At 45.5% G+C, this 131,867-nt stretch overlaps 2 protein-coding genes, 1 long non-coding RNA gene and 1 pseudogene across 6 annotated transcripts; 2 read left to right on the forward strand and 2 right to left on the reverse strand.

The window, feature by feature from the left end:
* The first annotated feature begins 14,096 nt into the window (after nt 1-14,096).
* VDAC2 (voltage dependent anion channel 2) lies at nt 14,097-29,804 on the forward strand. The gene is made up of 10 exons (XM_029200968.1): nt 14,097-14,499; nt 14,704-14,758; nt 15,849-15,917; nt 16,789-16,838; nt 19,975-20,127; nt 20,224-20,276; nt 21,239-21,466; nt 22,780-22,930; nt 25,620-25,677; nt 29,241-29,804. Exons 2-10 carry the CDS (start codon nt 14,728-14,730, stop codon nt 29,330-29,332), a joined length of 885 nt encoding a protein of 294 aa, XP_029056801.1. The 5' UTR covers nt 14,097-14,499; nt 14,704-14,727; the 3' UTR covers nt 29,333-29,804.
* A 2,444-nt stretch (nt 29,805-32,248) lies between these two features.
* On the reverse strand, nt 32,249-34,764 carry COMTD1 (catechol-O-methyltransferase domain containing 1). Its single transcript, XM_029245023.1, has 7 exons — nt 34,147-34,764; nt 33,861-33,988; nt 33,521-33,626; nt 33,313-33,431; nt 33,150-33,204; nt 32,755-32,888; nt 32,249-32,504 (listed from the first exon to the last, which is right to left on the reverse strand). Exons 1-7 carry the CDS (start codon nt 34,238-34,240, stop codon nt 32,352-32,354), a joined length of 789 nt encoding a protein of 262 aa, XP_029100856.1. The 5' UTR covers nt 34,241-34,764; the 3' UTR covers nt 32,249-32,351.
* A 1,036-nt stretch (nt 34,765-35,800) lies between these two features.
* LOC114908658 lies at nt 35,801-118,528 on the forward strand. Of its 3 annotated transcripts, none has more exons than XR_003796989.1 (11): nt 35,801-36,223; nt 37,889-37,947; nt 38,609-38,654; nt 40,121-40,167; nt 42,845-43,227; nt 43,981-44,155; nt 104,269-104,409; nt 109,367-110,455; nt 116,726-116,869; nt 118,153-118,220; nt 118,466-118,528. It is a non-coding gene; the product is annotated as an uncharacterized LOC114908658 (long non-coding RNA). The 3 variants fall into 3 exon arrangements; XR_003796991.1 differs by having other exon boundaries at nt 43,127-43,227; XR_003796990.1 differs by lacking the exon at nt 118,466-118,528 and adding an exon at nt 118,345-118,441.
* Nucleotides 56,837-58,083, reverse strand: LOC114908655 (annotated as a pseudogene). Its single transcript, XR_003796988.1, has one exon. The product of XR_003796988.1 is annotated as an actin, clone 302-like (transcript).
* Nucleotides 118,529-131,867: the final 13,339 nt, after the last annotated feature.

Below are 131,867 nucleotides of genomic sequence, written 5' to 3' on the forward strand. Positions count from 1 at the left end.
TTTTGAATGTCACCTTCCCAAAATCCTGAAAAGCTGCTCTTGCCTGACAGTTCCTCTGCCCACAGAATGGCATGGAGGACCTAGGTCCCCTTTATTTACACAGAGCCTTAGGTGCTGATGCTATCACACCCCCAGGGAGTGACTGAACCACCTCTGTAGAAGGGAGTTGAAGAGGGAGGTCTCAGTAGGTGGCAGGGACAAGGATAATGCCCTGGCATGGGACAGAGACCTGACAGGGAGTTGTGAGATTCCTGGCTCTTGTGCCAAACTTCTGGAGGACTGGAGGGTAGTCCCTCCAGGCCTTAGTTTCCTTATCTCTAAAAGAGGAACAAGAGTCCCTGTTCTCACTTCACAAGGCACTGGAAAGGAGGCAGTGAGTTAATAAGTCCCAGATATTAAAAAAAAAAAAAAGGTATTATTGGAGTAAAAGGTTGTACTATTACTTGGCAAATTACCATTCCTGAACCAAACCTCCCTAAAAGTGAGTTCTGTTGGAGAGTTAGGGTGTGTGGGTGAGCAGTAAGCCCTGCTCTCTTGCTGGCCTCTGTCAAGGCTTTTTGCTAGATTGTACTCTAAATTGCACTCTGTGGAAGGCTTTGGTTGAACCTGCAAAAGTTTGGCCACTCTGCCACTCAGTTTTTCCAGTGTTCTGTCTCTGCATGGTCAGGAGCCTGGGGAAGGCTTGCTTTGCTTTTCAGCCCTTTCACACTCACACCACATCATACAGGTGTTTTTGCCCTGGCACCACATCCTCTGCGGTAGACGCTATACTCTTTTGCACTGTGACTTCACTGTTCCATCCATCAAGACACAAAGTCTGTTTCCCCAGCCCTCGTAGGTGCTGTCTTTGTGGCTTGCTTTAATTAATAAAATGTGGTGGAATTGCTGTTATGTGACTGAGGAGATTATCACTTTCACCGTCTTGGGATGCTGGCTGAAGCTGCTGTGCCATGAAGGAGACTGGGATGAAAGATCTTGAAAGGAGAGAGAGGCTCAGCTGACCAAGCTATCCCAGCTGAGCCCAGTTCCCAGCTCACCCACCAGCTGATGCAGCTGCATGAGTAAGCCCGAGGGAGACCAGGAGAACTGTCCAGTCAATGCACAGGGTCATAGACATAAACTGTTTTAAGCCACTAAGTTTTGGTATGGTTTGGTTTGTTCTGTGGCAATAGATAACCCACATACCTAACATTTTATCTCTAAAGCCCCTTCACACTGGTCTTCTGTCTTGAAAGACCTGGCTCTACATCTTTAAGAGTGCAGAGTGTGTTTGTCCAGACTTCTTGGTCAATACCCAGTTCCATGCTGTCCTGAAGTGTGTTTTCACAAGGCTGGTCTTGGCTCTGAGGCAGTTGTATTTTAAATGCAGTCTTACTGGTGAGCCACTGGTGCATTGTCGCTTGGCTTTGCCTGGAATTAAAAGCACCAACAAATATGCTTTCAAATTTTTTCAATTAAGAAATCACAAATTTAGGACTTCCCTGGTGGTGCAGTGGTTAAGAATCCACCTGCCAATGCAGGGGACACGGGTTTGAGCCCTGGTCCAGGAAGATCCCACATGCTGCGGAGCAACTAAGCCCATGCACCACAACTACTGAGCCTGTGCTCTAGAGCCCATGAGCCACAACTACTGAGCCCCTGTGCCACATCTACTAAAGCTCACATGCCTAGAGCCCGTGCTCTGCAACAAGAGAAGCCACGACAATGAGAAGCCCACGCACCGCAATGAAGAGTAGCCCCTGCTTGCCGCAACTAGAGAAAGATTTCTGCCCGTGGCCAAGGTGAAGCAGTAGGGTCCAGATTTACCCTTCCACTTCATTGATGCCCTCTAGTTTGTCACCATCATCATCCTAAATATGGTATTCCAGTTGTGATATGCGCCTAATACTGAGGACGGCCAGCCCATGCTTCCCTTGATCTGGACTCTATATGTCTATCATTTCACATTTGTAATTTGATGAAGGAGGTAGAACCTGAGCAGGCACTGTCTGGTAGCTTGTGACCTGGCCTCAGCTGACCTCTCCAGACTGGCCTTGCTAGAAAACCCCTCTTCCTGCTACCTCCTCCCCTAATATCCCATCTGTTGTAGTTCCCATTCTTGTCATATTATTTGCAGTTTGCTGAACATGCCATGCTGCATCGTGCCTGAGCATTCTTTCCTTATGTGCTGCCCTTCCCCTCCTTGTCTGCCACACAAACACTTCCTCCACTTTTAAGAATCCGTTGAACTCTGAGGCCTTCCTGATGCTCTCAGGGTGATCTGATCCCTTCATAACCCCACTGTCCTCTGTTCATATAGCAATTCTTGCACAGACAGCACTTTACAATACTTGTTCATGTTTGTCTCCCTTTCTGTACTGTGAGATTGGGTTTTTTAAATTAATTTATTTATTTTTGGCTGCGTTGGGTCTTTGTTGCTACATGCGGGCTTTCTCTAGTTGTGGCGAGTGGGGGCTACTGTTCATTGCGGTGCGCGGGCTTCTCATTGCGGTGGCTTCTCGTTGCGGAGGACGGGCTCTAGAGCGCAGGCTCAGTAGTTGTGGTGAACGGACTTAGTTGCTCCATGGCATGTGAGATCTTCCTGGACCAGGGATCGAACCAGTGTCCCCTGCATTGGCAGGCGGATTCTTAACCACTGTGCCACCAGGGAAGCCTGAGATTGTTGATTTTTAATTAGCCTCCGGCACAGTGTCTCACACACACTAGTTGCTTAATAAATGTTTGTAGAAGAAAAGGAGAGAAGAAGAAATGTGTGTTACAAAATCTGAAAGAATAGGGATTCCCCCTGCCACCTGCCCCAGCTGGAAGAATAGCCCATGCAAAAGCTGAGTGGTTCCGTCTGAGTGATGAATACAGTAACTTTTATTTTTGTTATTTATTTAATTTATTTATGGCTGCGTTGAGTCTTCGTTGCTGCGCGGGCTTTCTCTAGTTGTGGTGAGCGGGGGCTACTCTTCGCTGTGGTGCGTGGGCTTCTCATTATGGTGGCTTCTCTTGTTGTGGAGCACGGGCTCTAGGTGTGCGGGCTTCAGTAGTTGTGGCACGTGGGCTTCAGTAGTTGTGGCTCGCGGGCTCTAGAGCGCAGGCTCAGTAGTTGTGGCGCACGGGCTTAGTTGCTCCACGGCATGTGGGATCTTCCCGGACCAGGGCTCGAACCCTTGTCCCCTGCATTGGCAGGTGGATTCTTAACCACTGCGCCACCAGGGAAATCCCTGAATATAGTAACTTGATTTCATTGCTCTGTTAATTGGGACTTCACTAATTTTGAAGGAATAACAAGTTGGATAGTTTATTTTATACCATTTATAAACACAGAGTTTGTTCAACTGAAATCCTGCCATATAAACAAGAGCAAGCATTTCAAGTAGCCTTAAACACCTGACAAGTAATTCTTTCTGTATACACAATTGATGGACTGAATTAGAAAATATTCTCATCTGTTCATTAAAACAGATTTCCCTTAAGACCTATACTGAGAAGCAATTTATTAGCATAGTTCCACTAGATTCCTGAAGGTATAAAACTGAATTTCTTTTAATATGCTTTATGATTCAAACCAACTCTTGTCAGCTGGACCTAGTTAATCTGAATTAACTATACATGAAGTCCTTGGCACTGCAGAGAGCCGAGTGATTCATTCAAATGGTGTGTCCTTGTAGCTTGTCTCATAAAATTGCTGGAAGCTCAGAGAAAATGGATGCTGTTTTGAGGGCAGTGAAGGAGTTGTCCCTGGTACACTTTGGCTTCTAGATTTGAACCTCATGAGCTTGGTAGCTTTCTACTAAATGGGAGTTGTAGCAGCAGCCCTGACTCTTAAAAGGCACCCATCCCAGTGACTTCCTACCTCCAACCCCCAAAATGCCCACTTCTATATACATATCATACCCATAGAACTTTCATGGGGCATCAGGACCTTAAATGAAGAAAAACACAGACTCGTCATGTCGGGTCATCCTGTTAGAAGACAAGGGAAGAAACCTTGCTACGCACAAACACACTTGCCTACTGGGGGAACAAAGAGATCACTAGTGCTGGGCTGTACCCCCAGCAGGGCCTTAGGCATTTCTTCTACCTACAACTTTTCTGCTCTTGGCTCAAATATCCTAGAGCTGGGATATCAAGGGACTAATGAGGTTTTCGGAAGAGCTGAGGTGAGTGTGAAGGCTTCCCCTCCCATCAGAGAGCAACATTGGGCTCGTGGGACAGGTTACACCCTTTCCTGAGCCTCCCCAGATCCAGAGCCACAGCTGGGCATACAGGCAGAAGATCTAGGGATTCTAGTAGCTTCCTCCTGCACAGACCAATGACAGGTTACTTTGGAGGCCACCCCTGATGTGCTGTGGTTTCCCCCACCAAGCCAGAGTTCATGGGAAAATCCTAAAACCAACATGGCCTGGGGAATTCCCTGATGGTCCAGTGGTTAAGACTCCGAGCTTCCACAGCAGGGGGCACAGGTTCAATCCCTGGTTGGGGGACTAAAGTCCCACATGCCATGCAGTGTGGCCAAACAAAACAAACAAATAAATCTTGTTATTTAGCACAGGGAGATCAGCTTGATGCTTTGTGATGACCTAGAGGGATGGAATAGGGAGGGTGGGAGAGAGGCTCAGAGGGAGGGGATATGGGGATATATGTATATATATAGCTGATTCACTTTGTTGTACAGTGGAAACTAACACAGCATTGTAAAGCAATTATACTCCAATAAAGATGAAAACAAACAAAAAACAGAAAAAAACCTCAAAAGAACATGGCCTGACACCATGTACTGAAGGAGAAGGCTATACTCTGAACTAGGCAGGAAAGCCCTGGCTCTGTATGTTCTAATTGTGTCCCTACATTGACCCATTGTTCATTATCAATCTTTGCAATTTCCTTCCTTCATTTTTCTTCCATTTTTTCCTAGTTACACTAAGCTTGGGTATGAGGCTTTTACTGCTAAAATAGCTCTTCCTGGTTGTGTTTACAAGACTTAGAGTGCCAACCTCTGCAAAGGGGCCTAGGAGCACACCTTTGGAATTCCTGGCCCTTTTCTTGGCAGTTATTTCTGAAATCATGGTTCTTTTGTATATTTCAATATTATATATAATAAATATATTTTATATATATTATATAAACATTTCCTATTTTATACATGTATTTTGAATATTTACATTTCCTGTACCATTGGTTGACTCTCCTAATTGGCTCTTCTGCCCCTTTTCTCTGAGATGCCCCTTTCCTTCTGCAAGGAACCATTTTTTTCCACTCAATTTAACAGCTATTTGTTGGGCCGCAATGATTAAGGCCCTTAAGGGGAGTTAAAGATGAAGATTACACTGTCTATCCTCAAGACTTTATAAATCTGATAAGGAAAGTAGAAAAAAACGCAAATGACTATAAACCATAAGTGTCATTCTGTCTGTTGAGTACCTGCTATATGCGCATTGCTTTAAGTGTAATTTTTCATTTAATCCTTGTAAGCCTTGCAAGATAGTGGTGTAATCCCCCATTTTACAGCTTGCTGAGGAAATTCCTAAAGGTTGTACTGCTAGCAAGTGACAGACAGAGTTGGGATTCGAACCTGGTATACTGTCTTCCAGAGTCCATGAGCTTCCCTACTGTATCAGGAGGCCGCTCAATGCAGACCATAGAAACAGATTCCATAAAAGTGATGTGAGGTTCCAAGGAGGAACTGAATCTGGAAGGGCTTTAGAAACACATTTGAGACAGGTATGCTAGTTTACATCCTCTCAGCAGCAGATGCCAAGATGGAATTAAATGTGCAAGAGATTTACTGAGGGGTATGCCGGAGACAGATAAAGGAGAAAAAGCAGTAGCAGCTTCAGATTTGGATACAGGAAGAAGATTGGGTAGAAGAGTTTCAAATAGCAGTGTAGCTCTAAGAAAGTTTCAGCCAGGTCAAAGGGGCATCCTGTTAGACGAGTCCCATGTTTTGCAGGGATGGACCTGCATGAATACCCCCATCATGCTTGGTCATCAGCAGCAGCTTGTGTGGCTTCACTGGATCCAGAGGGGCAGCAGCCAGAGCAGTGAATCTGCCATGCTCCTCATAGCAGCAGATGTGAACAGTGCCTCTTCATGGCTGCCATGATAGCCTTAGAAAAACTGGTTAAATTTCAGGGGTAGCTATGTTGAGAATGACATTTGAGATAGCACACGTTCTGTGGAACACTAGGCTCTCAAGATCCTTGTTGAAAAAATTGGAAGTTTGTTGCATTCTCCTTTCAGAGACTCATCATGCACAATAATTCAAGGCTCTGTGAAGTTCCACTTAAAGAAATGGGTTAACCTTGGTTTAATATAACAGTTCCCACACCTATTTGATTACAGAGCTCTTTCTATGTATGTAAATTCTGTTAATGCCCTGTGTGATTATTGTTCAGCAGAACTCTGTGCTTGCTTAGAAAGTTAGGTATCAGCCATATGGTGAAGGGTTTTAACCTGTATTTAACCTGGGTTGCTTTATAGAGGGGTTCTGAAGAGGGGATTCATACAATCAGAGTTGTATTATCTGGCAGTGGTGTGTAGTGGTGATTGGAGCAAGAGGGTGACCCTTAAAGTTAATCCCTGATTACTTAACAGCCGGAACCAGTCCTGGGATTGCCCCCAGTTTCCAGAAATAGCATGTGAGTCATTTGAAATCCAATTGCTTTACTTCCAATCAAAGGACTAGGAGAACTCAAATTGTTGGGAGGGGTGGGTCACCCAGTATCAAACTGACCAACCTCCTACAGCCAGAAATAATGGCCCATTGTCCTGCTGGCTTCCTCATCAATTTCCCTCTGTACTGAGTGTCTAGGCAGCTGCCAGTCAAGCTGCACTTGTGACTTGCCCAGGCCTCAGAACTCTCCCTCACACTCCTTCCACTGCCTCCTGCACCAGCCCTACAGACACAGGGAAGCCACACAGTAGATGCAGGCAGCCGTGGGATGTGAGTCATGAGACATTCTCATAGGTGACCCAGTGACAAGTCTATGGACAAGCTAGCTTCCCTCTCCCCCATTTACCTTCATTGTGGAAGCTCATGCCCTCATCACAAACCTACCAGGGAAAATTTTTCAAGCCAGCTGTCTCTCTTAATGGGCCATGACAAGGCTGGTACAAAGCAGTGGACTCTGAACATTCCATAAATATGGTTAGTTACCTGCATGGGGTAAGGCTTTGACGATGGGGGGCAATGTGAATGGTTAAGAGCATGTGCCCTAACTCACAGTTGGGTTTAAATTTTGTCTCCACCACTTAAAGCTATCTATGCATACTGGGCTAGTTACCTGACCTCTGTGTTTCTAATCTATAACAGGTATAACAGGCATCCTTATAGTACCTGTGTTCATAGGGTTGTTATAAGAATTAAATAAAGCATATGAAGTGTTGAGAATAGTACCTGCACAAAGGAAGTGCTTGATATTGTGTTAGCTGTGATTATTTTGATTGTGTTTATCCTTACTAGTGTCATCATTATTAGTTACTGGATGGGTGGGTGGGGAGGTGGGTGGGATAAAGTTAAGTAAGAAATGGTCCCCACCATTAAAGAGTTTGATAGGGAAGGCAGAAGGCAGAGTGTTTTTTAAAAACATGATATGTAGGTAAATTTTAATTAAAAAACCCATAAATATTGAATTCTGGTTAATTATATGTATGCTGAAGTATTTAGGAGTGAAGTATACTGATGTCTGCATTTGACTTTGAAATGGACTGATGAATGGATAGATGGAAAGATATGGGATAAAGCAAATATAGCAAAATGGTAAATGTAGACTCTAGATAATGGATATATGGGGGTTCACTTTACAATTCTTCCAACTTCCCTGCATATTTGAACATTTTCATAATAAAATATTGGAAATATATGTTAATACCTTATGCCGTAAGGTAAAACATACCATAGAATTTCAGAGGGAGTGAAATGATGTGTAACTGGTAGGTCAGAAAAAACTGTGGTGGGAGTATATTTGAGTTGGGCTTTAAAAGGGTTCAGAGGGTTTAACTCAAAAATGGTGGGGACAGGAAAGCATTCCAGGTGGGATGAACAGCAAAGGCCATGATACTAAAAACAATGTGATTTGGGAATGTATGACCTGAATTAGTACAGGTGGTAGGAGGGAAACATGACTGTGATGGAAGGCAGAGTGGGATAATGGTCCATCTTCCTTATATCAAGGACCTTATCCTACAGATAAATGGGAGCCACTGAAGTTTCTTGAGCAGGAAACTCTCTACATTTTTCCTGTCACTTTGGGCTAGGCTTTCCCATATAGGAGGAAGGTGTGAACTTTTTCAAGGAAGTAAACAATGTTTCATCAGTGTTTTAATTAGAACTCTGGTCAAGACCACAGGTTGGACTGGATGATAAATAGCAAAGTCCTTTTATTACATATCAGTCTCTATACAAACCCAGAACCACTGGTATATCATTTGAGAGGAACTGCATGAAACTTGCACTTAATTTGTGTCCTGACTGTTAAGCTGTAACTCCAGTATCTGCTTTAATAGTCACATCTTACATTAAATACTAAATCAGAAATGGAGTCTACACTGCATGTGTCTGGAGAGCTTTAGAATGCTCCTCTTTTCCCCTAGGGACTGCTGGGACTTGATAGACAGTCTAGATCAGTGGTTTTTATGCTTCAGTGTGCCTAAGAATGACAGCCCAATGTTGTATGCACAAAACCAGGCACACTATCCCTTATGTGCAATTTCAGGGATTTTTTTCACAGCTAAGGGCTTGAGTTTTGAGCCCAGTTAATCCTAAAATGGCCCTCACCCCCAACTGTGGGTCTTAACTCCCCCAAATATTTTAAGTCCCTCTATTTATCTGTGCTCTCCTTAGTTTTCATGTCAATCCTGTCTGTGCTTCCTTCTTCCTGGTTTGTCCTCCCACTGCTGCTCTTCCTGCCCCCCTATCCCATGGAGCCCTCTAGAACCTCGTTCCATTGTAAACAAACTACCCTAAGTCCTTAGTTTCACCACTTGGTGCTCTTTCACTCTGCTCACCTTGGCAAAAAACTACCTTTTTCCATTGATATATTGGATCCCAGGGAAGACTGCTCATTCTCCCACACCCTCCCACATCCTAGGGCTGGACCTGGGGACAGGAAGGATGGCCACTTTCTTAATTCCTCCACCCTGCTATAAAATCACCTCCTTTGAGGTTCATGCCATCAGTTCTACCATCCTCTACTGAGGTCATCCTTTATGGCCAACTTCCTGTGTTCCCTGAGGACTTCGGCACCTGACTCAGTTTTCCTACCTCTTATCCTAGCAACATTCTGGTAACTTCAGTATCCCTGCCAACAAACTGTGCCTATTCCACCATTGTGTATTGGATGTGCGGGGGGCAGGTAGCTGTAACAACCAAGCTTCACCTCTTGTCCTGGACTACCTTCAACTCCAGTGAACTTCACTTCCACCCTTCCATGGCCACTCCCCACCCAGAATGCTCCACTGCTAAACCTTACACCCCAACATCCCACATTCTAACTGTAACGACAGCTTAGGGTTCTCTCTTTCTCTTGTCTCACCTCAATAAATGTTCCAATTGTATAAAGATTCCCAGTGCCAAGCCCCAAAGACCCGGGCAAGAGGAGCCCCCACCCCAAGTCTCATACTTTAGAGGGCCCCAGTCTAACCCTTCTCAGATGGTGCCTATTCCTCTAGGGTAAGGAGTCTGCAGGGCCAAGGGAACATGCCCACCAAAGCCCATGCTCACCCTCTCCATACCTGGACCAAACTCTGGATACAGAAGATCTCAGTTTTCCCTGTTGAAAGAGTCCTGAGCCTGCTTCTGGGGCCTGCATGGACTTTGTCCTCAGAGTCCTTTCTCTGGAGCATAGATTGAACTGCCAGTGACACACCGCTAAGCCCATGGGGTGGTCAAGGAGTGAGCTATGTGAGGGAGGATGGACCTTGCCTGTGCAGGCTACGGTGTACCCTTCACACTGTGGGGCGGAGTCTGGGGCAGGAAGAGAAGGAGTGTGTATCTAGGGCTGGCTCTTCCCATGTGACCTCATCTGGCACAGTCAGGATTAGGACTGAGTCCTAATAAAGGAATCTTGAAAACCGACCTGGCTGGATTTCAGAACTGCTGTGGACTCCACGTACGTCCTGTTTCCCCTTTTTGACCAGGGGTGTCTTCAGCAGTTATCTTGTGCCTAACCTTCTCCGTGTGTGTTGGATATGTGTACGTGTAGGGGTAGGCAGATTCTCTTTAGTTCATAGATCTTCAGATTAAGAGGAACTGTACTGGAGCTGCCGTACTTAAAGGAACTACACCTGACAAGCCTCTTGCTGATGCTATAAATGTGAAGGTTTGGGGGAGGCTTTAGGAGGGAGTTAGTGTATTTTCCATGTAGGAGAAATGTAAATAATGTGACCAGAGTGTTGACTATGGTAGTTTAAAATATATCCACAATTCTTTGATACTCCTTTCAAAAGGAGGAGCCTAATTTCTCTTCCCTTGAGGGTGGACTGGTCTTAGTAATTCGCTTCTAACAAATAGAATAAGGCAGGAATGACAGTGTGATTTCTGAGGCTGGATCATATAAGACATTGTGGCTTCCATCTCTCTCTCAGATCACCTGCTGTGGGAGAAGCCAGGGGCCATGTCATAAGGACGCTCAAGCAGCTGCCCTATGGAAAAAGCCACGTGGTGAGGAACGGAGGCCTCTTGCTGAGAGCCATGTGAGGGAGCCACCTTGGAAGCAGATCCTTTAGCACAGTCAACCCCCTTCAGATGACTGTAGCCCAACTAATATATTGACTACAATCTCATGGGAGGCCCTAAGTGAGAACTACCCAGCTAAGCTTAATTTTTGACCCACGGGAAGTTTCGGATAATAAAATGCTTGTTGTTTTAAGCTATTAAGTTTTGGGGTGATTGGTGACACAATAATGGCAACTAATATTATACTTATTCGGTCTTGACCTCACTTGACCACTCCTCAGGATGTGACACTGTTCAGCACTCCCTCTTCCACCCGCTGCTTTCCCACACTGGCTTCCAGGAAAGTACTTCCACTTGAGTTTTCTTTTAGCCTCCTAGCCAGTCTTGTCAGTTTTCTTCATTAGCTCCTCTGCTACTTGCCCCTGAAACAACCAATTCTCCTAAGACTTCTATCTTTATTCCTATCACATTGCTTATTGACTTTAATCACACCCATGATTAGTCATAATTAAAACTAAAATTTTCATGTCAATGTCTCCTCTCCAGACCTGTCTCCTAGGCTTCTGCTTATAGGACAACCGCTTATAGGACAACTCTATTTAGAGTTGGTGGGCCCTGGCTCCTCATACTTATTTGAAATTGAATCATCCTCTTTATCTTCACACCTGTCCCTCTTCCCATAGCCCTTCCAACAATGAGGGAGACCGTTGTCCTCCCAGCTGCTCAAGCCAAAAATGTTGCTCCCAGCCACCCTAGACTCCTCCTTACTTGCTGCTTTCAGGACCTTAGTCATTCGACTCCAGCCAATATCTTTAGACTCATATTGCAAATTTTTTTTTTTCGGTATGCGGACCTCTCACTGCTGTGGCCTCTCCCGTTGCGGAGCACAGGCTCCGGACGCGCAGGCTCAGCGGCCATGACTCACGGGCCTAGCCGCTCCGCGGCATGTGGGATCTTCCTGGACCGGGTCACGAACCCGTGTCCCCTGCATCGGCAGGCGGACTCTCAACCACTGTGCCACCAGGGAAGCCCCATCTTGCAAATTTTTCTACAGGTTTTTCCAGCTTTACTTAATTACTTGTGGTTTCCAAGCGATTCTTGCCACTTCAAGCCCCTGTATGGCTTTGCATATGCCTCTTTCTAGAATTTTGCTTTTCCATCCTTGATCTGTTGGCTTTCCAATTTTGATAAGTCCTACTTTCAAACTTTAGTGCAAGCGTCTCCTCAGTCTAACTGTGCCCACAGTTCTCTGTGCTTATGTTTAGCATCGTCCTTGCAACTCCTGAATTCTCCATCCTACTTTGTAGGGCAATTCTCCATGGTATTTCTACATGTCTTGTGACAGCTTTTATCTCAGACTATCTTCTTAAGAATGTTCGCATAGCAAACAGCCTTGGGAGACAGGGGTAGTAACTCCCTCTGGGACAGGAGGCAGAGGGCAGATTTTATTTCCAGAGAAGTATAATAATGTATGTCTCTGGGGCAAAGACTGGGCAGGTTAGCAGCTCCTGATAAGGCAGGAGGTTTTCTGAGCTTAGGATTCCTCAGCTGTGACGCTAATGCATGGTGTGCAGTTTCTACCTAGGGTGCTCTGCATCACCCCTGTGGAACACAGAGGGCAAGGGGAACTGATGTGAACATGAAGCTTATAGCTGCCTGCTGAGCCATACATAATAAAGTCCTTTGTCTGACCTTCAAGTTTCATGTCTTCTGCCAGCATCTATGAACCTATGAAACTGTGGCAGGCTAACTTGCTAGCTTGCACATAGGGAAAATCTTGGACTCCTCCCAATTCTTGACACCTCTCCACATGCTTGACTGTAAGTGCCTTGAGAGCAAGAGCTGTGTCTGAATGGACTTTGCTTCCCTTGTGGGTGACACAAGGTAGTTGCTTTATAAGCGGTGGCTGCTACTAATGATGTTTCGGTCTAAAGGGCTTTGGAGGTAAGCACTCAGATATATTTACTGAATCCAACTTTGAAATAAATTGCCATGATTCTGCTGCTGGTTATTAGATATTGTGTACATTCCTTGGAGTTGTAGAGGGTGAAGGCTCAGATCTGTGTTCTGTGGCACAGTGAAATTCTCTGGGGGTTAAAAATGCTAGATAGTTCACAGGGTGTTAAGCCCTACTGCAGGTAATGAAGGTGGCTGAGCAGAGTCTAGGTTTTTCTGGGAGGTGGTATATTATGCTGCAGTTGTGATGGGATGGCATTCTCTGCCATTAGCCTCACAGTAGCATCAGACATGGCCAGAGCAGACCAGTCCCCTGTGGAACCAGAGTGATTTCAGACCAATCTGTCTGAGCTTGAATGAAGGAATTTATCAGTGCTTCTGGTGCTTGAACTTTTAAGAGCAAAGGCTCTTCCCTTCTTCTAACCCTTTGCAATGACTAATCCCAACCATGACTAGGCAAGATTGCTGGCTGGGTTTGCTCGTGGGAGGGAAATCCACCGGGCTGCAGCTTTAATCCGGCTTTGCATTGTGGAAGCCTGTCTAGCTATCCTTTTTTCCTGGTTTAGGAGATGGAACCTTGTCAGCATTTGAGCTGAGGTGGCTTTCAGAGCCAGAGTCAGGGGTCAAAAGGCTTTGCGCATAGTCTATGGCCAAATGGTTATTAAAGACCACTTCATCCCATTTAAACCTATAAATAAAGAAACTGGGGTACAAAGGGCATAAATTGCTGATAATTGGCGATCGATTCCGGAGCCTAAATTGACTCTATTTCCATCTCAGTAGACGCCTCACTTTTTCTTATTCCCTTGGCTCCCTCACTCTTCCTGCATACCCAGGGAACTTGAGTGCAGCATTCTAATGCTTGGTCAGCATGATTCCTAAATTTTCTAGCAGGCTTGACTCACTAAGCTCCAGTTCCCTGAGTGTGTAAAGCAGTCCCACCTCTAAGCGAGACGGAGGCGTCAGAAAAGGAACCCTAGGGCGTGAGCCGGGGAAGGGGGGCGTGCGGGGCAAGGCGGGGCACCCTGAGACGTGCTCGTCTGTTCAGGGAGCGGCAACCCAAGAGAGACTCTCAGGTCAAGTCCCGCCCTGCATGGCGATTACACGGTGGTGGGAGGCGGACGAAGGAGGGAGTGCGCAAGGGGCGGGAGGTGCGTCTCTGTGCCCCACTCGTTTCTCCCTGGGCCAGGAGACAGAGACAGTCTTTCAGAAGCGCACGCTGCACTTGCTCAGTGTAGAAGGGGTAACGCTCAGCTGACTCCCTCCTAGACTTGGGGATTGGCTCTGCAGGGTGTGCGAACCACAGGGTGTGCGAAACTCTCCGAAGGGAGCTGGAGAGAAGTACTTGACCCGGGGTGCGCGGCGGCGCGCTCAGCCGCGCCCAGTCGCGCCGAGCCCCGCGCAGGCACGCGCCTGAAGCCCCGCCCCGCCCGTGACGAGCGCGCGCGGGGCCTCTGCCCCATCCCTCGCCCGCGCGTTCCCCTCCACGCTGCCTCCGCCGTTCCCCGCCCCCTCGCCTCAGGGGCTGCCCTCGTAGCTGCCTGACTTGAGGTCCGGCAGCTTCTGCTTTTCCTGCCCCTGCCGAGGGACCGAGGGAGCTCACCCCGTGGGCAGCGGTGCTCTCGGAACACGTGGCCGTTTCGGAGCAGGTTGGAGTGAGCAGCGGGCGGCGCTGCAGGGACAGGCGCGGTGGGCAGCCCCAGGGGCAGCGGCAGGGTCCTGGCGGGGGGAGGACAGGGTTGCGGCGGGCGGAACGGTGTCTCCTTCACTTCGCCCTCCAGCCGCGGCAGCTGCAGCGGGACGCAGAGCTAGCCGAGCGGCCTCAGCTGCTAGCGGAGCGGCAGCGGTACCTCCCCCTCCCCCCCGGAGACCACCAGGTACCGCCGCGCACGCCTCACTCGGACCTTGGGGCCTAGGCCCCGGCGGCCAAGCAGGACGCCTGAGCCGGACTCGGGGTCGGCCCCGACTCCCTAAGATGGCCGCGCTGCCCTGCGGCCCCTCTCCCCTCTGTCTGAGACCCCCTTCTGGTCCCTTGATTCGCCTCTGAGCCCCGCTGACCGCACTTTTTGTCCCTCCCTCAGATCACCTCTCCTCGCGGCCTCGCCATGGCGACCTCCGGACAGACCTGCCCGCGGCGTAAGTAGAGCGATCTCTGCGGGATGGGGCGGCGGTGTCTGGGCAGCCGAAGCCTCCCGACCAGAAAACCGCAGCTTCTTTTCCCCTCTGTCTTCAAGGGCTTGGAAGTTCGCCCCTTTCGGTAGCCACTCCACCGTCTGACTTCCCTGGCTTTGCGGAGGAGGGGCTGGGTGGTTGGATCTCGGATAGGGGGACTGACTAGGCCTGGGGAGCTGGTCTGTGGACGCATTCACGTTCAGCTTTGACGAACTGAGAAGCAGAAAGTTATTAATTATCGGGTTCAGCTTTTGCAGGATTGGATCGGTCACGTTTTTAGAGGAAGTAGTAACCCCCCGTGTGAGGGCGCAAGGTCATTCATTACATGTGCTCCTAAGGGCGTGGACGTGCTATGTAGGATGAATGAGCTGGTGTAACGACCTCAGATTGCTTGCCCTTAAGCCTCACAGCGTGGGCCGAGGACTTGAGTGTCATACTAATATGTTTAAAGTGCATTTGATATTTAGTTGATGTAGGCGCTTGAGTGAAACATAAATGGCTGTATTTTTTTTTTATGTTTCAATATTTAAGTTTCAGAAATATGACCTGTCTTTCTCTTTCTACTTAGGAATATTGGTTTTGATCTCCGTGAGGATACTAAAGGTTGAATAGGGGGGAGAGGGACTTGTCTTAGTTTTTAATCTTATCTCATTTGGTTAAATCAGCACATTCCAGTGAATTTTGGCAGGTATATCTGTATGTACAGATATATACGTGTGTATGTGTTTGATTCTTTGTACTAGTCTCATCCTAGGAAGTGAGGCTACAGGCACTGTGTAAATTTAGGAATAGAAAATATTTTTATATATTTTGGAGGGAATTTCCCAAGTTTGTATAAACACTTAACTGTGATTGTCTATTTTAGAAATAAGCCTGTGGTGCTGATACCTCCTTCATGGATCATACTAGACTACAGTGTTATTATAGATTCTAGTGGTATCAAAACTAAGTTGGACTGCTTGGATTTAAAGGTAGCAGTGGGCCATAAGCTAGCTCTTGGACAGACTGTGTGGGAGAACAGGGACGTTAACACTGGAATGTTTCTTCCCACCAGCAATGTGTATTCCTCCATCATATGCTGACCTTGGCAAAGCTGCCAGAGATATATTCAACAAAGGATTTGGTAAGAACTGTTTTAAAAATTTTAGATCTGAAGCGAAAATGTGTGTTCGGACTGCTTAGTGAATTAGTAATTTCTTCAGATTGTAAATATCTTGCTGCAGTAATTCTTCTGTTAGCTACATTTAAGATAACATTTCTTTTAAAAGAGTACTGTAACAATCCACATTTCCCTCCATCCCACATTTCCTCCCTCCATCCCAATTTCCTCCTTTTTTTCATACTTTAGTTCAGGGAATTTACCTTTAAGAAAAAAAACAATTGTGCTTTCATTTCCTTTGGATATAGTTTAGGCCTTGGTTGACTAGAATTACCATGTTTTACTGTTTTTGCTTTTATGGTGGTGACTCATAAACGGTTATGGGTTTCTGCAAATAAATTTGGGTTTTGTTAAAGATTTTGTTCCACACCCCACCCTCCCTATCCTTTAGATTATTTCCCCAGTTGTTCAGATTATTAATTCCAAAGCGAGGTATGCCTTTGAGATAAATGTTCTAAATCCCTGTATCATAATAAACTATTGACTATTCTGATCTTTAATTTGAATTGATTTTCTGATCTGATGTTTAGGTTTGAAAAGCATGTTTTAATAAATGTTTTGATAAGATGATTTGGAAGCTGTTTTTGAGGGTGGGTGCCAAATACACACCAACATACTAGGAAGGCTTCATAGAGATGTTCTGTCCTTTACATGTTAGTTTACATAGAATAATTTAATTTGTTTTCATTTAAATATTGTATATCAACACACATTTTTATCCCCCTCTGAATATGTGAAATGTTTCTGGTTTTTGTTTTTTTAAATGTAGTCAGCTGTTGGTATGCATCTTTTATACAAAAAGATCATTTTGTTCTTTTTTGCTCTCTACTTGAAGGTTTTGGGTTGGTGAAACTGGATGTGAAAACAAAGTCATGCAGTGGCGTGGTGAGTGTTAGTTATTTGATAAGTTCTGACGAGCCTTTATACAATTTTTCAACCCATAAAATAGTCATAACTGAAAGTTGTCTACCCATGTTATCTTAAAGAAGGGGCAAAAGATAATTTCGTTTTAAGGGAATTTTATCTTGATTATTTTGGCTTTGGATATGATTTCTGATTTTCATGTGGTCTTTTGCCATATTACTTTGTATGCACGAGGAACTCGGGAAAGACACTGGTCATGTGGGATTCTGTTTACTCAGTAAGGTTGCAAGCTTAAAGGCAGGGAACCTGTTATACTTTTTTGTAACACCTTCTTTTAATGCCTGTGGAAAACATTAAGAGTTCTGGGCATAAAAATACTCAGTAACTTAATTTGAGTGTACTAATCGTTTATGTAATGGTCATATTCTAGCAGCCCGCCTTGGGGAAGATTTCCACTTGTATTTTGTGAATTTAGAGAGTCCTAAATTTGAGTATTTTTAAAGAGGTTACTATTTTGATATTTGGATGTCTTGATCTTGCCTAACAAACTCCCTCAAAGAGAGTAAAGTAAAATTTAATTTTGTGTAATTTTTTTCTTCTAAAAGTTTTTGTTTGGGGATTGTTTTGGGGATGGGTATAGTGTGTGCATATTGAATATTATTGGTTATTTTGATAAATTCTTCCTACAGTTGTTAACTCCCTTAGTGCATATAACTGGTGTTTATTTAAATTAATCATTTTGTAGTTTCTCAGTGCCTAGACTTGGATTTCTGGGGTTTTATATTGGTCGCATCTGTTTTTTGGTTTCTTTGGTCTGAAAGGAAGCCTGAGTATTTAGTGTGGTTGAGTGACTTACTTGCTCAAGGTAACAGGTTACAGAGCAGTGACTTAGTGTTTGTTTTGTGTTCCCTCTCTTAACCTATTGCCCCTTATAAACCACTTGCTGTGTATTTGCTGAAACACAAAAGGCCTTCTAAAAGTAGAAGACTCAATTCTTGTGTTTAAAAAGCTTGCTTGCTGGCTGGAGAGACAAAATAAACTTTAAAGTAGGGAACAGTCAGAGCAGTATATGTAGTACTAGATTGTTTGATAAATCAAAATCTTTGTTGGAAAGGAAAGGCTTATTGTGGATAGGAATTTTATAAAATTAAGCTTAAGAACATGAAGGATATATAAGAGCTTGATTAGATATAGTATGTTTTAATTTACATTTAATGTATGTAATTCAAGAACATGGTACTGATCTTGTAATATGTCCCTGGCCCCAAATAGTCGCAGTCGCATTTCTCACCTGAACTGCAATGATGTCTGGGCCACTGCAGAAGGTAGAAGCCTAAATGTCTTGGTGAGGAGTGAAAGGGAGGGTATAAGCTCCACCAGTGGTATCATCTGACCCAATTCTGGTCCCAGATCACAGTGTGATCTTCTTGGTTTTGTGTCTTGAGGACTCCTTGGCATGTACTTGGCGTGTATATAAGCTGGCTCAGCCTGTGGGCTGATGGGTGGCAGTGGGTGGGGCCTTAAGAATCATTAATCATTGTCACTCAGGACTAAAAATAGCTACTCATACACATTTGCATTTCAATTATCTGTTAGAACAGGCTCCATATATATTATATTGTTTTAGTAATGCATTCCTGTTGTGTAGAGCATGTGAAAATGTGCAAAGCTTTCAAAGTCTTAGTCCAATTTAATCCTCCAGAAGTAAGTTTTGTTATTACAGTTGAGGTAACTGAGACCCAGAGAAGTGTCTTCCTCAGTGTTATCATTTAGTAAATGCCAGCCAGAACTGGATGTCAGGACTCCTAATTTCATATCCAGTGTTTTTCCCTAACACAATTTGGTGCTTTTTAGTATGGGCATGAGTGCCAAGCTTTGACTTGAAATTTCTGTTACTGAAAGCATCTAATTTCAGGAGATTGTATATAAGACCTAAAGAATTGAGTCTGTTTCACGGCAGAGCGATAGTTACACAAATGCTCTGTTTTCTAAGTGAAGGATGATTGGTCTTTTCTCCTTTTGATAGAGTTTTTGGTATTTCCTCATTCTGCAGGTATCACAATTTCAGGTCGAAGGCTTTTCTTTATTGGTTCAGATCAGCTATCTTTAAACTTGGCTTTCCAATGGCCTTAAGAGTATAACCATCATTAGCAGTCAGATCAGAACCCTCAAAGGGCATTTTTAACATTTTATCTTGGAAGATTTCAGTTGCTTGCCTGTATACTAAGCTCTGAAAGGTTAGATTTCTGGATTATCTGTAGCAGATTTTGAATTTCAGATAAGCCCTCTCCATATTATGCCTTCCTTTTCAGTTGGTGTGCAATTAGGGATTGGCAAGTTATTTATATTTGCTACAAACATAAGATTATATAGTACACTTCAAATTGATCACTGCATAGGTTGTTTTTTCTACTAATATCATCTGTTGTACAGAGTATAGTTTATATTATGCATGATATAAACCAGTTATAGAGTAAATCTCCTATAATTTCCCTTCCCCCCCCTTTTTTTTTTTTAATGAGAATGTAAAGATGGTTGGGAAGGCATTAAACCTGATGAAGACTCTTTATGTCAGAAACAGAATATTGAGGTTACCAAAGAATTAAAAAAAAAAATCTTTTGTTTGTGGCGTAGATTCTTACAGTGGGGTGCTTTCCTTTTAAGGATTTTCAGGAACCATTTCATAGTAAATTGTGTATAAACTCAGATTTTAATGAAGGGGGTCTGTGATTAGCCATACTGACCTATTTCGTGTCTCATTCAATATCAGGCAGATTGGAAGCAGTACTAAAACATCCACCCTCTCCCACTGATTTTTTTTTGAATCCCAAATAAAATCACCTTAGCAGAAGTTTCCTTAAAAGTTGTATAGTTTGTTGTTCACTTGAGAATCAGATACAAGTAAATTTTGATCCATTGGTTGGAGATGTCAGCAGTAGTAAGATGTAGTCAGTAACTTACAGGCTAATTTGTCACTCTTGTATATACTCAGTAGCAGAGGGTAGGAGTGTTTGGGAAGCTAGAAAAAAGAGGATTAGTGAAATTATTGTGTTTCAGTGGCGTTTGTGTGTGTGTGTGTGTGTGTGTGTGTGTAAATTAGGAAGTGGATTCTTCTAGGCTTACGAGAAAGTTCCTGAAGTTTGTCTTGTCTTCTTAGGAATTCTCAACATCTGGTTCATCTAATACAGACACTGGTAAAGTTACCGGGACCTTGGAGACCAAATATAAATGGTGTGAGTATGGTCTGACTTTCACAGAAAAGTGGAACACTGATAATACTCTGGGAACAGAAATCGCTATTGAAGACCAGGTAACATTTGAAAATGTGCTGTAGTATTAAGTATTTTATTTTTGTATTTCAAAAAAGAAATAAAGCTGAAAACAAATTCTTTTTCTCTCAAAATAGATTTGTCAAGGTTTGAAACTGACATTTGATACCACCTTTTCACCAAACACGGGGTAAGCATGGCATTTTTGTCTGCTTTAAATTGAAAAGCATTCTTCTTTGGTATATTTAAGAAAGGTGCACATTCAGGTGCCTTGTGGTGGTGAATTTCTGTTTCTGCCTTTGGAGCATGAGCAGTATGGTTGTTGACTTGCCTTCAAATATTTGCCTCTTATTGTGACACTAACTTGGGTACCTAACATGTTTTTTATAGGCTTTTGTGACTGATAACCAATTCTGCAAAGCAGTCTTCCTATGGTGGTGGTGGTCCAGTCGCCCCTTGTGCCTTTTAGTTCATTGAGCCATATATTTTTTTTTACCTCTTATGATTATCTTGCTACCTCTTATACAGGCATACCTTGGAGATATTGCAGGTTTGGTTCCAAACCACTGCAATAAAGTGAATATTGTAAAAAAGCGACTCATACGGATTTTTTCGTTTCCCAGTGCATATAAAAGTTATGTTTACACTATACTGTTGTCTGTTAAGTGTGCAGTAGCATTATGTTGGGGAAAAAAACAACGTACATACCTTAAATAAAAAATACTTTATTTCTAAAATATACCAACGATCATCTGAGCCTTCACCAAGTCGTAGTAGTAACATCAGAAGATCAGTGACCACAGATCACTGTAACAAATATAATAATAATAATAAAGTTTGAAATATTATGAGAACTACTAAAATGTGACAACAGCAACACAAAGTGAACAAATGCTGTTGGAAAAAAACACCCAAACAGATTTGCTTGGTGCAGGATTGCTACAAACCCTCAATTGCTACAAATCCTGCTACAAACAGGTGCGGGGGGAGGGAAACACAGTAAAGTGAACTGCAGTAAAACAATGAAGTGTGCCTGTACTCACCAGTTACAGTGAGGTTCATTTAAATCTGTTTTGTGCCCTCTATGCAGAAGTTATGTCTGTAAATCTTTCCCACTGACATCAGTTTTAAGACAGTTTGTTCTTTTTCCAGAAAGAAAAGTGGTAAAATCAAGTCTTCTTACAAGAGGGAATGTATAAACCTTGGTTGTGATGTTGACTTTGATTTTGCTGGACCTGCAATCCACGGTTCAGCAGTCTTTGGTTATGAGGGCTGGCTTGCTGGGTACCAGATGACCTTTGACAGTGCAAAATCAAAGCTGACAAGAAATAACTTTGCAGTGGGCTACAGGACTGGGGACTTCCAGCTACACACTAATGTGTGAGTATTTCTTTTGTGGGATATTATGATGTAGGACCTCAAAGTGGTATTGATGTCTCCTGTCATTTCCTGTGAGTCTAAGTACAACCTAAAGGAATTCTCTTAACATAAAAAGATCATCCTTGGGCATTTCTAGAATGCCCTTCAGAAGTGTACAGTAAAAACCATTAGTCTGAGTTTTGGTGCTGAGAGAGTAAATGTTCATTTCACATGAGGCTTGATGTGCTTTGGATTTTTAGAAGAGGCTAAGATGGGAGTTCCTTGGTGGTCTAGTGGTTAGGATTTGGAACTTTCACTGCCGTGGCCCGGGTTCTGTCCCCGGTCAGGGAACTGAGATTCCACAAGCTGCATGGTATGGCCAAAAAAAAAAAGGCTAAGACATTGTCAAACTCTATGTGCATTCATTTGACTTCATTGTTTGTGATGTGTGAGGTGCTCATTTGATAGGATTACCTAAAATGTATAGAGTTTTTACCTAACCCAAATTAAATGTATATGTAGCAAGGACTTAAAAAGAGTTTTTTCCTTATGAAAATGATGCATTGGTATATAACAGAAGTACAAAGAAGAAAACAAAAATGTTTCATAATCCCACCGTCTAGACATATAATTTTTGTTAATTGTTAATGCTTCGGTGTTTCATCTTTTTATATGTGTGTATATAAAATACATACCAAAAAGGCTGTTTTTAACCTTCTCCCCCCACCTTAATACATTTTGATCATTTTCCTATAGCATTATGTATTCTTAGTGATGGTTAGTGTCTGCATGATAATTTTTATAGATATACCATGATTGATTTGACCAATCCCTGTTTTTGGACATAAGTTGGGAAAAGTCCTTTGATGACATTAAAAAAATTTTTTTTATTTATTTAGTTTTGGCTGTGTTGGGTCTTCGTTGCTGTGCGTGGGCTTTCTCTAATTGCGGTGAGCGGGGGCTGCTCTTCGTTTCAGTGTGCGAGCTTCTCATCACGGTGGCTTCTCCTTTTGCGGCGCACAGGCTCTAGGTGTGTGGGCTCTAGAGTGCAGGCTCAGTAGTTGTGGCGTATGGGCTTGGTTGCTCCGCAGCATGTGGGATCTTCCTGGACCAGGGCTCGAACCCACGTCCCTTGCATTGGCAGATGGATTCTTAACCACTGCGCCACCAGGGAAGCCCCGAAAAGACCTTTTAAAACTAAAGTTTTCAGTGGAACACTAGAGACCCATGTAAGCAATGGCTTTTATTTAAATGTAATGCTACAGTATCAGCCTTGTGCCTTAGACATTATTACATTGTCTAGTCTAGGTTGACTAATTTAAAATATCTTATAGCAATGATGGGACAGAATTTGGAGGATCAATTTATCAGAAAGTATGTGAAGATCTTGACACTTCAGTAAACCTTGCTTGGACATCAGGAACCAACTGTACTCGCTTTGGCATTGCAGCTAAATATCAGTTGGATCCCACTGCTTCCATTTCTGTGAGTACTGCTGTGGGCTTAGAATGGGATTTTGGTTGTGGGACTTAATCTTTGGGTATATTGGATTGTGTTGAATATTTGAATTGTGGTTCACACAATTCCCAGTTTACACACAGATTGGGACTAGAACTCGGGAATGCTGCTTTTTTTTGTTGAGACAGAGATGTTTGCTATCCAGGCCACAGGAGTTTGTTTAAATTAACTTCAAAAGTTGTACAAGTAGTATAGATAATAACTATGAGGGCCAAGCCTGTCCAAGCCCAGGGAAGCCAGTATTTTGGGCCCTGGGCAGTTCTCATTCTGGTTGGAAGGTAATAGTACTTTGTTACTTTGTGTTTGTCTTTAATGGTTTACAAAATATCTTTAGATTTGATCTGAGCAGCCAGTGGTACACATGCTGTTTTGCAAGTGAAGAAACCAAAGCTTGGAGAGAGGAATGACGTAGACCACAGTAGGGCCAGGACTGGACTTGCATGTCTTTTGATTTCCCTTCTGTCTAGGGTGACTAGGTAGCTCATCCTGCTTTGCCTGGGACTATCCCAACTTTAGCACTGAAAGTCCTGCATCCCAGGAACTCCCTCCCCTCTATCGTGGGTTGGTTGGGTTGCATGGCCACCCTAGTCCTGTCCTTATACTCTTTCTGCTATTTCTTCCTTCAGTCATAGTGGATTGTGGTAGGAGGGAGTACAGTGTCTGAGGGTATAGAGCGCTGGCTCCAGTTTCAGGCAGATCAGCAGCTCTTCCTGTGTGTTAGTTGCTTACAGGTCAGGTACCGTATGTACTAGAATGAAAGAGTTAAACCTTCCGTGAGAGTTATTTCTGTTACATAAAGTCATCTTCATTCCTGAGGACGATATGTTTTGATAATTTAGGCAGTTAAGTTTTAGCCCCATTCTTGTTTTAGCTTAGCAGAGTTGTAATCAGAGAGAATGAGAAGCACCCGGAATGCTTTTCCTGTTGGCAAGGCAGTGATTCATGTATTTTTCCCTTCTCTATTTCTGACTACACTGTAGCAGTAAAATCCTCAGGATTCACACAGCACAGTGTGCTGTGGTAGCTACATTGCTATTCTCTTCAAATATATGTCTATGGCACCATCACAGGTTTAATGCCAGCAGAAGATGCAGCTCTCTCACAGTCTAAAATGGGAAGGCAGCTTGGGACCTGTGTGCCAGTGAGTGACTTCTGGGGATTAGTTTGGAAAACTATAGAATATTTAGCATGGTCCACCTAAGCAGTGCTGCTGTTACCCTAATCAAGCATTACCCCGGAAGCATTGCATAATGCTCCATTAGTTTCATGGTTGACTCCTAAAATAGTAGGAGCTATTTTATTGTTTGGGGCTCTTAATTTGTTTGGCAAAAGATGGTTACTAGTGGGGCATTTCTTCCTTAGACAAATAACTCACATGGTCATTGGTGGCTCATGAAGACTTGGCTGTAGTGCCAAGTGAATACAAGTTTTGTTTCTGTGACTTTTGCCTGTATAGTTGGATCATTTCTCTCTCAATTGGGCTGTTTTGATATATATTACAAAAGAGTGTAGACATCGAATCATTTCCAAGTCTGTTTTTTTTTTTTTTTTTGCAGTACGCGGGCCTCTCACTGTTGTGGCCTCTCCCGTTACGGAGCACAGGCTCCAGACGCGCAGGCTCACGGGCCCAGCCGCTCCGCGGCATGTGGGATCTTCCTGGACCGGGGCACGAACCCGTTTCCCCCATATCGGCAGGCAGACTCTCAACCACTGCGCCACCAGGGAAGCCCCCAAGTCTGTTTTGATCCCAGAGGCTGTTTGTTACCTTTTTATTACCATAGCACTCAAAATGCTGAAGAGCAAAGTTACCTGACTAGGCAACCTAGGCCATGGAGAGCAGGGTGAGATGCCCCCATTTACAGCCTTAGGCCTCTGGTATGGCTTAAGTGATGTCAGTAGTGGGAGAGAATGGAGCTCGAAGCTTCTCCTGACCATGTCTTCCTCTCCAGGATTCCTTCCAGCCCTTGAAAGTCTGTGACTAAAATCCTAAAATAGTAGAATTGTACAAGGAGGGAAGGGGTCTGGACTGGTAAATGATGCCCCTTTGGAACGCCTTCTTAAGCACCGTCTAGTTATATACAGCCAGGACTCAAGGGCGTTAATGAGAGGTGTGAGAAAGTGAGGTGAAGGAGTTGTAGTCAGTCTCTTTCTTCAGAGGAAGTGCTTGTCATTTGGAGATTTAGAACATGTATAGTTTAGATTCTTTAGGAATACCCCTGAAAGTAGTGTCGTAGTCACAAATTTAAACTATACATACACATGCCATACTTTGAGGGTGGTGTGTGTGTCAATGTCATGTAGTTAGTGAGCCTGGTGAACTTCCATTACCCACATTCTGGTATGGTCTTATGTGCTAGATTAGACTCAACAAGGACAGTTTTTATGAGAGCGCTTAGGCTTTTGTGCTATATGGACAGTTAGGGGTCTGTGGACACATCCCAAAAGATTGCAAGAGTTTTGTGTCCTGCTGACAATTTGAATTTAGTGGATGAGGATTAAGTGGCACCTAGTTTCTGCTTACCTTAATACAATATTAAATTTTATTAACTCTTGTGGAAAAGTGAATGCGTCATAATTGTATGATAGGGAAACACCCAGGGGCTTTGTCTCTCCATTCAAAAATTTGTCTTACATTTGTTTTTGCATTTTATCTTAGGCAAAAGTCAACAATTCTAGTTTAATTGGAGTGGGCTACACTCAGACTCTGAGGCCTGGTAAGTATTAAGGATTGTTCTGATAGTGGTTTCAAAATTAGTTTCATTTCTCAGCTTCTTTTTATTTATTTATTTTTTAAATGGAAACTTTTGAGTTTATGCTTCAAAAGGCAGTATTAAGAGAATGAAAAGACGTACCATAGACTGAGAAAAATGTTTGCAAATCATACAAAGGACTTATACCCATAACATGTAAAGAACTCTTAAAACTCATTAATAACTATGACAAACAACCCAATCAAAAGATGGCAAAAGACTTGCAGAGACATTTATATGAAGACATACAAATAGCTAATTAGCACAGGAAAAGGTGCTCAGTGTCATTAGTCATTAAGTAACTGTAAATTAAAACCACAATGAAATACCACTTCTACCCACTAGAATGGATATAATAAATCATTAGAAAATAACAAGTGTAGATGAAGATAGGGAGAAGTTAGAGCCCTCATACAGTGCTGGCATGCACATAAAATATTACAGCCAGTTTAGAAAACAGACTGTTAGATTTTTTTTTAAATAGATCTTTCTTGGAGTATAATTTCTTCATAATACCATGTTAGTTTCTGTTGCACAACAAAGCGAATCAGCCATATGCATACATATCTCCCTATATCCCCTCCCTCTTGAGCCTCCCTCCCATCCTTCCTATCCCACTCCTCTAGGTCATCACAGAGCACTGAGCCGATCTCCCTGTGCTATGCTGCTGCTTCCCACCAGCCAACTATTTTACATTTGGTAGTGTATATATGTTGATGCTACTCTCACTTCGTCCCAGCTTCGCCCTCCCACCCCATGTCATCAAGTCCATTCTCTTATGTCTACCTCTTTATTCCTGCCCTGCAACCAGGTTCATCAGTACTATTTTTTCTTTTTTTTTAAGATTCCATATGTATGCTTTAGCATATGGTATTTGTTTTTCTCTTTCTGACTTACTTCACTCTGTATGACAGACTCTAGGTCCATCCACCTCACTGCAAATAACTCAATTTCGTTTCTTTTTATGACTGAGTAATATTCCACTGTATATATGTGCCACATCTTCTTCATCCATTCATCTGTCGATGGACATCTAGGTTGGTTTTATGTCCTGGCTATTGTAAATGGTGCTTGCAGTGAACATTGGGGTGCATGTGTCTGGTTTTCTCAGGGTATATGCCCAGTAGTGGGATTGCTGGGTCATATGGTAGTTCTATTTTTAGTTTTTTAAGGAACCTCCATACTGTCCTCCATAGTGGTTGTATCAATTTACATTCCCACCAACAGTGCAAGAGGGTTCCCTTCTCACCACACCCTTTCCAGCATTGATTGTTTCTAGCTTTTGATAATGGCCATTCTGACCAGCGTGAGGTGATACCTCATTGCAGTTTTGATTTGCATTTCTCTAATAATTAGTGGTGTTGAGCATCTTTTCATGTGCGTCTTGGCCATCTGTATGTCTTCCTTGGTGAAATGTCTATTTAGGTCTTCTGCTCATTTTTTTTTTTTTTTGCCGTACGCGGGCCTCTCACTGTTGTGGCCTCTCCTGTTACGGAGCACAGGCTCCGGACACGCAGGCTCAGCGGCCATGGCTCACGGGCCCAGCTGCTCCATGGCATGTGGGATCTTCCCGGACTGGGGCACGAACCCGTGTCCCCTGCATCGGCAGGCGGGCTCTCAACCACTGCGCCACCAGGGAAGCCCTCTTCTGCTCACTTTTTAACTGGATTGTTTGTTTTTTTGATATTAAGCTCCATGAGCTGTTTGTATATTTTGAGGTTAATCCTTTGTTGTTTCAATTGCAGATATTTTCTCCCACTCTGAGGGTTGTCTTTTTGTCCTGTTTATGGTTTCCTTTGCTGCACAAAAAGTTTAATTTAAAGTCCCATTTGTTTCTTTTTGTTTTTATTTCTGTTACTCTAGGAGGTGGGTCAAAAAAGATCTTGCTGTGGTTTATGTCAAAGAGTGTTTTTCCTCTAAAAGTTTTATAGTGTCTGGTCTTACATTCAAGTCTTTAATCCATTTGGAGTTTATTTTTGTGTATGGTGTTAGGTAGTGTTCTAACTTCATTCTTTTACATGTAGCTGTCCAGTTTTCCCAGCACCACTTATTGAAGAGGCTGTCTTTTCTCCACTGTATGTTCTTGCCTCCTTTGTCATAAATTAGGTGTCAGTATGTGCGTGGGTTTATCTTTGGGCATTCTATCCTGTACCATTGATCTATATTTTTATTTTTGTGCCAGTACCATACTGTCTTGATTACTGTAGCTTTGTGGTATAGTTTGAAGTCAGGGAGCCTGATTCCTCCAACTCGTTTTTCTTTCTCAAGATTCAGCTTCTTCTTTTCCAAACCTTTCAAGCATACAGAAGAATTGACAGAAAGTACAGTGAACACATGTTTACCTTTTGCCACAGTTTTTTATTCCTTTCCTTTTTTTTTTTTTATGGTGGGCTGTTTGGAAGTTGCAGCTATCATGATATTTCCCTAAATGCTTCAGCATGCATCTCCTCAGAATAAGAACATTGTCCGGCATAACCACAATACTGTTATCACACCTGAGAAAGTTAACAGTGATTCCATATTATTACTTAATATCCATTCTCTATTTACTTTCCTCACTTGTACCTGAAATGTCTTGTAGTAATTTTTATTTCTCCAATATTCATTGCTTTGGTTGTTTGGTCTCTATAGTCTCATTTACTTTACATAGTATTTTTGAGCCTTGCTGTGTTTTCTGGAGCAGTACTTCTCAAATACCAGTGTGTGCATGAATCACCTTGGGAATCTTATTAAAATACATAGGTCTGGGGCGAGGGGTTCTGACTTTCTAACAAGCTCTTAGGTGATGCCAGTGTTGCTGGTTCTTGAACCACCAGTTGAAGAGCAAGGCTCTAAAGCACTTGGAACTTTTTCCCCAGACTTTTTGACTGTTTTGAAACCTAAAGAAAAGAATGGTACCACGAACACTCATACCTTCCCCACGTTGACCAATTACTAACATTTATTTTGTTTTTATTATCTCTCCATGTCTCTATACATAATCCTTCTTTTCTTTTTTCCCCACATATCCTTATGAATTATTTAAATATGTTTTCCAAACACATAGACACATCAGCCCTAGCATACATATCATGAGAGTAAGACATTTTTAACTGCATCATTATAAAGACATCATAACTATAATACTGTTTTCACAGCTAAGGGAATTAACAGTTTGAAATAATACCTAATATATAGTATATATTTGGATTTCTGCACTTGTCCCAAAAGTGTCTCTTAATTGTAGCTTTTCCTTTCCAGGATCCAATTATGGTTGTCATTTAGTCTGGATAGTGTATTGAACATGATTGTATTTTCCAGAGCTGTTTGAGCTTTATTATGAAGTTCTTATGCTCTGGGACTTGATGCTTTCCTTACTGTGGATGTGCCAATGAATTGTCTGGTGTCTCAGATACTTCCAAGCGCCCTCTGGTGGCTGGCACTAGTAGGTCATCTGACAAGCTGAGGAAAAGTGACAGGTTGTGGCGTGACTGCAGACTCCCATGAGGTGTTTCAGGCACTTGATAGTTGTCTGCTTTTGTTTACAGGTGTGAAGCTTACACTGTCTGCTCTGGTAGATGGGAAGAGCATTAATGCTGGAGGCCACAAACTTGGGCTTGCCCTGGAGCTGGAGGCTTAATCCAGCTGAAAGAAACCTCTGGGAATGGACATCAGAAGATTTGGCCTTAATATATTTCCAGTGTGACCAGCAGGCTCCCCCCCCCCCAAGAAGGTGATCAGATCAAAGGATGATCTAAACAAGAGCTGTATTTTAAATATTTAGGCAGTTACTTGTTAGCTGGTTTCTAGTTGAATTGGTTATCTATCTAGTTACCAATGCTGCAGTCGTGCAGTCACCTATACATTATTTAAATGTATTTAACTGTTAAATGCGCTACCCACCAATAATGAAATAGACCTTTATGAAAACTGTGCAATTGTGTGCATGTTTGTTTTTATGTTTCTTTTAACATTGAATATTGCCATTGAATGAGATGGATCAGTGGATGTTTTAAGATGAGGTTAAAATTTTTTGTTAATTTCAACCATCATTAGAATTACTTTTGGTATCCCAAAACATTACAAATTATGAATAAAACAAGTATACATAATTAATGACTCTTAAGTATTTGCAGAGTTAAAAACTTGGCAGCTAGGGTCAAATCTTCCTTGTTTCTAGCTAGTACTTTATTTTTCCAGTGAGCATTTATTTTGCTCTTTTCATGAATCTGTGCCACAGAGTCCTCTGACCCGAGAGTAACTCCATGAGATTTTTAGACTACAATAAAGTAAGAAGATATATGCCTTCATATCTTCAGTTTGTAAATTTGAAAAATTACATTGGATCATCGTGAACTCCAGGAAGAGTTAGCAAGTGATGAAAAAAGAGAAATGAAGGGATGGTGCTGAAGGTTGTATACACCCACCACACCCCTTTGGGTTATTGCTTTGGAAATGATCCAGGCCCTAGTTAGGTAGGATGGGATGAGGTGTAAGGAAAGGGAGTAAGGCGTAGACAGTGTCAATACCCAGAGGGTCTGTAGAATGGAAGTGTATGGGCCTCAGTGAGAGGTCGTTACTTGTTTCTTTTCAGGCAGGCACTGAGAAGCTTGGGCCTAAGTTTGTGACCGGAGTGCCTTCAGGCTATGTGGCCATTGGCCTTAATCTGGACTTGAGCTGAATGATAGAAATTAATAGATGATTTGGTTGGAAAAGTAGGAAAGAGGAATTTTGATGGGAGAAGTGTTAGAAAGATACCATCAAAGGTTAGAGAAGAGTTTTGTTGAACAAATTCATAATACTAGATCTGTGGTATAGTTTGAAGTCAGAGAGAACAGATAAGAAAATGTAGTACTTACTCATTACCCAAAAAGTGATACATGCTGAAAATTTCCAGGTCAAGAAGAATCTGATGAGAGATTAGCAACCCAAACAAGCTTTCCATACAGGTGGGATGGGGGGCACAAAGGCCCCTTCTGATCTGTTTGTCCTAAGGGACTGGCTGGAATGGCCCATGGAATAAGACACATAACTTAATGGCAGTAAGTTGGAATTTGAACCAGTTTGTTTGAATCAGGCAGGACCTATTGCTAGGTAAGAAGAAAAACAGGAAAGGGTGTCTGCAAGCTAGGTATGAAAACGGCTCTTGTGTTTTCAGGATACTTAAGAGTAAAATGGACCTATTCACCCATGTGCTTCTTATATACTTTTATAAGTAGGAGAGAGAAGGATAGTTTACAGCCAGGTTCCTGAGGGTTGTCTGAAATGCAAGTATATATCCCAAATACTGTAGGGTTATGAAAGTTGCCAGCTGTGGGGTCATGGGGCTCCTGTGGCCTTGATATGTTAGAAATTAATAGATGATTTATTAATCAGCAGCCTCCAGGTTCAGTGCCACCACCCAGGCCTAACGGATGGTGGCAAAACCTAGTTCTAGGCTGATGCCATTTCTGTCTGAGGCCTGAGGCAGTGTTGGTGGAAAGGACACTTCATATCTGAGCCTGATCTTCATTTGTGGTGTGGAGATAAGATCTTCCTATGGATTGTGGAGGTTTAAACCACAGAGTGAAGCACCTGGCTCCCTCTCCACCTGGGCTCATAGGCTCATAGATGTTTGTGTTGGAAAGCTTAACTTTCTCTTCATCTTCCTCTGGGGAACTTGTTAAAAATAGCCTCCTACCTATTGGCCTGTCTGCTTCACACCTCTGGCCAGTGATCCCACTCAGTGTCTCATGTTCTTCAAAGACTTCATGGGGAGGAGAGGATACATACTCCAGTCAACCTTGAGGTCCTCAGGTCTAAGTCAAGTGGCCTGGTCTCAGGTGATGTTGACCAGGGCCTCCACTGCAGAGGTGAGGCCAAGCTGACAGTTCTGTGACAACTGGGCAAACGGCCAGCAGAATTGGCGTAACCTACAACACTTACACGGAGCAAGGCCCTTTTCCTGCCATCAGATCCCAGATTGGTCTCCACTGGTTCCAGCTGCACTGAACAGGAACTTCATTCATTTGCCCCTCTTAGGAAGAGGTGTCAGAGGGAGACCACAGGGGCTCTACCAGGTTTCCAGCCCTCAGATCCTGTGGAGGCAAATCTCCACAAGGAGCTGGGGTTTCTGACCAACTGCATGTGGGCAGGTCAATTAAAACTTTTTTTTTTTTTTTTTGCGGTACGCGGGCCTCTCACTGTTGTGGCCTCTCCCGTTGCGGAGCACAGGCTCCGGACGCACAGGCTCAGCGGCCATGGCTCACGGGCCCAGCCGCTCCGTGGCATGTGGGACCTTCCCGGACTGGGGCACGAACCCGGGTCCCCTGCATTGGCAGGCGGACTCTCAACCACTGCGCCACCAGGGAAGCCCCAATTAAAACTTTTGATAATCCTGCTTCCAGTCAGCTGGAAGCTCCTGTGGTCAGGCTACAGCCCTGGTGCCAGAGTGTCCTCAGGAGTGTGCCAGGGAGGGGATGAACATCTGTGGCCTCAAGGCTCCCTTTTGTTGAAGGGAGCCAGTGCGGGGCCTTCACTCCCTACCCCACTTCAGCACATACGGAGGCTCAGAAGATCGTCGTGTCCCAGGCCTCACTTTATTGTCAGATTTAAAACTCGGTGTCAATGGCTGGGGGTCCCAGGGTCCCTCCCTTGAGGCCCCTCGGTAGGGGCCAGCCCTAGATCTTGAAGGCTAAGGTGAGGCCGTCGCCCAGGGGCAGGAGGCTGATGTGGACCCTGGCGTCCCGCAGAATGCGCTCATTCAGGTTTCGCACACACTGGGCCGCCTTGTCCTGCGGTTTAGGCTGCAACACCTCTCCACGCCACAGGACCTGCGGAGGGGCGGGGCATCATGGGGGCGGGGCCTGGGGGTGCCTGAGCAGGAGGCGGGGTGAGAGCTGGAGACCCAGGACCTGAGCAGGGGAAAGTGGAAAACCTGGGGACTCAGTTCGAATACCTGGGGGCAGGAGCTTACGTGATTGTACTAGGCGGGGCTCTGGGGCAGGGGGGCGAGGAGGAGCCCAAGGAAAAGACGGACCCAGCTCAAGAGGGTCTTTCTTCTCTCCCGGGGCTGTCCCTTACACTGAGCACAGCGAGGACGCCTCCGGGTCGCAGCAGCTGCAGGCACCGCTCGTAGTAGGCGGTGCAGTTCTCCTTGTCCGCATCCACCACGGCCAAGTCGAAGGTGCCGGCCTCGCCCGCTGCCAGGAGCTCATCTTGCGGGGGAGGGAGGGGCAGATGCAGCTGAGTCCGCAGGCCCCAGCGGCCGGAAGACCCCGCCCAGGCCGGCCCAGGCGCTGTGACCATTCAGGTACTTGAGGGCCCCTGCCTGCCACTCTGCATGTGGCTGCGTACCGGGTGGCGGGGGGGTGGGGGCTGTCATTGCCTAAGCCCGCCCGTTGGACCGGGTCACTACCTCGCGCCGGGTGGTCCCATTTGGGAAATGGCGCCAAGGCCCTTTCCGCTCCGTTGCTCACCCAGGGTCTCCAGAGCGGGTTTCAACCGAAGTTCGATCTTGTGCTCCACTTCGGCCTGCGTGCGAGAGGGGCGGGGTCAGAGTCAGCATGTCCTTTCTCCCGGAGCTGGGAGTGGCCGGGCTCCAGGGGCCCAACGAGGGCCTCAGGTGTGTGGGGCACTCACCTGCCTCCACAGGGGACGTCCCAGCTCCGGGGGCCCTGCGTCCACCTCGCACGTCACCACGCGCCCCGCCGGGGGCAGCGCTAGGGCCAACGCTAGGGCCGAGTAGCCTGTGAAAGTGCCTGAGGACGTGGACACGGACAGGCTCAGGCCAGAGTGGGGCGACGGCCCGGTGACTCCGGCCCCCAGTGACCCCAGCCGCGTGCCCTACCAAGGTCCAGTGCCTTCTTAGCCTTGATGAGGCGAGCCAGGTTGGCCAAGAGCTGGGCCTGCTCACAGGTCATCATGGAATCCCCCTGCGGCTGCTCCAAGGTCAGCTGCTTGCGGGGAGGAGAGGGTCGCACTAGCCCTGCCAGTCACCCAGCTGAGCCCCAGGTTTAGAGCCCCCAGAGGCGTGGCTGTGGGCGTGGCCCAGGGGCGGACCTTCATGGAACGCCCAACCATGCCCGGCCTGCGCGGACGGGGGCCACCGACCAGCCCAAGGTCACGCAGCCACGTGGGTCCCTCCCGGCCCGAGGTGGGCGCCCGTTCCCGCTTCCGGCCCTGCTGACCAGCCGCAGGCTCCGCAGCGCCGGGTGCTCCCGCATGGAGCGGCTCAGCAGATACTGCCACAGGGGGCTGTCCTCAGGGGGCAGCAGGCGCTTCTCTCGCCGGGATCGCCATGGAGGGAACCATCTCCCTGCCGGGGAGGGGTGGTGCTGGGTCAGGGCCTGGGGCTCCAGGGCGCCAGGGGTGAGCCTCAGCCGCAGCCAGCCTCGCGGGTTCACGGGCTCTGCTCCTGCGTCCGCCCGCCCGCGGGGCCTCTGCCGAGGGTGCCGAAGGCCCGGCCCTACTCACCCAGGAAGAGGCCGCTGGCGAAGGCAGCGGCCAGCGCGGCCGAGCCTAGGGCCAGCGCGGCGGGCACAGAGAGCCGGGGCACGGGCTGGGTCATGGTTCGGGCAGGAGGCAGCGGCGTCCAGGTCACTTGCGCTAGGGCTTACTGGGACCGCCCTGGGACCCGCGGGCCCTCGCGGCTCCAACTTGCCCGGGCAGTGCCCTCGGAGCCGCGGCCTCGACCACCATCTGGCGGCCTCATGGCCTTACTGCAAGCCCCGCCCAAGCGGGTCAGTCGTCATCTAGTGGCCGCTTTCGGAACTGTGCCGGCGGCTATGCTGCTTCCTCATCGCTACCATTTTTGCTGAGAACCCCCAGGGGCATATGTGGGTGGGCGAGTAGAACGTCGGTATAACAGGATACTAACAGGTACAAATGATAGAAATTAAAGGAACCCTGGGAGGGACCGAGAGGATCAGGGGGGCCTCTTGGGGGAGGTCACCAAGGATGTCAAGTTGAAGGAATGTATGTTTGGGGGAGTTGGGGTTTGGGAGCCCTGGGTCAGATCTGGTTGATGGGGTGCTGAGACAACACCTTTAGTTAGAATCATGCTCTTGGGTACCAGCTAGGCTTGGGTGTGAGATCTTGGGCCCATCAGCCTGAGCCTCAGTTTCCTTTGTGTAAAACTGGGACCACTGTCTTACTATTAATGGCACCAGATCCCATAGCCTGGCACACAGTAGCTGCTCAAGAAGTGGCAGCTGCTGTTATCATAAGTTGAAGATATCTTGGGGAGGAAAGATCAGAGGGCAGGTGAAGTCCCCTTGCAGGGCTGTTCCGCAGGGGTGCTATCCAGTGAACAGTGATGGGAACACTGTGTGCCGAATGGGGCGAGGCGAAAGAAGCTGTCCTGGCTTGTGTTAGTGAAGCTGGGCTCAGAGACCACAGGGCACAGGGAACTTGTGTGTCCCGGCTTCACAATTTTCTCTTCTGTAAAATGGGGTTCTTAACAGTCCTGACCTCTTGGGAGATGAAATGAGAAAATCCAGGTGAAGGATTCACACAGGGCCTGGGACTTAGTGGGCTATAGCTGTTACATTTAAAAGGAGTCAGATTCCATCGGCCGTTGCTCCGCGGCTGTCCCCTGACACCAGCCTTCAGCAACCACACTGGGCAGACTGGAGCCCCACCGGGGGCTTTCTAGGCGAGGCTCAGCCCCAGCAAGGCTCAGGGACAGGCTTGTTGGGGGAGGTTGGTGAGGGAGCGGTTTGGCTGAGGCTGAAGACAGGGCTAACTAAAGAAGCCCGGAGCTCAGAGCCCGGGACTGACCGGCGCTGCGGGAGCTCTGGGCCCGCGGGAGGCCACGCAGGAGCGTGGACACACGATGAACTCTTCTGACCCGGGGGAAACCAGAAGTGCTTTCATGGTTCCTCTGCTGAGACCCTTCCACCAGGCCAGGCGGCACTGGGGCGCTGGGCTCAGCCAGGGCTGCAAACTGGCGCTCTCTTTCCTGTCTGGGGGTCTGGGTTTGGGCAGGCCCCCAGCTCACACCAGAACCTCCCTCCCCCCCACCTGGCTTCAGGCCGGAGCCCGTGGAGGTGGGAGGCGGGCGGGGAGGGGAGGCATGTCACCATATATCCCTCTCAGATTAAAAAACTAATTTGAAAAGATTAATGTATTCCATTCTTGTTACGCTGGCTCTGATACCTCTGGGCCTGCGGCTGCTCTGCCTCCTGATTATTGAATTTTTATGGCCTGGTAATTAATTGCAGATTCCCTGTTTTGTTCTATTTCTTTTTCTCTGACATTTTAATTTCAACAAAAAGCAGTGGTCTCCATGCAGGTTCTCTCTGGAGATCCTAATGGTCTATAAAACAGAATGACTTATAGACGTGGCACCCACTTCAGTTGGCGAGCGATTGTTTGAAACCTTGCTGATCACGCAAAATTTAATTTTTCCACCTCCCTCCCCCATTCGCTACTCATTTCTTGTCTCTTCCATTACAGCGCCGGTGTCTCAGTTCACGATGAAGGGAGCAAAGTGTCGCCTCCGAATCTGTTACAGGGCCTTTTCCTAGAAGACCAGGGGGCTGAAGACAAAGTAGGTTTGGGTTCTTTTCCTTGGAGGTGGCCCGAGTGGCGGCGGTGGAAGCTGGGCCTCCCCAGAGGGCCACGTGGATGTGGGCAGCTGTCTCCAGGGGTGGGGGAGGATCATTTCTGCCTCTCTCAATTGCCCTTTTTGGCCAAGTGCAGCTGCCCCATTAGGCACCAAGGCACCTGCTGGTCATGAGGGCAGAGAGGATGGGTGCCCATACATGCTGCTGGGTCGACACCAGGAAGTCAGGGGGTTTGACCCCTGCCAAATTCTTAGCCAGACTGGGTCACTGGAAACAGCTGTTCACAAAAAAGGATCTGGTAGAGGCCCCTGAGTTATTAACCTAATACCCCCAACCCCTACTTCTCCCAGCCCTGCTAACATCACACAGGCTGGGCGCCTTCCCCCAGGACCCCCCCAGGACTGGGCGGGGTAGGGGCAGAAGAGTAAGGTTATGGAGTCAAGTTGGACCTAAAGGATTAGAATTCAGATATCTTCAGGGGTCAGGCAGGCAGGTGAGGGGAGGGCGGTAGGGAGCAGTGGGGACTGTGGTGTTCCAGAACTGACGCCCCATCAGGTGTGGCGGCCCCTCAGCTCCCATTCATGTGGCCATGTGGGAAGAAGAGCATATTGTGGCTGGAGCTTCTGAGTTTTCAAAAGAGGTTGGAAATCTGGCTTTTAATGTGAAATCTCACAATTTAAAACACTTGGGTTAGACTTTTTTTTTTTTCTCTTTTTTTTACGCTCCATGTCAGCCAAACTGAATACATCTTTGATCTTTGTGTCTGACCTGGCCCATAGGACAACTGTTTCTTCTGATTTGGAGCATGGGTCAGAGAAGTTAGGACATAGGAGTGGAGTCTGTCGGGGCCAGAGAGGCCTCACTGGCTGGCTGATCACCCCCAGTCCCCAGGCCCTGCCCCAGGAATCCTCCTCCTACCTTTGGGCCCTTCAGTCCCCTTCCTGTACTTGTGGGCTCTTCCCCGGCAGCTGTGGTTCTCCCAGAGGTGCCTGTGAGCCTCTGTCCAGGGCTTGCCTTCTTTAGGCCTCCTGTCTCCACAGACAAACTTGCAGCCTGGAGTCTGACCACATCTGGGTGAGGTCTGCTGAGCTTTTCACCTAAGACTTCGGGGGGCAATGCTGTGACTCTAGTGGCTCCAGGGGCCGTGGTGGGCCGAGTGGGCTGATGCAGACAGACCGTGAATCAGGAGCTTCTGGGGCCCCTCAGATGAGCGGGGGAGGACGGGGGCCACGGCCTCCTCCCGCCTCCTCTGTGCTGAGATGCTGTGGAGCTGGCACTGGCAGTGCCCTGGCCTCTCATGCCTCAGTTTCCTCATCTGGACAGGCCGAATGGGAAGTGACAGCATGGGCTCCGGAGTCTGAGGGACTTGGGTTCAAACATGGGTCCACCACTCACTTTGTGGCTGTGTGAGCTCCGAGTTTCTCAGCTAGAAAAATGGGGCTGATCCTTCTGTCTTAGTGTTCTGTGTTGTATAATGAACCACCACATGCTGAGCGGCTTAAAACAATGCCATTTTTTATCTCGCGGTTCTGTAGGTCAGGAGTCAGGCCAGGCCTGGCTGATCCTCCGCTCAGGGTCTCACCAGGTGGAAGGCACCTCGAATACTTCTGGTGTTTCAGATCACTCTGCCTTCCTTTTCTGCTTTTCAGGGCTCACGTGATTCCAGGGGACCCACCCGGCTAATCCAGGATAATCTCTGCATTTCAAGGTGAGCTGGTTAGTGACCTTAGTTCCATCTGCAAAGTTCCCCTTGCCATCTGAGTTGATGACCGAGAGAGTAACGTTGGTGGTAGAGATCATGAGAGAGTGGTCAAATTCTGCCACAAACTGCAGCCTCTCAGTGTGGTTGTCAGGATGAAGATAACCCTGCTAAGTTCTCGTCCCCCCTCTTTGAGAACCACGCTGTGAGGTTTTGGGTTTGTTTTTATTTTTGGCCATGCCACGCGGCATGCGGGATCTTAGTTCCCCGACCAGGGATTGAGCCTGGGCCCCCTGCATTGGGAGCGAGGAGTCTTAACCACTGGACCACCAGGGAAGTCACATTAGGTATTTAAATACAGAGGATTCCCTGCTACTGCATAGACAGAGTGGGCGGTGGGCATGTTCCTCACAGCCACCCTCTCAAGAAGCTAGCGTTGCCCCCGTTTTCCAGATGTGCAAACTGAGGTTCCCAGATGTCAGGTGACATATAAGTGGCAGAGCCAGGTGTGAACCTATCCCTGTCTCAGGTTCACATAAGAGTTTGTCATCTCACCACTGGCCCAAGTCCAGAGCTCCTATATCCCCTGGAAGTTCATCGAGTTCTCTTGAGAGGCTTCCACCATGCGCCAGAGATTTACCTGTGATCCGATTTCTCTGGTTCAACTCAGGTCCTGGCATTTGGGTGTCTCTGGGATTCCCCAGTGGATGACTTAGGTATGTGTTTCATGGTGTCACCTGCTCCTTTTTTCTTCTTCTTCTTTTTTTTTTTTTTAATAAATTTATTTATTTGTTTTTATTTTTGGCTGTGCTGGGTCTTCGTTGCTGCGCGTGGGCTTTCTCTGATTGCAGTGAGCGGGGGCTACTCTTCGTTGCGGTGCGTGGGCTTCTCATCGCGGTGGCTTCTCTTGTTGAGGAGCACGGGCTCTAGGTGCACGGGCTTCAGTAGTTGTGGCGCACATGCTCAGTAGTTGTGGCGCACGGGCTTAGTTGCTCCGCGGCATGTGGGATCTTCCCGGACCAGGGCTCGAACCCGTGTTCCCTGAATTGGCTGGCAGAGGCTTTCAAATTCTTAACCACAGCGCCACCAGGGAAGCCCTGCTCGTTTCTTCTTGATGGGATGGGCAGGGTGCCACTGTCAAAGCCACTCCTGGGCGTCATCGCTTTTGCCGGACACCTCAGCTGACACTCAGGAGCCGTCAAATGGTCAAGACTTCATGGGCGTCCTTTTGAGAAATAGCAAAGAAAGTCCCCCTGCATCTCTTCTCTCTCCTCCTTGAGACACTGGCCTACATTGTGAATCCTTCCTTACCCAAAAGAAGACAAACACACACGTCCCAGCCTCCCCTGCAGGTACCAGACCTGATGCGGCATGTGAGTCCATGGTTGGAAGGAGAGTGATGCTGTGTCGCATCCAAGCTCTGGCCCTCCCAGAGTCAGCTGTTTGCCACAGAGTAGACTTTGCTATTTGCAACAAAGTGGATTCTGTTATTTGCAGCAAAGTGAAGTCTGCTGTTTGCCACAAAGCAGCTTCTAGATTTGCAGTTAGGAGTGCTGCCTCTGTGGGACCGATTCTTCCACCTCCAGCACACAGTGTTACCATCCACTGCAGAGCCAACCCCCTCCTTCTGCTTTGCCAACAGGAGCCCAATATTGTTCAGGCGACAATGTGCCCAGCTCCGGGGGATGGACAGCCCTCTCAGGCTGTCACAACCCCCCTCCCCACCCCAGTCCCTTTTTCAAGATATCCAGGGATATCTTGCCAGGGAAAAAGAGGTGCTTCTCAGGACTTTTTATTCCCTGATAATAAGAAATCCCCTCTTCTTGCTTAGCCTTTTCTTACCCTGAATAGGGTTGTGTAAAGATGAAATGCTTGGAACTTTAGCAGCCATCTTGTGGCCCTGAGGCAACAAGGTTAAGAATTAAAAAAAAAAAACCAGTGAGGATGATGATGGTCCTTGAAGACATTATCTAGACATTAAACCACTCCCAGCAACTGTTTACCTCTAGCCTCCTTGTTATGTGAGAAAATGGAGCCCTTTGTGTTTAAGCAATGATTAGCTATTTATTCTCTATTTGAAGTTCATAGCATTCCTAACTGATATAGGCACTCTAGCAGTGTGGTCTGTGCCCAGGGGTGATTGAGAGTTGGTGCTGAGATAACCCCTTTTGCTTTTTTTCAGGTTGAGTGACAGATTCCACACTGAACTCAAAATCACGCTCTCCAAAGGTAAGGCCTCGTTTTCCTCAGGGGTCAGTTTTCTCCCAGGAGATGCCCTATCCCTCCCCCGCCTGACAAGTGGAAATGCCAGTACCGTGCACCCCACCCTTGCCCTGCTGCAGACTTGTGGTGTCTCATCAAGCCTCCCCAGTCCCTGGTGAGGCAGGCATGATCACCCACCCTTTACAGACAGGGGATATCTGGGGTCTCATAGGCAGGATGTGGGGATTGTCTCCAGTTCTGTATGGCACAAAGCCTGGGGTCTCCCCACTCCAAGGAGAGTCTCTCTATTTGCATCAGAGCCAGGGGTGCAGGGGCTTCTGGGACAGTGGATGACCAGACAGGGTGGGAGCTTCTGTGCAGCAAGCTGAGTCCAGGTTGGGGAAGCCCACGACCTCCCAGCATAGCGGCCAGGTTTCTGCTGCAACATTGCTGTGTGGCAGCCCCAAGTCTCAGCAACTTCCAAAGTAACCACCTACTTTTCTCACTGCTGGGTCAGTGGATCAGCTGGGCTATTTCTGCTTGGGGTTGTGGGTCCAGATCATTCTGAGACCAGCAGCTACCTGGGGGTGCTCTTTCCCAGGGGACAGCATGGGGGCAAGAGGCCAACCACACAGGTGGTTTGAAAGCCTCTGCCTCAGTCAGGTCTGCTCATGTTCCAGCGGCCCCAACAAATCACTCGGCCAAGCTCTGCATAGGGGGCAAGTGTGTGTACTCTGCCCTCTCTATGGGGTGGCCCTGTGAGCTCACGTGGCAAAGCGTGTGGCTGTGTAGCCCTATTATGGGTCAGGGAGAGAAGAGTCAAGATCAGCAGTTCAATCTACACACAGATCCCAAGGGCCCCTGGGTGTCCCCAAAGCCGTGGGTGCAGAGATCCCCACAGGGCAGGGCCTCAGCAGGGGCAGGAGGGCCAGGGCCCCTGCCTTGTGCCTGAGCTGAAGATTCCCCAGTCTGTTTCTCAGAGGAGGAACTTGGAGCTCTGGGAGTCAGAGTGTCACCTGAGGTCGCAGGGCAACCTCCTGCCTCTGTCCACCTCACTGCCATCCTGAACCCAGCGGGGAGGGAGCAAGGGGTCAGGCTCACCTTCCCTGGGTTCAGCCCAGGGCGCCTACCTCCCCGGGGAGGACAAGCCCCTTTCTTTTATCCCCACACTCAGCATATGCCCATTTTCCCCTGAGACACCAGGACATGGAGCCTGGAACTCAAGGATTCCGATTGCATTGCATGGGAGACTTCTCAGTGCTTGTTTACTTCTGGTGGCCCCTGAGCTGGCCTGGGGACATATTTTGTTTGTCTCGATCAGTATTTTGTTTATTTGAATGGAGCCAACACTAAACAATCAGAAAATTTCACAAAGAATTCAGATTTGATTTCCATTTCTTTTGAAAGAGCAGCAGATTTGACAACACTGGGCCCATTTTTTTTTGTTGTTTTGCGGTACGCGGGCCTCTCACTGTTGTGGCCTTTCCTGTTGCAGAGCACAGGCTCCGGACGCGCAGGCCCAGCGGGCATGGCTCACGGGCCTAGCCGCTCCGCGGCGTGTGGGATCTTCCCGGACCAGGGCACGAACCCGTGTCCCCTGCATTGGCGGCAGACTCTCAACCACTGAGCCACCAGGGAAGCCCCCACTGGGCCCATTTTGCTGCAGGGCAGGTTGGCTGGTGCTGTGTGGTACCTCCCCCATCCCCCACGGGTCATGTGCCCTTGCCCCAGTCCCCACCGCTCCCTGCTGCCTCAAACCCAAAGAGGTTCCCTCATATTCCACATTGGTCTTTGAGCTGCTGGTGCATGAGCTGTAACCTCTGGTTTAATCCACTCCCCAGAGGCCCAGAGAGGAGAGACACCTGCCCAGGGTACACAGCCCATCTCAGGCTTTTGTTTCTCTTTCTCACTTCCTGAGTAAGAACTTCACCTGGATTCCAAAGAGCAATCCCTCTTGTGGGCTCCAAACAAGGATCCCAGACTTTGCCGCCCACCCCAAGCAAAACTGTTCATGTCGTGGTTGAAACTCAGAACACCTCTGGCGTTGCTACCCTGAGAGCACAGCCACTTTGAGGGGAAAATCTAGACTGAGATGAGCTTTGGGAGATGTTACAGGGACCCAGGTCTCTGAGTTACATAGGGAATCCCCCTAGATCTACAAAAATGAAATACGAATGGCTGATATTTCTATAGCAATTACTGTGTGTCCGTCACTTCAATTACTGTGTCAGTATAGCAATTACTGTGTGTCAGTTAAACGTCATATTAACTCACTTAATCTTCACATAAACCTTGTAAGGGGAAAGGTACCATTTTTATCCCCATTTTACAGGTGAAGAAGCTGCAGCACAGAGAGGTTAAGCAACATTCCTAAATTCGCACAGCTTATAAGTGGTAAAGTTGGGATTTGAACCCAGGTTCTCTGGTTTCAGGGCTTATAGTTCTTAACCACTGACATATCCTAGAGGAAATACCTACTGAGGTGGCCACTTTTCCTGTAATAACTCATTTCACCCTTGGACTTGCCCAACAAGTTAAGGTTGAGTTTGGCTGTGAGAGACAGAAAAGTCCAAAAAAGAAGTTGGTTTCTATTTTATACAGATGTAACTTGGAGGTTGTACGGAGCCTCCAGGGTCAACTGAGACTCAGGCTTCTCCTCTGCTGTGTTGCCATCCTCATCATGTGGTGTCTTCTCATTAAACAGGATGACTGCTTGAGTTCCAGCCATCACACCTTCAACCCAGTTTTTAGGAAGAAGAAAGGGACAAAATAGAACCAACCTCGTTCCTTTAAGGACACTTCTTGAAAGTTTCGTAAGATATTCTACTTGCATCCCTTTGAGCAGCACTTAGTCACGTGACCACATTTTGGCCTGGAAATAGTCTTTATTCTAGAGGGTTATATGTTCAATGAAAAACTCAGTTCTATCTTTAAAAGGGAGAATGGATACTGGGAACATTCAGCATCATCACTGTGTTTTTTACAGATAAAGAAACTGAAGCTCAGAGAGGTGAATGGCCTTCTGGCGGTCACACAGCCAGGAAGAGGTGGAGCCTGGATCTTCTGTCCCTGGGCCCTTTGGAGCAGGTGGGCTCCAAAGATATACTCTGCCGATTTCTTAAGGGGTGAGGAGGACTGTGGATACGTGCATAACCCCCTCTACAGACCCCAGGAACACCCAGTGCCCAGGTCCTGCCAGCCAGGCAGCCTTGTGCCTGCAAGCCCTGGCAGCCTGTCCGGGCCCAGATCCATCACTCCGGCACCAACCATGCCCTGGGCCTGACTCCATCCATCCCTCTAATGCCACATCGACTGTGCTCGGGCACGTTCCTGAGGCGGCCTCAAGAGCACTGAATAATTCAGTTCTGCGTAATGGGATAATGAATTTACTGACAACCCAGTGTGGTCTCGGTACTTACATTTCAAGAAATACTGACTCCCTAGGCCTGCTCTGCAGGCTGGAGATGTACACGTGCCAAGAAACTGTTGCCTTTACTTGCCTCGTGGGGTTCAGGCTTGACTGAATGGAGACCCTACTTTGGTCTCACTGATTCTTAAACTGCTTCGGCTAGTGGGGAGCCTGGGGGTAGGGGGACTGCCTGGTTGGAACTTTGGGGCGAGGTGGAAGTGAAATCACAGAAGCTTGGACATGCAGAGCTGGAAAGGACCCCTTGGTCCTGCATACCCATTTTATGAACCGGGAAGCTGAGGTTGTGGCAGGGACGGGCCTCTGCTCCCGCACACTGTGTTCCATGGCTGGGGACGCCGGGGATGCCTCGGGACTCCGGGGAGGAGACCTGCTTGTTTTCCTTCTAACCTGCTGTTTTCCCTGTCCCCCAGCTGCTGAAGGGTTGCTGCTAATGACTCCCAGCTGCCCCTTTGCTGGAGACGATCCCTCAGCCAAACGAGAGGCGTCCCCCGGAAGGCCGGCCCACCCTGCCTTCCTTTCCCGACCTGGGCAGACGATGGCTGATGACCGGCTGATGTGGTGCAAAAGGCCACCCCAAGCCTCAAGGTAGGACAAACTCTGTGATGCTATTAGGGTTCCAATATCCTTGGTGGGACTGTGGCTTGACCCCAGCTGAGACCGTGTTCTGGCTTAGCTTTTACCCCTTCCCTATCCTGCTTCCCTCACTCCCTTTCTCCTCAGGGCCTCCCCCCACCCCATAAATCATCTGAATGGGAATCTCTGACTCAGGTTCTGCTTCTGGGGAACCCTCCTGAGGCAGCTGCGTTTCCTGGTCTGAGCCCTCCTTTCTGAGGACTCCTCCCAGAGCACTAAGAAAGGCTCAGGGCCAGGAATTCTTGCCGCTGGCTCTGCTGTGTGATGGTGAGGAAATCACTTCTCCACCCTGAGCCTCAGTTTCCCCTTTTGTATGGCTGGGGTTGAGGGAGCCTCTCTCAGGTCCCTTCCAGCTCTGAAGGTCTGTGATATGACCTGAGGTGCCAGGAAGCCTTCTGCTTTCTTAACTAGCGCCACATGTGCATGGAGTCCTACCATCGGGGACTTTTCTCTGAAGGCTTTTTCAAAATGCAAAATCATCTGAGATGAGAATGAGTTTCACATTAGGTGATCGCGCTGCAGGGCAGACTCTCTCAAGGTGGGATCCTTGGGTCACCTGAATCCATCACCTGAAGGGGACTGCCTGGTTGGAACTTTGGGGCGAGGTGGAACTGGAATCACAGAAGCTTGGACATGCAGAGCTGGAAAGGACCCATTGGTCCTGCATACCCATTTTACGAACCGGGAAACTGTGGTTGTGGCAGGGTCGGGCCTCTACTCCTGCACACTGTGTTCTGTGGCTGAGAACGCTGGGGATGCCTCCGGGCTCTGAGGAGGAGACCTGCTTGTTTACCTTCTAACTTGCTAGTTTCCCCATCCCCCAGCTGCTGGAGGATTGCTGCTAATGACTCCCAGCTGCCCCTTTGCTGGAGACGAGCCCTCAGCCAAATGAGAGGCGTCCCCTGGAAGGCCGGCCCACCCTGCCTTCCCTGACTTGGGCAGACTGTAGCCAATGACCGGCTGATGTGGTGCAAAAAGGCCACTATTGGGGACTACCCTTGAGTCCTACCATTGGGAACTTTTCTCTGAAGGCTTTTTCAAAATGCAAAAGCATCTGAGATGAGAATGAGTTTCACGTTAGATGATCATGCTGCAGGGCAGACTCTCTTAAGGTGGGATCCTTGGGTCACCTGAATCTATCACCTGAAGAGGTGCTTATTATTAATATTTCCCTTCCCTTCTTCGTATTTGGACAGGTAGCCACTGTCCATTCCTTCATGGAGTTTTCCAAACAAGTGTGGCCATATTCTGGTACCAAGGACGAGTGGAAGGCTGAGGCCATTTTGGAGTGATTCTGGCCTCTAAGCAGCCCTAGACTCCTGTGTGTGGGTTACAGTGAAAGAGAGAGAGAACGCAGACAGAAATAGACAGAGGGATGGAAGGAGAGGGAGAGAGAGGCAGAAGTCGAGGAGGAGGAGGGCGAGAGGAAGGGAGAAGAGAAGGAGGACAGGTTTTAGAGATAAACGTTGAGACAAACGTGACAGTGAACCTCAAGTCAGACACAAGCTAGTCCATCACCCTGCCCCCGCCCCCATGCCGCAGCGGCAGCCTCTTCACTGTGTAATGGAGTAGACTGGGGCATCTGCCTCGCAGGGCGGTCGGCAGGGACGGATGGCTCAGCACGGACCCGGAGCAGGCCCTCCGCCAGTGGGTGCTTCTGCCCCACCCAGACTGGTCTGACGGTTTGGTTGCGGCTCTGAAGGTGGAGGGAAGATGATGTGACCTCAGGTGACCCTTTGTCTCACCTCTTCTGGAGAGCAGTGGCCTCTTGGAGAAAGGGGAGCAGCGTTAGTGTGTATGTGTATGTGTGTCCCAGACTAGGTGCTTTCGAGTCATCAGAAGGCTGGGTATTTTGCTTGACGGGAAAGTGGCCTCCTGGACTAACAGCAATACGAGGAACACATTTGTCTCCTGACCAAGAGGGTGGGGTGGGGGAAGATTTTTAAGGAGCTGTCAGAAGGAAGGGAACTGGGGAGCCACAGCTGGGGTTAGCTGGGGAGAGAGTCACTGTTCCAGACCCCGAGACTGAGCTCCCAAACCTCGGGGGTTGATGTGTTGTGGGGAGCCCTCTCTGAGGGGCCTCCCGTCTGCCCCAGATTAGTGAGGACGGCAGGGACAGAAATGGCCCCAGACTAAGGACGAAAAGAAGGACCTCTGAGTGGCGGGGTGGAGGGGGGATGAATTGGGAGATTGGGATTGACATGTATACACTAATATGTATAAGATAACTAATAAGAACCTACTGTAAAAAAATAAAATAAAATAAAACTCAAAAACCAAAGTATTCATAAAAAAAAAAAGAAGGATCTCTGTCAGGAAAACAAAGCACCTGTGGGTGGTGGGCAGCAAGGAGCCCAGGGATCGCCTTTGCCTTGGGTGCTCTCTGGGCAGAGTCTGACCTCCAGGGCCTGGTGTGGAGCCTCAGCTGAATGAGGGAGCCCTGGGCTCCGCCAGGCCTGGAGGCTGTGAGCAGGGTGAAGGGAGCGGTACTCCAGCATCAGCTGGGGGCTCCGGGCTGGGGCAGGAGGGGTGGCTCCTCTCCCTGGCTCATGCCCTGCTCACCTGGCTAACTCCTCATGCCTGTCAGGGAGGCAGACAGTGCTGTCTTCCCCAGACCTGATGTGCCCCTGACTGAGCCGGTGCAGTGGCTTAAAAATGTGACTGAATCCTTAGACCCTCCTCTCATCAGGAGGTGGGGTCTGTGTCCCCTCGCCCTGGACTGGGGCGAGCCTCCTTGAACAGAATGTGATGGAAGTGATGTTCTCTGACTTCTGAGGCTGGTTAGAAAAGGCCAGGTAGCATCTCCCAGGTTCTCTTGGAAACTTGCTCTGGGAGCTGTCAGCTGCCCTGTGAGAAGTCCATCTCTGCGGAAGCCGCCTTGTGCAGGGATCACAAAGAGTGAGAGAGATGCCTGAGGGGCCCCAACTCATCCATCCCCAGCTGTTTGAGTCTCCCATGCCCCAGATATCAGACATGTGCATAAGGAAGCCTTTGAGATGACTCTAGTCTCAGCCACCAAATGCCTGCAATGCATGACAGACCCAGAGTGAGAGCTACCTGCAGTCCAGGCGACCTCCGGATTCATGAGTGGAAGACAAGATCGTATATGGGTTTCCTAGGGCTGCCTAGGTACCAAATGGCCACAAACTGGGCAAAACAACAAAAATTTATTCTCTCAGAGTTCTGGAGGCTAGGGTCCAAAATCGAGGTATTGGCTTGTTCCTTGTGAGGGCTCTGAGGGAGAATCTGTTCCCTGCCTTTCTCCTAGCTTCTGGTGGTTGTAGGCAGTGCTTGGCTTTCCTTGGCCTGTAGGTGCATCACTCTGGCCTCTGCCTCCATCTTCGCATTGTGTTCTTGCTGTGTCTCTGTGTCCAAATCTCCCTCTTCTTATAAAGGACACCGTCACATTTAATTAGGGGCACCTGTACTCTGTATTATCTCATCTTGACTAATTACATCTGCAATGACCCTATTTCTCAAATAAGATGACGTTCTGAAGTACTGAGGGTTAAGACTTTAACATATCTTTTGGGGGGACATAATTCAACCCATGACATATCGTTATCATTTTAAGCCGCTATTTTGAAGTGATTCGTTATGTAGCAGTAGTTACTCAGAACATGAGAATTAAAGGATGGCTAGGGAAGCAACTAAAACATCAGTGGAAATGTAATTTACCAGAACATCCTTCTAGGAGGCTACTGTATGTGGTTGGGATAATTGATTTTCTAAGTAGCTTGGGGTCGGGTCTGGATCCTCCCCACAAAAGATGGACGTTCCAGCAACAACATGTGCTTGAATAAAAACAGACAGCTTCCCTAAAGCCTTCTAATGTGGGAAAAGAGCTTGAGTTTTGCTTTGTATTCCTCCCCCTTAAATAAATGTTGAATATTTACTTAAGGAGAATCAATATGATTATTAAGAGTGTTCCTGGCCTCCATATATCTCAGCATGGCCTTGTTTACTAACACCTGCCCTGTCAGAGCACTGATTAACTGTGGGCTACAGTTGCCTGGTTAAGTGTCTGGTTTCTCCATAGACTGGAAGCAACCCTAAGAGCAGGGACAGGCTATGTCTTGTTCTCTCCTGAATCCCCAGCACAGTTCTTGGCACATAGTAGGTGCTTAATAGTTAGTCTCTGAAAGCATGGATGTTGGAAAAGGAACAAAGGGACTTAAAATCTATATGATGATGAAAGGTATATAAATATATCAGCTACAGAACATCTAAGGATGCTAGAAAAAAATATTTTTGAAATTTGAAATTCTTTTCTGTTAATGGAAGAGCCTATAAGCAAATAAGGGAATTATAAGAGGCCAGGAACAAATTGGAAACATCAGTCCAGGGAAGTAAAGACTGCTGGACACCCTGAGGACTTCTACCTTGTTGGGCAGCCTACAACTTCCACACCTTGAGCTTCTGTGGCACAAGAAAGACAAGGATGAAGCAAGGGATGATAAACATGACCAGGAAGATTTGAAAAAGAACCAGACAGAGGTTCTAGGAATTTAAATATATCACATACAAAATTTAAAACTCAATGGAACAGTTAAATAGAATAGACACTGCTGGAGAGGGAATTAGTAAACAGGAAGATAGATTTGAAAAATTATACATAATACAGTACAGAAAGAAAAATGAAACTATGAAGAAGAGGTTAAGAGACATGGAGAGTGCAATGAAAAGCTCTAATATATGTCTAATCAGATATTTGGAAAGTGATTATAGGAATAATGGGAGAGGTATTATTCAAAGAGATAGCAGCTGAGAATTTTCTATGATTATTAAAAAATATGAATCTTCAGATTCAGGAATTCCAGTGAATCCCAAAAAAGGTAAATAAAAAGAAGTCCATACACAGATACGTCATAATCAAATTAAAGAATATCAAAGACAAGTAGAAAAAAAAAAAAAGAGAAGTAGAAGATCTTAAAAATACCCAACAGGAAAAAACTTCATTGTTCACAACTTCTCTAATTAGAAGAAATTAGACTAATGGTGACTAGTTATAATAGTATGAATAGTAACAATGAAAAACAGAATAATGATGACTTTAAAGGGCTTTTAAAATTCACACCAACTAGGGACTGTATACCCCAGCCCCTAATAAGACTGAAATAATTTCTTAAAAGATAATTTGTCTTTTAAGGATAAATGTAGATCCTAAGTATGTGCTAAAGAAAATTGAAAACGTATATTCATACAAAAACTTGTACACAAATGTTTATTGCAGCATTATTTATAATAGTGAAAAAGTGGAAACAACCTAAATATCCACCAACTTATGAATGGATAAACAAAATGTGGTATATCCATATAGTAGAGTGTTACTTGCCATAAAAAGGAATGAAGTTCTGATCCATGCAACAACATGGATGAACCTTGAAAACATAGGCATATCGATAGAGACAGAAGGTAGATTTGTGGTTGCCAGAGGCTGGAGGGGAATGTGGAGTGACAGCTAACGGGCATGGGCTTTCTTTTTGGGTGATGATAAGTTCTGGAAATAGATGGTGGCGATGTTTGTTAAATCTTATAAGTACACTAAAACCACTGAATTGTACACTTTCAAAGGGTGAATTTTATAGTATGTGAATCATATCTCAATAAAAATGCAAAAAATAAGAATAAGGGTAGAAATAAGGACATTTTCACTTACAGGCATACCTTGGAGATGTTGCAGGTTCAGTTCCAGGCCACTACGATAAAGTGAATATTGCATTAAAGAAAGTCACAGAAAGATTTTTGTTTCCCAGTGCATATAAAAGTTATGTTTTGGGAATTCCCTGGCGGTCCAGTGGTTAGGACTCGGCACTTTCACTGATGAGGGCCCAGGTTCAATCCCTGGTTGGGCAACTAAGATCCCACAAGCTGCGTGTCGTGGCCAAAAAAAAAAAAAAAAAAAAAAAAAAAGTTATGTTTACACTATACTATGTTCTGTTAAGTGTGTAATAGCATTATGTCAAAAAAGTGTACATAATTTATTAATTTAAAAATATTTATTGCTAAAAAATGCTAACCATCTTCTGAGCCTTCCAATGAGTTGTAGTAGTAACATCAGAGATCACTGATCACAGATAACCATAGCAAATATAATAATAGTGAAAAAGTTTAAAATATTGTGAGAATTACCAAAATGTGACACTGAGCAATGAAGTGAGCAAATGCTGTTGGAAAAATGGCACAGATAGACTTGCTTGATGCAGGGTTGACACAAACCTTCAATTTGTAAAAAAAACACAGTAATGAAGTACAATAAAATGAAACTCAATAAAAGGTATGTCCGTTTACTATAACTGAGAGAATTTATAAACAACAGACCCCCATTCAAGGAGTTTCTGAAGGATGAGCTTGAGAAGAAAAATGATCTGAGGAAAAACGTCTCAGATACAAGAAGTGATGATGAATTGAGAAAATAATAAAAATATGGGTAAATCTAAACAAACACACTGATTGTCCAAAGCAATGTCTATTCTGTGGGGTTAAACAGGAGATGGAACTAAAATCCTGGACCGTAAAGTATAATAAATGGAATTAAAGCTTTCAAAGCACTTTGCATTGTTCAGGAAAAGGGTAAGATATTGATTAACTTTAGACTAAGTTAAGTTAGGTAATAATTTCAAAATACTAAGTCACCAATAAAAAAAAATAATAGAATGCCTATCCTCTACATAGTAGAAGGGGGAGAAATGGGATGAGTAAAAAACTTCAAAACAATGCAACAAAGAAGATGAAAATAAATCCTTAGGAAGCAGGACAAATTAAAATAAAAACAAAACAAAAACAAGATCATAGAAATAAAGTCAAATATATTTGTAAGCTCTATAACTATAAATAGACTGAACTCCCCAGTTAAAATTATATACTCTCAGATTGGATTGAAAAAAGAATAGCCAAATGCTGCTTACATGAGACACGTCTAAAAGTGATAAAAAATTGTAAGTAAAACAGTGAAAAAAAATCAGAAAAATGCTAACCAAAAGAAAATTAGCATAGTTATATTACTATCACACAAAATAGAATTTAAGGCAAAAAGGCATCATTAGAGATATAGAGGGTCAATGTATGAAATTTAAATTTACCAGGAGAAAATAGTAGTTCTAAATTCATGGATACGTAATAATGTAAGTCCCTTATCAGATATATGACTGAAAATATTTTTTTCCCATTCTATGGGTTGTCTTTTCACTTTATTGATGGTGTCCATAGAAGCACCAAAGTTTTCAATTTTAAGTTCAATTTATCATCTTTTTTCCTCTTTTTTCTCATGCTTTTAGGGTCATATCTAAGAATACTTTGCCAAATCCAAGATCACGAAGATTTAACCCTATGTTTTCTTGTAAGAGTTTTATAGTTTTAGCTCTTACATTTAGGTATTTGATCCATTTTGAGTTAATTTTTGTGTATGGTGTGAGGTAGGGTTCAACTTCATTCTTTTGCACGTGGATATCCAGTTGTCCTGGCATCATTTGTTGAAAAGACTATCTTTTCTCCATTGAATGGTCTTTACACCCTTGTCTTTACACCCTTGTCAAAAGTCAGTTGACCATAGATATATGGGTATGTCTGTACTTTCAATTTTAGTTCACTGATCTGTATATCTATCCTAGTGCCAGTACCACACTATCTTGATTACTGTTGCTTTGTAGCAAATTTTGAAATCAGGAAGTGTGAGTCGTCCTACTTCATTCTTCTTTTTCAAGATTGTTTTGGCTATTCCGGGTCCCTTGTAATTCCATGTAAATTTTAGAATCAGCCCGCCAGTTTTACAAAGAAGTAGCTGGGATTCTGACAGGGATTGCATTGAATCTGTATTCAAGTCTCACATCTCTTTGCGAAGTGAGTGTATCTCCAATCAGCTGGTCCACGAGAGTAAGGCCAAAGGACGTTCCTGACCAAGCTGGTCTGGTGTGCCCCCATGTACGTGTCCTCAAGAAGCTACGTTCAGTGTGGGTACCCCTGGGACTGAATGTGTGCAGTAAGAGTGTAAATGACTGAAATAGGAACCCAACTCTTCAAGACCTTTCCAAGGTTTCCTCATGACTGTAGTAATGGATGATCTTAGGTTGGGTCCCCCAAGAAGCAGACGTTGAGGCGAGGATTCGCGTGAAAGTAGTTTTGTGGGAGGTGGTCTCAGGAAGTTCTGGAAGGGGAGTGAGGAAGGTGTCCAAGGAGGGGAGAGAAGTCAGGAGTGTGTGCCTAAATGAGCAGGTCGTTGCTATGGGCATCTGGGGCTCAATCCCATTGAGGACCTCTGTGAGAGGGTAGAGAACAGGGTTTCTCAACCTCAGCACTATTGACATTTTGGACTGAATAATTATTGGTTGTGGGGTGCTGTCCTGGGTGTTGTTGGATGTTTAGCAGCATCCTGGCCTCTACCAGATGCCAGTAGCAACCATCCAACCAAAATGTCTCCAGATATTGCTCCATGTCCCCTGGGGGTGCAAAATTGTACCTGGTTGAGAATCACTGGTATAGATTTGTCTCAGAATTGTCCCATCCAAGAGGGGAGAAGGTGAGGGGGATATATATACACCAACTCCCAATCATCGTTAAGGCTGCTTCTGAAGGTGTCAAATCCCTGCACTTCTGGCCTGTCCTGAGGGTCTCCCGAATCCTAGGCCAGAGAAAGCTCTCAGGCAGCAGAGAAACTGCCCATAGTAAGAAGCCACCAGCATGCATGGAAATAATGAGGGCTGCAGGGATGTGGGCCCCCATAGTGGAGCTACCTGGATTATGCTGTGTGAGGCTTTGGAGACCCCAGCTCCTTCCCAGATCTGCAGCTTGGCCTGGACTTCCATGTTCCTGGGGCTTTGCAGGTTCCACTACATCACCGTGTTGAAACCAACTCACCCCCGAGCAAGGCTTTAGCCCCTCAGCTCACTTCCTAGTCTCTGCATCTGTCACTGCTCCTGCAGGATGAGGAAAGATGACTTGTAAAGACTGGTAGACAGAAAAGACCTAAGTGATGTTGTTTCCCCAGGTGGAAGGCACTGGTGGGAAAGTTGCTCACAGAATTCCCCTCCTCTTCCCGTTTCAGCCCCTTGCGCCCACCAGAGATGCTAAGGATGTTCTCCTTTTTCAGTATGCTGTGTGACTTTGGGCAATCACACCTCCTCTCTGGGCCTCAGTCTTCCTTCTATAAAAAACACGGGGCTGCTGGGGGTGGACCAGATGACCTTGAAATGTCCTTCCATCTCGAGTGGCTGCTGAGAGCCCTGGGAGGCGGTGGGGAGTCACCAGGCAGCCAGAGTCTGGGGGCCGGACGGAAAATGTGACAGCTCGGCCCCCAGTGGTGTTGCTGGCCTCTGATCTCCACTCTGTGCCCGATACTCTGGGTCTGGTCACAGCCCATTGCGCCCCCTCGCTCACTCAGGAACATCTGCTACAGCATTTACCACGTTAATAGATTAGCTTTGAGAATCGGGCAGGTGTTTTCCACCCAAGCCAGAAAACATCAAAATCAGATTGCTCTCCAAGACTTTCCGCACAGGCAATCGAGTTAGAATGACTCGTACGGTCTAACAGATAATAAAACACACATAACATTTGCTTTAAGGTACAGGCAGGGGTATTTTGTCCCGTGCTTAGGAGAAACAAAAACTCACTCTATTTGGGAATAGGGTAATTGAATACAGATGGGAGGAGGTAAATGAAAGAATTTAGCAAATATCTCAGTGGAATAGCTAATGGGAATGAGACAGAATAGGAAATTAAAAATTATTCGAAGCAGATGGACCATTCTTTGAGTTTTTAAAAATTTATTAGGGCCGCGAAAAAATGTGTCTGTTTATTTTCTACGGCCATGAAATTAATGACTTGGTGAGTTTTGCTTGTGCAATTTTATGACTGCCATGTCATCTGTCATAATTTGGGGGCTGTTTGATATAGATTTATGAATGTCCCCACCCCCGCACCCCTCCCTGATTTATTGGCGTGGGTCAGACATGCATTAGGCTGTCCCCTATCAAGGGAGCAACGCCAATGGCAGCGTAACCCCTCAGGCCCTGGGTGGGGGGCCTTGGGGGATTCTCAGCCCAGAGGTGAGTGGAAAAGCCATGGAGGGGCTGTGGGAAAGGGGTAGGCCTGACCTGGCTGAACTTCCTCTGCAGGGATGACCCCAGCCTGCCTGGGCTGGGGAGGAGGTGTTCAGAAGGGGTCTCTTGCAAACTGTGGGGAGCTGGAAGCCAGCCCGGGGCTGCTTGTGCTTGGCCGGGAGTGAGGTGAGGGCTGTTGCTGCTGCTTCAGCCCAACCCAAGGGCCACCTGGCTTCCTGTCCCTTCAGCCCCCATAGCTGGGCTCATCTGTCTCCAGACCTGAAACTCAAGGAAGGAGAAGAAAATTCACAAATTGGGAATCTGTGTGCCTGGCTGCATGCTGGAGGCTTACGTGCATCCTCTAGATGGTGTTTAAAATAGGGCTTTACAACCAGCAGATTTGGGTCCAGTTTCGATCTGATTCTTCCCAGCTGGGTGGCTTTGGGCTGGTTACTACCCTCTCTGAACTTCTTTCCTCCTCTGTAAAGTGAGAATAGAAATGCCTAATGGAGGCTTCCCTGGTGGCTCAGTGCTTGAGAGTCCGCTTGCCGATGCAGGGGACACGGGGTTCGTGCCCGGGTCCGGGAAGATCCCACATGCCACGGAGCGGCTGGGCCCGTGAGCCATGGCCACTGAGTCTGCGCGTCCGGAGCCTGTGCTCCGCAACGGGAGAGGCCACAACAGTGAGAGGCCACAACAGTGAGAGGCCCGCGTACTGCAAAGCAAAAAAAAAAAAAAAGAAAAAGAAATGCCTAATGGAAGGGATGTTTTGAGGCTCAAAGGAGATAATGTAACATCCCAGCACATAGCAAAGTGCTGGTAAATGGTAACTCTTATTATTATCAATAAGCATCTTGAGGTGGATATTATTATTTCCACCTGACAGATGGAGACACTGAAGCTCAGAGAGGTTAAGTGATTTGTCTGAGGTCACATGGTTAAAGGGACGGAGCTGGGCTTTCCGCATTGATTTGCTCTTTCTTCCATAACTCTGACACCCAGCCTATTCTGAACTGAGAAACTCCAGACCCCTGGGGGCACAGTTCAGGGCTACGGACTCATGACTCTGTTCTCTGCCTCCTCTGCCTGGGCCCGGCCTACTCCCTGCCTGGCGTAGGTGTCCACTACAAACTTAGTCCTGGTGATCAGTCTCTTCTGCTCCTCGGGCTCCCTTTGGGAACAGAGAGCCTCTTCTACACCCCATTGCTGGGCTAGCTGGGCACCTTTTCTAGGTGTGGGTGGGCGAGTCTGTCCATCCTGAGGGCCAGGTGCATCCCAATCCCTTACCTCCCTCCCCCGACCCAGCTCCCGGAGGATGCTGCAGTGGGTGGGGCTCGAGGGCCCCTCAGGCTAGGGAGTTCTCTAAAGGCAAATCCCTGCCTTGGCCTGATGTCATGGTATGTGGTGTGTGGCCTCTGGACAGGCTGCGGGTAGCTTTGAGTCCCACCTGAGCTCTCTTCTCTTTAGCCCCACCTGTTCCCAAAGTCCAGGCCCTTTCATGCCTCTCTCAGCACCTCCAAATTACTAACAGGAATAACTCCTATTTCCCGAGCACCTGTGAAGGGCCGGGCACTGTGCAAAGTGACTTGTTCATGCAGTTCATGCAGTCAGCCATTTATTCCTCCATTGTTTCAATATTTATGGAGTGATTTCTGTGTGCCTGGCACTGTCCCAGCACTGGGGATACAGCAAAGAATAAAACAGATATGGTCCCTGCCCTCACTGAACTTAACATTCCTGTAGGGAAGATAGGCATTCGGTAAACACATTACTCTCTAATGTGTTAGGTAGACGTAAGGGCTTTGAAGAAAATTAAAGCAGGGTAAAAGATAGGAAAGGAGGTGGTGGGCGATGAGTGGTGGTAGGTGGTGGTGTCTGTTTTGTTTTGTTTTTTCTTTAATGTGTACGCTTTATTGAAGTGGTCTCAAGTCAGTGTACAGGTAAGCCCTGGCTACCTCTGCACCCCAACCCGCTCCCAGGGGGACCAAGAGCCTTCATACATCTCAAGTTGGGGGACAAAAAGGGGGGCCACGATGGCTGACCATTCAAAATAAAACAAACGAAAAGAACAAGTACTAAAGCGAAGATTAAAAAAAAAATTTTAGAGTACATAATTTACGCAAAAGCAGTGCTATCACCCTCCCCTGTGTGGACTCGGGCGAGGACTGGCCCTTCTCCTCAGGGAGAAGCAGGGCAGCTTTTTGGAAGGCAAGGGACTTCCTGTAACAATGCATCTCATGATATTTGGAATGACTATTAAAAATAAAGAACAATGTACAATCAAAGTTCTAGGCTAGGGGCTTCCCTGGTGGCACAGTGGTTGAGAGTCCGCCTGCCGATGCAGGGGACACGGGTTCATGCCCCGGTCCGGGAAGATCCCACATGCCGCAGAACGGCTGGGCCCGTGAGCCATGGCCGTTGAGCCTGCGCGTCCAGAGCCTGTGCTCCGCAACGGGAGAGGCCGCAACAGTAAGAGGCCCGCGTTCCGCAAAAAGCCCTCGGCTACCTTGTAGAACTTTGGGGATGCTCCATCCAACCAACTGCTGTCACCTTCACCGGTCCAGTTTTTAAATCCTGAGTCAAGCACACACACACACACACAAATCAAAAAAGACAAAAAAACACACCAGATAAAGCCATGCCAGTCTCCATTTTCTGCACGAGTTAGGTTTTGTCAAGAAAAGGGTGTAACGCAACTAACAGTCCACCTGGAAGCATTTGCGGTGGACGATGGAGGGGCCAGACTCAGTGTACTCCTGCTTGCTGATCCACATCTGCTGGAAGGTGGACAGCGAGGCCAGGATGGGGCCGCCGATCCACACAGAGTACTCGCACTCAGGGGCAGCAGTGATCTTGATGTTCATTGTGCTGGGAGCCAGGGCGGTGATCTCCTTCTGCATCCTGTCGGCGATGCCTGGGTACATGGTGGTCCCGCCAGACAGCACCGTGTTGGCATAGAGGTCCTTGCGGATGTCGACGTCACACTTCATGATGGAATTGAAGGTAGTTTCGTGGATGTCACAGGATTCCATGCCCAGGAAGGAAGGCTGGAAGAGACCCTCAGGGCAGTGGAACCGCCCATTGCCAATGGTGATGACCTGCCCATCGGGCAGCTCGCAGCTGTTCTCCAGGGAGGAGCTGGAAGCCGCGGTGGCCATCTCCTGCTTGAAGTCCAGGGCGACGTAGCAGAACTTCTCCTTGATGTCATGAACGATTTCCCGCTCAGCCGTGTTGGTGAAGCTGTAGCCACGCTCCGTGAGGATCTTCATGAGGTAGTCCGTCAGGTCCCCGCCAGCCAGGTCCAGACGCAGGATGGCGTGGGGGAGGGCGTACCCCTAGTAGATGGGCACCGTGTGGATGACCCTGTCACTGGAGTCCATCACGATGCCAGTGGTGCGGCCAGAGGTGTACAGGGATAGCACAGCCTGGATGGCCACGTACATGGCTGGGGTGTCAAAGGTCTTGAACATGATATGGGCCATCTTCTCACAGTTGGCCTTAGGGTTCAGGGGGGCCTCAGTGAGCAGCACGGGGTGCTCCTCGGGGGCCACCCGCAGCTCGTTGTAGAAGGTGTGGTGCCATATCTTCTCCGTGTCCTCCCAGTTGGTGACGATGCCCTGCTCGATGGTGTACTTGAGGGTCAGGATGCCTCTCTTGCTCTGGGCCTCATCACCCACATAGGAGTCCTTCTGGCTCATGCCCACCATCACGCCCTGGTGCCGGGGTTCCCTGCCCCGGGAGGAGAAGGGAGGGGATGGAGGGGAAGACAGTCCGGGGAGCGTCGTTGCCCGCGAAGCTGGCCTCGCACATGCCGACCAGGAGTGCAGCAATATCGTCATCCATGGCGAACTGTGGGGAGAACAGGACCATGAGGCGGGGGTCGGGTGGGCCGCCCTCGCCCTACCCACTTCCCTGGTGTCTGTTTTAGATAGGCTGGTCTAGGAAGGCCTCTCTGACGTGGTAACATTTTTTTAATATGTAATTTTATTTATTTATTTTTAAAATTTTATTTATTTATTTATTTTTGGCTGCGTTGGGTCTCCGTTGCGGTGCAGGGGCTTTCTCTAGTTGCGTTGAGTGGGAGCTACTCTTCCTTGCAGTGTGCAGGCTTCTCATTGCAGTGGCTTCTCTTGTTGCAGACCATGGGCTCTAGGTGTGCGGGCTTCAGTAGTTGCAGTACGCGGGCTCATAGTTGTGGCTCGCAGGCTCTAGGGCTCAGGCTCAGTAGGTGTGGCTCACGGGATTAATTGCTCCGTGGCATGTGGGATCCTCCTGGACCAGGGCTCGAACCCATGTCCCCTGCATTGGCAGGCAGATTCTTAATCACTGTGCCACCAGGGAAGCCCTGTGGTAACATTTTGAGCTGAGACTGGAAGGAAGTGAGCTATGCATATGGATATTCAGGAAGAGACTTTCCAGGTATAGAGAATAGCAAGGGCAAAGGCCTTGAGGTAGGAGGATGGTTGGAGAGTCTGGGAAAAAGCAAGAAAGCCAGAGCAGAATAAATGAGGAGGAAAGTGATTTTAAAGTCCATTATCTCATTTGAACCCTACCACAGTTCCCCAAGGTGGGTGTTATTAACCATAGTTTTACTGATGGGAATACTGAGACTCAGAGAGGTCAGGTCACTTGGCCAAAGTCACACAGCAAAGAAAGCTTCCAGCCCTGTGCCTCTGTGAATTTTTCCCACTGTACCACATAACTTCTCTGGACATTACAATTGGGTGGCACTGCAGAGTGGGACCAAGGGTCCAGAGAGAGGGTGAGAACTGGAGAAAACTGCAAGGTGGTTTACAGTTCCTGAGATGTAGGGAAGGTGTGGCTCTGACTGCTGGCAGGGCTTGCTCCTGTGGCCAGGAGGCCCGTGGCAGCCCGAGCTGTAAGGATTCTTTAAGGCTGAAGCGCTAGGCTGTGACAGGGCAAGATGGATGAGAGCACTGGGCTTAGTACCCGACTGAATTTCCTGAGCAGTTTTCATCCAGATGGTCTCTGGGAGAATAAGGTTTAAGAAGATTGATTCCCTGGGAAGGGAGGACAGGAAGGAGAAAGGGCTCCTGGCCTGTCTGCTCCCAGTGGAAACGTCTCTTGTCTTTGAATAAAGGAAACTACTGCTTTGAAAGGTGTGACTGGACGGGCTTAGTGGCTCGTGTGATTTGCAGGCCTCAGGAGTGGGGCGGGAGGACAGGAAAGGGGTGGTGATGGCTTTCCCGCCTGGGAGGAGGGCAGAGGGGGAGGCGCCCCTCCTTCTGGGCAGGGGCACCTGCATCCCGTGCAGTGCTAGGGGTCCACTCGGGTGCAGTCTCCTCAGCCCCGCCTGGATTTCTCCATCCTCTGCTTCCTCTTTCACTTCTGAATGACTTCAGGTCTCCTGTTGACCCCAAGTGCTCACAGCTTCATGCCGCCAGGTCTCTTCTCATGCTGAGCCTGGGCTTGGAAGGCCACCATTCTGTGGTGGGGCGGCCAGTGACGTGACACTTACTGTGTGTGTGTCGGGGGATAAATGAGACAGAGAACTGGCATCATGGCAGGAAAACTGGCATGAAAGTTGCAGAAACCTTCTGGGAGAGAAAGGACCAAGACTTGAAGGTATTCAGAGCTTTGGGAGCGTGTATGTGAAATGCTGTGAATGTTCTGAAACTAACTTGGTGATGGTTGTACATTTTTGTGACTTGACCAAAAACCATTGAATTGAACACTTACAACGGATGAATTGTGGGATGTGTGAGTTGTATCTCAATAAAGTAATTATTAAAACAACACCAAAAAGACCCAGTGGCAGGGAAGGCTATTGAGGTCCCTGAGATAAAAATCATCATGGGACAGGCTTGGGACTGGTGGGTTGGCTGGTGGCTCTGCGTGGGGCAGAGAAGGCAGCAGAGACTAAAATCTGCCTCAGTCCAGTTGTTCTGGTTTGTGTCCTGGGATTTTGTGTGTAGCAAATTATTTTTTTTTAATATACTTTTAGAAAATTTCAAACAGATGAAGGTACCAAAGGATTCATTAAGAAAATGTCAAATGGAACGTTTTAAATATCCCAAAAGAGAATAGTATAATGAACTCCTGCGTACCCATCATCCGACATCAACAATTATCAACTCATGGCCATTTTTTTTTTCATTCACATCCCCGTTCACTTCTGCCCTTTCCAGCTTATATTGAAGCAAATCCCACACATCATATTTCATCTGAAAATAACATTATTATACCTAAAAGAATTAATAGTAATTCCTTAAGATCATCAAATATCCAGTTATTATCCAGATTTCCAAATGCTCCATTAATGTCTTATTTTTAAAAGTTTTAGTTTGTCTGAGTCAGGATCTAAATAAGGCCACACATTGTGATTAGTTGATATATATATATTTTTAAATAAATTTATTTATTTATTTATTTATTTATGGCTGTGTTGGGTCTTGGTTGCTGTGCACAGGCTTTCTCTAGTTGCAGCGAGTGTGGGCTACTCTTTGTTGCAGTACGTGGGTTTCTCATTGCGGTGGCTTCTCTTGTTGAGAAGCATGGGCTCTCATGCTTCAGTAGTTGTGGCATGTGGGCTCAGTAGTTGTGGCTCATGGGCTCTAGAGCGCAGAATAAATAGTTGTGGTGCACGGGCTTAGTTGCTCCACGGCATGTGGGATCTTCCCGGACCAGGGCTCGAACCTGTGGTCCTTGCATTCGCAGGCAGATTCTTAACCACTGTGCCACCAGGGAAGTCCCATCTGAGTCTTTTTTTAATCCATAAGTTCCTCCTCTTTTTTTTTTTTTCTTGAAGTTGGTTTGTTGAAGAAACTGGATTTTTGTTCAGAAAAGTTTCGCACAGGCTGAATTTTCCAACTGTATGTTTAGCAAGCTCCTCTGGACTCTGAATTTCCTGTAAACTGAAAGTTGGGTCTCGAGGTTTGATCAGGTTCAGTTTTTTTGTTTGTTTTTTTCTGTTTTTGGCAAGGCTATGTCGGTGGTGGTGTGTTATTCCATCAGGAGATACATAGTGTCTGGTTGTCTTTCTTTTTGTGATACTCAATGTCTAGATCCATAAATTCATAAGGGGCTGCAAAAACTATCATTATTCCTTCTGCATTTGTTGCAAAGAGAAACTTCTCCTCATCTACTATTTGGTTTCCCAGTGGTACAATTCATATAGGAAAGCAGGATAAAGCTGGATTTATCCTTTTATCTACCAGTCTTTAAAAGAGTGAGTTAGTTTCCTATCATCCTCCTGAGTTTGTTTGTTTGCTTTCAGTATCATTATGAACTCATAGATTTAAATATATTTGGTGAATTTCAATCCACTGCAGTTAGTTTTATTATTGATGTCTTACTTGTCCCATCTTTGTCCAATGGGAACACTTCGGTTGGCTCCCGAGTCCTTTTGACGCCACCCTAGTGGTGTTTGAAGAGTCCTCGCTGGCTGATATGATATGGCTCATCTTGTCCATTCCCTGCCTCAGAATTGGGATCAGCCATTTCCTGTGGGTGAATAAACCTAGGTACGTTTGTGGAGAGGAGCATCCTCTCTTACATCCTGTGTACCATTTTGGCTTGGGCACTGCATGACTCAAAGAGCTCAATCTGGTCCCATTACTGTGGACAGAGCAAGTGGCCGAGGTCTCAGCGTAAATAGCACTTTCTCAAGAAAGCCCTCAGTGCTCCCCCAGACCACATCAACAGCCCCTCTTTTACATTTCTTATTTTACTCATTTTGGCAACTGTCAACATTCTTGGTTGCAAGCAACAGAAACTATCTCTGCTGACTTAAATAGAAAAAGGGTTGATTTTTTAAGAAGTATGTATTAGGATGTTGGTTTGCCTGTACTGACAGATAAAGATAGAGCATTTATTTCTCTCTTGTAAAAATGTAAGATGATAGGCAGTTGGAGCAGGGGAGGCTGCAGGGTGACTCTGCTCCTCAGAGTTGTCCAAGGGCCCAGGTTCCTTCTGTCTTGTTGCTCTGTATGCTCCATGACAGTGCTGTCCAATAGAATTTTTGGTGATGATGGAGATGTTCTTTACCTGTGCTGTCCAGTACAGTAGCTACTGGCCACATGTGTATATTGAACGCTTGAACATGATTAGAGCGACTGAGGAACTGAGCTTTAAATTTTATTTTATCTTAATTAATAAATTTAAATTACTTTAGGCTCATGTGGCTAATGGCTCCAGGGTCAGACAGCATATGTCTAGAAGTTGTCCTCATCTGCCTGGCTGTGAAAGAGATTCTACCAATCTACCTTGTAGATTTCAGGATGGGAAGAAGGAGGAGGGGCAAGCAGCTTCCTTCTGAGGACACACATCAGTTCCTGTCCCTTCCCATTGGCCAGAACTTAAGAGGGTCAGGCTTTGCTGCAAGGGAGTCTGGGAAATGAAGTCTCTAGCTGGAGAGCAGTTGCTGCTACTAAAAGGAAGAAGAGGGAGAATAGATATTGGTGGGCAATTAGAGACAAGGAAACTGGGTAGCTTTAGCCTGTTACCAGGAGGTGTGGACAGCAGAGAATTAGGTTTTGAGACCTCCAAGGCAGACATAAACCTCAAAATTCTCACTGTGTTGCTGATCCTGTATCTTGCTCACTCTATGTCTCCTGGGGCACAACTGAGGGGTTAATATTGCCACCCCAAATCTTACAACAGGATCCCCAAGTTCCACAGCTAGCTGTATGGTCATTTCATTATTTAATCCTCAAAAAAAATTCTAGGAGGAAAGAACTATCACTATTCCATCTCCAAATCTCAGCCTCCATCTTCACATCACCTCTTCATGTCTGTCTCGAATCTCCCTCTGCTGCTCTCTCATAAGGGCACTCGGCATTGGATTTAGGGCCCACCTGGATAATACAGGATAAACTCCTCTTTTTAAGGTCCTTAACTTAGTTGCATCTTTAGCCATATAAGGGAATACTCTCAGGTGCTCAGAAAGGACATAGACATATCCTTTTGGGGGTCAGCCTTTATCCCACTACAACCCAACTCACAAACCTGGTAAGTAGGTCCCTGGGTTACACAATTGCAGACACATGGTGTTTAACATGGTGGCCCTATTGGTGACAGCAGAGCTGGGATTTGAATCCAGGCCAGCCTGATTCCAAAGCCCACTGTTTCCATCTAGAATTTAACCTCTAAAGGTTTGAGAGTTAGAGCAGTTCAAGAACAGATAGCTGTGGTTAGCCCAACACTGGTTAGACTCACGCTGAAGGCTAGATCTGAAGTTCTTATCCCGGATGAACTTCTCAGCTCCAGCCAGGATCAGGGGTTTTCTTCTCTGTCTCTCTTCCCCCTCTTACTTGTTCCTTCACTGCGCTGGTGGGTTGTGCTGTGCCTCTAAAAGAGAAGAATTCCTCACATCTGTAAAGTGATTTACCCTTTATAAAGCAATTTCATATAATATAAAGTTGAGGACTTTTTTTTTTTAGAATTGGTGCTACTTATTGTTCTTGATTTAAAAAGCAGAAGAATTGAGATCCTTCGGTATTTTTAAGGAAGAACAGCCCCCAGATTAAGTTGACTTTGTAGCTGACCCTTGCTTGATTCCTTTTTAGGGTCAGTGGCCTTTGATAGAAAAAAAATACCCTCACTCCTGCAGCCTGAGGAAGTGGAAAGACAAAGGAGGCTTGATCAGCTCAAGGCAGGAAGAAGGCAGCCCAGCGTGGGAGCTGCTCCCCAGGACAGGGGGCTGTGGAGAAGGGAGCTGCCCAAAGGCCTTGCTTGCCTCCATGGGGAGGCTGGTTCCAGGCTCTTCAGAGCTGGGTGCCAAGCTGGGAAGCAGTACCCAGGGGATCAGCCCCTGACTGGGTATGGCTGCTTTTCCCCGAATCCTAGCATGTGCACCCTCAAGAGCACTCATGCCCATTCACTGCAAAGCTGGACACGTTTCCATACTCAGAACCCATATCGACATGCACTGGTGCGCGTGCGCACACACACACGCACGCACACACAGGTCTAGTTTTGAATAATACTTGCTAGCACTTATTACGTACTTCCTGTGTACTGGCACCATTTGATCAAGTGCTTTTCATTCATGAATTGGTTTCAGTCATTACCACAACCTTGTAAGGTAGGTAATATTATTTTTCCCATTTAACAGATGTAGAAACTGAGGCACAAAGAGACTAAGTCACTTGCCTGAGTTGGATTTGAACCCAGCCCATCTGGGCCTAGAGTCCACACTGCTTCACCCAGGCCCCCATCTACTCTGGTGTGACACATATGCATGTACACACACACACACACACACACACATTGTGCCACTCACAGTGCTACAAGTTTGTGTGCAAATGCACTCTGACACACACACTTACTGCTGACCCTACACGTGCACTCCTGCTGCCCCTCCTGCCTTCCTTCCCCTCCTAGGGACCAGTTTTCTTCTGAGGCCAATGACGGAGGCCCGGCCAGCCGGGTGTCAGGGTCAGGATGGGGGCAGGGTGGCTGCTGACAGGGTGATGGAAAGCAGGAAAGTCACAAATAAGCAAACAGCCCTGCCTGGACACAGCCTCGCAGAGCGTTTCCTGAATGTCCAGGGACATGTTTATTTTTCGACGACTATCCAGAGCCGACCCCAAGTCTTTTCCTTCCGAATGGCCGTCTTGATGGAGCCATGGTGCTGTGGGTCTGGCTTGTTCAGAGCTGATGTTTACAAATGTCTCTCTTCTCTAACAGAGGCTGGGAGCCCCTCGTGGGGTGGGTCCCATCTTACTTTTCAACCTCATCCCTCCAACCCCAGGTTCCTGGCTGCTGGCTCTCTGACCCCACACCCTTCAGCCCACTCCAGCCCCGCTTCCTTTGTTTGAGCTGTCCTTTGCCTGGGATGGCCAATTCCTGTTTTCTAGGTAAATCCTACTCTCCTTCCTGGGTCTAACTCAAATGACATTTCCTCCAGGAAGCTTTCTAGGATTCTTTCAAGGTATAAGGAATCTCTTCCTTTGCATGGCACTGAAAAAAAAGTTAAATTTTAATTGTGGTAAAATACACATAGACTTTACCATCTTAGTCATTTTTAAGTGTACAGTTCAATAGTGTTAAGTACATTCACACTGATGTGCAACCATCACCACCATCCATCGACGGAACTCTTTATCTTGCAAAATTGAAACTCAGTCCCCACTAAACAGTACCTCTCCATTCACCCGTCTCCCCAGCCCCTGCAACTACCATTCTACACTCTGTCTCTGTGAATCTGACAACTCTTGGTACCTCATATCAATGGAATCGTACAGTATAGTGTGTGTGTGTGTGTGTGTGTGTGTGTGTGTGTGTGACTGATTTATTTTACTTAGCATTAATGTCCCCAGTGTTTATCCATGTTGTAGCACACATCAGAATTTCCTTCCTTTTTAAAGGCTGAATAATATTCCATTGCATGTATATACCACATTTTTTTATCCATTCATCCATCAATGGACACTTGGGTTGCTTCTACCTTTTTGCTATTGTGAGTAATACTGCTATGAACATGGGTATATATCTCTTTGGTACTTTGTTCTTTTAACACAGCACTTGTTTGTCCATTCATTTGTTGATGGATATTTGACTATTTTCCAGGTTTGAATATTACAAATAAAGCTGCTATAAATGTTTGTCTACAAGTCTTTATATGGACCTATGCTTTCATTTCTCTTGGGCAGATATCTGGGAGTGGGCTGGATATGCTAGGTGTATATTTAACTTTCTAAAGAGACTGTCAAACTGTTTTCCAAAGTGGTCATACCAATTTACATTCCTAGTAGCAATGTATGAGAGTTCCTGTTCCTTCATATCCTCACCAACACTTGGTATGATAAATCTTTATTTGAATTATTTTAATAGGTGTGTAGTGGTGTCTCATTTTGGTTTTAATTTGCATTTCCCTATTGACCATTATTTCTCATTTCTCATTATTTTTCACTTCTTTGGGAAAGTGTTCAAATCTTTTGCTGATTATTTTTTTATTGGGCTGTTTGTTTTCGTATCATTGAGTTTTGAGAGTTCTTTGTATATTCTGGATATAAGACCTCTATCATATGTGATTTGTAAACATTTCTCCCAATCTATGACTTGTCTTTTTATTCTCTTAACAGTATCTTTTGAAGAGTAGAAATTAACTTTGTTGAAGTCTTATTTATTATTTTTTCCTTTATGTATATGCTTTTAATGTCATATCTAAGAAATTTTTGCCTACCCAAAGTGACAAAAAATTTTTTTTTTCCCTTTGGGGCTCCACCTTTTAATTGTCACATTTTAGGGAAGGAACAGAGTAGGTGATGTAATAAAACAAAACAGTAGGCATTTCATCACGATCACACCAAATTGGAAAGCAAAACGTATCACTTGATAGCCTTGGAGGAGTGTATTTATGGAAAACTCCAGGATTCTCTGGAATTCACACTGTACAGGAAGCCCTAGTTTCTCATCTCTCCTTAGCAAGGTAGAGAATAAGAGAGAAAAGAAGTCACTACCGGCAGACCGAGAAGATGGCAGACTAGTGTCTCTGATAAACCACCTTATCGGGGTTTGGATGCCAGTTTCTTTTATAGCACAGAAAGAAGTTAGAGACGAGGAAGTAAAGTAAAAAGGCCATACGTTTTGCAAATATCCCCTGGAACTGCCAGCCTGGGTGAGGGGATGTGTTAATGTCATTTTTTTTTTCCTTTTGGCAGCCATCCACGGGTGGGCAGGGTCAGACTGTCTCCCTCTGGGTCCCGACTCCCGGAGGTGGGAGGCAGCGACTGCTGAACCCGAGCGCGGGTGACCGTGGCTCTCCGCGTCCTTCCCTGACAGCTTCCGCCCTGCTGGCCAGTGGGCAGTGAGCCCAGCGTGGACGCCCTCCCCCACTAGAATTTTTATAGTTTTAGATTTTACATGTAAGTCATGATCTATTTTGATCTAATTTCTTTACATACATATACATAAGTATATATATTCTTTTTTTACATTCTTTTCCATTATAGGTCATTATAAGATATTGAGTATAGTTCCCTGTGTTATACAGTAGGTCCTTGTTGGTTATCTATTTTATATATGGTAGTGTGTATATTTTAATCCCAAACTCCTAATTTATCCCTCTCCCTTCTTCCCTATTAGTAACTGCAAGTTTGTTTTCTGTGACTGTGAGTCTATTTCTGTTTTGTAAATAAGTTCACTTGTATCCTTTTTTTAGATTCCACATATAAGCAATATTGTATGATATTTGTCTTTGTCTGGCTTACTTCACTTAGTATGATAATCTATAGGTCCACCCATGTTGCTGCAAATGGCATTATTTCATTCTTTTTTATGGCTGTGTAATATTCCATTGTATATGTGTACCACATCTTCTTTATCCATTCCTCTGTCAAAGGACATTTAGGTTGCATCCATGTCTTGGTTATTGTAAATAGCACTGCAGTGAACATTGGGGTGCATGTATCTTTTCGAAATATGGTTTTCTCCAGATATATGCCTAGGAGTGGGATTGCAGAATCATATGGTAGTTCTATTTTTGGTTTTTTAAAAGAACCTCCATACTGTTCTCCATAGTGGTTGTACTAATTTACATTCCCACCAACAATGTGAGAGAGTTCCTTTTTCTCCACATCCTGTCTAGCATTTGTTATTTGTAGACTTTCTGATGATGGCCATTCTGACTGGTGTGAAGTGGTACCTCATTGCAGTTTTGATTTGCATTTCTCTGATAATTAGTGATGTTGAGCATCTTTTCATGTGCCTTTTGGCCATCTGTATGTCTTCTTTGGAGAAATGTCTTTTTAGATCTTCTGCCCATTTTTTGATTGGGTTTTTTTTTTTAATTGAACTGCATGAGCTGTTTGTATATTTTGGAGATTAATCCCTTGTCAGTTGCATTGTTTGCAAATATTTTCTCCCATTTTGTGGGTTGTCTTTTCATTTTGTGTATGGTTTCCTTTTCTGTGCAAAAGCTTTTAAGTTAAACTAGGTCCCATTTGTTTATTTTTGTTTTCATTTCCATTACTCTAGGAGACGGATCCAAAAAGATAATGCTGCTATTTATGTCAAAGAGTGTTCTGCTTATGTTTTCCTCTAGGAGTTTTATAGTATCCAGTCTTACATTTAGGTCTTTAATCCATTTTGAGTTTATTTTTGTTATGGTGTTAGAGAATGTTCTAATTTCATTCTTTTACATGTAGCTATCCAGTTTTCCCAGCAGCACTTATTGAAGAGACTGTCTTTTGTCCATTTTATATTCTTTTCTCCTTTGTTGTAGATTAATTGACCATATGTGTGTGGCTTTATTTCTGGGCTTTCTATCCTGTTCCATTGATCTATATTTCTGTTTTTGTGCCAGTACCATACTGTTTTGATGACTGTAGCTTTGTAGTATAGTCTGTAGTCAGGGAGCCTGATTCCTGCAGCTCTGGTCTGCTTTCTCAAGATTGCTTTGGCTATTTGGGGTCTTTCATGTTTCCATACAAATTAAAAATTTTTTTGTTCTAGTTCTGTGAAGAATACAATTGGTAATTTGATTGAACTGGATTAAATCCATAGATTGCTTTGGATAGTATAGTCATTTTGACGATATTGATTCTTCCAATCCAATAACACGGTATCTCTTTCCATTTGTTTGTGTCACTTTTGATTTCTTTCATCAGTGTCTTATAGTTTTCAGAGTACAGGTCTTTTGCCTCCTTAGGTAGGTTTATTCCTAGGTATTTTATTCTTTTTGATGTGATGGTAAATGGAATTGTTTCCTTAATTTCTCTTTCTGACCTTCCATTGTTAGTGTATAGAAATGCAACAGATTTCTGTATATTAATTTTGTATCCTGCAACTTTACCAGATTCACTGATGAACTCTAGTAGTTTTCTGGCAACATCTTTAGGATTTTCTGTGTATAGTATCATGTCATCTGCAAACAGTGACCGTTTTACTTCTTCTTTTTCCATTTGTATTCCTTTTATTTCTTTTTCTTCTCTGATTGCTATGGCTAGGACATCCAAAACTATGTTGAATAATAGTGGTGAGAGTGGACATCCTTGTCTTGTTCCTGAACTTAGAGGAAATGCTTTCAGCTTTTCACTGTTGAGTATGATGTTAGCTGTGGGTTTGTCCTATATGGTCTTTATTATGTTGAGGTAGATTCCCTCTATGCCCACTTTCTGGAGAGCTTTTTTTTTTTTCATGGATTCCTTTAATGCGTCCAACATAAGTTCTTTTTTTTTTTAAATCGAAATATAGTTGATTTACAATGTGGTGTTAGTTTCTAGTGTACAGCAAAGTGAATCAGCTATACATATACATATATCCCCTCTTTTTTGGATTTGCTTCCCATTTAGGTCACCGCAAAACATTGAGTAGAGTTCCCTGTGCTATACAGTAGGTTCTCATTAGTTATCTATTTTATACATAGTATCAATAGTGCGTATATGTCAATCCCAACTTCCCAATTCATCCCACCCAACATAAGCTCTTAATCTGAGGTCTGTAGATGAAAAATGTGTGCATATGAATTATTCTAGGAAGAGCCTGGAGAGTTTTTTTTTTATCATAAATTGATGTTGAATTTTATCAAAAGCTTCTTCTGCACCTATTGAGATGATCATATAGTTTTTATTCTTTCATTTGTTAATGTGATATATCACACTGATTGATTTGCAGATACAGAAAAATCCTTGCATCCCTGGGATAAATCCTCCTTGATCATGGTGTATGATCCTTTTAACGTATTGTTGGATTTGGTTTGCTAGTATTTTGTTGAGGATTTTTGTGTCTATGTTCATCAGTGATATTGGCCTGTAATGTTCTTTTTTTGTGGTATCTTTGTCTGGTTTTGGTATCAGGGTGATGGTGACCTCATGGAATGAGTTTGGAAGTGTTCCTTCCTCTGCAACTTTTTGAAATAGTTTCAGAAGGATGGGTGTTAATTGATCTGATTTTTTGCACATGGTTTGAGGTATTGATTGAATTTCATTTTTTACATATATGTAAAAAAATGTAAAAGAATTTCATTTTTTACATATATTCAGTTGTTTCAGCATCATTTGTTGAAAAGACTATCTTTTCTCCACTAAGTTACCTTTACATCTTTGTTGAAGATTAATTATTCACTTATTGTGGGTCTTTTTCTGTTCCATTGATTTATTTGTCTACCTTGATGTCACCATCACACTATCTTGATAACTGTAGCTTTATAATAGGTCTTGAAATCAGGTAGTGTTAGACCTCCAACTTTGTTCTTTTTCCAAGTTTTCTGGGCTACTCTAAGTCTTTGTATTTCCATATGGATTTTAGAATCAGCTTGTCAATTTCTAGAAAAAAGCCTGCATGGATTTTGATTGGGATTGCTTTGATTCTGTACATCAATTTGCGGAGAAGCGACATCCTAACCATCTCTGACCTATGAACATGGTATTTCTCTATATTTATTTGGATCTTGTTTATTTTTCTTTCAGTAGTGGTTTGTAGTTTCTAGTACACAGGGCTTACACATCTTTTGTTAGATTTATCCCTAGGTAGTTCATATTTTTGCTGCTATTGTAAATGATATTTTTCAATTTTAATTTCCAATTGTTTATTGCTAGTATATAGAAACACAATTTTGTTTTTGAAATTGATCTTGTATCCTGTAATCTTGGTTACCTATTAGTTGTAGTAGGTTTTTGTAGATTCCAAGGGATTTCCTATATAGATTATCGCATCATATACAAATAAAGACAATTTGCTTCTTCTTTTCCAGTCTTTCCTAAGATGTCTTCTTAGAAATCTTTCCTTGCCTTATTGGATTGTCTAGAATCTCTAGTACAATGTTGAATTGGAGTAACATAATCTAACATCCTTACCTTGTTCCTGATCTTAAGGGAAAAGCATTCAGCCTCTCACCGTTAATTATGATGCTGGCTGTGAACTTTCCATAGTGCCCTTTATCAAGTCAAAGATGTTTTCTTCTGTTTCTGGTTTCTTGAGAATTTTCATCATGAGTGGGTGTTGGATTTTGTCAAATTCTTTTTCTGCATCTATTGAGATAATCAACTGGTTTTTAGCCCCTTCTTTCTATTAATGTGGTGTATCACATTAATTGATTTTTGGATGTTAAATCAACCTTGCATCCTTGGAATAAACCCTTCCTGGGTTTATCTTTACATATTGATGGATCAATATTTTACATATTGATGGATCCAATTTGCTAAAATTTTGTTAAGAATTTTTGTATCAAGTTTTATAAGGGATGTTGGTCAGTCGTTTTCTTTTTTAGTAATGTCTTTGGTATCAGAGTAATGCTAGCTTCATAGAATGAGTTCTGAAGTATTCTATCCTCTTCAGTTGTCTGGAAGAGTGTGTAGAATTGGTATTATTTCTTACTTAAATGTTTGATAGAATTCACCAGTGAAACCGAAAGTAAAATAGCTGGTGGGAAGCAGCAGCGTAGCACAGGGAGATCGGCTCGGTGCTTTGCGATGACCTAGAGACGTGGGATAGGGAGGGTGGGAGGGAGGCTCAAGAGGGAAGGGATCTGGGGACATGTGTATGCATATGGCTGATTCGCTTTGTTGTACAACAGAAACTAACACAGTATTGTGAAGCAATTATACTCCAATGAAGATCTATTAAAAAAAAAAAGAATTCACCAGTGCAGTCTCTGGGCCTGGGAAGTTTATAACTACAAATTCCAATTCAATACGTATCTATAATAGATATAGGAATATTCAGGATATCTGTTTCTTCCTGAGTAAGCTTTAGTAAGTTGATGAAAAATTTTGGCCATTATTTCTTCTTTCCCTTCTCCTTTTCCTTTAGGGATATATTCATATAATATTCATATACATATTCATATAATATATATTATATGTATGTATGTGTACATATACATATATATGTATGTGTATATATATATATATATATATATAAAAGGCTGCTTGAGTTTTTCCACAGTTTATTGATGATTAGTTCAATTTTATTTCTCTAGAGTTGATTTGGGTCTTTTTTTATGTCTTCTGTGTCTCTTCTCAACATGTTTGCTCTTTCATTTCCAGGTTTTACTGATTGGTTCTTATCTTCATCGGTTGCACTTTCCTACTTTTTTGCATGTGTGGTAACTTTTGATGGATGCCAGACTTTTTTTTTTTTTTTGCGGTACGCGGGCCTCTCACTGTTGTGGCCTCTCCCGTTGCGGAGCACAGGCTCCGGACACGCAGGCTCAGCGGCCATGGCTCCTGGGCCTAGCCGCTCCACGGCATGTGGGATCTTCCCGGACTGGGGCACGAACCCGTGTTCCCTGCATTGGCAGGCGGACTCTCAACCACTGCGCCACCAGGGAAGCCCGATGCCAGACATTTTGAATTTTACTTTCTTGCGTGCTTTGTGTTCTTATAAGTCTTCTTGAGCTTTGTTCTAGATGCCATTATGTTACTTGGAAACAGTTTGATCATTCTGAGTCTTGCTTTTAAGATTTGATAGGTAGAATCAGAGTAGTGTTAATCTAGGGCTAATCTTGTCTCATTGCTGAGACTAGGCCCTTCTAAGTACTCTACCCAATGCCTATTGGAAACCAAAAATATTCTTGGCCTTCTAATCTTTTCTGGTAGTTCTTCCCCTGGCCTCGGGTAGCATCCTTATACACCACGCACTGCTCAGTACTCTGCTGAGTACCTGAGGGGGAGGTGCTCATCTCTTGGGTTGTCTCTCTGTGCAACCCTCTCCTCTCCAGGGCTCTATCCTGCAAATGCCAGGTGCCCGGGTTTCCTCAGAGACCATCTTAGCTCCATCTCCTTAACTCATCATATTAACTAAGCTCTGTCTGGGATTCCTCCTCTCTTTGTGGTATCCTGGAAACTCTCTCAAGGCAGTGATTTGGGGAAAGTGCATGGCTCACCTTGCTGATTTCCCATCTCGGTTGCTGTATGTTCAGTGGCTCGAAAATTGTCTCATATACTTTGTACAGTGTTTTAGTTGTTTCACGTGGGAGGGTAAATCCATTCCCTGTTGTTCTATCTTGGCTGGAAGTGGAGGGCGCTCAGTGCCCTTTGGCTTTTAGCAATAGTGCCGTCAAACCGGGAGGCTAGCAGTTCTGGAGGAGTCTGAGGTGTGTTATGGGGTTGGCTGGAAGAAGAAGGGTCAGTTTATATGAAAGGGTGAGCATCTCTGTGCCCGTAGCTATGTATCTGCTATCCCTGACTGCACATCTGTCTGCACGTCTGAATGCATTCTGCTGGAGTCTGGGAAGCTGTCTGTGGCTGGCCCCCTGGAACAGGGTCCCTCCTTTTGTCTGCTCAGGTGAAACTCCAGGCTGCTCATAAAATCACTCTGCCAAATTTCTGGATGTCCCACACCAGAGTCCATTAGGCCTGCGCTGGACTGGGTACAGCCTGAAGATGAGGCCAGCAGACGTTGCCTTTTGTAGTCAGGTTGGGAAGACGGGGTGGGGAGCAGAATGGTTTTCCTGTGTTGAGTCAGCTGGGGCTGATCTAGGGGCCCTGTCTCTCCTTTCCCTTACACAGAAATCCCATAGGCCCCAGGCTGACCCTTCTGTGGTTCCTGGCTCAAGTGCTGGTCTCTCTGGGCATAGGATGGGTCTGGTTGTTGCTATCAGCCCAGCCCAGGCCAGGCCTTGGAGGAGCACGACCTGGTGTTTTGCACTGTGAATTTTTCCATGGGCCTCCAGGAGAGCCAGTACCATCACACCTCCAGGCCATCCGGCCTTTCCCAGAACTCTCTGCTTTTCCTCTTGTCACTCATGCCAGGAGGTAGGCAAGGGCTGACATTGCCCAGGCCACCTCCACAGCATCCAGCTCATTCTGAGGCCTTTTTTTCTAAGGGTGGACAGTAGCACGTAAAGCTGTGTCCATAGCAGGTGGCAAAGTTTCCATGATACTTGGAATAGAAGAAAGGTGTATTTTTAAAATCAAATTAAATTCGGTTTAAGGCCCCACTTGTCAGGACAGATAATTGGCCCTAAAATTCTAGAACTTGTGCAGACCAAGAAAAGGGGTGGGGGGATTTAATCCAATTAAGTATATTAGGTAAAAAATCCCTAATGACCTGAGAAATCTGTATTCCAGGGAAATTTTCTCACAGATCCATAAGGGGCATGGACATGTTCACTGAGGCATTGTAGATAGCGCTGTGGAGTTGGCGGCAATCTGGCTGATATCCTGCCTGAGGGGGTACGAGAACCAGGTGCAGGGAAAGCCTTACAGTGCAGTATCTCTCACTCTATGATGGCCTTTGTTTAAGCTCCTCCTGTGATGGGCAGCTCAGAGTTATGTTGCTGGGAAGCTCCAGTTGTGCCAGAATTACTTCTCACTGCAGGTGATCGCAGTGAACCTGGTGGAGGTATGCATTTGGGAGAAACATCATGTATTCAGTCATTCATTCATTCATTTGACAGTTGTGGGTCAACAGCCTCTGCTAGGGTTTGGAGATGCAGGGGTCTCTGCTTACAATCTAGTGAGGAAATAGATATTAAACAAACATGTCATTCAAATGGATGATTCTATCAATAAAGAAAAATAACAGCATTGGTATAATAGAATTAAGGTTCCTGGGGGATAGGTAAAGGAAGACACCTCTGAAAAAGGAACACTGAAATGAGACCTGAGAGCTGAGTAGAACTAGGCTAGAGAGGGAGCAGGGACAGTGTGTTCCCGGTGGGGTCCTGAGGCATTGGCCCCTTCAGTGAACCCTCTGCCTGGCTGGAGGGAGGTGTGTGAGCCAGAGGGAGCGGAGGAGAGGAGCCTGGGGACAAAGACAGGGAACGTGCAGAGCCTACTGCTTGATAAGGTGACCACATAATTTATCATCCAGACTAAGACACATTTGAGACCGAAAGGGGTGCTACTAATAATAATGTTGGGATAACAGGTCACCCTACTTGTAGGTCAAGGTAAAGAGTTTGAGTTTTATTCTCAAGGTTATGAGAAGCCATTGGGGTCTGGAGGAAAGGGAGATGTGACCCAGTTTGCACCTGGAGGGCCTGAGGTGGGACCCTAGCACTCAGAAACCTCCCACCATCCTTCCCATCCACATGGAGGAGCCTCTTGAGAAAGGTTTGGGAGATATCAGAAATCTGCAAGTGACAGCAGCTGCCAGGAGCACAGAAATGGCCTGTGGAATCCGGTGGGACGGGCAGTAAGCTGGTTACTGTTACTGTGTAGCAGCCCGCCAACCCCAGTGGCCCTGATTTAGGTTCTACCTGTCTCCTGCCTTCTTACTGACAGATGCAGCTCCCAGCAAGTGAATCTGCCCCTAATTGGATAAGGAGACAGTGATGAGAATTTTCTCATGGGTGCTACAGGCTTGGGGCATTGTCGGGGGGACACCCTGTCCTGCCCCAGCTGCAGGTGGAGATGGGAAAGGAACAGCCCCCTTATAATAGCCTAAATCAATTTGACTGTCAAAGATTTTATCAAGCAAGAGTGTGGGATGTATGAATAAGATGATAAGGCTTCCATTTTGGTACCATTGGTCTCTAGCACATTGGTTTCCACCTTCCCGTGGGGAAGTCTGCTGGGAAGGGCTCCTCTTCCCAAGCGAAAAGACAAAGTTTTGACTGGAGAATTCCTTTTTTCCCTCTCTCTAACCCCTTTTCCCTCCCTGGACTGAAGACATGATGCTTGGTGGTACAGCAGCCACTTTGTAACCAGAAGGCGAGAAGCTAGAATGCAGGGATGATGGAATGGGGAGATACAAAGAGTCTGGGTTCTTGAAGTCCTTGTTGAGCTGCACCAGTCCTGGATGACCTGCCTGGGCCTTCTTGTTATAGGAGACAATTAACCTGTACTTGTTTAAGCTGCTGTAGCGGGCATTCTGTGACACGCAGCCAAAGTCTGGCCTTGACTCCCACCTCTATGAAGCAACTGAGGCTTCCAGTTTGGGGAACCCCTGTCCCTATCCTTAAAGGAGGAATTGAATGGCACAAAGAATTGAGAGACTCCCAAGATTATGAACCCCAGCTTGGCCTCTTCCCTAACAGGATGACCTTGGGTGAATTAACCTTGCTGGATCTTGGTTTCCTTGTCTGCACTTTAGAGGCAATAAGTAGTACTTTCCTCATAGAGTTGTTGTGAAGGGAATGAGGAAATAAATGGGATAATGAGGAATCAAGAAAGTAATTCTGGAATCCCTGGATGTAAAGTAGCTGTTCAATAAAAGTCAGCCCCCTCCCCTCTGGGAGTTACAGAGAGCTACCCCTCCAACCCTGGCTGTCAAGTCACACACACACTCACTGTGCACGTCACCCTTCTTGCCAGGAGAGGATTTTGCATTATGGAACCTTGAGTTATAAATTAAGCGTCAAATATAATTTGGCCACACTAAGAATTAATTATGTGACTGCCCTAGAAAATCCAGGGACCACAACTCTGACTGTCAAATTGGTGTCTGCCCACAAGGGAGGGACACCCTCCCCCCACCCCAGGGAAGTGAATGGAAGGGGACACAGGCATGGTGCTTTGCACACTCAGCATTTCCCACCTGGACCCTCAGCAGCAGGGCTCCTTGAGAAGTGACCAAGGAGTGGGGCTGAGGGGTGGAGAAGAGACTGTTTCTAGGAGGCGTCCCATCCCCCCATCACAGTGGCCCTGCCTTGGGTAGCTCCGCCCTCCATGGCTTGTGCGCATCTGTCAGCTGCAGACACACATGTGGCTGCTGTCAGTCCTTCCCCTTTAAGGGAAGGGAAGCACTTCCTGAAAGGGTGGTGGGGGGAGAGGGAGACATGCGGCCAGCAGAGGCCACATTTGTCTCGATGGCAAACCAAGGACAGAGGCTCAGCCTGGAGCATTGCAGGAGGGGCCTGCCTCCTCCTGAGGATGGAGAGAGCCATCCTCTGCTGGCCTCGGGGTCTAGGGCACATTTTGAGGAGGGGGAGACAGTGTGTAGGGAGTGAGCAGCTGGGCCCGGGCATCCAGAACCCAAAGCAAGTCAGCAGCCGGCACCCCCAGCCCAGGCCTCCCCAAGCTGAGGAGTCTGGGTTTAATTTTCTGGTCAGTGCAAAAAGGAGGCGGAAGAGGACGAGGAGGAGGAGAAGAAAGGAGAGAGTTGAAGTTCCAGTGCAGTGGGCTGGGATCTGTCACTCAGCGCACAGCCCGCTGACGACTAAGGGCAGCCGAGCTGTAAGCGGCCCATGATTTATGGACACCGAGTGAACTCCTGCGGCAGAAACCAGCCTTGAGATCAGAGCAGCAATAGGGCCCTTTTTTTGGCAGGAGACAGGGCCTGCATTTTTCTCATTCATGCCAAACTGCTTTGCACGGCAATTAGCTCTGTCCTCATTTAGTCTCCAGTCCCAAAGGGTAATGAAAGTCATATATCATCTTCAAGACTGCTAATTATTGAGCTCGCTTACAGGTAGGCTTTGTAGCTGTGAGAAGGGCCCGTCGGCCCAATATTTATTACTCTTCCAATAAGTAAGCAAAGAGGGGGAGGGTGCTGAGGGGAGAAGGGGGAGAGGGAGGGAGGGAAAGAAGGGGCACAAGCAACTTTCTTGAGAGACCGCCCAACCCCAGCCTGGGATCTGTGACATACCTTCTGCAAATGTGCTCATCAGAGGGGAAACATCTTTATTCCACGGAGCCATTTTTCATGCCCTAACAAACCAGCCTGCTAGAGAGGAGAGAGCCGAGAGTGGGGAGGGGAGGCCTGTGGAGGGCGTGGCTGGGGTCTGCTCAGGAGGGCGGGGAAGGGGACAGAGACAGGGCCCTGGGGAGGAGAGCACAGGAAGAGACCAGAGCGGAAGTGGAAGACAGAATCCACCCAGCCCCCATCCATGTCCAGAACGTTCCGCCTGTCATCCCTGGGCCTGCCAGGTGGTTGGCGGGGGTGAGGGTCAGGACCCGGGCTGGGATGAGCTATGTCTGTCACTTCAGGGCCTGGCGTGTGGAAGGCTAATGCTGGAAGTCGGAGTCCCTTTGCCTTTATTTAGTTGTCCTGCAACCAAGTGAATTTACCGTCTGGATTGTAATCCAAACCAACAGATTTCCGTGTGTGTGATTAACGAAGGGGAAGGTAGGCCCTTATTTCCACTCAAACGGACTTGAAAAGTGTAGTGACTTTTTAGAAAAACTGAACATAAACATTAGCCAGGTACTGATGGTTGTTTTAAAACAGAGGGTGCGATTAAAGCAAGAGCTAAAGAAATACAAATATTTAAAGACTGTTAGATGCTGTACTCAACACGCAGTTAATATTAATTGAGTGCTTCCTCAGTAAATGTATCAGGTATTGTTCTACGTATGGGGATACAGCAGAGATCATGATAGACCAGGTCCTTGCTCTCATGGAGCTTCTAGTCCAGCGATCAATCCCTACTTATTGATCATGATTTGTTTTCTACCCAACTTAAATGGTAATAACAGCTAACATCTGTTTAGAGTTTATTATGTGCCAGGTACCGTGCTGAGATCTTTGTGTTCACATTTCTCATCGAATCCTCATAACCGTATGTGGTTGGCCCTGGTGCCATCCCCATTTTACAGATAGGTTAAGTTATGTATCCAAAGTCACACAGCTAGTTAGGATTGAGAACATACCATCTGGCTCCAGGTTCCAGATTCCATTCCCTAAACCATGGCAACATATTTTCCTTAATTCATTCTGAACCATTTACATTTCTAGCTAATGACTTTGGTGTATTGGTCTGTTTGGCATCAAAAGCCCTTACAGACAGACTTTCCTCTTCTGCCATCAGCAACCCTTTCACTCTGAGCCTCCGTGGATGGCAGACACATTGATTTCAGGCTAAATCGCAGGAAGACTATTAGGTTGACTGGAAAGTCCTTGCAGTTAGCACCAGCTGCTCTGGAAACTTTCCTTGACTGTGGGAGGTTCAGTGGTGTGTTGGAGTCCTCCCAACTGCATTCAGGGACATTCATGTTGGAACGCTGAAATTGACCATAGTAGAGTATTTACACTATGGAAAATGGCAGTTGCTACACGTCAGGGTTTTTGTTGGTTTGTTTGTTTTCTGAAGAGATGGTTATTAAACATTTACCAGCACACCACTGGGAAGGACCCAAGGGAAAGGGGAAAACATGATGCTGTAGCTCATGGTAACCTCTTGGTAAGTTCTCTGCATCAGACGGAAGTGCACTGGAGAGGGAGTCAAGAGACCCGAGTTCTAGACTTGGTTTTGCCCCTGAGGGATCCTGACTTGAGTTCTTTGTCCTCATTTGTGTCAGTTGGCCTGTTAGGTGCCACCATAGTCATAGGATTAGGTACAAAAATACCTTCACGAAGAGCCTAGTGCTACAAAGTTAAACTTAAGTTTTTGCTCACAAATATAAGGCAGTTCCATCAAACGTGTATACAGGGGGCTAGGGCCGTGGGCATATGTGCAAAACACGTGTTGCTCTATGAACTGTAGGGCGTGGCGGATATTCCTTCTGCTTCCTCTTTCTTTGTTTACCATTTCTGGAGCCAGACAGACCAGGGCCGAAAGCCACCTCTTCCCACCTATGTGACCTTGAACAAGTTGCTTATCTTCTCTGTGCTTTGGTTCTCTACCAAGGCACAGAGAAGCTTCTCCTACCCAGCTTCTCCTCACAGCAGGGGCACAGCTGCCAAAGCTGTGACCTCGCATCAATACCCTCGGAGGACAAAGGCTATCTATCCCTGGTCTAGTTAAAAAATCCTGGGAAGGACTCTGTTGTCCAAGCCTGGGACCTGTGCTCACCTCTGGACGCATCACCGTGCTGAGCAGATGGGGTTCTAGGATGGGCCAGAGATGGGGCCCCTGCCCTCTCTTGTTCGTGCTTAGATGAAGTATTGTCCAGAAGAAAGGGGAAGCTATGCTAGCATGGAAGCGTGCCTCTACTGCAGGTGGTGATGATCTGCCACCATTCCACAGTGTTAGGGCAGTGCCATTCCTGACGGGCTTAGAAGTGCAAGTTGCTTGAGCTTGGCCTGGGAATAGGCTGGCCGCCTGGCATGAGGGCCAAGGTCACAGGGAGGACTGAAGGGGTATAAAAGGTCAGAAAAGGCTCACTGCAGCCCTCCTTGTTCTGGGCCTCGGCAGACTCTTATTCATGGACATATATGTAAAGAAAGAGTAGAAGCATTTATTGATTTCAGGTGAGTCCTCCTGAATTGACACCTCCCCAGTATGAGGGCTCTCTCTGGGTCGCAAGTGACAAAAACAAATCTAAACCTAGTTTAAGCAAGAAAGGGAATGTGTTGGCTCACCTGCTGCGATGGTCAAGGGTAGAGTGGGCTTCAAGCTTGACTAAATACAGGGACCCGAAGAAGTCATCAGACTTGTCTTCAGTGGGCCCCACTGCCCTGGTTCGCCTCATTCGCTCCTGCAGTCAGCTGGTTTCCTCCAGGCAGCGGCAGCCCTGGTGCTAGCAGCTCTGGGGTCCTAACCTTACCACTCTCAATCCAAAAGGAATGGAGGGCTTCCGTGGTGGTGCAGTGGTTGAGAACCCGCCTGCCAATGCAGGGGACACGCGTTCGATCCCTGGTCCAGGAAGATCCCACATGCCACGGAGCAACAAAGCCCACGTGCCACAACTACTGAAGCCTGCGCGCCTAGAGTCCGTGCTCCGCAACAAGAGAAGCCACCGCAATGAGAAGTTCGTGCACTACAACGAAGAGTAGCCCCCGCTCGCCACAACTAGAGAAAAGCCTGCACACAGCAACGAAGACCCAATGCAGCCAAAAATAAATAAATAAATAAACAAAAGGAATGGAGAGCATCTCTCTTTCAGAATCAAGATATGAAATCCCAGGGAAGGACTCTGACTGGCCTGACATGGGTCCCATGCCTATCTCTGGGCCGATCTGTATAGGCAGAATGATGGGATAGAATGACTGGCCAGGCCTGGGTCACATGTCTTTTCCAGCGGTCAGCTATCTCATAGGCATCCAAGGGCAGGAAGCAGTACAACCAGGACTCAGGGGACAGGAATAGGCAAGTCAGGAATTGAAGCTATACTGTCTTCTGGGTCTACCTGGCATTTCTCATCTGCTTCTTTTTGCTCACCTGCTCATTCTCTTACTTCACTTTGAAGGTCAGCTTCCCCCCCACCCCCCGCCCCGCTTCTCCCAGCACATACATGGCTCATAGTGGCTTCCTCAGACCCAAACACTACCTGACTTTCAGGAGCCCAGCACCACCTGTGTCTGAGTTCAGATTTTTCAAGGAAAAGAGAATCTGATTGGTTGCAGGGATAGGGATTCACTACTAGAATGATCAACTGTAGCAAAGGGTAGGGTTATATAGTGCAGACATTCCTGTGAGGCCTTCCCCTTGAGCAGACCTAGTAGGAGCGGTACCTTAGGGAAGGGGGGCTATGGGTGGGGCAGGCATTTCAGAACAAGACATCATCCTGTTCCCAGGTGACCCAGAGAAGAGCAGAGCATGGCGCCATCCCAGGCCTCAAGTAGCTTCAAGTCTAGTTGGGCAGGCAAGATGCTCATCTGAGCCAGGGGTCACAGGATTTCAAGGAGGGCAAGGTCATTGTAGGCCAGGGTAAGCAGAGCAAGTAGAACAGGTGGTGGGAACAGAGCTGGCCTTCTTCGCACCTGAGCTGGCTCACCTGAACCAATTTGCAAATGTACTTGAAGTGTATAGGCCTTCCTACCTCCACCCCCAGGTTCCCACCAGCCTCCTCTTAACACCCTTGGTCCCTGGCTGACCATGAAGTGACCTGTCCCCTCTGCTGCTCACCATCTCTGGACCTGTGTGTGGAGGTTGTAGGGAGTTTTTCATGACTTTCTGGAAAGTCAGCGAATGTCTTCTCTCCCCCAAAGCCAAGAATGAAAACAAAATACAAAAAAACCCACAAAAATACCCTCCAAGAGTAAAAGGAGGAAAATAACATTTTGCATCTGGAGAAGGTAGAGAGACCCGTAAGAGCCCTGTAATAGAGACTTCTACTGCCATGTTTGGATGAAGAAATAGAGGTCCAGGAACATTCCGGACTTGCCCAAGTTCTCGTGGTGGGACTGGGACCCTGGCCTCTCACCATGGGCCCCTGCTGACCAGTGGGGAGTGGGCCTGGCAGGGGAATCTGTATGTGTGGAGTGGGGGGATGCCCCACCTTCACAAGGCAGGAATAGAGGCTCAGCCCAGGAAAGTGTGGCCCAAACCAAGTTCTGTTGGGAGCCCTGGAGGGTTCAGAGAGTGGCTAAGAGGTCTCCAGCGGCTCGTCAGGCAGCTGGGTGAAGGTCCATCCAATATGCTTTATCTGGGCAGATTTCATTTCCCGTTGGAGGAAAAGGAAGAGATCTTTGTATTTCTCTGCTGTTTTTTCCCTTTCAGACAGATCAGAAATCAGATCCTGTCAAATAAGCCCAGATGAAAAGAAAGTGGCAGAGCCTGGCCCAAAGAGAAGGTTCCCTGGCAGAGGTCACACAGGAAGAACCCAGAGAGACCCTCCCCCTGCAGGGGAGGGAGAAGGGAGTTCATGTGGTCCTCACTTTCCCCAAGGACCTTGCTTTAGACTTTTAATATTTCCAAATGAGGTTTTATGTACAGTGATTGTATTATTCTTTTTTGCATCTGGTTAAAAGTGACAGATTGTTAAATATAAACTTGAAGACTTCACACTTCTTACCCAGAAGCGGCATCTCTTCATGGTTTCAGGCAGGGGCGACCTAACCAAATGGAAGTGGCTCAAACCTCACTTGACCTCTGGGAGGCCCAGAAGGCAGTCACGGGAGGGCAGGGAACAGGGAGGAGGAGGGGCGGGGGAGGGGAGGTGGGGGAGAGAGAGTGGGGAAAGAGAGGGGAGAGAAGCCGGCCAGAGCCTGGAGAAGAGGCGTGGGGGAGTCAGGAGGGAAAGAAAGAGGAAAACGTGAGGGAGGAAGAGGAGAGGGCGAGGGCAGGCCGGGGAGAGGGCAAGGTGACCGCAGGTATCAGCGAGGGGCCAATTGTCAAGGCTCTATCTGCGCGATGATTGATGCGAGCCTGGGTTTTTCTGTCAGCCTGTCACGGCGCAGGAATGTTTAATGTTCTCATTATTGGTTACGCTGTTGTGTATATTTCTCTGTCAGCACCGCGGACCCAGCTGAACTGGCAGAGCACTTCAAAGGCCTGCGGGTCATTCATCATCCCCATGACGCTCCGGCAAATGCTCAGCTTCAGCTCCGCGCCAGGGATTTGTTATGACTTGCGAGCCGGCTGACAGACAGGGCTGTGGCGGCCGTGGGAGGGGACGCGGGAGGGAGGCGCGCAGCCCTTTTTGTCACTCTGGGCCCACGGCAGCGCCCAGCGCCCGGACTCGGCGGATCCCAGGGGCGGGCGGTGCAGACCGGCCCGGGGTGACTCCCCGGGGCGGGGCGGGGGGCGGGGGCCGGACCCAGGCCCCCTCCCCCCCCCCCCCCCCCCCCCCGGCACTGACTCTCCCCTTAAGCCCAGCCGGCGCCCTTTCCCTCCAATCCTACCCTCCTCCTCTCGGCTGGCGGTGGCGTCTCCAAAAGTTGTGCTGAAAACCCAGAGGTTGGGGGAAAAAAGAGAAACTTTCAACGGTCCGGGGGCCTGGGGAGGGGCGGGTGGGGAGGGGTGAGGGGAGAGCAGAATATCGGAGCTTTGTTTCCTTTCCCAGGCCGTGACATGATTAATCGTTTTCTTCTGATCTAATTTTGGAACATGAAAAACAGCACATTTGTCTTGAAGAAAAATGATGTGCCGAACTGCGCAGATGGAAATTTCGAGCAATGAGAAAGATTAAAGTGAAACCCCACTCCTTAGACCTAATCATGAGTTGTAGATTATTCTGTCGGCCCAGCCAGATGGTAGCTCTGATTCCACAGCCCCTTCTTATATTAATGAATACTAGACTGTTATATTTGACTTAGGTAAGTGAAATGTCTATCAGAGCTAATGGACTGCCAGCCAGCATAACACATGTTGTACCGCTAAGGGTCCTTGCTGCATTTTTCATGTTTTATACTAATGTAGAACATTTTGTTTCCTACTGTTTTTCATCATTGTCACTGTTTGCTAAATATTTTCACATGGAAGCGGGGAGAGGGAGACAGAGTCAGGAGGAAAAAGAACCCCCCTCCAAACTTGTGTCCAAAGCTAATTTCCTCCCGTTGGGCTTGGCTATAACTCTACAAGTAAAACAGTCACCCCGAGCAATGCGTACAGGAACTCAATAGTAACGTGATTCAGTTCCTAGTCAACAAGACTGCACTCCACTGTATGTTAACAAACCTAATTATAGCCCCGTGGTGATAAATTCGGCCAGGGCCCTTGCTGCACATCTCTGAGGTCATATCTCCAAGAGCAGCTTGACCCTCATGTCCCAGGGGATGGGATTGTCTGGGAGAGGAGTCCCAGCCTCAGCTTGGGGGGAGGGGCTGTTCCTCCTTCACCTCCTTGTCCAGTCCCTGGGGAAGGTGAGCGGATGCTAGGAAATACTGCAGAGCAGGAGGTCAGAGGTCTGAGCAACTGGGCAGTAGGCTTTCCTGGCTGAGGCTGGATTGGCATTGGGAGCCGTTGGCCCCAACCGTGTCATAAGCAGTAACAGGATGCCTGAGAGGGGAGTGTAGTGCTCCCAGCCTGTTGGTTCCATGCAGGCCTGGGGGCACCCGCTCTGGGCCCAGTAGAGGGTGGCTCAGGCCCTTCCCCTTCTTCCAGATGCCTTGTCCATACACTGGAAAGCCCCTGAAGAGCTAGCTGTGCAAAAGGCAATCCTTTTGTTTGTGAAGGACCCAAGCCTGGGTGGGGATGGTGTCCTGGAGAAAATGAGTCCCGGAGATGGAATCCGAAAGGTGTCTGGGGACAGATAAGATGGAGGCAGTTAAGGGACATCTTCAAGGGGTGGTGTCTTGAGAAAAAAATGGAAAGAAATACATAGACAGGGAGGAGAGACTGCGAGACATGAAAACATATGGAGAGAGATAGAAGGAAGAGACGAACGCACAGAGAGAGAGACATAGACGTAAAGCAATGTAGATACCGACAGAATAGATGGCTTGTGAACTCAGAGAAACTCTTCTTTCTCCAGCCAAAATGAGTTCCCTAAAAAGCACATCTGACCCCTGCTTAAAAATTCTCTCTTGGCTGTGATTCCCGCAGGAGTCAGTTCAAATGTCTTGGCTGGGTATAGATGACCCTTTTCCATTTGCCCCTAACTTACCTCTCTGGCCTCTTCTCTCACCTTGAACCCTGCACTTCTGGGTATGAACCTCCACATGAGCCTTCCCCGGGTCCCCAAGAATGCCAGGCTCTTTCAGAACAATGTGCTTTTGTCTGTGTTTATCTCTATCTATCCCACTTCCTTGCATTCTTTCTCTGGCAAACTCCTACTCATCCTTCAAGACCCAGCTCCCATGTGTCCTCCCCTGCCACATTTTCCTGACATTCCCCAGGAGGCATTATTTCACCCTCTGCCCCCCCCATAGCATTCTGTCCATATCCATGTGAAAATATTGTCCAGGCTGTATTGAAAAATGTCTGTGTTTACAGATCTCTCCCTCTATACCTCCCTTCCTCTACACCTGTTCCTTTGTTCATTCGTCTGCTTATGCAAGAAATATGTATTGAGAACCTACTACATGCCAGGTATTGTTCTGGGCACGGGGGATTCAGCGATGTACAAAATCCCCTGCCCTCTCAGAGCTGACATTTTGGTAGCTATACGTGTGGGTATATTAGTGAGGTTTTTTCCATAGTGAGAAACAGAAACTCACCTAGGCTAGCTCTAGTAGTGGGGGTTATTGTAAGATGGTGGCCATAAGAACACAAAAATCGTCTGGGGACACAAGAACAACTGTATAGCTGAGCCTCTCAACTTTTATAACTCGTAACTGGCTCATTCATGGCCTCTCCAAGCTCCTAATGCCACTTTTTAAACTTTTTGTGGTATAATATACACACAGAAAAGTACACGTATCATTAGAATATAGCTCAATAAGTTTTCACAAACTGTAACGCACAATGAGCTCAAGAAACAGAACATTCTGTACTCCAGTACTGCCCCCCCCACCGCTAGTTCCCCTTTTTAATTTTTAAGTGAAATTCCCATCCCAACATTTTTTTTCTTTCTCATTCCATGATACTTTTTTTAAAAAACATCTTTATTGGAGTATAATTGTTTTACAATGGTGTGTTAGTTTCTGCTCCATAACAAAGTGAATCAGCCATACATATAGACATGTTCCCATATCTCTTCCCTCTTGCGTCTCCCTCCCTCCCACCCTCCCTATCCCACCCCTCTAGGTGGTCACAAAGCACTGAGCTGATCTCCCTGTGCTATGTGGCTACTTCCCACTAGCTATCTATTTTACATTTGGTAGTGTATATATGTCCATGCCTCTCTCTCACTTTGTCACAGCTTACCCTTCCCCCTCCCCATATCCTCAAGTCCATTCTCTAGTAGGTCTGTGTCTTTATTCCCGTTTTGCCCCTAGGTTCTTCATGACCTTTTTTATTTTTAGATTCCATATATATGTGTTAGCATACAGTATTTGCTTTTCTCTTTCTGACTTACTTCACTCTGTATGACAGACTCTAGGTCCATCCACCTCACTACAAATACCTCAGTTTCGTTTCTTTTTATGGCTGAGTAATATTCCATTGTATATACGTGCCACATCTTCTTTGTCCATTCATCTGTTGCCCATCCCAACTTTTGCCTGCTATTAACTATGACATTTTGATTTCTGTTTTCAGTGGGTTTGGGGTTTATTGAGGTAAAATTTACATACCATAGAATTGTCCATTGTTAGTGAACAATGTGATGATTTTTAGTAAACTTATAACTGTGGTCACAATCCAGTTTTAGAACATTTCCATCATTCCCTCCAAATTATCAGTCAATTTTCAGGGCCATTTTCAGTCAATCCTGGGTTCCAGCCCTAGTCCTAGGCAACCAGGTTTTAGATTTAGGTCTACGATCCATTTAAAAAATATATAACAACTGTTTTGAGGCATAACTCACATGCCATAAAGTCCATTCTTTGTAAAGGTAAAATTCAGTGGTTTTTAAATATATATTAATTCAGTGGTTGTATAAATATCACCACTACCTAATTCCAGAATGTTTCATCACCCCCCCTCCCCGCAAAAAAAAATACCCATTAGCAGTCAGTCCCCATTCCTCCCTCCCCCCTAGTACCTGGAAATCACTAATCTACATTTTGTCTCTATGGCTTTTCCTACTATAGACATTCAATATAAATGGAATCATACAATATGAGGCTTTCTGTGTCTGGCTTCTTTCACTCAGGATAATACTTTTAAAGATTCATCCATGTTCTAGCATGTAAGAGAACTTCATTCCTTTTTATGGCCAAACAGTATTCCACTATTAGGATTTACAACATTTTTTTTTCCATTTCTCACTGATGTACTTTTGAGTTGTTTCCACTCTTTGGTAGTTATGAATAATGCTGCTATGATCATTCATGTACAAGTTTTTGTGTGCACATATGTTTTCAGTTTTCTTGGACATATATCTAGGAGTAAGTAGAATTTCTAGGTCATATGCTAACTCTGTGTTTAACTTTTTGACTGTGATTCATCTGAAGTTAATCTTTGTGTATGGTATGAGGTAAGAGTCTAAGTTCATTTCTTTGCATGTGGATATCCAATTGTCCCAGCATAACTTAAAAAAAAAATCATGAATTAGCACTGGATTTTGTCAAATGATTTTTCTACATCTACTGAGTGAGGTATTGAAATTTCCAATTATTACTATTAAATTATCTATTTCTCCTTGAAATTATCATATGAGTTTTGTCCTTTATTCTTTTAATAATGGTTTACTATATTAATTAATCTTCAAATATTAAACCAACCTTACATTCCTATGATAAATACCACTTAGTAATGGTGTTGTATTTTTCTTAAGTTCTTTTTTTGATGTGGACCATTTTTCAAAAATTATTTATTTATTTATTTATTTGGCTGCATCAGGTCTTAGTTGCGGCATGTGGGATCTTTTGTTGCGGCGAGCAGGCTCTTCACTGCGGTGTGCGGCTCTCTAGTTGTAGCATGCAGGCTCAGTAGTTGCAGCACACAGGCTCTCTAGTTGTGGCATGCGGGCTCTAGAGTGAGCAAGCTCAGTACTTGTGGCCCATGAGAGTTGCCCCGTGGCATGTGGAATCTTAGTTCCCTGACCAGCGATCGGACTCGTGTCCCCTGCATTGGAACACGGATTTTTTTTTTTAAAGATTTATTTATTATTTATATATTTATTTATTTTTGGCTGTGTTGGGTCTTAGTTGCGGCATGTGGGATCTTCTTTGCAGCATGGGGGCTCTTCGTTGTGGCACGCAGCCTTCTCTCTAGTTGTGGAAAGTGGGTTTTTCGCTCTCTAGTTCTGGTGTGCGTGCTCCAGGGCATGTGGGCTCTGTAGTTGTGGCAGGCGGGTTCCAGAGTGCGTGGGCTTTGTAGTTTGCAGCACACAGGCTCTCTAGTTGAGGCGATGAGCTCAGTAGTTGTGGCACATGGGCTTAGTTGCCCCGTGGCATGTGGGATCTTAGTTCCCTGAGGGATCGAACCCACACCCCCTGCATTGTAAGGCAGATTCTTTACCACTGGACCATCACGGAAGTCCCTGGAAGGCGTATTCTTTTTTTGTTTGTTTGTTTGTTTGTTTATTTATTTTTGGCTGTGTTGGGTCTTTGTTGCTGCGCGCAGGCTTTCTCTGGTTGCGGTGAGCGGGGGCGACTCTTCGTTGTGGAGTGTGGGCTTCTCATTGTGGTGGCTTCTCATTGTGGAGAACAGGCTCTAGGCATGCGGGCTTCAGTAGTTGTGGCTTGTGGGCTCTAGAGCACAGGCTCAGTAGTTGTGGCACACGGGCTTAGTTACTCTGCAGCATGTGGGATATTCCTGGACCAGGGCTCGAACCTGTGTCCCCTGCATTGGCAGGCGAATTCTTAACCACTGCACCACCAGGGAAGCCCAAGGACCTTTTTTTTTTTTTTTTTTAAGTCTTTATTGAATTTGTTACAACGTTGCTTCTGTTGTTTTTTTTTTAATGTTTTGTTTTTCTGGCCATGAGGCATGTGGGATCTTAACTCCACAACCAGGGAGTGAACCCCCTCACCCCCTGCATTGGAAGGCAAAGTCTTAACCACTGGACCACTAGGGAAGTCCCAGTAATGGTGTTTAATCCTTTTTATATGTTGCTGAATTTAGTTTGCTAATATTTTGTTAAGGATTCTTTCATCTACGTTCATGTAGGATATTGGTTTTCTTTTTTTATGATATATTTGTCTAGCTTGGCTTTCTGGGTAAATCTAGCCTCATAGAATGAGTTGGGAAGTATCCCTCCTCCACTGTTTCCTGAATTTGTGAAGGATTGGTACTATTTCTTCTTTAAATATTTAAATTTGATTTACCAGTAAATCCATCTGGGTGTAGGCTTTTTTTTAATAGCTCTTTTTAAAAATTAATTAATTAATTGGCTGTGTTGGGTTTTCGTTGCTGTACATGGGCTTTCTCTAGTTGCCACAAGTGGGGGCTACTCTTCATTGCAGTGCACAGGCTGCTCATTACGGTGGCTTCTCTCTCTGTGAGCATGGGCTCTAGGTGCATGGGCTTCAGTAGTTGTGGCTCGCAGGCTCTAGAGTGCAGGCTCAGTAGTTGTGGCACACGGGCTTAGTTGCTCTGTGGCATGTGGGATCTTCCTGGACCAGAGCTCAAACCCACGTCCCCTGCATTAGCAGGCAGATTCTTAAGCACTGTATCACCAGAGAAGTCCCTGGATACGGAATTCTTGATTGAACATTTTTCTTTTTTTCTAGTATTTTGAATATGTCAGTCCATTGCTTTTTAACCTTCATTGTTTCTGATGAGAAATCAGCTGTTAATTGTATTGTTGGTGGTAATTCCCTGGCAGTACAGTGGTTAAGACTCCACGCCCTCACTGCTGAGGGCCTGTGTTTGATCCCTGGTCTGGGAAATAAGATCCCACAAGCTGCACGGCATGGCAAAAAAAAAATTGTATTGTTGTTCTCTTGTATGGGATGAGTTGTTTTTCACTTACTGCTTTGAAAATTTTCTTTGTCTTAGGCTTTCACGGATTTGACTGTGTGGAACCAGCTGTGAAACTCTTTGTATTGATCCTACTTAGGATTTATTGAGGTTCTTGGATATGCAGATTAATATTTTTATTATATTTAGGAAGGTTTTGGTCATTATATCTTTAAATAATTTTTATACCCCTTTCACTTTCTACTTTCTTTCTAAGATAACAATTACAGATTTGTTGGTACCCTTAATATTGCCTCACATCTTTGCACGTGTGCACAGGCTCTGTTGGCCAGGGATGTGTGGGCATCTCTAGCCCTCTTTGGTCCCTGCTATACATGCACACAGTCTCTGGTCATCCCAGGATATGTGGGAAGCTCATCAAGCCCCTGATGGCTATCTTACCACCTGTAACTTCTTGATAAATTCCTGGCTAGTCCACCAGGCCTTTGCTTGTCAGAACCAAGCCTAAAACCTCAGATTAATGCAGAGGATGCTCCTCCCTGTTTGCTAGCCACTGAGATTATCTCTTCAACTGACAGTGCTCCAAATAAATTGTGCCCCCTCCAGCATCAGTGGTGAAGCTACTGGTTTTCATGGCATTGACAAAGCTGAGGGAAGGGGAATGGGGTGTGAGCAGCCATAGACTCATGGTTTTCTTACCCAAAGCTTGGTAGTTTTAATAAATAAGTTTTTCTTAGTTGTTGTATGCCTTTGGTAGAATTCCAGAGTGTGAAATGTTTTGTTTGCTTGCTTGTTTGGCTTGGTTTGGATTTTGTTTCTGCTAATTGACCTCCATTTAAATATTTCTTTATTTCCTCTGTAAAACATATGGACTTATGCCCTCAATACGATAAACACTTGTATGCTACTCTCCAACATGTCTACCAGTTGTGTTGTCTGCTTACTACAAATTAGTTGTATGTGTTCCTAAGCCTGTTTATGTCAGCTTTACTTGAATTTTAATTACCTTATTTATTTAAATATAACATAAACTAATAAAATCTGACTATAAAAATAATTTTTTTATATTAACTAAATTGAATGTTTTAGAAAGACTTCATAAAGAAAAGTAGCAAAAAATTTAATGTTAAATTGGGTGTGCACAGACCTACTAGAGAATGGACTTGAGGATATAGGGAGGGGGAAGGGTAAGCTGTGACAAAGTGAGACAGTGGCATGGACATATATACACTACCAAACGTAAAATAGATAGCTAGTGGGAAGCAGCTGCATAGCACAGGGAGATCAGCTCGGTGCTTTGTGACCACCTAGAGGGTGGGATAGGGCGGGTGGGAGGGAGGGAAACACAAGAGGGAAGAGATATGGGAACATATGTATATGTATAACTGTTTCACTTTGTTATAAAGCCGAAACTAACACACCACTGTAAAGCAACTGTACTCCAATAAAGATGTTAAAAAATAAGTAAATAAATAAAGTGGGTGTGCATGTAGCAGCTGGAAAACATTGGAGGAAAAAAATCACAAATATCCAGAAGGAATCTCCATGTGTGAAGGATTCTGCTTAAACTCTCATTGTACTCACAGTGTAAAAGAGACAGATGCTAAAATTATCTGACGAGTTTTAAAGTAACCATGATAAAAATGCTTCAGCAAGCAATTACAAATGTATTTGCAACAAACAAAAAAAATAGACTCAATAAGAAATGGAAGATAAAAATGGAGATATTAGAGCTAAAGAATACTGTAACCAAAATTAAAAGCTCAGGGAATGGGGTCAACACTGGAATGGAAGGTAGAGCAAAGAATCAGTGAACCAGAAACTAAAACTATAGAAATTACCCAATCTGAATAAGAGTGAGAGCAAGAGAAAGAAAGGAAGGAAGGAAGGGAGGGATGGAGGGAGGGAGGGAGGGAGGGAGAGAGAAAGGAAGGAAGGGAAGGAGGGAGGGAGGAAGGAAGGGATGGAGGAAGAAAGAACAGAGCTTCAGAAACATGTAGGACTATAACAAAATATCTAACATTTGGGTCTCATAGAGTCCAGGAAGGAGAGGAGAAAGAGGGTGGGGCTGAAAAAGTATGAAAAGAAGTACTGGTGGAAACCTTTCCAAATTTGTCAAGAGACATAAACCTAATTCAAGAAGCGGAGTGAACCCATTACAGGATAAACTCAAAGATATCTATCCTAAGATCCATCATAATTAAACTACTAAAAAGTAAAAGTAAAGAAAAATTCTTGAAAGTAGACATAAAAATGACACTTTACCTCGAGGGGAAAACAATTTGAATTACTGTTTGTTTCTCGTCAGAAACCATAGGGGCCAGAGGGAAGTGGCACAATATATTTAAGTGCTGCAAGTAAAAAACTGTCAATTCAGAGTCCTATACCAGCAAAAATATCCTTCAGGAATGGAGAAGAAATGAAGACATTCTCTGATTAAGGAAAAGTAAAGTAATTTGTTGCCAGCAGAACTATCCTAAAAGAAAGGCAAAAGGAAGTTCTCTAAACAGAAAGGAAATGATAAAGTGAGGAACTTTAGAACATCAGGAAGAAATACTCTTCTTAAACTTTCTAATATAATGTTTGATGATTCAAGCAAATTATATAATATCTTAGCAGTTCTAAATATATATATAAGAAATGTTTAAAATAATTATAAATGGGAGAGAGTAAAGGAACACAAAGGGAGATAAGACCTCTATTCTTGACTTCAACTGGTAAAATGACATAGACCGTGACAAGTTATGTAGGTATAAAGTAATACAGCACCACTAAAAAAAGCTATACAAAGAGATACACTCAAAAACACTATACATAAATCAAAATGGAATTTTTAAAAAGTTAAGTAATCTACTTGATGAAGAGAAAACAAAGGCAAAACAAAGAAGAAACAGAAAAAAAATACGCTTAAGCCTTAGCATATCAGAAATTACACAAAATATAGATTATCTAAATACAATAATTAAAAGACAGAGATGGCAGCAGGATTAAAAAACATGGCCCAACTTATACACTGTCTACACAAAAAATTACCTTCAAATATAATGATACAGCCAGATTGAAAGCAAAAGGCTGGAAAATGACATATCATGCAAGTATTAATTAAAAGAAAGCAGGAGGCGAAACCATAGAGTTGGGAACCGCACGTGGAGCTTTCGATGGGGCGCCCAGGACGCTGGGATCCCGTGCCCGCGCAGGAAGTAGCTCTGGAGACTCGAGGGAGAGCGCAGGCGGTGGCCGGGCAGGGAGAGGCGGGCCTCAGCGCAGATTGGGTCAGGCACGCGCAAGGGCAGCCCCCGAGGGCCGTCCCAGAGGCCCCAGCGCTGCCGAGGTCCTAATAGGCAGCACCGTCTTCCGCCGCACGTGGCCACACCGCGATTCCCAAATCCAAGCACGACAAAAAAGGTGGGCAAAGGGGGTCTTGGGACCCGGTGAGGAATTCGCAGGCTGGCTGTCACCTGCGGTAGGGGCTTCGGGGGAAGCACGGGGGTGGGGGCTGGAGCCGGGTCGGGTCAGGGAGCGGAGACTGCTTTGCCAGGCCTCCAGAGTTTGTCCAAGGCCGGCTGGTCGGGGAACAGCCTCTGAACACCCAGGCCGCGCCCGATCTCGCCTTGGCCCACCTTTTCCTACCTCAGCCCATCTGTCTTAGCTTTCCGTGCTCCCCCCACCCTACCGCCTTTCCCTCAACCCAGGTTTATCCCTAAGTATGGTCTTGTGTACTTGAAGTTGCTTCTGTGTGGCATGCTTGTGCTCCGGTCTTTGTATGGCTGGCTCCTTCTCAGTTGGCAGTTCGTAGGATACCTCCTAAGAGAGCGTTCCTGACTACCTCTACTATGGTGAGTCTCTCTCACTCCGGCTCTCTAGCACATTCACTCAACAAATTAGAGAGGGGCCTGGCACTCTCTAGGCGTCGAAGGATACAGCAGTTACAACAAGGAAGGCCTAGAGCCCTCATCAAGCTTAATATTGTAGTTATGGGAAGTATATCCTCCCAAGGTACCGAAAATCGAATCAGTAAATTCAGATAGTGGTAAGTCCCGTGGAGTAAGAGAGAAAGAGAAGTTGATGTTCTTTTGTGCAGTGTGGCCAGAGAAGGTCTCTGTTGAGATGACAAACGAGCAGGAACTTGAAGAAAGTAAATAAGCAACCCATGGAGTTACCTGGAAGGGTGGTGGTCCCAGGAGAGGGAACACGAACGGCAAAGGCCCTGAAGCGGGAGCATGTTTGACATGTTCTGGGGCAAGAGGCCAGCGTGGCCAGGGCAGAGTGAGCAAAAAGGAGGGAGAGGGAATTGGGCAGAGTGTGCGGGGCTTGAAAGACCTTTGCAAGGAACTGGCTTTCACACGCAGGTGAAACGGGAGGAGAGAGTTCGAGCAGAGGAATGATGGGGTTCAACTTTACTTTTAAAAAGATCACCCTAGTTGCTTTGTTGAGAATAGACAGGGAAGGTGGGGGCAGTGTGCAGGGGTGGAAGCAGCGAGACTAGCAGTAATCCAAGAGAGCATGGTGCTGGCTAGGTCCACAGTTGTAGCAGTGGAAATGTTGGAAAATGGACAACTGTATTTTGTTTGCCCTCCTGTGCTGCACTCGCCCCTGAATGGCGTGATTACCTTTCTAGATGTGTGCTTCGTGAAGAGGGACCGACTGAGTGCCAGGCAGGATGAATAAGAAGCGGCCTCCTCCTAGGAGCCAGGGCTTTGTATTTGATGCTCTGTTAAGCGTTTGTGGAATGATTGGGTTCTGTGGAGGGAGCCCTGGTCAGATCTGGCAAATGTCAAACCCTTCTGGTTAAGGGGCAAATTGGGCCCCAGCTGTTGTTGGAGAAGAGGTGCTTGTCCCTTCCCAAAGATGCGTTGCTGCATCCATGGGTCCAAACTGCAAGACAGGGTGTAGCAGAGGAGATACAGTCCCCAGCCCAGAGCAGCCACAGACGGTCTCTGTGTACCACAGCAGCACAGGGACGTGCCTCAGCCAGCAGCTAGCTCAGCCACTGGCAGGGCCCCCAGAGCCTCCACACCTCAGTAGGGAGTTTTCGCTTCACCTCAGGGGAGCTAAGGAAAACCTAGTAAAAAAGAAAAAAAAGAAAGCAGGAGTGACTTAGATACGACAGACCAATTTCAACACCAACTACCACAATTCACCCAGTATGAAATAGATATATACTATCCTATATTAAGGATATTGAATTCATAATTTAAAAAACTCCCAAATAAGAAATCTCCAGGCCCAGATGGTTTTACAGGAGAATTCTACAAAATGTTTAAAGGAGAATTAACACTAGTTCTATACAGTCTTTTGTAGAAAATTGAAGAGGAGGGCACACTTCCAAATTCATTTCATGAGGATATTACCTTGTTACCCAAAATCAGCTATGTTCATACAAAAAAAGAAAACTATAGACCAATAACCCTCATGAATATAGATTTAAAAATCCTTTAAAAAATTAGCAAATAGAATTCAGCAGTATATCAAAAGAATTATGCACCATGACTAAGTGGAGTTTATTGCACGGATACAAAGCTGGATCAATATTCAAAATTATATTAATGTAATCTACTATATTAATAAGCTAAAGAAAAAAAATCACATTATTATATCTATTGATGCATAAAAAGTTTTGACAAAATTCAACACCCATTCATGGTGTTGAAATTCTCAGAAAGGGGACTTCCCTGGTGGTGCAATGGATAAGACTCCACGCTCCCAAGGCAGGGGGCCTGGGTTTGACCCCTGGTCAGGGAACTAGATTCCACGTGCATGCAGCAACTAAGAGTTCACATGCCACAACTAAGGAGCCCACATGCTGCAGTTAAGGAGCTGGCAAGCCACAACTAAGGAGCCTGCCTGCCACAACAAAGATCTGGTGCAACCAAATAAATAAATAAATAAATTCTCACAAAATGCTTAAAAAAAAAAGAAAAGAAACTCTCAGAAAAATAGGACTGGAGGAGAACTTCCTCAACTTGATAAAAAGAATCTACAAAAAATCTACAACTAACATTATAGTTAATGATAAAAGACCTAATCTCTCCCCCTTAAGATCACAAGGTAAAAATGTTTGCTGTAACCACTCTTGTTCAATGTAGTGCTGGAAGTTCTAGCCAGTGCAATAAGGCCAGAAAAGGAAATAAATGGCTTGCAGATTGGAAAACCATTTGGTAAATAAGAAATGAAAACTATGTTCACACAAAAACCTTTACGTGAATGTTTTATAGCACTTTATGTATAACAGGCAACAAGAGGAAACAACCCAGATGTCCTTCAATGGGTGAAGGGTTAAACTGTGATATATCCACACCATGGAATACTACTCGATGATTAAAAGGAACAAGCTATGGGTACACACAACAACCTGGATGAATCTCCAGAGAATTATGCTAAATGAAAAAAAGCCAACCCCAAAAGTTTCCATACTGAATGACTCCATCTATATCCGGTTCTTGAAATGAGAAAATTATAGAATGGAGAGCACATTAGTGATTACCAGGGGCTAAGGTGGGGGTTGGAACATGAGGGAAGTGGGTATGGCTATGAAAGAATAACATAAGGGATGAAAATGTTCTACATCTACATCTTGACTGTATCTATGTGAATATCCTGGTTATGGTATCATGGTACCGTTTTGCAAGATGTTACTATTCAGAGAAACTGGGTAAAGGGTATGCAGGATCACTCTGTATTACATAAAAACAAAAAGTTTAATTTAAAAAAAACCTGGACTCTCTTAATCGTCTATATGTGTGTCACCTGTGATACTTAGAAGAATTAATAAAATATTCTTCGTTGAAAAATCTATGTCGGCCAGCGGGAGATGCGGCAGGCGAGCAGTTCTGCTCCGAGGGCGTAAGTGCGTGCCCAGGTTTCGGCCGCTGCCCAGGCAGCAACATAGTGGCACCAGTGCTGGAGACCCCTCACGTGTTTTGCTGCCCGAACCGGGTGTGGGGAGGCCTGAGCTGGAGCTCCAGGCCCAGAGGACTTCTGGCCTTCAGCACGTCCTGTTCCGTGGTGCTCTATGACCCTCAGAAAAGTGTTGTTATTACCAACCTGAATGGTCACACTGCTCGAGTCAATTGCATACAGTGGATTTGTAAACAGGATGGTTCTTCTACTGAATTAGTTTCTGGAGGATCTGATATTCAAGTGATTCACTGGGATATAGAGAATAATCAGGCATTTGGAAGTCATTGAGGATTTCTAAGCAGCGGAGTATGAATACCAAAGAAGATGAATCTGATGGGAGTGTGCCAAATTAGGATAGGAAAAAAATATGAGGGAAGAGATATGGGATATAGTTTTGAAGGAAAATGATTTTGGCATTGACTAGATAGTTGTCAAAGGAGTGGGGAGCTATTGAGTAGAGGAGTGAGAAATCAAAAAGAGTGGGATTCTGGCTCAGGGCTCTGGAAGAAAGATACTTCTACAAAGCAAAATAGGCAAGTGGGAGGGAAGATGTGGAATTCAGTTGTTAACATGTTACTTGTATTGCTAGCCAGAGAGAGGGGCCAGGTGTGGAGGAGGGGATCGTGGAGTCACTTAGACTTGAGTGAGAGTTCTAATGGTTGTGTAGCAAAGCAGCTCCTGTTTAGACTTACCTTGGCAGAGGAATCCAGAGAAAGCCATCTGCGCACTCAGTTTTGAGACCTTGAGTTGAGATTTGCAAGACTTTTTCCTCAGTGCTGCCCTAAGCTTCTGCCAGTAGAGAGGATAGCAGGCTGAGTATCTGATGGCAGACAGTGAATTTAGAGATGGACCAGAAAGTAGAATGTGAGGCCAGACAGGGAGGAAGAGAGGAGGAGGATGAAAGGCATAAAAGAGGGATGAAGGGGGCTTCCCTGGTGGCGCAGTGGTTGGGAGTCTGCCTGCCGATGCAGGGGACACGGGTTCGTGCCCCGGTCCAGGAAGATCCCACATGCCGTGGAGCGGCTGGGCCCGTGAGCCATGGCCGCTGAGCCTGCGCATCCGGAGCCTGTGCTCCGCAACGGGAGAGGCCACAACAGTGAGAGGCCCGCGTACTGCAAAAAAAAAAAAAAAAGAGGGATGAAGGGAATAAGGATTTGGGGGAAGAAGTCACATATTAGAACCTTGGAGGCTTAAAGGTTCCTTCTGGTATGCATTTCCATGCACACAGGTGTTCACTACATCTTGACTTCTGACAAAAGGAAATAATTCTAAGCTGGTATCATGAGAGATTTGAGTCTTTGAACAGTGGGCATCGTTTTTTTAAAAGCCGGTGAACTTAAGAGATTTGTTTTGTTTGAGCTTTTAAGATTCTCTAATGGTTGAAATACAACCCTGCTTAAAAGATGTGAAGTGACATAGAAAACAAACTTATGGTTACTAAAGGGGAAAGGGGGTAGGAGTGGGGATAAATTAGGAGTTTGGGATTAGCAGATACAAACTACTATATATAAAATAGATAACAACGTCCTACTGTATAGCGCAGGGAACTATATTCAATATCCTGTAATAAATCATAATGGAAAAGAATATGTATATATATATAACTGTACACCAGAAACTAACACAATGCAACATTGTAAATCAACTATACTTCAATTTAAAAAAATAAAATAAAATAGAAAAAAAACTATATCATTATTGGTATATTCTGTCAAATACTAAGGGAGATATGTTAAAATAATCCGTTATGATTGGGAAGTGTCTATTTCTTCTTTTAGGTCTGTCAATTTCTGTTTTGTATATTTTGAGACTATATTATTTCATGCATATACATTTAGAATTATTCAATCCTATTGGTTGATTGTGCTTTTAATCACTATGAAGTCTCTTAATTTCTTGTGATGCTTTTTGCTTTAAAGTCTATTTTGTCTGATTTTAGTATAGTGACACCATCTCTCTTTTCGTTAGTATTTACATAGAACTTCCCCCATTCTTCTACTTAAAAATTTTTCTGTATCTTTATTTTTAAAGGATGTCTCTTGTAAACAACATATGCAATTGTTTTTATGTAATATAATATTACAATTTTTGTCTTTTAATTGGAGTATCTTGTTCACTTACATTTAATATAACTACAAATATATTTGGGTTTACATCTACCATTTTATTTCTTCAGTATTTATCCCACATATTCTATATTCCTTTTTTCTCTCACTTCTTGACTTCTTTTCAATTAAACAAATATGTTTATTATTCCATTTCTTCCCTCTCTTATCTTGTTAATTATAAATTCTTCTATTATTATTTTAGTAGTTACTTTAGAGCATTCAACATATATCTTTGACTTATTAAAGTCTAATATAAAAGTACTTTTAGCATTTTTCATATCATTCAAGGACTTTAGAATACTTTAATTCTATTTCCTACCTCCAGTTTTTATGCTATTATTTTCATATGTTTTAATTCTACATATATTTTACACCTTACATGATATTATTATTTTTCTGTAGAAACAATATTCATTTTTTCATTTGTTACAGTTAACAGTTTGCATTTAATTTGGGGTTCTCTCCATATCTTGGTTGATTTTTTTTTAAAGTTTAAATATAGTAAACTTTATTTTTTGTTTTGTATGGTTTTATGGGTTTTGTCAAATGCACCGAGTCATTTGGTGACTCTCAGAGTGGCACAGAGCCACCACCAAAACCTCTTGATATAGAACTGTCTATCATCCCTAAATTCCTTTGTGCTGTCCCCTTATAGTCTACTCTGTTCCTACCTCCAACCTCTACAGATATATGTAGCCTTCTGGGTCTGACTTCTTTCACTTAGCAATATACATATAGGATTCATACATGTTATTGTGTGAATCAATAGATTGTTTCTTTTTATTGCTGAGTAGTATTCTATTGTATAGTTGTACTATACTTTATCCATTTGCTAGTTGAAAGACATCTGAGTGGCTTCCAGTTTGGGGCAGTTATGAATAAAGTTCCTATAAACATTAATTTATCATAAGCATACATTTTTATTTCTCTTGGATAAATACCTAGTAGTAGGATTGCTGGGTCATATGGTTATATGTATGTTTAATTTTTTAAGAAACTGCCAAATTGTTTTTCAAACAATTTGCATCTCCATCAGCAACATTTGAGGCTTCCAGTTACTCCACGTCCTCATCACTACTTGGTATTATCAGTCTTTTTAGTTTTAGCCGTTCTAGTAGGTATGTAGTGGTATCTCATGGTAGTTTTTTTTTTTGCGGTACGCAGGCCTCTCACTGCTGTGGCCTCTCCCGTTGCGGAGCACAGGCTCCGGACGCGCAGGCTCAGCGGCCATGGCTCACGGGCCCAGCCGCTCCGCGGCATGTGGGATCTTCCTGGACCGGGGCACGAACCCACGTCCCCTGCATCGGCAGGCGGACTCTCAACCACTGTGCCACCAGGGAAGCCCTCATGGTAGTTTTAATTTGGTTATCCCTAATGACTAATTATGCTGAGCAGGTTTTAATGTGCTTATTTGCCACCCATATATCTTCTTTGGTGGAGTGTGTGTTTGGAACTTTTGGCAAGTTAGATATTGGGTTCCTTGTTTTTTTTTTTTTTTTATTGTTCAGCTTTTAGAGTTATTTATATGTTCTGTATACAAGTCTTTGTCAGAGATATGATTTGCATATATTTTCTTCCAGTCCGTGGCTTGCTTTTGAATTCTCTTATCAGTGTCTTTTGCAAAGCAAGAATTTTTAATTTTAATAAAGTTCAAATTATCATTTTTCTTTCATGGATCATGCTTTTGTGGATTGTGCTTTCAGTGTCTAGAAATTCTTTACCTAATGTAGGGTCATGCACATTTTCTCATGTATTTCTACTAGAAGTTTTGTAGTTTCACATTATACATTTAGGTTTATGATCCATTTTGAGTTAATTTTAAAAAACATTTTATTTTATTGAGATATAATTCACATACCATAAAACTCACCCTTTGGAAGTGTTTTTAGTGGTTTTTAGTATATTCACAAGGTTATGCAGCCATCACCACTATCTAATTCCAGAGCATTTCATCATCTGAAAAAGAAACCCCAGAAGTCAATAGCAATCACTGCCCCTTGCCCCTCCCCCAGCCTTAGGCAACCACTAATGTACTTTTTGCCTCTATAGATTCTTTCACTTAGCATTGTTCTCAAGTTTCATCCATTTTGTAGCATGTATTGGTATTTCATTCCTTTTTATTGCTGAATAGTGTTCCATTGTATAAATACATACATATTATCCATTCATCGTTCAGTGGACATTTGGATTGTTTTGGCTATTATGAATAATGCTGCTATGAACATTCATGTACAAGTTTGTGTGTGAACACATACTTTCAGTTATCTTGCATATATACTTAGGAGTGGTTGAGTTAATTTTTATATAAGGTGTGAGGCATGGGTTGTGTTTCTTTTTTTCTTTCTTTTTTTTGCATATGGACATCTAATTATTCCAACACCACTTATCGAAATAACTATCCTTTCTCCATTGAATTGCCTTTGACCCTTGTTAAAAATCAGTTGAGGGCTTCCCTGGTGGCGCAGTGGTTAAGGATCCTCCTGCCAATGCAGGGGACTCAGGTTCGAGCCTTGGTCTGGGAAGGTCCCCCATGCCACGGAGCAACTAAGCCCGTGCGCCACAACTACTGAGCCTACGCTCTGGAGCCCGCAAGCGGCAACTACTGAAGCCCGTGCACCTAGAGCCCATGCTCTGCAACAAGAGAAGCCACCACAATGAGAAGCCTGCGCACCCCAGTGAAGAGTATCCCCCGCTCACCGCAACTAGAGAAAGCCCACATGCAGCAATGAAGACCCAACGCAGCCAAAAATAAATAAATAAAATTAAAAAAATCAGTTGAGTGTATCTTGATTGTTTTGTTCCATTGATCTGTATGTCTGTCTTTTCTGCTAATGCCACACTATCTTGATTACCATACTTTTTTAAGCTTTGAATTTAGGTAGTTTGATTCCTTCAACATTTGTCTTCCTTTTCAAAATTGTCATTCTAGATCCTTTGCTCTTGTCTCATACATTTTAGAAATCACCTGGTCAGTAATGATTCAAAAAAGTATACTGAGATTTTGATTGGGATTGCATTGAATGTATAGATCAATGGGGGGGGGGATTGTTATCTTACCAATTTGATTCTTCCAATCCATAAACGTGGATTATCTTTTTACTTATTTAGGTCTTTGATTTCTTTCATCAATATTTTGTAGTTTTCAACACACAGATCCTGCACATATCTGTTAGATTTATAACTAAGTCTTTCATTTTTGGGGTGCTATTGTAAATTGTATTGTTTTTAAAATTTTGAATCCAATGTTCATTGCTGATATATAGAAATACAATAAAATTTTGTATATCGACCTTGTATCCTGTGCCTTTGTTAAACTCACTTATTAGTTCTAGGAGCTTTTTTTCTTAAAGTTCACTCTTATTTATTTATTTATTTTTGGCTGCGTTGGGTCCTCGTTGCTGCACGGGCTTTCTCTAGTTGTGGTGAGCAGAGGCCACTTTTCGTTGCGGTGCATGGGCTTCTCATTGCATTGGCCTCTCTTGTTGTGGAGCATGGGCTCTAGGTGCACGGACTTCAACAGTTGTGGCATGTGGGCTCAGTAGCTGTGGCTCTTGGCCTCTAGAGCGCAGGATCGGTAGCTGTGGCACATGGACTTAGTTGCTCCACGACATGTGGGATCTTCCCAGATCAGGGATCGAACCCTTGTCCCCTGCATTGGCAGGCAGATTCTTAACCACTGCACCAACAGGGAAGTCCGTAGGAGCGTTTTTTTGTAGATTATTTGGAGTTTTCTATATAGACAATGTAATCATTATAGTTTTATATACATTTTGACCCTTTCTGTTGCTCTTCATTCCTTCCTGAATATCTTCGATTTCATCTGGGATTGTTTTCCTTTTTGTAGGACTTTCTTTAGGTCTTTTTTTTCTTTTTGATGTTGGTCTGTTGGTTAAATATTTTAATTTTTGTCTGAAAATGTCTTATTTTCATTTATTTTTAAGGAATGTTTTTTGCAAGATGTATTATTCTAAGTTGACAATTATTTTCTTTCAAAACTTTGAAGATATCCTTTGTTGTTCTGGCCTCCATTATTTCTATAGAGAAGTCAGTTGCTGCTGTTGTTACTACTTTGAAGATAATATTCCTTTTTCTCTCTGTTTTTTAGGGTTTTTCTTTGCCTTGTCTTTCAGCAGTTTTACTTTGATGTGCCAAAGGTGTGGATGTACTTTTCTTGGTATTTACCCTGCCTAGGCTTCTTAACATTTCTTAAATACATAGCTTGTGTTTTTTTGTTTCTTTTGAAAAATTCTTAGTCAATAATCAATCTCTTCAAATACTGCTTTTGCTCTGTTTTCTCTCTTCTCCCCTTATGGGAAAATTACACATATTTTGTGCCTTTTCACTTTGTTCATATCTTTCATTTCCTTTCCGTATTTTCTATTTTTTCTCCCTTTGCTTCAGTCCTATTAGTAGCTAGTTTTCTAGTCCTCTCTTCAGCTGTGTTTACTTTGTGGTTAAACCCGTCTATCCAGTTCTTAATTTCATTCATTATATTTTCCAGTTTTAAAATTTCTATTTGATTTTTTGGATAGATTCTAGTTCTCCACTGAAAATTTTCTACTTGTAATTTGTTTTCTTAAATGTATTGATGATAGTTCATTTAAAATTGTTTCTGCTAACTCTCGTATATGAATTACCTGTAAGTCTGTTTTTATTATTTGGTCTTTCTCTGGTTTTTGGTCACTTGGTTTTGTCTCCTGGTAAGTCTGGTAACTTTTGATTGAATGATGGACATTGCGGATAAAAAATTATGGTGGAAATTTGAGCTTGCATGTTATCTTCCTTCAGAGGGGGTTTGCTTTTACTTGAGGTCAGGGTTAGATCATCTTAATCTAGATTGAGATGGTTTAAATCTGGGTTTCAGCTCTTTTGATGGCTCATCTCTTAACATATCCTAGAAGTAAGGTTAGCCCTTAGTTTTAGGCTATAACTTGTCAGGTATCCCAGCTGAAAGCTGGAGATGTTTGCTAAATTTCCTATGTTTTGGCATCCCAGAACTCATTTTTAAAATCCTCAGTCCCAGGAGACTGCTGAATATCTACTTAGCATCTGGGCCCCTCAGATGTTGGTTTACAAATCTGCAAATGCCTGCAGGGGAAGAATGTGACCAGATACCAGGTTCACACAATGTACTTCTTTTATCTTAGTGATCTTGGCCTCTCAAGTCTTCAGTGCCCTGGTAACTTTTCTTTTTGTTCAAACTTGCTTTCCTAGTTGTGGTTGGTGAAGAAGTTGATCTGATACAAGCTAATCCACCATATCCAGAAGCAATACAAAGAGCATGGACTTTGGAGCCAGAACTCCAGGATTCAAATCTCAGTTCCATCATTTACTTGTCCTGTGATCATGAACAAGGTATTAACTTTTTTTGAGCCTCACTTTTCTCATCACTAAAATGGTCATAATAACAGTAGCTACCTTATAGGGTTATTTTGATGATTTAACAAGTATTATATATAAAGTAGTATGTGTGTGTGTGTGTATATATATATATATATATATATATATATATATATATATATATACACTTTCCTACTTACCTTCTCGTTCTGGCCTCCATTGTTTCCATAGAGAAGTCAGTTATTGTTATTATTACTACTTTGAAGGTAGTATTCCTTTTTTTCTCTGACTGTTTTTTAAGGTTTTTCTTTGCCTTTGTCTTTTGACAGTTTTACTCTGATGTGCCAGAAGTGTGGGTATGGTTTTCTTTGTATTTATCCTGTCTGGGCTTCTTAGCATTTCTTACATCATATATACTTTAAAAGTATATAATATAATATATATCTAAGAAAAGTGCCTGGAATCCAAAATATGCTGTATTGTTATTTGCTCTTATTATTTTTACTTGATGTGGTCATCTTTCCAGTTAGTGTTGTTTTCCACTGTGTTTTGTCATTTACAAATCCTCAATAGGCTCTGCTGGCTAGTAGATGAAGTCCAGACTCTACACCTGTAGTTCTCAGCCTTGGTGGCATATTGGAATAACCTGTGATATTTTTAAAATTCTGAGGCCCAAGTCAAACCAGGCCAATTACATCAGAACTTTTTTTTTTTTTTTTTTTTGCGGTATGCGGGCCTCTCCCTGTTGCGGCCTCTCCCGTTGCGGAGCACAGGCTCCGGATGCGCAGGCTCAGTGGCCATGGCTCACGGGCCCAGCCACTCCACGGCATGTGGGATCCTCCCAGACCGGGGCACGAACCCATGTCCCCTGCATCGGCAGGCAGACTCTCAACCACTGTGCCACCAGGGAAGCCCCATCAGAACTTTTAAGGTGGGGTACAGATATTAATCAGTATTTTTTAAAGAGCCTCAGGTGATTCCAATGTTCAGCCAATGCTGGGGGCTCTCACACCTCCTCCTCCACTCTTCTGAGCCACTTTTGAGGGCCTGGAGAAGTGCCTGAGACACTACATGCTCTAGGGAGAGAGAGGAAATGGATGCAAAGAAAAGAGGAAAATAACTCACGGTGGTACCATAGGAACGTACTTGTGGGAATTCTCATTCTTTGGAGAAACAGCAAACTCCAGCTGTGTGCTCTGTTTTGTGGTTTTCTTTTGGGACGGGGCAACGTCAATGACCCCCCCTTCTATCTCCACATCAAGCCATCTCTCAATTCACTCTCACCTTTCCGTCCCGAATTTACCTCCCTCTCTTTATTTAAAGAGTTGTTGAAATATCTCCTCCCTCTAAGAAGGTTTTTTGGTTTGTTTGGAGAAGGTACCTTCTCACAGGTACTAAAACATTATTCAAGGTGGTCCTGTCCAAGGAGGGGTATGGGGGCTAAGGATGGGCACTTGGGACGGCCAGAGGCACCAGGTGACTTCACAGCAGGTGAGAAAGGAGCATTGGAAAGGAGATGGGAGAGCCTCTGGAAAACTTATCAGATCATAAAATGTCACCTAGGCTAACCTCTGAATGTTTACAAAACTCCTTAGTGTGCGCCACTGACGGTAGAATTTTTAGGCACTGTGACATGCTGGTGGGGCGATATTTTGTCAAGAGATAAAGGGAGAAGGCCTAGACAGGTGCCTGTTCTGACGCCACATGGGGCAGGCATCTGCCAGCAGGGAGCCAAGCCCTTTGTGCCACCTTTACTGATGCCTTCAGAGAAGCGGTGTCCTGGCTGGAAAGGAAGAGGCTGGGGGAGAGGGGAATGGTGCGGTAGGGAATAATTTTAAACATTTTGGTGCTACGTAAGCTGTGAAGACATAGCATGTAGGTCTTCATGAGCCAACCGTGTTTCTCCTGAGCCAATGGGGTGGTGGGTTGTGAAGTTCTGTGATTCAGGATGCTTTCCTGGGCTGCCCCTGCTTTAGACAGGGAGCAAGAGCAAATGACATGAGATTTAAAATAATAATAATTGTATATAGTGCAGGGAAACAGGTCTCTCACCTCTAGTGATGGGAGAATAAATTCGTTCAATTTTTCTTAAAGCATGTGAGCAGCATGAATCCAAAGTCTTAAAAATGTTCCTGCGCTTTGACCCAGCAATTCCACTTCTAGGAATATATTCTAAGGAAGTAGGTGACAAGTGCACAATGATCTATGTATACTGACATTCATTATAAGCTTGTTCACTAAAAACAACCAAAATATCCAGCAATTAGGCAGTAAATAATGACTGGGAATATAGAATGCTATGCAGCTAGTAAAAAGGACACTGCTACTCCTCCATAGTTATTGAAATGGAAAGATGTTTATTATATTTTAAGCAAGAAAAGCAGGTCCCAGAACTACATTCACTGTGACCCTATTTCATTTATTTTGGTAATTTTTTTTTCCTCCCAGACCATTTTATTGAAGATGAATGACTTCATGCTAAGCCTGTATCATGTGGGTAGCCCTGTTTTACACAGACTACTGCCAGAGTAGTTTATTACTACCAATAATGTGTGAATTACTTTGCATAGTGTCTGACATATCGTAGGTGCATAGAGGTAGAAAAAGTAAATATTACTTTCAGAAAGTCTCTTTAACTGTTAAAGAGACTTTACCTCTCTAGAGTGGTTTAGCATTTTAATAGAATAGAAAGTATGATACAAAAATTGGCAAAGTTTGCTGGCCAGAAATCATGTACTTGGTATGATCTCAATTTTGAAAAACACAGTACATGTGCCCATAAGGAAAGTCTGTAAAGATATCTTTATCTTATTAACAGTGTTTGAGTAATGTTGGGTTATGAGTCGTTTTTATGTCCCTTTTTTTTGCTTTAATACACCCAACCTCCTGTGATAGAATAGACTGTCTTTATTACTCTTTCTCTTCACTCAAAGTCTAAAAAAAAAAAAAAAAAAACCCAGGCTTTAATTACTGATATAAAGTAAAACAATAACTTGTTGGTTGGCTGAGAATTGCTGGAAATTAATAAATAGTTTGGAAATTATTTAGTAAATGCTAATTACTTAGCAAAAGTAATTAAAATATTTATAAGCGAACACCCATAAAACACCACCAAGCAAATACATTGCTCAATAAATGGTTTAATTAGTATTTCATTACTAGAAATTAATCTCAGTAACCAAACATTACTACAAATTACATGTAGGATGGACAACTTGTTTCACTGCTATTAATGATTTCAATTACAAAGTTTGTGCAAAGTCTAATTCCTTCCTGCTTCTCCCGCCTTCCTCCTGCACCCACCTGGGCGAGTTCCCACACACTGGGCCTGAGTTAGGATGTTTGGGGCTGGGCTGCCACCTTCCACATTGTTGGAAATCCCGGATTAACAGTTTCCCTCAGCTTATTTCCCAGCTGTCTTGCAGAAATACTAGCCCTGGGTGCCTCTTAATCAGCTGGAATCAGCCTCCAGGAGCTGGTGGGCTTCTTACCACAGATATACTCTCCTCTGGCGTCTCCTAAATCACTTGGCTGCAAGGCCCGATTCCCTCCTCATGTCTGTGCCAAGACCTTCCAGCACTGGGTTGCGCTCCTTGTTCAGCTCTCAGGCTGGGCCAGGTTGCTGCTAAGTCATAAAAGGGCATCTTCGTACCGATGAGAAAAAAGGAGTCCTTCCCTCCGGACAGATGTAGGCACATGTGAGGGTGGATTTTTGCCCCAACGTGTTTCTTTCTCAGGTTCCCCAGAGAACAGACTCTGAGACTCGAGATTTGCGTGCAGGCGTCTTACTGAGGAGTGTTCTCAGGAATAGCCCCTGAGTGAGGGAGTGAGGGAAGTAGGATGGGGTAGAGGGAAAAGTTGGACCACAACCGCACGGGAAGCTCCTGGATTGAGGCAAGGAAGGGGGCAGGCCTTTGTTATTTCAAACGAGCAGACATCACTCTGGGACTGATGTGCCTCTCTTTGGCTGAGGACAGGTCCTGGAGGGGGACTTGGTTACCAGCCATTAACAGGCAACACTCCCAGCAGCTAGAGGAACGAGTGCTTTGGCTCTGAAGGAGAAATATGGGCAGCATCCACTACAGTCCCCTTGTGTCATGGACAACCTGAGCAACCACACAGGAAGGTCCTTCTGGGGGTGGCCTGAGGCCATGAGTTGAATGGGCATGAGTTGTCCCATTGTTTTACTGGGACTGGGGGGGTCTTACTTCTGCAGTTAGGGTGGATCCCCACTTAGGTACAAGCTGGGACTTATGCCTAGGCTGTAAGCTCCATGCGGGTGGGTCTGTGTCTCATGGTATCCCCAGAACTTAGCACAGTTTGTGGCTCAATTAATATTTGCTGATTGAATCTATAGTAATAAAGACAGTCACCTAAATGCATTAATATAAGCTGTATTACAATTGATGAAGGGAAATACATAGAATGTGACCTAGGAGGGGTCAGGGAAGCTCCCTCGAAGAAATGACATGAGCTGAGACCCAAGGGATGGGTAAGAGTGGGCCAGGCAGAGTGGACTGGGGGTGGGGTGCATCCCAGCCTCCTAAGATAGGCATTTACCTTGGCCACGTCCTGAGGGGGTCTCCTCATGGAAAAACAGAGGCGACTTGAGAAATCACATTCACTGAAATCTCTCTTGTTATCTGTTGGTGAAATGTATCCTTTGTCCTTATCACAGCCTTATCTGGTATAAGATTCATGTGTTAGAGAGCTTTTCCACTGTGGCTTGGCCAGGCCCTGGTGGCATGAAGGTTGCCTGCACCTGACAGGTGCTTTCTGGAGTGAGAGATACAGGCCAGGTGTCACAGCTGGAGCTGGGGGCGGAGATCCCCCTGAACCCCCCATGGGGTCTCACGCATGTGAAGGCCACCTATTGTGGAGGAGCTGAGGCTGGAAGCAGCTGGGCTTCAGATCTAAACTCTTGCTTCCTCTTCGTCCTCTCCATCCTGCCCCTGGCTTTGCCCCTCTCCAGGCCTGTCTCCAGACTCCTCACTGCCCCAGGAGCATATTCTGCTCATTTTGCCTCCACTCCTGTGCATGAGTCCTCCCCTTTCTCCAGGACCACCGCTCTACTCAGAAAAGCCACCCAAAGCACCGCCATGGAGCCCTGGCCAGCAACTCCAGGTCATACGGAACTCACCCCTTTCTGCATTTCTACAGCCCTCAGCTGTAGATTCTTTAGGGCAGAGGTTGGTTTAGAAATCCGGGCCTGGTACCATACCTGGTCGAGAGCAAGAAGGTTGGGAGAGACTGGAGGAGAGGAGAAGCCCTGAAGGAAAACCCATTGTGCTTGTCCCTGCCATGATGCCCTGGTTGGCGCCGGGCAGTGTGAGTGGTGGCCTGGACGACGTCTGCTGGCCTCCCAGCCAGGTGCACTGTGAGGGGTGCCGCGGGCCTGCCTTCTGCTGTTGGTGGTGGGTGGCAGCAGCGGCCGGGAGGGGGAAGATGGAAAGTTCATATTTATCACGTCTGGGGCTTTGCCTGCCTTGTTCTTAATCAGGCTACAGCTAATTAGTCGCCTCCCCCAGCTGGCAGAGCACCATGAATCACCAAGGAAAAGGCTGAAGTCAGCCGGCCTCCTGCTCAGGGGAATCCCGGCTCATTGGGTGGGCCCTTCTTGCCTGGGGCATTATGAGGGCCACAGGATGCAGGAGCTCCTCTGGAAAGAATCTGAGGTTGTTGGGAAGGGGCCCTGGGGTCCTGTGCCACCTAGGGTGCCTGTAGGGGGAAGGGTGTGGCATCATCCTCTTTGCTGCAACGTAAAGGCTCACTTTCCCAAACTCACTTGCAGCCAGGAAAGGCATGGGACACAGTTTAGACCAATGGGGCATAAGCTGAAACCTGCTGGGGGCTCTTAGGAAGGCTTTTCCTTTCTTGATAAAGGGCGTTGGATGCTGCTGGTGCTGGCCCTTCTTGCCCTTTCTTCTTTTTGCCTTGAATGCAGACTTGAAGGCTGGAGCTGCAGCAGCCATCAGCTTCTATGAGGGAAAGACCAAGAGAATTGTAATGACACCGGCCATGAGCTGACAAACCAACTTGCCTGCCTCCAGATTTCTGTCAGGTGAAAATAATAAATCTCCATTTGTTTAGTCCACTGTTGGTTGGTATTCTGTTAGCTGCAACTGAATACGCTTCTAACTGATACAGAGGGGAACTCTAGATGGTGCCAGCTTGACTGCACAGATGCCCACGGTACCAGAGTAATCCAGACATTGCTGGCCTCATCAGCCAGTGAGGTTATAATACCCACATGCCACCAGCTCTGCTCCCTCCTCCGATCCTTCATCTTCTAAAGTCTCATTCGTCAACCCTTTTTAGACACTTATGTTATTAAGAAAGTATCTGGGTGTGACATTGATGTGCCAGACATGTTAAATCCTGTGTAATGGTGTGCCTAGGAAGGCAAAACTAGATTTTCTGGCAAAAGAATAATCCCTCTTCTCTTAGTTATGCAGTGCTTATGTTAAGTAGGCAAATACATTGCTCTGGGAAAAGGGTGCAAAAAAGAATTATGTGATTCTGAGAAGGTTTTGCAGGGCTGATCATAGAGGCAGGATATTTGCATATGGGAGGACTGAGGTCAAGACCCTGACTGACCCCCTTCCCTTTTGGGGTTTAAGACTACTAGAGCCTTTCTGATATACTGAGTTGGGCCTCTCTGAGACCCTTTGGCAAGAAAGGGTAGAAGAAATGCCACAGGGGAACCTCATCATCAGGAAACAGGGACGCTGAATAGGTGAACCAAGCTAATATCAGGCCTAGATACTTGTTAGTGAGGCTGGTGCCCAGCCGGCAGCTGGCGTGGCAGAGACCTCCAAGCACTCTGGTAGAGGTTGTGCTGTGGGAGTAGTGGCTGCACGTAAGTGTGTGAAATAAAAGAGTTGAAGCCTGGAGCCCAAGTGTGGGGCGCTGCTGCGCACCTCCAGGGTTGGCTCAGCAAGGGCAGCACTGAGCTCTGGACGTGGAGGCAGCAAACTGCGCAGGACCAGTTTTCAACAGCGACCCCTTGTGGCAGCGGGCTGATTAGACTGTTCAATTCTGTCTCCACCTGGCTTTTAGAGCCAGGACAGATCCCGATGCACTGAGTCGTGGTTCCAGTTCTTGGGCACCTTGGGGAAGGTGAGCGGAGGAAGATCCTGAGGGTAGAGGGTTGTACCGCACCGTGGATAGGAGGATGGACTCTGGCGTCAGACTGCTCGGGTTCCAGTTTCTGCTCTGCTACTTCCCTGGCCTGACCTCATGGGCTGCAGACCTGTACAGCCTCACCGGAGCCTGCCTTAATTAAACAGGCACCATGCTGGGCTTAATGCTTGCTGTCTTGAAAGTCTTAATAATTTTAAAAAATCTGTCAGCCATATTTTATTTTATTTTTTTAACTGAGGTATAGTTGATTTATAATACAATGTTGTGTTAGTTTCAGGTGTATGGCACAGTGATTCAGTTATACATGCATATCTATCTATTCTTTTTCAGATTCTTTTCCCTTATAGGTTATTACAAAATACTGAGTAGAGTTCCCTGTGCTTGACAGTAGGTCCACGTTGGTTATCTATTTTATATATAGTAGTGTGTATATGTTAATCCCAGACTCCTAATTTATCTCTCCCCCCTCCCTTTTTGTAACCATAAGTTTGTTTTCTACATCTGTGGGTCTATTTCTGTTTTGTAACTAAGTCCATATGTATCATTGTTTTTTTAGATTTCATGTATAAGCGATATCATATATTTGTCTTTGTCTGGCATACTTCACTTAGTGTGACAATCTCTAGGCCCATCCATGTTGCTGCAAATGGCATTATTTCATTCTTTTTTCATAATAAGTTATTTTTGAAGAAGGACCCCCTTCCACTCCTCTATTTTCATTTTTCACTTGGCCCTGCCAATTATGCAGTCAGTCCTGCTTGGGCAAATTACTTCTCTATGCCACAATTTCCCCATCTGTAAAATGGATTTAAAACAACCCTGCCTCAGAGAGCTGTTGTAAGATTAAATGAGTTATATACATAAAGTACTCAGAGCAGGATCTGGCATGTAGTAAGCACTGTGTAAGTGTTAGCCATTGTTACTGTTCCTGTTAGTTTAGGCTGATGAGGACTCCAGCGATTAATCTGTAAAACACAGAGACATGACTACATTTCTGTCTCCAGCTAGTGAAGCAGATGAGATCAGCACATGGGGGAACAATGCAAGGAGAGGAAAATGTGACCCCTGGACTTCCTTCTCACACAAGATGAGATGCTTCATTGAGCCCACATCCATCTGGGCCCACGAGGCTGACAAGAGAGGAGAACGCTGGGGCCTGAGAAGTGTGGAGTCAAGGCCAACCTCCCGCTGCAGGGGCTGGCAGCAGGAGTGGGCACGGCTCAGAGGCGCAGACTGGGGCACCTCCGAAAGCAGCCGGCCTCCTCCCCATGGGGTCAGACTGAGAGGCAGGCTGTCATCAGACTCAGGCCCTGCTGTCCCTCCTCTCGGATGAGACACACTGTCAGGGAAGGATGGCCCCGCCCCAGCCTTCCCTCCCGCCTGGACCCATCTTGCATTTACAGAACCAGATCAGAGGATAGGATGCTGGGAAGGATGCTTTATTATGATGATGATTCTAAATAAAATTATTTCTTGGCATGTAGCCTACACACAAAAAGAGGAGAAATCATAGGTGCTCAGCTCAATGAATCCTCCAAAAATGAACACACTCAGTTCAAGATATAGGACATCCACCAAAGTCAGGAAGCTGCCAGCCACACTCCCCTCCCCGTCACTCCCCCCTTCCCCAGTCAGCCACTATCCTGAATATTATTTTCTAAAACCATTAGATTTCATTTTCCCAAATTTTTTATTTTGGAAAAATTTAAATCTACAAAGTAAATGGAAATAATAGAATAGGAGCACCCATATACTCACCTAGATATACCAGTTGTTAACATTTTGCAACATATTCTCTCTCTCTTTCTGTCTCCCTTTCTGTCTCTCTTTTTTCTCCTCCCATCCCTACACACACAATTTTCTGAACCATTTGAGAGTTATTGGCAGACATCATGACACTTTATCCCTAAATATTTCAGCACACATCCTAAGAAGGAGAACATTTACATACTGCAGTTATTACAATAAAGAAATTTAACATTGCTACAATATCATTATATAATATACAGTTGATATTCATATCTCCCACTTATCCCAATGATACATATATAAATATATATAATATATATATCCCAATGATATTATGTATACATATATATATGTGTGTGTGTGTGTGTGTATATATATATATATATATATATATATATATATATATATATATATATATGAAAGCCTGGAACACACTTTGCATTTAGTTGTATGTCTCTTTCGTCTTCTCTAATCTAGAATAGGTTCTCTCTCTCTCTCTCTTTTTTTTTTTTTGTCTTTCATGACACACATTTTTGGAGCATATAGTCAGGTTTTCTAGAATATCTCTGAGTTCAGATTGTCACATTATTTCCCCATGATTGAATTTAGTTTAAACATTCTTGGCAAGAATGCTATAGGAGTTTTATTATTATGTATATGTTCTTTATAATTAATTATTAATGAGAGTAGCTGCAACTTATTGAGTGCCCATGTTGTGACGTGGGGATTTTGATGTCCACTTAAAAACCAGGTAACTGAGGCAGAGAGTGGCTAAGTACTTTTCCCAAGGTCAGATGGTCAGAAAGAGGAAGTGCCAGGATTAGGCTTGTCTGACCCCAGTGCCCATGCTCATAGCCCGTTCAACCCACTGTCAGAGATGACTGGTCCCGCTGGAAGTAGACCTGAGGCTGTGCCCTGGAGGGCAGGGACTGCGTTATGTTCTCTGCTGAATCCCAGGCTTAGCCAGGGCCAAACCCAGAGCAAGGGTCCATGATTGTTTATTAAATAAATGGATGAATGATTGTTTTATGGACAAAGGTTAGCATGGAGTCCATGGACCACTGGCATCAAAATCACCCAGAAACTCGTCAGAAATACACATCTGTGGGCCCCACTGCCAACCCACAGAAACTGAATCTCTGTTGATAGGACCCAAGGATCTATGTTAGGCTTTCCTGATACCCAGATATAGACAAAATTAAGTGAGAAAAGCAAGTTTCAAAACAGGGTGTGCTGCATTATTCCATGTCTTTTTCTCTGTGTTTTAAGGTTACATGGTTACATACAGAGTTACCGTTTCTTTTTGTTTGTTTGTTTTTTGGCTGCATTGGGTCTTTGTTGCTGCGCGTGGGCTGTCTCTAGTTGTGGCAAGTGGGAGCTACTCTTCATTGCGGTGTGCGGGCTTCTCATTGTGATGGCTTGCTTCAGTAGTTGTAGCTCACAGTCTCTGGAGTGCAGGCTCGGTAGTTGTGGCACACGGGCTTAGTTGCTCCACGGCATGTGGGATCTTCCCGGACTAGGGATCGAACCCGTGTCCCCTGCGTTGGCAGGCGGATTCTTAACCACTGCGCCACCAGGGAAGTCCCTAGAGTTACAGTTTCGAGAAGGATGTTAGAACTGTTAACAGTGGGTTACCTCTGAGGAGTGGGACTGGGGCCCTGGAGAAGGAGGGGAAGACTTTACCTTCTCTCAATACACTGCTAGAAATGACACAAGTGATCACTTAATATATTCTTTTTGTAAAAAATTAAACCCTACAGATAAGTATGGTAATTAAGTAACTTATCACCCAGTCTGAACACTTTTGAGAGTGAAAGGCAGTGCTGTTATTAGTTACAGCAGCAACAGAGAAAACAGAGGCCGTTCTGGGCAAACCTGGGCAAGCGGTCACCCTGCATAGGGTGACCAAAGTCCCCTTTGATCACCTCCCATCCTGGTTACAGCCACCCCTAATCAGGGGTAACCACTGTTACCAGTTTGATGTATTTTACAGACCCTTTTAGTATAATATGTAGCCACTGAAAGCACCTTGTTTTGAGACTTCTCTTTTTACATAAGTGGTATCACACTAAATATATCAACATGAAAGTTGTTTTTTCTCATTCAACAATATATGTCTTAGAGATCTGGCCATGTCAAGCCCACGTGGGTCTGCTTCATTCCTTTTAGCTGCTGTCAAGCATTCCACACGTGAATTTTTCCACTCTGTTGTGGATGGATATTTGGGTTGTTTCCAGTTCTTTAGAATGACTAACCATGCTGCTGCTGATGGCGACGGTGATACTGTCCCAGCAGCAGAACCACCCAGCGTCCAACAGAAGTCAGTCTAAAAATATTCTCAGGAGATGGCATTTTTGAGGAATGACTGGATTTATGAGTAAGGTCCCTCACCAGGACTGAGGCTCCTCCATTTGCCCTGTTCAGGGATGGTACAGGGCTTCAGAGATGGGGCTGTACCCAGCTTCACCATCAAAGGCTCTCAGAATGCCCTTGGCCTCTCCAAGCTGTTCCCGCAGTTGAGGTCCAGCAGAAGCTCCTGTCTCCAGGCCTGGTACCTCCAGTCTCACTGCTCTTCCTCTTCTCCTCTTGCCTCTACTGCTCATAAGGCTCTTGCACTCACATGGAGTGACGCTTGGCTATGGTGGAAAGAGCCAGAGACTGTTCGATTCCCAGTTCTGCCACTGACGGACCGTGTGACCTTGAGTGAATCTCTTTCCCTCTCCGGGTCTCCAGTGCTTCATCTGTGGGATGGGGAAAATAGTATTCACGTCCTGGGCTTGTGAGCTCTTCTGTGGGATCACAGAACGGGTCACGTACATGCCCCCGTCCCCTCCACGAGGGTGCTCCATGAGTGGTCACTTCAGTCCCCTTTCCCTTGTCTCACTGTCGCTTTGTGTGGACTAGTGTCACCGCAAAACTGAAAAGCTAGTCGATGCTCCTGAGGACAAAGATTGTATCATCTCCCACTTTGGCATTGTCCCTGCCCCTCTCAAGTCCTGGCGTAGGTTTGGGGCACACTTTGGGGCCCCAGGAGAGAGGGAGTGATGTAAAGAGGCTGCCTTTATTCAGGGTCCTGGGAGGCTACCCAGAGAAAGATGGGGAGACAGCGCCCTACCCTTGGACTGATCCCTCACTTGTGGGAGTTTTTAATCTAATGAGGCAATAGTTCCTAATTGTAGAATCTCCTGTCTGATGGGAGAGAGCGTCTCTGCCTCCAGGGGATCTCCTAGTGTGATGGGAAGGACATGGTCAGTATCCCCTGAAGCTCCTTGCCTGATGAGGGAGAGATGTTATCAGTTCCCAGGGAAGTTTCCAGATTGATGGAGGAGACATACATCTGGGGCGCCTTCCTGACTTTCATTGAAGATTTCCATTTTGTGTGAACCTTTCTTACAGCGTCCCTTCCTTAACATGTACATTCTGCTTGCTCTCTCTACAGGACTGTGAGTTTCATGAGGGCAGAACTGATATCTCATCACTGGGATTTCTGGTCCCAGCTTGTTGCTGGGCGTCCTAAGGAACGCTTGAAGATTGGCCACATTCTCAGGGGCTCCCAAGAGTCAGGGTTCTCAAGCTACTCAAGGTCAGACAAAGCAATTTAGAGAATGAGAGTGAGTCATCAGAGGGGCGTGGTGGGGGAGGGGATGGGTGGGCGGTGGCCTGGGCCTGGGGTCTGCCCTCACACCCTCTCTCCACTCCCTTCTGGAAGCTGCTGCAGCTCTGCCTGTGGCATCTCACAGGAGCGCTCCCACAGCCTCTCCCCCCATGGGAGCTGGGTGCTGAAGTGGGCGCCTCTGCCTGTGTAGGAGACGAGACACATCAGATCCCCGGGCTAATGGGCAAGTCAAAACTGCTGGTTAAGTGGCTTTAAAGTAGTGGCCATTTATAAGTTAATGAAAGAGAAAATAGGCACATTATACATACAGATTTGTCCTTAATGAGGGGAAAAGGCATTGTTTACTGATGTGCAGTTCTGATTATCCACGCACAAGGCTAGCTTTTTTCCAGCAGCACCATGTGCCTCCACTCTGCAATCTTCCACCATGTTCCTTTAACCCCTTCAGGGCCCAGCCGGGCACTGACTCATCCCTCAAAACATCAGTTTCCTGTGCTGCCTGAGTAGCCAGTTCCTGAGCGAGTCTGTAGGACCTTTGACCCCAAGACTCCCGGCAGCTGCTCGTGTCCTCTGCTCTCCTCAGCTGGTTGGCCAGATGGAGGACAATGCTGCCAGGGCCCTCAGGGCAGCCACCCTTGGAGAGAGGCAGAGCTCAGGAATGGCTGCTTTTCTGGGGCAGGGGGTTGCGGGGTAGCAGGAAGGACCCAACTGAGGGGACAGATGGAGGGTGAGGGCTGCAAGCCAGGGACCCCCCAGGAGGCAAGGGTTCGGGAGCATCACCCAGCAATCCCACCCTTTATGGTTTCTCTGAAGTGGGGAGGTGGGGGGGGACGGTCCAGAAAGTGTCAGGAAGGAAGGGGGCTCCACTTGGGAAAGGTGAATGGCAAGGTGCATCCCAAACGGGCACCTCCCTGAAGCCATTGCTGAGGTTACACCCGTGTGTTTCTCACGTTAGCATAAGCACACATGAGGTCACTGTAAGATAAACAGATAACCCTCACTGCCCTGTAAGCTCCTCTTTTATCCCCAGGTCCCAGCGCTTTACCCCAACCTGCTAGATGCTGCTTGTCCTCAGTGGGGAAATGAACAAGCCACAGAGATGGGAGTGGGACATGAACGACTGTTGCCAGAGTGAGGTCACTGATATCCCCTGCTCAGCTGGGGAAGTCAGTGAGGACAGAGGAAGCTGAAGCAGTTACTGGAAGGTGGGAGGGGAGATGGCTAGGTTGACCCCAAACTCTTACCATCAGGGGCACACTGGAGCTGTCTTCTGGAGCCAAGTCTGGGAGGGAATGTGGCTTTCCCTTGAACTTTCTGGGTGAGTTACAGGCAGTAGTTGTAACTTGCTAATGCTCAGAGTGCCTTCACGGCTCTGGTGGCAGGGGGTGGGGTGGGGGGAGGTGGGGAGGTGTGGGGGGGCGGTCTAGGAAAGTGTGGCTCAGGTTTACTCACAGGTTATTGCAGTGGAGGCAAAAACGCTACCTCTGTGACCCCTGGACAAGAGTACACGCGGTGGGGACTTCCCTGGTGACGCAGTGGTTAAGAATCCACCTGCCAACGCAGGGGACACAGGTTCGTGCCCTGGTCCGGGAAGATCCCACATGCCGCGGAGCAGCTAAGCCCGTGCGCCACAAATACTGAGCCTGTGCTCTAGCGGCCACGAGCCACAACTACTGAAGCCCGCACGCTTAGAGCCGTGCTCCGCAACAAGAGAAGCCACCGCGATGAGAAGCCCGCTCACCGCAACTATAGAAAGCCTGCGCGCAGCAACAGAGACCCAACGCAGCCCAAAATAAGTAAATAAAAAAAAATTTTTTTTAATTTAAAAAGAGTACATGCGTGACCGCACAGCGTGATTCTGAGGGTTTGATAGAAGGGAGGACTTAGTGATAGATTCAATGGACAGTTGAACAACTTTTGTTTGAAAATATATTTGAAAATTTAGGTAAAACGGACAAAGTCCTAGAAAAACAAAAATGACCAAAACCGACAAAACAATAGAAGGCCTAAATCATCCTATAACTATTAAAGAATCTGAATCTTTTTTTTTTAATTGAAGTGTAGTTGATTTACAATGTTACAATGTGTTAGTTTCTAGTATACAGCAAAGTGATTCAGTTATACATACATATACATATATATATCCTTTTCCATTATTTTTTAAAGTATACATATTAATAATTATTTTCATTTTGCCAAAGTGAAAATAACTTTCATCAATAGTCAACTCCCTTCTTAATTCCTTATAAAACAATTTCATTAAAATGTTCATTCTTTTGCCTTTTCCGGTTTTCTTTCTCATTGTGTGCTTAACTTTTCTAGTCTGTTTCTCTCTTATGTTTTATCATAGGATATTGGATATAGTTCCCTGTGCTATACGGTAGGACCTTGTTATTTATCCATTTTACATATAGTAGTTTCTATCTGCTAATCCCAAACTCCTACTTTATCCCTCCCCCACCCCCTTTCCCCTTTGGTAACCGTAAGTTTGTTTTCTATGTCTTTGAGTCTGTTTCTGTTTCGTAAATAAGTTCATTTGTGTCATATTTTAGATTCCACATATAAGTGATATAATATGGTATTTGTCTTTCTCTTTTTGACTTACTTCACTTAGTATGATAACCTCTAGTTCTGTCCATGTTGCTGCAAATGGCATTATTTCATTCTTTTTTGTGGCTGAGTAATATTCCATTGTATATATGAACAACATCATCTTTATCCATTCATCTGTCAATGGACATTTAGGTTGCTTCCGTGTCTTGGTTATTGTAAATAGTGCTGCTGTGTATTCAATAGATTGGGGTGCAAGTATCTTTTCAAGTTATAGTTTTTTCCGGATATATGCCCAGGAGTGGGATTGCTGGATCATATGGTAGCTCTATTTTTAGTTTCTTAAGGAACTTCCACACTGTTTTCCATAGGTACTTCACCAATTTACATTGCCACCAACAGTGTAGGAGGGTTCCCTTTTCTCCTCACCTTCTCTAGCACTTATTATTTGTAGACTATCTGATGATGGCCATTCTGACTGCTGTGAGGTGGTACCTCATTGTAGTTTTAATTTGCATTTCTCTAATAATTAGTGATGTTGAGCGACTTTTCATGCACCTGTTGGCCATCTGTATGTCTTCTTTGGAGAAATATCTATTTAGGTCTCCTGCCCATTTTTCGATTGGGTTGTTTGTTTTTTGTTATGAGTTGTATGAGCTGTTTGTATATTTTGGGAAGTAAGCCCTTGTCGGTTGCATCATTTGCAAATATTTTCTCCCAGTTCGCAGGTAGTCTTTTTGTTTTGCTTATGGTTTCCTTGGCTGTGCAAAAGCTTATGGCTTTTTAAAAAAAATATTTATTTATTTGGTTGTGCCAGGTCTTAGTTGCAGCAGGTGGCCTCCTTAGTTGCGGCTCCAGGGCTCCTTAGTTGTGGCACCTGGGCTCCTTAGTTGAGACAGATGGACTCCTTAGTTGCAGCTCACGGGCTCCTTAGTTGAGGCATGTGAACTCTTAGTTGTGGCATGCGTGTGGGATCTAGTTCACTGACCAGGGATTGAACCCAGGCCCCCTGCACTGGGAGCGTGGAGTCGTATCCACTGCACCACCAGGGAAATCCCAAAAGCTTATAGCTTTGATTAGGTCCCATTTGTTTATTTTTGCTTTTATTTCTTTTTAAAAAAATTTTTATTGGAGTATAGTTGATTTACAATGTTGTGTTAATATCAGGTGTACAGCAAAGTGAATCAGTTGTACATATACATATTGATATATCCATTCTTTTTTAAGATTCGTTTCCTGTACAGGCCATTACAGAGTATTGAGTAGAGTTCCCTGTGCCATATGGTAGGTCCTTATTGGTTATCTATTTTTATATAGTAGCGTGTATATGTCAATCTCAATCTCTCAATTTATCCCTCCTCCCTCTACCCCTGGTAACCATAAGTTTGTTTTCTACATCTGTGACTCTACTTATGTTTTGTGAATAAGTTCATTTGTACCCGTTTTTTAGATTCCACATGTAAGCGATATCATATGATATTTCTCTTTCTCTGTCTGACTTACTTCATTTTGCTTTTATTTCTGTTGCCTTGGGAGATTGACCTAAGAAAACATTGGTATGATTTATGTCAGAGAATGTTTTGCCTATGTTTTCTTCTAGGAGTTCTGTGGTGTCATGTCTTATATTTAAGTCTTTAAGCCATTTTGAATTTATTTTTGTGCATGGTGAGAGGGTGTGTTCTAACTTCATTGATTTACATGCAGCTGTCCAGCTTTCCCAGGACCACTTGCTAAAGGGACTGTGTTTTCTTCATTGTATATTTTTGTCTCCTTTGTCAAAGATTAATTGACCGTAGGTTTGTCGGTTTATTTCTGGGCTCTCTATTCTATTCCATTGATCCATGTGTCTGGTTTTGTGCCAATACCACACTGCTTTTTGTTTTCTAAATTTTATTTCTTTATTCTTGGCTGTGTTGTGTCTTCGTTGCTTCACGCAGACTGTCTCTAGTTGCAGTGAGCAAGGGCTGCTTTTCCTTGTGGTGCACAGGCTTCTCATTGTGGTTTCTCTTGTTGTGGAGCATGGGCTCTAGGCACACGGGCTTCAGTAGTTGTGGCTTGTGGGCTCTAGAGCACAGGCTCAGTAGTTGTGGCGCATGGGCTTAGTTGCTCCACGGCATGTGATCTTCCCAGACCAGGGCTTGAACCCATGTTCCCTGCATTGGCAGGCGGATTCTTAACCACTGCGCCACCAGGGAAGTCCCTACCACACTGTTTTGATTACTGTAGCTTTGTAGTATTATCTGAAGTCTGAGAGGGTTATGCCTCCAGCTTTGTTCTTTTTCCTCAGGATTGCTTTGGCAATTCTGGATCTTTTATGGTTCCATATAAATTTTAGGATTATTTGTCCTAGTTCTGTGAAAAATGTCGTGGGTAATTTGATAAGGATCACATTAAATCTGTTGATTGCTTTGGGTAGTATGGCCATTTTAACAATATTAATTCTTGCAGTCCAAGAGCATGGAATATCTTTTCATTTCTTTGAATCAATTTCAGTTTCCTTTATCAATGTTTTATAGTTCTCAGCATATAAGTCTTTCACCTCTTTGGTCAGGTTTCTTCCTAAGTATTTTATTTTTTGATGCAATTTTAAAAGGGTTTTTTTACTTTCCCTTTCTGATATTTCATTGTTAGTGTAAAGAAATGCAACAGATTTCTATATGATAATCTTGTACTCTGCTACCTTGCTGAATTCATTGATCAGTTCTAGTAGCTTTAGTGTGGCATCTTTAGCGTTTTCTATATATAATATCATATCATCTGCATATAATGACAATTGTACTTCTTCCCTTACAATTTGGATACCTTTTTTTTTTCTTCTCTGATTGTTGTGGCTAGGACTTCCAATACTATGTTGAATAGAAGAGGTGAAAGTGGGCATCCTTGTCTTGTTCCATATTTTAGTGGGAAGGCTTCAGCTTTTCACTGTTGAGTATTATATTGGCTGTGGGTTTGTCTTAAATGGCATTTATTATGTTGAGATATGCTCCCTCTATACCCACTTTGGGAAGAGTTTTTATCATAAATGGATGTTGAATTTTATCAAATGCTTTTTCTGCATCTATTGAGATGATCATGTGGTTTTTGTTTTTTCTTTTGTTGATATGGTGTATCACATTGACTGATTTGTGTATGTTGAACCATCCTTGTGACCCTGGGATGAAACCAACTTGATTGTGGTGTATGATCTTATTTATGTGTTATCGGATTTGGTTTGCTAATATTCTGTGGAGAATTTTTGCATCTGTGCTCATCAAAGATATTGGCCTGCAATTTTCTTTTTTGGTAGTGTCTTTGTCTGGCTTTGGTATCAGGGTGATGGTGGCTTCATAGAATGACTTTGGGAGTATTCCCTCCTCCTCAGTCTTTTGGAAGTGTTTGGGAAGATTCAGTGTAAGTTCCTTTTTGTATGTTTGGTAAACTTCCCCAGTGAAGCCATCTGGTCCTGGACTTTTGTTTGCAGGGAGGTTTTTTGTTTTTGTTTTTCACTACAGAGAATTTGAATCCTTAATTAATGATGTCCTCACAGAGAAAACTCCAGGCTCCAACTGCAGCCCTTCCTGTGGCAGTTATTGGGCATTTATTGCTATTAATAAAGCTGGGACTTCAATCCACATTCACCACCTTATGCCTATTTTCTATACATTAAAACCGTGAGAGAAGAGAGTTATGTTTTAATCCTCCTTACCACCCTCAACCCAGGAGAAATGTCCTGCAGCATCTCATTAACACCTTGTATTTATTTGCAGGTTTGAATGGGCAACAAAAGGGCCTTTTATGAGAATATTTATTAAGGGTCTATGTGCCAAGCAAGTCACCTCTATTGATCTTATGTAATCCACACAAGCATCCCGCAAGAGAGACATTATTATCTTCATCTGAGGTTCAGAGAAGTAGGCTGACTTGTCTAAGTCACAAAGTTAGTGAGAGGCGATCTGACTCCAGAGGGTATTCCTTTTCCACTGGACCGCAGTGATGCCAGAACAAGCCTGCCCCTTCCTCAGGGAAAGGAAGGTCATGACCAGTCCTCTCCCCACCTCACATACCAGCCCCCATCTCCAGCTTTCAACATCTAGGTCAGAGTTCCAGGTCCCTCCCACCCTGACTACAGTGCATGGGAATTTCTTCAGTGGGTCAATGACCCTCTTACATAGCAGCCCCCAGAACTGAACCTGGCATTGAAAGCCATGGTTGGCTATTCTGGTTATCTATTGCTAGGTTAAAAATTACTCCAAACTCAGTGGTGTGAAACAACCATTTATTATGCTTTTAGACTCTGTGGGTCAGAAATTCAGATAGGGTACAGCAGGGATGCTTGATCTCTGCTCCACGATGTGGAAGCCTCAGCTGGGAGATTCAAAAGCTGAAGGTGATTCAGCCACTGGGGGCTGGGATCATCTGAAGGCTTGTTCACTCATATGTCTGGTGGCTGGTGCTGGCTGTTGGCTCGGACCTTAGCTGGGACTCTGGGCCAGAATATCTGCATGAGGCCTCTCCAGATAGTTTTGGCTTCCTCACAGTACGGTAGCTCGATTCCCATGAGACAACCAGTTAAAAGCACGTTGCCTTTTTTGACTAGCTCTTCTAGTTGTACGGGAGCATGACTGCACCATTCTGTTAAGTTGTCACAAAGCCCTGCCCAATTTCAAGGGGAGGAGAAATAGACTCCACTTCTCAATAGGAGAGTGTCAAAGTTCTAGAAGAGCAGGTGGGACTGGAAATATTACTTTGGCCATTTTTGGAAAATACACTGTACTTCACAGGCCCACCTTAGAGGAAGCTGTCCACACAGGAGGACCTGAGAGGTGCCCATGCTTTACAACTTTGTTCATTCAGGCAATATATAGTGTTCACCACGTGCCAGACGCTACCTCTCCAGTTGGTCCCCAGCTGCACAGCCGTTCAGCCCCACCCACCCAGGTGCTTCCCCTGAGGCCCTGAATGGTTTGATCAAGATGAGAGAACTTTGGGCTTAACTCTCTCCAGCCTTCTGGGAAACATTGCTCTGGGTCACTGTGGCTACAGCCCAGAGAATAATTTCTCCCTCTGGGGGCTGCTGTTGAATTGAGGTTTTATACTCCCATTTCTGAAAGAACAGACATAGTGAACAGTTTCTATTTATTGAAGAACATAGTAAGTTGTTTTTCACTTTTATATAGCTCTTATTTTGTGTCCCCCATGAAACAAGTGGTTCCTCAGTAAGAAAGAAGTTCCTGCCCTTTGGTGACACTCAGAAGTGGGAGAATCCGTTTGTGAATTAGGTCTTTTTGGTGTAAAGGAAGAAGCTGGGAGAGCTCTTTTAACTCTTTAGCACATGAGTTTGGCTAGTATAACTGGTTCACTAGCTATCACCCTGGAAAATGTAATGACCTGGTCATGACAAGTTGAGGTATAGCTAGTATAATAATCACAATAATAACCAATATGTATCATACTCCAGGCTCCGGGTTGAGCATTTTACACACCGTCCCATTTAATCCTCTTAATGCTGTGAGGAAGGTACTAAAATTGTTTTCACAAATGAGGAAACTACTAAGGTTCAGAGAAGTTAAGTAATTTGCCCAAAGACGCACAGCTAGGAAGTGGTGGAACTGGGATTTGAATCTAAACCCATGGACCCTGGACACTGTTCTGTTAACATTGGGCCATGCTATGCAGATAGTAGGCCTGGTAGCTTAAAGGGAGGGACAGGAGTTAGAGTACAGAAGGCTGGGTGTTGGGTCTCTTTGGCTGGGTACCAAGGACCCATTCTGATGTCTCAGTCTGCTCGTCTGTAAATGGGGATAATGCCTACCTGAGTGAGTTACATAAAGCACCAGTATAGTCCTCCAGACCCAGTGGACGTTCAATGCATGGCTGGGGAGTCCCCTTCCCTTTCTCCTTCCTCCATAATTTACTTGAACTGACCCTTAGAGGGGGCCTCCCTGCCCAGAAGTAGGGGGATGGACAAGATGACTTACCCATGGCTGTTCTAAAATCCCTGGTTCCCTAAACTCCTGCTGGATTCCGAGATTCCATTCCCTCTCACCGTGCTTTTCATTGGGAGAACTTCAAATGATTTTATAAAAACTGCAAATGTACAAGGTAATTGAGTCTTCTGTTTTATTACCCTGAGCTGCCTGGACCTTGCCTGGCCTCCTCCTCACTCAGCGAGCTGCTGGAATAAAGTTGGAAGTGTTTGCACTGGTAATATATAGGACTTAATTAACCTGGCCTTTTATAGCATTTCCAGTGGAGGGTTGGAAAGAACTTCGAGGCAGCTTGGGAAAAAGGAAGGGGGGCCTAGGGTGGGAGTGTGTATGTATGTACAATGCTCGATGTTGTTTTTTTTCTTTCCTGTTCTTTTCTTCTGTACTTTAATCAGCATTTAATGGCCCAGTTGAAAATCTGTTATTCGAACCCAGGCACTGGTGGGAAGGGCTGGAGGGGAAGCCTGCCTTCTTCCCTCCATCCCAAGCCCTACAGCAGGCCGTGGAGTGGCCAGTGAGTCTGGCCACACTGGCCTCATTCTCAGAAACTTCCAGCAGAGGCTAATGCAGCTCATCTCAGATGGGAGATGATGAATGGACATTAACAAGTGGACTCTCTGTGTTGGCCACTCCCTACTCAAATGCACACCAACCTAAGAAGGCTCCGTGGGGTCATGTCTTCTTTCCTGGGAGCCTGAATCAGTCTCCGAGCCTGTCTACCCCTCCCCGCCCCCCCCCCCCAGCTCCCTAACATTCCCACTTCTTTCCCCTCCTAGGCTGAAGCCATCCCTCAGCCAGACACCCTTCTAAACCAGCCCAGGAAAAAGTGACTCAACTCAGATCCACCCTGGGCACAGGGGGATGGGTTTATAACGGCCAAGGTAGCTTCATGCCTTAGACCATTATTTTAGGGAGACTTCAAGAGAGGGCAGTCAGGGTAAGAGCCTCTCAGCAGCTGCCGACTCAAACCGTTGCTCCACAGACCATAGCCCATAACCTACCCCCAACGCTGCCGAGTGGTTACATCGTCCCAAACCTCGTGCGACAACTTGATTTGGAAACAAAAACACAGGTGTTAATTGACTCACTTCTTCTGCCCCTTTGCAGTGCCCCGACCCTCGATAGCTTTTAACCTTGCAGTTAATAAAAGTTTGGGGCCCAGCCCCAGCACGGATCCTCATTTATTCTTTCATAACGTCAGCGCATTCTTACTGAGTGACTGTAATGCACAAGTCATTGACCAGTCCCCTCAGGGAGGGCGTCAGGTGGCCGAAGATGAGCAAGAAGCATTTCATGCCTGAAGGATGAAATCCAGAGGATGCTCACAAATGACACGGATTTGGGTGGCAGGTGCTCCGGGCCCCCAGAGAAGGCCTGGGTGCGGCCAGAGTTTTAAAAGAGTCTCCAGCTCTTGAGATGATGCTCTTGAGTTTGCCTGCTTAGCATTCATCCCTCCTCTGTGAGCACCCAGATTTTCCTTTGGGGAACCCATATCTCTTCCACTAAGTCTCTGTGGTTTCAAATGGGGTGAAATGGCTGGAGTCCTCTGGGCTCAGCCCAAGACTAGAACTAGCTCATCAGAGCAGGTCAGCCCCCTGGCCACAGTGGTTAGTTCAGTGATGGGCATGGGACTGGAGCTGGGCTAATGAGAGCTATTGGTGCAACTACTAGGAAGGAGAAATTCTTTGTTCCTTTGGGTTGGCCAGAAGTGGGCCTGGTGCTGCCGGCCGCCATCTTGCTCTCACACAGGAGATGCTTCCTGAACCTCAGAGTGAAGACATCCCTTTACTTTCTCCTGCAGGGGCACCTTTAGCTTCAGGTCATGCTGTCTCCTGCACCACCATGAGCAGCTTCGGTTTTTAGGTGTGTGTATTATCCCAGGTTCAAGTGACCCTCTGTCTACCTTCAACTAGACTGTGCCCAGGAAGAATTTCGAGAAGAGCAGAGCTGAGAGATGGAAAGAAAAAGACTGTTGATGGGTGACTGGATCCAGCCTTGTCTAAGGCTTGACAGCCCCTGAACTTTCAGTTAGGTGAGCCAGTGAACGGCTCAAGTTTTATCTCTGCTTACGTTTGCATAAGTCAGTTTCCTTAGAATTTCTGTTGCTGATTCAGTCTCTGAGTTACAAGCTTTCTAGGTACTGAGACCAATTGGAAGTCACCCTGTCTGTCCCCTAACTCAGCATCTGAGGCCAAGGAGACGTAGGCTTCTTTCCGCTTCCCCATTTGTGGTAGTCAGCAATTCAGGGTCAAGCCCTGGCAATAAAGGGGCTAGAGCACATAATCATAGGGCACTTTTTAAAAAGACCTGCACTAGTGTGACTCTGAAAGTGAATGCTTCCTTCAGTTTGCACCCTAGGCTCCTCTCATCCAGGACCCCAGTCCTGGCCCTGTTCAGGTTGCTGGGTACCCACACCTGTCTCCAGACCCAGCCTGAATAATTCAGAGCTGAAGGCTACTGTCCTTCCCCCAGAGATGAGCTTGGCCCGTTTTCTGTGCCTTGGGAGATAATATTTCATAAAGGCCAGTTCTGGGGCTTTACCAGGCCAAACCAGGGCAGAACCAAGAGCAGATTCATCCTAGCCCGAGTATCCTTCAAAAGGGCAGTTAACCTAGAGCATCCATGTTTGAGAAGAGGCACGGGTACAGATAAATCAATGAGAATCTTCATATTGGGGTAGGCTCAGGTCATTGCAGATACCAGATTCGCTGTTATCTTTATTTGTGTTCATCCATGCTTCAGTTTATCTTAGACAGTGTTAGACAGTGTCCTTCTGGGGCACAGACTAGTTGGAGGTGGACGGAGGGTTGGGCAGTGGACCTGCGGAGACTCCTCCTGGGGTGAAACATACACGTGGAAACCAAAGGCTGTTCGCTGTGGTGCAGGAGGCAGCATGGCCTGAAGCCAGAGGCCCTCCCTTGATCACACCAACTGCTGTGTGCCCTTCAACACAGCTCCTAACTCTTCTGACCTCTGTCACCTCGATTTGGAAGGCTGGACTGTGTAGGATGAGCTCTGCAGGCAGAGAAGTCGGGTTACAGTCCCAGCTCTCACTCCCTTGGGCAAGTCCCTCTCTGACACTTGCTTCTTCGTTATGATTCCTCGACAGGAATCATAAAGGTACTTCCCTCTTTGAGTCGTCTTAAGATTCAGTGAGATAATTAAGTGCTTAGCACAGGGCCTGATCTAATTTCTCAATTAATTATTAGTGTTAATATTATTCTATAAAACAAAAGGGCATATTAGAAGATCAAAAGTACCTGCCAAGCATTGAAGCTCAGATTCTAGATCTAGTCCCAGCCCTCTGGGAACAACTGTTGTTTTCAGGGCATTCAAAAGTCAATGTGAATTGTACACCTACCACGAGATGTCTGGGGGAAGAGCCTAGTCCTGCCTTTTCCATTTTAAGAGGTCTTCACCACCTCTAGCCCACAGCAAATCTCCGTCAGAATTCCTCTTGGGCAGTGGTTTTCACTCCCCTTCCCTTCTTCTTAATGGGGATGTCTTTTCTTTTTCCTGAGAAATCTTACAAGAGAACTCGTATCCCTCACATATATCACTTAGGTGACTCTTAAACTATATGCCTCCTGACTGCTAATTTCTTTTCAGATGTGTGTCCTTTTCCCTAGTTAGATCATCAGTACCTTGAAGACAGGGACAGGTCTTAAACTTCTTGGTGTCCTCATAAATCTAGGTACAGGAGAGGTCCCTAGACATCAGTATTAGGCCCATGAGACCCTGTCCTGCCAGGTACTGTGTGCTTGGGTCAGGGCTGGACAAGAGAAGGCACTAAGAAGTTCTTAGGAATAAAGAGGCCCTCTGACGGCAGAAGGGATCCCATGTTCTTTTTGGTCAACTGGATTCTTCAGAAAGTTCTTTCTGAAACAGCAGCAGTCAGAAAGACCTGGGGGACTTGGCTGCCCAAAGCCCTTCCCAAGGCCACAGCTGCCCCGGGTCTCCAGCTTGGCTTCCCCACCGGCCCCAGGGCTGCGACTGAACAGTGCTGACCTCTTAATAAACACAGCACCAACGCCAAGTCCTAACTCCACAGGAGAAATAGCCCCGTGCCCCTCGATCCCATTTAACGTTTCACACCTTAATGTGGTCATATTTTTGGAAAGCCAGTATGAGCTGAATAGCTTCTTGGTATGCAGCTCTGGGTGGGGACAGGGGCTCCAGGGAGGGCGGGGCATTCTGAAAAGGGGATGTAATTAAGCCTCAGAATGTTCGAGGTATGCCCCCAAAGGAGGGTGTTTCAGGGTGTGAGTGCAAGAGCAGTGGGCTTGTCCAGGAGGTTTGTGTGCACGAGTTTGACCGCTGCTGGGCAATCCCAGCTCGGCTCCCACCCTCGCTCACCCCAAGCCACCAGCCCAGCAGGGCCACCCTGGGTTGGTAACTCTACATTTCCGAAGCAGACCCTATCGGCAGCTCTTCTCAGATACGATACATCATCATTTGCTCCATTAGGAGATAAATGTACGGCTGTATTATGGGATTTGCATTCCATTACCTTGGTTTGCATGCCATAAAACATTTATTACACCCTTGGACTAAAGTCTTAATAATGACTGGGTGCGAGGCACTAATGTGGGGCTGGTCCTGCTCGGGAACCAGAGATGAATGCCTTTTGATGTCACCCAGCTAATAGTCGTGCTCACCAATTTGTCCCATCAGAAGATATTAGAGTCAGGCCCTGTGCGGGGCTTGCGGACCACTGTTCAGCTTTAGCTGGGAGTTGGGACTCCTCGTTCCTGCCCACCCCACACCTGGTCTTGTTCAAAGTGGCCAGAATAAAATCTCAGGGTCCTCCCTGTCCAATCCCGCCCCCCATTCCACTCCCACCCCTAGCCTTGGGCACATCCCCACCCCTGGGTGTGATGAAGCTACAGTGAAGGGTTTGAACATCTGCTTTCCTGCTAGACACAGCAGTGGCAGCGTAGCAGCAGCGAGAGTGCACGGACACACACACACACACACACACACACACACGCGTGCGCGCACACCCCTCCCTCACCCTAGGTGGAACGAATTCAAGGCTTCCACTGATTTCCTCTTCCACGCAGGAGACCACGCCATCCTCCTTCCTTCCTGTAACGGCAGTAGCCTTCGCTCTTTGCCCCAGTACTTTGTGGCCCGCCTCACCAGAGCAATCCGTTGAAACCACCACCCCTTCAAGTCAGTCCCCACTTAGCAAGCCAAAGGCTCCCAGCAGCCCACTGGTTAAATCCGTGTTCCTCCTAGGCTGGCCCTGCCCCGCACCCAGCCAACCTCAAGTCCCATGGATCTCCAGCGCTGGGACCCCAAGGGAAATAAGCCCTTGCTCTGGGAGATTCTAACTGTGACAGAGGGAGAAAAACATGCTACAAAGTTGCTATGGGTCTACAAAAGTTACAGATGAAACTCCGTGGGAGCACAGTGCTTCCAACATGCATATCCGGGAAGGCTGGTGAATAGCTGGCGCCTAAGGGCAGAGATAGGGAGGAGGTGGGGTGGAGGGTGGGGTTGGCCTGGCCGAGAAGGGGAATGGTGGGAGCAAAGGCACGGAGGCGGGAATGCTTGGAGAGTGGGAGGGGGGAGGAGGAAAGAGTACTATGAAAAGATGGGGTTAGAGCAAGAAGCACTGTCAGTGCGGGGATGAATTCCGAGGGCAGGGGTGAGAGAGAAAGGTCTGTGTACTGCAGTGCTGGGCAGGTTCCCTGGCTGGATTGGGGGTGTTGAGGCCAGAAGCAGGAAGCCCAGGCGGGTCCCTCTGCTGGTTCAGGAATGAGGCCATAAGGCTGGACTGGGGCAGGAGTGAGAAGGAAGCAGTAAAGCGGAGTCCAGATGAGGCTGAGGATGGCCTGCGGTGGGAGAGGCTGGAGCTGCAGATGCCTCTAAGGCAGCGGCTCTCAGTGGGGCGGTACTGCCCAGGGACTAGTTTGGACATTTAAGGGGGTAATTTGTTGTGACAGTGCTGGCATTTAGTATGTGGGGAGGGAACCAGAAGTGCTTTCTGCATACTGCAATGTGCAGGACAGTCCCATGCAATGAAGAATTCTCTCACTCATCCCATGCAACTTCGAAAATTCCGAGCAAGTTGCCGTGGACTCTGCAACCCCAGGGGGCACTATTCACTTATGTGATGAAGTAAATGGTTGTGCAGTGCACAACCTGCACAACCGCAGAGGGGTCCCAGGTTTGACGGTGATCCTGGTGGAAAAATCTGTTTACAATGACCTGAGTCTAAACCTAGCTCAGTTTTACATATACACACAGAATACGTTTGCATGGTTTTAATATACACTGAATTTTCTAGGAATGCCTCTCCTGTGACAGCTGAAGGGGAAATTGTCTTCTCTTCTGAATCTCTGTACTGAACCTTACCAAGAGTTGGTCATCATTTCAGAAACCGCCGTTCATGTGGGCACAATACTCACAGCCCTTAAGTCACCAGCACCCCCCCCCCCCCC

This window comes from Monodon monoceros, unplaced genomic scaffold (assembly GCF_005190385.1).
Source record: "Monodon monoceros isolate NGI ecotype Baffin Bay Population unplaced genomic scaffold, NGI_Narwhal_1 Super_Scaffold_4, whole genome shotgun sequence".
NCBI lineage: Eukaryota > Metazoa > Chordata > Mammalia > Artiodactyla > Monodontidae > Monodon > Monodon monoceros.

What these genes read in the sequence shown, in the direction of transcription:
- VDAC2 (XM_029200968.1), top strand. Translation starts at nt 14,728, where the DNA reads ATGGCGACCTCCGGACAGACCTGCCCGCGGC. An exon ending in TATATTCAACAAAGGATTTG is followed by an intron (nt 15,918 to 16,788) that starts GTAAGAACTGTT and finishes CTCTACTTGAAG; the next exon opens with GTTTTGGGTTGGTGAAACTG. An exon ending in AAATCGCTATTGAAGACCAG is followed by an intron (nt 20,128 to 20,223) that starts GTAACATTTGAA and finishes CTCTCAAAATAG; the next exon opens with ATTTGTCAAGGTTTGAAACT.
- COMTD1 (XM_029245023.1), bottom strand. Translation starts at nt 34,240, where the DNA reads ATGACCCAGCCCGTGCCCCGGCTCTCTGTGCCCGCCGCGCTGGCCCTA. An exon ending in CGCTGCGGAGCCTGCGGCTG is followed by an intron (nt 33,627 to 33,860) that starts GTCAGCAGGGCC and finishes CCCCGCAAGCAG; the next exon opens with CTGACCTTGGAGCAGCCGCA. An exon ending in GACGTCCCCTGTGGAGGCAG is followed by an intron (nt 33,205 to 33,312) that starts GTGAGTGCCCCA and finishes TCTCGCACGCAG; the next exon opens with GCCGAAGTGGAGCACAAGAT.